Source organism: Cucumis melo, chromosome 7 (genome assembly GCF_025177605.1).
Source record: "Cucumis melo cultivar AY chromosome 7, USDA_Cmelo_AY_1.0, whole genome shotgun sequence".
Classification (NCBI taxonomy): Eukaryota; Viridiplantae; Streptophyta; class Magnoliopsida; order Cucurbitales; family Cucurbitaceae; genus Cucumis; species Cucumis melo.
Window position 1 is genome coordinate 21,481,277 of NC_066863.1, and position 130,047 is coordinate 21,611,323.

General features: G+C 32.0%; 7 protein-coding genes and 1 non-coding gene across 25 annotated transcripts; 5 read left to right on the top strand and 3 right to left on the bottom strand.

Moving 5' to 3' along the window:
• The first annotated feature begins 25,279 nt into the window (after positions 1-25,279).
• LOC103492913 (uncharacterized) lies at positions 25,280-27,513 on the top strand. 8 transcript variants are annotated; one of them, XM_008453465.3, is made up of 3 exons: positions 25,280-25,434; positions 25,626-25,718; positions 26,809-27,513. In XM_008453465.3, exons 2-3 carry the CDS (start codon positions 25,708-25,710, stop codon positions 27,092-27,094), a joined length of 297 nt encoding a protein of 98 aa, XP_008451687.1. In that variant the 5' UTR covers positions 25,280-25,434; positions 25,626-25,707; the 3' UTR covers positions 27,095-27,513. The 8 variants fall into 8 exon arrangements, with proteins under 8 accessions (XP_008451687.1, XP_008451690.1, XP_050942945.1 ...); XM_008453468.3 differs by having other exon boundaries at positions 25,281-25,434; positions 26,812-27,513; XM_051086988.1 differs by lacking the exon at positions 25,280-25,434 and adding an exon at positions 25,453-25,527 and having other exon boundaries at positions 26,812-27,513.
• Positions 27,514-40,067: 12,554 nt separating this feature from the next.
• On the top strand, positions 40,068-47,494 carry LOC103492915 (probable E3 ubiquitin-protein ligase ZFP1). Of its 8 annotated transcripts, none has more exons than XM_051086992.1 (9): positions 40,068-40,290; positions 40,524-40,625; positions 40,932-41,247; positions 41,378-41,447; positions 43,133-43,987; positions 44,738-45,126; positions 45,263-45,361; positions 46,638-46,814; positions 46,912-47,494. In XM_051086992.1, exons 5-9 carry the CDS (start codon positions 43,168-43,170, stop codon positions 47,056-47,058), a joined length of 1,632 nt encoding a protein of 543 aa, XP_050942949.1. In that variant the 5' UTR covers positions 40,068-40,290; positions 40,524-40,625; positions 40,932-41,247; positions 41,378-41,447; positions 43,133-43,167; the 3' UTR covers positions 47,059-47,494. The 8 variants fall into 8 exon arrangements, with proteins under 8 accessions (XP_050942949.1, XP_008451694.1, XP_008451696.1 ...); XM_008453472.3 differs by having other exon boundaries at positions 41,093-41,247; XM_008453474.3 differs by having other exon boundaries at positions 41,150-41,247.
• Positions 47,495-50,679: 3,185 nt separating this feature from the next.
• LOC103492916 (uncharacterized) lies at positions 50,680-66,779 on the bottom strand. The gene is made up of 10 exons (XM_008453478.3): positions 66,607-66,779; positions 66,116-66,479; positions 64,270-64,386; positions 63,137-63,219; positions 60,801-61,246; positions 58,593-58,771; positions 53,737-53,822; positions 51,740-51,873; positions 51,012-51,317; positions 50,680-50,874 (listed from the first exon to the last, which is right to left on the bottom strand). The coding sequence occupies exons 2-10, from the start codon at positions 66,455-66,457 to the stop codon at positions 50,702-50,704; spliced, it is 1,866 nt and encodes a 621-aa protein (XP_008451700.1). The 5' UTR covers positions 66,458-66,479; positions 66,607-66,779; the 3' UTR covers positions 50,680-50,701.
• An 18,961-nt stretch (positions 66,780-85,740) lies between these two features.
• LOC103492917 (homogentisate 1,2-dioxygenase) lies at positions 85,741-89,477 on the top strand. The gene is made up of 9 exons (XM_008453479.3): positions 85,741-86,152; positions 86,244-86,474; positions 86,827-86,906; positions 87,226-87,393; positions 87,556-87,731; positions 87,924-87,993; positions 88,118-88,272; positions 88,719-88,802; positions 89,113-89,477. The coding sequence occupies exons 1-9, from the start codon at positions 85,878-85,880 to the stop codon at positions 89,350-89,352; spliced, it is 1,479 nt and encodes a 492-aa protein (XP_008451701.2). The 5' UTR covers positions 85,741-85,877; the 3' UTR covers positions 89,353-89,477.
• Positions 89,478-93,256: 3,779 nt separating this feature from the next.
• LOC103492918 (uncharacterized) lies at positions 93,257-96,123 on the bottom strand. Its single transcript, XM_051086994.1, has 5 exons — positions 94,813-96,123; positions 94,607-94,705; positions 94,010-94,158; positions 93,705-93,909; positions 93,257-93,539 (listed from the first exon to the last, which is right to left on the bottom strand). The coding sequence occupies exons 1-5, from the start codon at positions 95,443-95,445 to the stop codon at positions 93,366-93,368; spliced, it is 1,260 nt and encodes a 419-aa protein (XP_050942951.1). The 5' UTR covers positions 95,446-96,123; the 3' UTR covers positions 93,257-93,365.
• Positions 96,124-101,614: 5,491 nt separating this feature from the next.
• Positions 101,615-101,688, top strand: TRNAI-UAU (transfer RNA isoleucine (anticodon UAU)). Its single transcript has one exon. It is a non-coding gene; the product is annotated as a tRNA-Ile (tRNA).
• Positions 101,689-101,705: 17 nt separating this feature from the next.
• On the top strand, positions 101,706-106,695 carry LOC103492919 (protein IQ-DOMAIN 10-like). Of its 4 annotated transcripts, none has more exons than XM_051086996.1 (6): positions 101,706-101,972; positions 102,583-102,675; positions 103,048-103,181; positions 103,997-104,215; positions 104,498-104,611; positions 105,795-106,202. In XM_051086996.1, exons 1-6 carry the CDS (start codon positions 101,801-101,803, stop codon positions 105,855-105,857), a joined length of 795 nt encoding a protein of 264 aa, XP_050942953.1. In that variant the 5' UTR covers positions 101,706-101,800; the 3' UTR covers positions 105,858-106,202. The 4 variants fall into 4 exon arrangements, with proteins under 4 accessions (XP_050942953.1, XP_016901188.2, XP_050942954.1 ...); XM_017045699.2 differs by lacking the exon at positions 105,795-106,202 and adding an exon at positions 106,219-106,695 and having other exon boundaries at positions 101,717-101,972; XM_051086997.1 differs by lacking the exon at positions 105,795-106,202 and adding an exon at positions 106,219-106,695 and having other exon boundaries at positions 101,828-101,972; positions 103,086-103,181.
• Positions 106,696-108,035: 1,340 nt separating this feature from the next.
• On the bottom strand, positions 108,036-111,812 carry LOC103492921 (transcription factor TCP4). Its single transcript, XM_051086995.1, has 2 exons — positions 108,434-111,812; positions 108,036-108,349 (listed from the first exon to the last, which is right to left on the bottom strand). Exon 1 carries the CDS (start codon positions 109,754-109,756, stop codon positions 108,470-108,472), a length of 1,287 nt encoding a protein of 428 aa, XP_050942952.1. The 5' UTR covers positions 109,757-111,812; the 3' UTR covers positions 108,036-108,349; positions 108,434-108,469.
• Positions 111,813-130,047: the final 18,235 nt, after the last annotated feature.

The window sequence follows — 130,047 nt, forward strand, 5'->3', positions numbered from 1 at the left end:
GGAGATGTATGACTTTGTTTGCGCTTTTTTGTATTATGAATACTAGATTATTTGTATTATTAATGCTATTATATTTTTTTAATTATGAATATTACGAATATCAAATCTTTTCTTTTTCAATTTGTGTTTGTATTTCGTAATTTATTAATTTATATTGAATTTTCTTTAATTTAATTCAAAACGAATGTCATTATTTCACAAAAATAGAGAACTTGTTTAAGCAAAATATTTTAAGAAAAAAATTAAAATTACATATTTTTTAAAAATTATATATAAAAATGAATTCTCGACGCAACATAACATCGGGAATAAGATGTACATGACACGTCGGGGATAGTTCTCCCGATGCATGTCCGACGTCTGATAAAGAAACATTGAGAGATGTAATTCCCGACGCAATGACAAACGTCGGCATAAGAGACATTGGGAGAGGTATTCTCGATGCCTTGTTGGTCATGTGTCGGGAATTCTTCTCCTGACGCGTTTCTTATGACGTGTGTTTCGACGCAGTAAACGACGTCGAGATAGCTTTTTCCGATATATTTTTAGCTTCTTCTGACGTCGTTGTGCGTCGGGAGTCCCCCCCCGTCTCTTGTAGTGTTAGGAGGAAAAACTTAAAATGTAAGTTTATGACTCAGTGAGTGATGCTTTCGAAAACCTTTTGAGATCAATACAATTCATAGATCATTTTCTTTTTATTAACACAAGCTCAACACCTAATTTCAATAAACATAAATCGTAAAAACACACATTAGTCTCATATATTCCTTTCTACCAAGTACATGAACTACTCAATATGTCAAGACTCATCATCTCGTGTTTAGACTACAATGATGTCCTTTTCATTAACAGCATTCGGGAATAATCCTGATTCACTTCTCGTTGCTCAGCCCACTAAGCTCAACACATTTCTTTTATTAGGGGTGTAAAAATAACTTGGGTAACCTGATAACCCAGACTATCCAACCCATATTATATGGGTTGGGTTGGGAATCGAGTTAAAGAGTTGAAAATTTGGATTCAACCCAACATAACCGAATTAATATAATATAATATATATAAATATTATATTTATATATAATATATTTATATTATATATTATATTATTTTTTAATAAAATATAAGGATTAGGTTAAGTTTACGCGTGCGCCGCTCTCCTCTCCTTAGTCCTCACTCGGCTTCTCCATCTTCTCTGTCTCCTTCGTCTCCTTCGTCTCCTTCATCTCCTTTGTCTTCTCCGTTCGCAGTTGCAAAGCACGCCTTCGTCTTCTCCGTCCCTCTAAATCTATATTCGAATTAGCACGGTAGCAGTGTGGTTCTAGAATGAAGTTCCCTCCTTCCGTTTTCGACGGTCATCGTAACAGGTTTGTCATCATTTTCTGACTTACTTTCCTTCTCTTCTTTATATGGTTCAAGATGGAAGTCAATGTTTATGGAGTTTGGTCTTGTGATTCTGCTTAAAACGATCTTTGAATACTTTTTTTATTTGATTTGATTTTCCTATACATCTACTCATCTAAGCTTGTTGGTATAACTCCAGAGGAGAAAATTTGTTGTTATATCATCAATGGTAGAGTAGGCATTTTTTGTTACTTCTTTTCCTTTTTGAAGTCAATGACAATAAGGAAACGAAAAATTTGAAGATTTTATAACCGAAGCATTGAATAGATTTAGTTTCTCAATTAGGAGGTTTTCCTCATTTGATTGCACCATTTCCTGTAGGGCCGAGCGTCATTGTTTTTGTTATTGAAATGATGTTAATTAAATCTAATTAAATTCAATTAATTAAACCTATAAATTAAAGATGCAAAGAAACAAGTAAATTATTAAAATTAAAGTTGTGGTCAGTGAAACATTGAATAGTTAACCGAATCTATAGGAAGTAGCAAAAATGTTAGGAAAAAAATGTGAGAATATGGAAAAGAAATAGTTCCACCTTTTCAAAGAAAATAACCTTAGAATATGGAAAACATTGTCTCTTAGAGCTGTTAGTATGGTTACTCCATAAGAAAATAACCCACAAACACAGTTAAGATCAACCTCTGTCAATGTGCATAATGATAGAGCAGCTTCAATGCATACCTGAACCAAAAGGAAAAGTGCATACTTCATTTTTAGTTTTTCTATAATTGATTATAGCGTATGTTTTCTGAAAGTTGGGGGTATTTTGTTCTGTTTTAGTGTACTGTACCATTTTTGTTAATTTTATTTGTCATATTCTCCTCTTTTTCATTGGTTTAATTTGTTGTTGTTTATGAGCACTTCTCTCAACTATTGGTTTTCTACGAATGTCATTAGTTATGTGTTCTTTTTGTTGTTAGTTGGTGGATGATTATGTGGGTGATTGTGTGGGTTACTTGACTTTAGTTTTTATATTATTTTAGACATTGGAGACAAGTAGTTATGTATGTTTAAGAATTCTAAATTTACATGTGTTTGTAACTCTTGAAACTTTGAATTTATGTATGTATGACACTTTGAGTTTATCTATGAATGTACAACAATTTTCAACTTTTTTTAAGGAACAATTTTGAACTTTACAAACATTAGGATTTAGAAATGAAAAAAAAATACAACCTAACAACCCAACTCATATTTTATAGGTTAAGTTAGGTTAGATTGGAAACTTAATTCCAGTTATTCGGTTGACAACCCACCCAACCCAAAAATATGGGTTGGGTTGAGAATGTCTCCCAACCCAACCCATTTACACCTCTGCCTTTTATGCATCGGCCAGCTTCACTCCACTATGCAATCATTTTCTACATAGTTGTTGTCACGCTCTGACCCAAAAGTCGCTTCTCGCAACCTAGTGGAGGTGTGCTACCTAGGCCCTCAACGCATTCCACACCTCGAGATAACGCTAAACGCCTAGTGAACGAAATAACTTCTCAACAAGTGCTTAAATGCAAGGCTTAAACGTCAAACTTTTTTAACACAGTACAGTGAAATACAACAATTTAACTTTCATTAACTTAGTCTTATCGTCTAGCCTTTAATACTTAGCTTAACAATACCTTTCAACTACTTACGCGACAGACGCAAGGTAATGCAGTGGAATAAGTATAAACTTTCTCTCTTTATTAACTTAACACTTTACAATAAAGTACAATTAGAACTTAGACTTTTTCTTACAACAAGACTTAAAAGTAATTTTTAGGCCTCCTTTCACCTAGCACAACTTTTCCAACTTGGCGTCTGGTTTGTTTGCCTCATCGTGTAGCAATGCATCTTATTTTTTCTTTGCCACCAAGGTGCACACTACTACAAAAACAGACTCTCTTGATGATTTTAAAATCGTCATTGAAGCCAATGTCAAGGAAGACAAAGTTCTTAACGGTTGGTAAAAAGGTCAAGAATAGTGAACGTCGACAGTTTATAACCGTCAAATATACAACTTTTCATGATAGTTTAAAACCGTCAAGAGTATAAATGTTAATGACAGTTTAAAACCGTCAAGAGTATAAATGTTAATGACAGTTTAAAACCGTCAAGAGTATAAATGTCAATGACAGTTTAAAATCGTCAAGAGTATAAATGTCAATGACAGTTTAAAATCGTCAAGAGTATAAATGTTAATGACAGTTTAAAACCGTCAAGAGTATAAATGTTAATAACAGTTTAAAACTGCCAAGAGTATAAATGTTAATAACAATTTAAAATCGTTAAAAGTATAAATGTTAATGACAGTTTAAAACCGTTAAGAATATGAGTATGTAGGACAGAAACCGTTAAGAATATGAATATTTATGACATTTGCTAACTGTCAAGCGTATGTTTTTTTCATGACATTTAATAACTGTCAAGAAAATGATTATTTATGACATTTTAAAACTGTCAAGAGTATGCTTTTTCATGAAATTTAATAACTGTCAAGAAAGTGATTGTTTATGACATTTTACTACCGTCAAGAATGCAATTGTTTATGACGTTTTAAAACCGTCAAACATTTTTCTATTTTTTTAATTGTAATTTAATTATAATTTTGTTTCTATATTATTGCTCTAATTGGTCCTGTATAGTGGTGCAACAATTGTTCCATAAATACATATAAACGACAATATTCATCAAATATAAAACCTTTTACCATATCATTTCCAAAATGTTGCAAATATTCATATCTACAAAACCAATATAAATAATTTCATCAGATTTCCAAGAATTCAACTTAACATCATCTAATTAACTAACTTAGCCCAAAATTATATCATCTCTATAAAGTTTCATAATGGCAACCCCTACATATGATTAATTCACCTATCAACAATTCACCTAAACCCTAAATCACAACAAAATATCAAAAGTATATCGATCGACCCTCTCTACATGAACAATTCAAACAATCGCCACAAAAAAAGTTTCCGACTTCAGAATCACAAATAAGTCGTAGATCATATGTACGAACCCAAAAAATCAACCAACTAAACCCGCACCTTATCTAACTCAGCTTGTGAGTATGATTTGATTTTCGTGTATCAATCTATAAACATGCCAAATAAATGAATTAGTATTCATGAAAATTATTATACCCACAAAAGAAATAGTTTGATATATAACATATCGAATCCGAGATGACAATGCTTTCCCTAATTACAATTTCTCTTATAAACTTCATGACATAGTATCCACACTCAGTGCTCCCAACTTGTAGTGGACCCTATAAAAACAACAAATTAGAATAACAGACTAATCCTAATTGCTAGTAGTCTACAAAATACAATGAATTTAAATATTTATACTTGTCTTTAAATAACCAACTAAAAAGAACTCTAAAAATAGTGGAAAATGTGAGAAAGGATGAAGGAGAGAAGTAAAAAAGTCATGTAAGGGTATAGTTTGGGAGATTATTATGGTACTAGGCTATAAATAGTAGGAGTGGAAAGGAGTAGGTAGATACTATTTTGGTGATTCTGTCACGGTTTCCCTCAAGTTACACTATGCTTCAAAATCTAAAGTCATTTCTTAAATCTAAATCATTATAATAACTGCCGATATGTACTAAACCTGTACAAGAAAATTAATTAACGAAGTACAAGAAAATACAACTTCAAACAAAAAAGTAAAAAAATAACAAAGACAAAGTACAGAACATTCAAACAAAAATTCCAACAATGGAGATAAAAACACCTTTCAAGAAATATGCATCAGTAAACATGTTTCTTTTATTCATTACCTTTTCATTCCCCCTTGCCTGATTCCATGGTTTGGGTTGACCCTCCTTTATCAATTTCAGAGGATTACTATATATTGTTTACAATTTCTACTGTAAACTTTTCAATGCAATATCATTTAATGCTTCTGTTTACGGATGGCCTGAAATCCACATGGTTTTATCTAATCATTTTCTTCTTAGTTTTTGTAAGAAATTTCTGGAAAGGTAATTTAAGTGTAGCTCTCTTTATTGGGAAGGTAATTTCCATTTTCAGAATTTAAGTGTAGCTCCCTCAAGGCCTGCTTGGTTTGCAAACATGAACATGCTGCGACTACAAACCATCCATCAACATAAATTACAAGACAATTACACATAAATTACAAGACTATTATTAAGTTCATTTTTTGTTCAGTTGGGTGTTTATTTAATTTAATTTAATTTTTACCTTGAGGGAACAGCAGAGAATTGCATCCTGATGATTCCGTAGATGTTTCAACACCGAGTCACCATCCACACTCTCTGATGTTACCAACTCTGTTCCATATATGGCATCTGAATGATTATAAACCAAACAAAAAACAAGTGATTTTCAAATTTTTTCTTTAACTTTTTTCCAATATAGTTTGGATAAAAAAAAAAGGCCTTTGGAAGATCTCTCTCTCTCTCTCTCTCTCTGTTTTTAAATGTTTTCCAATTTTTAAAATTTTCAAAGCTACTTAGGGGTACAAGAATAAATGCAAGAAATTGGAAAAGTTAAATCACAAAAAAATAAAGTAAAAATTAAGCCACACCTAACTAAATCTAAAAGCTAAAACAACATTAAGCTTAGAAAATTAATGTATGTGGGGCTAGAAGGATAAACACAACCAGGTTTGAAACAGTCGAACACCTCCACGCCTCTTTACCTTCAGATTGGAATTGGTCGAGAGCCCCAACATCCCCAAACTCAAGAACCCTAAAAAGCAAAAAAAAAAAAAAAAAAAAAAAAAAAAAAAGGAAGGATAAATTGAAACAAGTGAATGAAAAAGAAAGTGTGAAGAAGATGCTTACAAAATAAATTTTACTTAAAATAGCTATCTTAAAATGTACTGAAAATCCTTACAGCTCTTGCCTAATATTTGTATTGCTAGTTTTCCACATAACAGCAAAGTAGATAGGAAAGAGTGTAATATAGCATACATATCAATATTTTTCATACAAGCAAAGAGGTTACCTCCATATGTAATTCTAACGGATTCAACAACTTCAGCACTGACATTATTGTGAAGTCATTTCCTTAATTCAGCATGAACCTTTGAGTAAGGGAAGTATGACATGTGAGCAAGCATATAGAATTCAAGTTTGTTAATTGAAAGGAAAGGAAAAGATGTGAGCAAGCATATAGAATTCAAGTTTGTTAATTGAAAGGAAAGGAAAAGATGTGAGCAAGCATATAGAATTCAAGTTTGTTAATTGAAAGGAAAGGAAAAGTAAATTGTTGAATAGACTAAAGGAAGAAAATAGTATCAAGAAATTGTTGTCAGCATTGACTAAGAACATAAGATGCTCATGATTCATGAATCGAGGTAAAATAGACTTTTGCTTTCAGCATGAGTGAGTACCTGCAATTGCTTTAGTTTGTGCAGAAACAACAACAATTTAGTAGCTCTGGGGAAAAGATATCAATCTTTTTTATTGATTTTTTTCTGTGAGGCAACAACACCATATTTAAAGCAAGAACTAGAAGCAAATAAAGAAGTCCTTGTTCGTTTCTATGGAGACTCCACAACATACGAACTTAATTCTCAATAGAAAGTCAGTCTTCACTATGGTTTAGAATTGACTAAAAAATGCCTAATCACTTACCTATAACAAAAATGTTACAGACATTCTTGTAGGTGAGTTGTTGGCATATTATGTAATCTTAAAAAGAAATATTCTTGACCGTATTCCAAGATGTTTTGCAAGTTTGCAAACCTTTCTACATACTATGACCATTCAATTTTATTTTCCAAATAGGGAACTTGTATAATATGATTTAAAACCAACTAAAAGAAAGGAACTCATAACAGTAAAAATTTCAAGTGTCTTGCAACCTTTTGTATTATAATTCAAAACATAGCTAAACACGTGCAGAAGGGAGTTTGGAAACACACTCCATTCTGGCGTTTTGACTCCAAACATTTGTGTCCCAAAAGGAGAACAAAAATGGTGTTTAGGTGTCAAGAGGTTGCTCGCCTTAAATAGAGAGTCAGTATGATGCTTATAAGGAGGAGAGCCTAGATGTATATCACTTGATTTATCTTTACCATCTGTGTCTCGAAAGAAGAACAAGTGTGGTGTTTAGGCACCAAGACGTTACTCACCTTAAATATAAGATGATCAAGTGATCTATCTCGCATCAAGGACACGCCGCATAGCTTAGATCGCCTAGGATACTAATACTTCCTTCATTCTTCTTAATCCAAGTTAGTTCACATTCCACAATCATCTTATTCCATTCCCCTATAAAATCCTATGTGTAAATAAGTAGATTATTATAGTTTTATACTTTTTACTATATAGAATTTATACCGACTGGTAGAGAAGTAAGCATTATAACTAATGTTTAGATAGGAATTTCCTGTGTTCAGCCCCCAGAAGACCTTTTGTTTCGCTTACACTTTGGCAAGCATTAGGAAAACTTGCACTAAACGTTTCGTGCATGAAGCAACATATAGGTATGACGTGCATCTTTTATCCTGTAATCCTACCCTAGTCGCCTGTTTGGTCACACAATTAAAAGCCAACATGGTTTATTTACGATTAAGTTTTGGATAAGACAAAACCAAAACCAACCCAAGAAAGTTTTTAGCATCATTGGCATTGAGTTTTGCGTACGGAATACCCAAGTCACTCATCAAACTCACTCTTCTTCAAGTCATCGACCGTAGAAATAGCAGCAGCCACAACGTCCTTAGAATCTAAAGCACTTTGCTTCGACTGTTGTTGTTGTTGTTGTTGCTGCTGCTGCAAACGACGCCGTGTCGCATGTGGATGTAGAAGCGATTCTACAACGAATTCGGGTAATCAAAACACTATCGGAGACTAACATTGCGAGAAATAAAGAAGACGAAGCTATGGTAGATATTCAGGTGTGTGTTGAGGGAGAAATACCAAGTCAGAAATGTAACGTTACGTCGTTGGTGTTAGTTCTCACTGTTGCAACCCGTTATTGGTGGGTAAATGATGGCGGTAACTGAAAAGAAGGTTGGAAGAGAAATACCAGGTCGTTGTCGTCGTTGCCCATTGCTGGTGTAGTTCTCGTCGTCGCGATTTTGCTAGTGGTTATGCTTGTCATACAAGATTGGAGGGGAGGACTGTAGGTGGAGATGCTTCACGTTGGAGAAAAAAGAGGTTAAGGTTTCCCTTTTTTATTTTTCCTTTTGAATTTTCTGAAATTTCGATATTAAAAATTTAAATATTTTAATATTAAAAAATTATTTATATTGTCCTAGTATTCTTGATGTTTTTCAAACGTCAAGTAAATGTAGATACCACTTGATGTTTTTCAAAATGTCAACAAAGGTGACAATGTGAATTTTCTGAAAATTCAGTCACCTCCCCCTTTTCATAAAAATTCTTGACATTTCAAAAACATCAAGAATTTAATAGACATTACTTGACGTTTTAAAAACGTCAAGTAAAAGCACATAGCACTTGACGTTTTCTAAACATCAAGAAAGGTTCCGTAGTAAAAAACTTTTTGAAAATCTACCCCACCTCCTCCTTTTCATATAAATTCTTGACGTTTTGAAAACGTCAAGAAAAAAATAGATGTTACTTGACGTTTTTAAACATCAAGGAAAGTACATATCACTTGACGTTTAAAAAATGTCAAGAAAGTCAAAAATTGGCCCACCTCTGCTTTTTCATAAAAATTTTTGACGTTTTATCTTTGAAATCACTTATTTCTTGATGTTTTTTTTTCAAAAACCGTCGAGTATTTAAAATTACAAACATCAAAAGAGTCTTTTTCTAGTAGAGCAAAGAAAACAAAAACAACAAACATGGTAATACAACTTTTTTTTTCAAATTCCGTTTAAACAATATGAGTTTCAATTGACTTAATGAATGTGTGGTGGTTGCAAGAAGGATACCAGGAAAAAAAAAAAAAACAACAATTAAAAGTTGTAGAGGAAGAAAAGAAGGAAGACAATCAAGAGAATGGTAATGAAGGGGAAGAAGACAAATACAAATGAAGATGATGACGAGCAAACAAAGAACAATGAAGGTGAAACTTTAAAAATCAATGAAAACACATCGGCGTCAGATGAGGAATCATCAAATGATGAGGTAACCAAGAAGAAGAAAACTCGCAAAAAAAAGAAGGGTAACATTCTGTAACGAATGAAAAGAAAAAAAGAACTTTTTTTATATTCGTAAGTGCCTAATTACTAATATTTCTAAATTATAGGTATCAAGTGTGAAAGACAAAGAAAAGGACAAGAAGTCAACAAAGTAAAAATGCAAATCACCAATAATACAAGAGAAAAAGAGAAAAAGGACGTATTTTTATTACAGTACACAATATTTGACATTTGTTGTAGTATATCATTTACTTTTGGTCGGTATGTAGTTAAAAAATACATAGTATTTGGTATTTCTAACTGTGAATCCTACAGATTTAACTTACAATACAAAGTATTTGTCATTTTCTGTCTACAACATCAATCATTTATTTTAGCATATCACTTGGGTTTAGTTAGTACATAGTTGGAAGTACACAGTATTTGGTTTTTCTACTGTGAGTTATGGGTATTAAACTTATAATTGAATCCTAAGTATTTGTGAAGAGATAACAACAAAATTTGATTGGAATGCATGAATATGTAAAGATACGATTTTGTTTAATTATATAGTTTAAACCAAGGTCCGTCGTAATGTATTAGGAAAATACTATATGTTTAATAATGAATTCCTATAAATTATGATTGAGATTTATTATTAAATTAATACCTCGTATCATCTGTAATATATTTTTCCATATAAATACTGCCACAACTATAAATATAACATTTTTTTATTCAACATATATTGGGACTATTTGTACTAATGTCTTCTTCGAGGAGGAACAAACCGTAAAAATAAATTTGAAGACAAGACGTGGGTGTAATCAACAAAATCAAAGAAAACCTAGGTGCAAATCTAACAAAAAGGTTTAGGAACAATATTTTTGACACTTGCTAGACTTCTCCATCGTAAATCAATTGTCACAGTTGTTGTTGCACTTTATTTAGAGGATGTCTAAACCAAAATCTATCAACCAGTTAAACTTTCTCATAAGAGGGAGGGTACTAAAATTTGGATTACGTGAGTCTGCCATTATAACTGGATTTGAACTGTGCAGAGGTACCGGTACCGGCAATTGATGAAGATAACATAAAGGGAGGAGAAAATTAAAAAAATATATATTTTGAAAGTTAGAAATCAATAACAAGACAATATCTTAATGTTATATCACAATTGAAATAGACGAAGACAGAATCAAGATGGCAAAGTTATACTTTCTTGAGAGTTTTCTCATACGAAAACAGGAAGATTAGCTTCTAGATTGGAATCACATACTTATGTTAGACGACGATGAATTGTTTGATAGTTATCCTTAGGGGTGGATTTCATTTGAACTGCTCGTAGAATTCATGAATAGAGCAGTAACTAGAAAAGGGCAAACATTGAGAGGATTTGTATTTCCCCTTCTGGTAGGACCATATGAGGTGCTCCCTACATTAAGCTCTCCACCGAATTTCTTTACACAGAAAGTGTCTAATAAAGTGCAACGAATAGTTAATTGGGTTCTGGATACACAACCCAAGTGGATATATCTAAAGACAAAAGTATTTAATTCTTCAAAGGTAATGGCAATTTTATAATAATATGGACCAAGTCTATAAATTAATTATCAATTCTTTTCTAATAAACTGTTTTGATATTTTGTAAGAACTTAAAATATGTCTTCTCCTAACAACGTCAGAGGAAGTAAACATGTCATATTTTACACCATTCCTTGAACATGAGAAGAGGATTTTGGAAGAGGTTGAAGAAGAACTATGAAAGAATCAACTTGTTGAGAGAGTAGTTCAACTCTCATTAAATAGAGGCATGCCTTCTACCTCTCAAGTTGATGGAATCACTCAAGTGCCAGAAAGAATGGAAAGGTGTCAAGAGTTAACAAACAAAAGAATGCATGACATGCTTGAGTGCATAAAGATTGTTGAAGACAATATGAACAATAAAATAGAGAATTTGGTGGGGACCGTCGACACAATGATTGAAATACATTAAGAATCCACCAATTGAAACTTCATGACGTACATTGTATATGGTATGTATTAAACATACATCGTATTTAGATCTTTGACAATAAATGTAGTTAATAGATATTTTATAAATAGGTGCAAGAGATTTCGAGAAGAAACTAGATGATATCTCAAGGACTAGGAGGAAAAAGAAAAGGACCAACAGGTAGATCTAGAATCTGATGATTTAATAATGTTCGACAAAAGAAACGATGATTAAGATGGACCTGGGAATGGAAACCAATATAAGAATTCACGTTTGGGAGAGAGAGAAAAAATAGAGAAAAGGGTACAAACAAAACAAGTGGAACAGTAGGGACAATAAACTAGATGAAGCAAATGCAAGGTATTTGAAAAAAGAATTATTGATGTTAGATTGATTCTGTTACAACTATGTGTTTTTTACTTATAAAGATATTTTTTGTTATAGGAGGACGAAGACATGGACAAGGTAATAGATAATGTTATAGTATCAGTAGATGAAACCAAAATATATGAAAGCATCCAAAGGAAAGAAAAGAAAAAAATTGTATGGTAAAACATATTTATACAATTTATTTATATACTATATACTTAATCACAAATATTAAACTTTTTTTTTTTTGGTAGATTATTGGTTCCCTGCAAACGACAAAACAAATTATGGACAAAGTACAACCATCATCGTTCGCAAGCAAAAACTCAGGTAATAAATTTATGGTCAAATATAATTGTTTCTTGAAACCTTTCAATTGCTAATAAATATTATTTTGTTTGATCATAACTAAAAAGGTAAATAGGAAGTCGGACATGAATGATAAGTTGTCCAACATTGATGAAAATAATCATGCACTAAAATACGTAAGTAATCACTAATATTTTAAATTAATATTTATTCACACTAATTAAGTAATACCCACTAATGATTGTCTTCTTTACCTTGTTAACTAAACGCAACAAAAGCAAGGATGGTGGAGATGTTTATTCATGGAAATGAAGGTCGAAGGTGAAAAGGGCTTAAAATCAAGAGACCCTTACTAATGGACAGCCAGTAACAAAAGGTTATATAGATAGATGCATCCAAAGGAATACTAGCACTAATGATCAAGAAAAATGATGAAAACACTTCTCCATCGTGTAATCTGCATCTAAGCTAGGTATGAACATGTTCTACTTGAATTTAGACTTTTATACTGCTTATCTATGTTATGAAGTAGTTTTTTTTTTTTGTGAGGAACTAGTTTAATATTAACTTGAATTGTTTAGACAACTTCTAATTTCAAAGATTTTAATTATTTTGAAGCTTTTGCATCCTGTATTTGGAATAATTTCATTTTGATTTTATTGTGTTTAACTTTGGAACAATATATATGTTTAATTTGCACAAGTTACCTTCATAGACAGATTGATATCATAAAATTGTGGTTGATACCATATCTTCATGACATTTTTACATTTTTGTGTGTGAACTAGGTTTCTCGTTTATAACTTCATTCATACACGACATATACTGTGTTTGAAACATTCTAATTCTATTTGTTATAATAAAGTTTGGCTAGGTAAACAACCTTGATTATGGTTTAGTGAAATTACTCAGGAGGTCATTTTTTCTTATTGGTTTTGAAACAAATACATCTAAATGTTTTATTTTTGGATTGGACAACTATACACTAAACCAAGCACATGAATTACAATTTTTATGTACGGATTATGCATAAAGGTATATGAATATATGAGCAAATACATATTAACATTTGAATATGTGATCTTCAAATAAAAAATGAATGATTTTTCATATTCTTTATTAAAATAAAATACAGTGTACTTCCATCAACAATATATGTCATACATTTTATCAAATATTGACACTACACCTACTATACTAATAGTAGCTTTCTTTTCCAAATAAGAAATATATATATATATATATATATATATATATATATATATATATTTGTAGGCCTCCCAACAAGACATTTGACTTTAGGATAAAGAATTGAATCAACACCAACTTGATGCATATTTGTAAATTGTTTTACATTTTTAATAGGACGTTTTTTCTTCCTATAAAATAAGGCCAAATTTGAAACATGGTAGAATTGATCATGAGTATACATATGAATATGAAGCTCCCTTGAGGACAATGCAATGCATGTATGGGAGCATGAGATCAAATCAAGGTCCCGCAGTTGACTCGCAAGTACTGTCGGTTTTTTTCTTGTGCTCTATAATAATTTTATGGACAATTTGTTTATTGTTTAATAAAAATTATTTTTATTATTATTCAATTGCATGTTATTATATAATAATATCCATAAATATGTTATTATATTCTAAATGTCCTTAATCAATCATTATTGTAGGAACAATAATAAATTAATATTATTATGAATTATAATTGATAATCATAGGATGGTTACATATGTAGAGACATGAATTATAATCATATTTTCTTATTAGATAATAAGAATTAGACTAACCCTTTTTTAGATTATTACATAGACATATGTCATAAATAATCTCAAATAATTGATTGGTTTGATCCTTAAACCTGAGATTATCATAGAATCGTACATAAGAATTAATCTATTCTTATGCAATCAAACGTTATCTTTAACCGGATAATTATAAAGGTTGTACTCGAATACGTTATGAATTATATAGTGGACTATGATTAATCAAGATGGAATTTATCCCTCTTGTTATGAAGAGATATCTCTGGGCCCCCAATAAAGTGGGATTGTTGAAATGCATGGTCGTGCTATAAATGAATTAATAAGGATAATAATGTCATTTATTATTTTAGTATGCTTATTGATTGAGAAAGCAATTGAATTACATAAAGTGTCTTTGTTCATGCCTTATATTTAATTACAGATATCGTGTGATAAAAAGATTAAAGCAATAATTATATTAGGTTATGTTGAATCACCGAATTAATTTAATATGGGTTGCTAGAGACCAATTATGACTTATGGGCCATCACACGGGTTATGGGACCATTGTCATATTAAATTAACGAAACAGGTACCACATGAAAGAATTGAATCAAATTTGTCTTTGAGCCAGGTAATTAATAAGCTCAATTAGAGAATTGAAAGCTTATTAGAAAACCCTAAAAAGTCTATAAATAAGACCACGAGCGTCTTATTTTAAATATACAACAAAAGGCAAAAATTCATTTGCATAGAGAGAGAATTTAGAGAGTCGAAATTCCCACTTTGTGAGGTTCTAGCGAACCTGAATTTGAGGAGTCGAATTCTAGTTCGTGTGTGGATACTATCAGAAAATGCTAGTGATTTCATAGCGTTTTGGTGATACAATTTTGGAGGGTCATCCTTATCAGTACAAAGGTAATTCGAACTTAGAGAGTTACGTCGGCATAAAGGTATGCTTCGTGATTTAATTGTTTATGCATGTCTGTTTACGTTCTAAGGGTTCAAAAATTTTTTTTATGTTAATTCCACTGCGTCTAGCTCTAGTTCGTTTTCCAACAAGTACAGTATAGGATGTTAATATGAAACTATTATGTTCCATGATGAACTTCAAACTCATGTTGATTTATGGAATAAATCTGACAACACGTAATTATAAATGTAAATTACAAATTATACTCTTAATAATGATGAATACATTATTTGAAATAAAATAAAACTTACATTCATTGCTCGACTCTCTTTTAATGCTTCTTAAATCATATCCTCAACATATGTGGAAAGATGTGTACAATGGAAACTCCAATGAGTACGTCGTTCATAAAACCATTTTTAACCAAACCATTGATAGATTTTAGAAGACCAATAACAGGTAGTACTTCTTTCAAACCATGAATTCAAGCTTTTAGCTATGTTGGTTGTCATCAATATTGAATATATTTTCCTTTAAAAAAATGCCTTAGCCCACTTCGGTTTGCCAATCTCCTCCAACTCATGCTTAATAGATGAAGAAATATCGTTCAACTTTCTCATGTGATATTCAAACTCAAAGGTGGTATATGCTCTAGCACAACTATGAATTGAATCCTCAATTGGACATGACTTGTAGTTCTTTTTTAGATTCTTATACAAATGAAATGCACAAAAAGTATGCTATGCTAAATAATACCCATAACTAAACCCATTAGTTATACTCTTATCATGAGCATCAGACACAATATCAAGATCATTAGGTTCTCCAAATGCAGCCTTAAGGTTGCAGAAAGACCAAGATCATGACAAATCGTCGAGTTGACGATAGCAAAAGCCAAAGGGACAATCTTTGACTTACCATAAACGTGCAAGTAATAAGTAAAGTACCCAAGTATTTATTGTTCATAGATCCACCATCAACTGATATTATAGATAAACAGTAATTCTAAGCATCTAAAGAAGAAGCAAGAGCCACAAAATAATAATACTTAAACTTGCCTTCTTCATCTGCTTATTTTCTAATGTATATGTTTTCCAACATGAATAAAGGCAAAAGTAAATGTCTTATCAATTTAAAATGTATCACAGATAAATTACATTGTACTTACCAAACTAAGATACCTGGGTTTTTTCCAATCAATCCACGTGAGAATGCTGGCAAAAGAGCATGGGATGGTTCAAGAGTATCTCTAATATAATTCAAAGCAATCCCACGACCTCTCCATGCCTTGTCGTAACTAACATTCACATCGTGATGCCTTTTCATATAGCTAATAACATTATGTGAACGAAATGAAACATTGTCATTCAATTTAAAAAAGGACTTTGTACACTCAACAACCATCCAATATGTTGCTTACCTATGGTCATCCTTGACAATGTCAACAACACATTGGTTGATATTTGTGAATTTTCAGACCACACACACCACTTTTCTTATAGACTTATGCACGTAAATACCAATCACAAGACAAATCTTTACAACGAATATCAAACGAAGTACGATTTGATCAAAGCATAATAAGCTCAGAACTATTATTGAGAGTAAGCAAATAAATAGCTTTTATAAAAAAACAAATTTGCTCCTAAAAAGTGCACTTTTTTTAATGAATATTAGATTGTGAGGATTCAAAAGCTTCAAAATCATTTATTTTGAAATCTAGATTTAACTATTGGACACAATGTTTTGTTCTTGTTAATCCAAATTTCAAATATATTGTGTTTTTTGAAGTGTCAGACATTGTAGTGTCAAGAACACAATAAACCATTTTGAGAGAATTTTGATGATACCAACATAAGCCACAAGACATCCTTATCTTCTACAGTTCGAATAAGATAAGAATTGTTGAAGCCAATCCAAAAAACAATCAAACGAGACATAGCAAGATTGGAAGAGAGAAAAGAAACTTACTTTGAATACAATCAACAAATTGTTGAAATGAAGAATCAGATGGAATATAAACATCAACAACACAATAATCTTGATATTGTGAACTTTCATTCTATATTTACCATAAAAAATCATCCTTATTTGTTCTAGAGTCATAGCAAACAAGGAAAAATTAAAAAAGTAGATAGTATCTTAGTTTGTAAAATGGCGAAGAATACATTAATCTTCTTACTAGTTTGAACTTTAGTTAAGAAAGATGTTTTTCAAACAAATCATAAATTTTAGATTAATGAAAAACCTATTTTGATCTTTTAGGTAAATTAAACTAGTTTTTAAAAAAACAACAAAATATTTACTATTTTTTAAAATTGATTAATGAAATATTTTGATATTTTTGAAAAACAATTAAATAATAAAACAAATGAAACACACTAAATCTTCAATTTGGTAAAACTAATTTTTTAGGTTAATGAAAGAAAAAAAAACGTTTTGGTAAAATAAAATAAACCTAAAAACCAAATCTATACTTTCTTTTTCTAACATGAAAAAAATCCAAATCTATAATTTTTTATAAAACCTAGAAATCTTTATATTTTCAATGAAAGGTTGAAGTTAGTTAATGAAATATTTTCGATTAAATTAAATTAAATTAATTTTCAGTTAATAAAAAGATAAATTTGGAGATTATCAAAGCAAATTAAAATAGACGAAAATTAAATACATCCAAAATAATAAAATGGGGAATTAAAAATTCAAATGGGCACATTTCTCTTATTTTTGTTAGACTGTTAAGACATTCATCTCATTTTCGAAAATTTTATTTACAATAAAAATATTTGAAAAGTCATTTATCCAATTATATAACAGTCAAATCTGTCGTATTATTTTTTGTGTGGGGGAAGAGGCTTTTAAAAAATACAATAAAACAACAAACTATTTACGTTGTTAGAACAATTTTAAAAACGAAAAAAGTCCACAAACCACAATGAGAAATACCAAAAATGTTTCCGTCATTAATTGACACCCAAATGTGCAATATATTTGGTAAATAATCGTTTAGATTTAATTATTTTTTGTACACGATCATTTAGATTTGATTGTTTAAATTTGGGTAGTCAAATCTAAACAATTCTTTTCAAGATTTTTTATTAAACGATTATTTAGATTTAGTACACAAAATTAATAGTTTAAATTTGGGTAACCAAATCTAAACAATTTTTTTCAACATTTTTTTGGTACACGAGATCGTTTAGATTTGGTTATTTTTTTGTACAAGGTCGTTTAGATTTGAGTACCCAATATCTCAACGATTTTTTTGCATGATATTTTATATTTGACACATAATGTTAAACAACCAAATAACAATTTGAAAAAAAAAATAGATATTTTATATTTGATACACAGTCTTAATCAAATAACAGTTTGAAAAAAAATTACAGACGAAGAGAAAAAGACGATGGAAAGAAAAAGTAAAATGACAGAAGAAAGAAGATGGAAAGAAAGGGAAAACGTGGAATATTTAAAAAAATAGTTGGCTTCATGGGCTTTTTGATTTTGTTACAAGAAACATAAATATTTTGGTGTTTTACTATATTTATGAAAATTTCCACATACGTATCTATGTATTTACGCACACACATGTATGTATGTATTTCAAAAATCCAGCTTTAGCCATTTCATTCGATTTCCCAAAAAATATGAAAGATTTAGAAAAATCACCTATTTTAGACATGATTTTTCACTAATTGTAGGATTTTATTTATTATCTTAATTAAGATTTCGTGTTTTTTAAGACCATTTTAATATTCAAATCAATATTAAATACAATTGTTTTTTGAAAATATATAATAAATAGGAAAACTTTTGTAAATGTAACAAAACATCAAACTATTTACGGCCCGTATAATAAAACTCATAAAATTAGCTATTTTTTAAATATTCAAGGTTTCTTCTTTCATCTTTCTTTTCTTCTTCGCGATTCGTCTTCCTCCTACTATTTCTTTCATCGTCTTCCTCCTGCGATTTCATATTTCTTCTTTCCTATTTTTTTCTGCAATTTCTTTCCATCATCTTTCTTCTTTTTCAATTCTTCATTTACGTCGTTTAATCTTTTCATCGTTTTTCTTCTTTTCCTCTTCTTTTGTTTTTTCGCTTTTCCATCGTCTTTCTACTTTTCCTCTTCTTTTTTTTGCTGCGATTTCTTTCCATCGTCTTTCTTTTTTTTTATTTTTTGTACGTCGTGTAAAAGAAATAGCAAAATCTAAAAGATCGTATATAAAGAATCTTGAAAAAAAATCATTTAGATTGGAGTAGCCAAATGTAAACTATCGTGTAAAAAAGTAAACAATCATGTAAAAAAAATAAAAGATCGTGTATAAAGAATCTTGAAAAAAAATTATTTGGATTGAAGTAGTCAAATGTAAACGATCGTGTAAAAAAAAAAGTAAACGATCGTGTAAAAAAAGTAAACGATCGTGTACCAAAAGAATTAAAAAAATCGTGTACCAAATTTTGAAAAAAAAATCATTTAAATTTGGGTCCCCAAATCTAAACGATGGTGTAACCAAATTTAAACGTAACTGTAACGATCCAACTTTTCAATCTAAACCGAGGTCATTACTTACTGCTAAGACTCGACATCCAACATAAAAACTCAATAAAGACCTTGTTCAAAATTTCACTTAAAACTTCAAGATATAATAAAATCGTCTTTGGGCCCTATTTCAAATAAATTTCAAAACTTCAAAATATAGTCTCTGAATTTTCAAACGAAACAAATGAATAAATGTTCTAACCAAAACTTAAATTTAAAATCCTTAAAACGAAAATAACAAAGACATTTAGCGGAAGCAATAAAACTCAACATTCTCGTATAGCCTTCACGCATCCTTCTTGCCCCTCGCCGGTCTGCCTCGTACGATACCCTTACCTGAAAAAGTTAAACAAAAATGGTGAGTATAAAAATATACCCACTACTGGTCCCGCTAAGGAAAACAATGGTTAGCTTCCTATTAAGGGGTACCCTGCAACATAACAGTCTCATGATCCCGTAAGGTACACATATCAGTCTAGCGGTTCCGTCGGATCCACATATCAGTCTAGTGCTCCCGAAGGATACAAATATCAGTTTAGTGCTCCCGAAGGATACACAACATGGGGTGATCCTGTAGGACACCGTGCCTGTAGAGTACGCTACCCTATAAATAAGGTTAACAGTTATTCCCTAAATTCAGTCTCAACAGTCTACAACAGTCACATCACAATATAGCTCAATTAACAGTCCTGGCTCTAAGCATAATCGATCAGACAGTCTAGGTCAGTCAACAATATTCTCTGTCAGCCTACATATATTCAAATCACACCAAACAGTCATGCTACCCAAATCCAATCAACAAAACAAAACGTCCCTATGCAATTTACACCTAACAATCCCATCATCTCAACCCAAACAACAGCATGAACTACAAGTGATCTAAACCATACATAAAGTCTATATTTAGTCTGCAGCATTGTTTATAAATAAATACACAACCTACACGTGCCAGTCTTGAAATCCATCGTCCATGAACCATAAAGCTCAACAGTATGCATAAATTTCACAGAACATCCAGATAACACCAACGAATAACAGCACAAACCAACAATAACCCAAGTTACGAATACCAGTCAATTCCTCATCATCAATAATAAGCCAACAGCAAGACCCATCAATGTAAATCAAACTACACTTAGCAATTGTGTCGTTCAAAATCAGTCAAGAATATATCAATACTACTTTTATGTGAGCACACAAACATCAATTTGATGCAACCTTTAAAGTATACTTTCGCATAATGTTTTAGCCCAGTAGTAGGAACCCTTACCTTAGATTTAGCTACGCTCCTTAACCAATATCAAGACCCAACGAACCAACCTAACATAACATAACAGATTCGAGCGATAAATCAAATACTCTCCTAAACCAATCCTTTCATCTAAAGCACATCAACGCACGTTCACAAGCTTACCCAAGTAAATGGCGAAACAGACTCTAAATCAAGCTTGTCGGAAGTCCTAGGGATTCAAGCGCTATCACCTTCAAAGATTTAATAGTGGTTCAACCAATTAATCTAACATTCATAGATAAATAGCCATGAGAATAGCCACAAAACCCACAATATTTATCCTTACCACAAAACTTACAATGAAACAAAAGCGGCAGAACACTAAGTGATTCAAACTATGTTGAGCAAGGGAGAAACAAATGTGACTCGGTTGGGAAGAGGGGATGGTTCGGTCGGGTCGGATAAAGACAAAAGCGGTGGCTGGGTCTTGCAAGGATGCGGCGGACGAAGGACAGAGAGGGACTGAGATGGCCGGCGATCGACAGATAGAGGAAGACCGGAGATGCGACACAAATCGCTCCACCACACGGTTACCGGACTTCACAAACAAAGACAGATCTAGCCGGCGGGCAAGGAGATGCGCGGTAGTGGCGACTGGGCTTCGTCGAATGACACACGGGGAGAAAACAGGGACTCGATGTTGCGGCGGCGAACGGAGAAGAGAAGAGAAGAGATTGAAGATGAGAGTTGAGGGGGGGCATCGACTGGGAATGAAGAAGAAGATGATGAATTTAGGTTTTTTTTTTTTAAAAAAAGAAATAACAACAACAACAACAACAACAATAATAATAATAATATAATTTATATTATTTTATTTTATATCATATTATATTATATTGTCTTATTATAAATCTTATATCCTCCTTCTTTTCCTTTTTCTTACCAACTCAAAAATCTAACACCCAACAAAAATAAATAAAATTTCCGTAACATAAGATAAATATTTTGAGAACATACCTTCAAAACTTAGGGCGTTACAGTTACTGAATTTAAACGTAACTAAATTAAACGATTGTGTAATAAAATTAAATGATAAAATTGAAAAGATAAATTATAGTCATATCTAAACGATCGCGTATAAATTGTAATCATATCTAAACGATCGCATATAAATTGTAGTCATATCTAAACGATTGCGTATAAATCGTAGCCATATTTAAACGATCGCGTATCAAACAATAACCAAATCTAAACGATCGCAAATATATTACGCGCACGTTGTTAACGGCGTGGTTGACGTGACATTTTTTGTATTTTACACGGCAGGCCTTTAGACTTTTTCCATTTTTGGAATTGTTCTATATAGTGTAAATATTTTACCGTTTTTTTATACTTTTGAAAAGACCCCTAATAAATATTACATTAATTTTATTATACCAAATTTATTATCTATTTTATAACTTCCATAATTATTATAATAAATAATTCACAATTATATTTACATTTATTATTAGAATATCATTTATTGTTGATTTACTTTTAATATGGTGTTAAGTTGAAGCTAATATGGTAATATCGTATTTAATAATTTCTATTTTCTACAAATTCACTTTATTCAATTCCATCATCAACTCAATATCAAATTTTCACAAACCTACTTTCTGGCGTCGTCCACCGTTATAATTTTCTCCGATTAGTTTTTCCGTTTGGTATTTCGATTTTGTTTTTCTCTTTTGCATCTCCTTCAAGCATATCTGGTAAGTCTGAATTTTTTTCGTTCATATTTCTTTATCCTTTCTATTTATGTAAATTTTGTCATATATATTTCATGTTTAATTTTCTCCATGAGGTGTCAGTAAACTAAAAATTCTTCAATATTTCAATCATTTTTTTTCATTTTCTTGTTTCTTAAATGTTCAGTCAACAATATATACTTTTATATACCACTATATAACCTAATTCTCTTCTGTGATATATTAGATATATACAACTTCATATTTTTAATAATACATAAGTTGTGACACATATATATTAATATAGTATACAATATATAATAAACTTATTTTTAAAAATTTTGGACTCTAGACCATTTATTCTTTTTTAGGATCAATGATGCACCATACAAATGTACAACATAAAAAATATTATATAGTTTACAGTATATATCATATATCATTAAGCATTAAGCATCACACACATAATATATAATTAAGCAGCAAACACATAATATTTAATATATGTTATAGTATATTTTAAATATCATTAAGCATTAAACATTAAGCATCACACACAAAATATATCTTTAAGCAGTAGACACATAATATATCATATATTATACAATATATAAAATATCATTAACAATACATTTTCCTAATTGTATTGATATAAATTTGTAATTTTACATAATGTAAAATTTGTTACAAAATTAAAATAAAATATAAAAAATGTACCTATATTGTTATCTAATATTATATTAAATATACAGGAGTATATAATGATCTATTTAAATAAAAAACGGTTTCAGTCACGATAAGATTTTACAAAATAACTTCCATTATATGAAAATCAATGCAAATTTGATGAAACATAATAAATATATGTTAAAAATTATTAAATTGTGTAAAATATATGAAAAACAATACAAAACGAATGAAAGAATGGACGAAGAGAAATTGGAAAGTAAGAGAGAGATCGGGGAGAAAAGAATTTTTAAACAAAATTACCAAAAAAATAATTAAAGGGTAAATAATAAAATTAATTATATATTATATTTACGTAAGATATTTAATAAATGCAAATTTTAATCATGATTTGTTTTCTTTGTTTTATTTTTTTTATTTTTTAATATAAAATTAATAATAAAGATGGATATATTGGTTATTTGAACATTTAAGATATTAGGATAGTTGCAAATATAGCAATTATATTCAAAATAATGGAATATATAACATCATTTTAAAAAAATTGCAAATATAGCAAAATATGTCAAAATCTATCAATTATAGGAGTATATCACTAATAGACCATGCAGCTAATATTGGTCTAGCACTGATAAACCATAAGAATCTATCAATGATAAAGTCTATCATCAATAGACTTTGCTATATTTGCAATTTTTTAAAAATATTACTACATACTTAATAATTATTCTAAAAATTGCTACTCATTATAATTACCCTAAGATATTTTTGAAAAAATTTGAAAAGTTTGGGTTCTGTAATACTGGTAAATCATTTTAGGCCTACTAGTTAAAAGGGACGACAAGAAGAATAGCAAAATATAGGGTTTACTTTGGATAAATGACAATTTTATTTTTAAATTGTCAAAATAGCAAAGCAATTAATTTCCACATAATAAATGGGACAAACTATGTCTTAAATGCCCCTACCTAATTGACAATATAGATTCCTAAATACAATACAATAGTAAGAAAAACTATAAATACCAATATAATTAATACATACTATGCACTCCCTTTAATCCTCTAATTCCCCCCCCCCCCCAAAAAAAAAAAAAAGAAATATCTTCCGTAAAACATCACATTTTATCACATCTTCTGCATGCAACCACTCCATTTCCTTCTTAAAATACAATCGCTTTCTCTTCCGTTTTTTAAACGCTTTTCACTGTCGCTCTAGATATGCGCGACCTTCCTTTTTTAATCGGTTTGTACCATCGATTCTTCTCACCGAAACTTTTAAAATCGCTCCCCACTTAATCGCTTTGCACCACCGATTGCTTTTCACCGAAATCGTTCCTATATCTCTTTTCACCGATCTTCAATCTTCTGATCGTTTGTACCATTGTGTTCGTTCTTCAACCTTCCATTGGATTTCTGCAGTTAAAATTTCGAAAACAATATCCTTTGCTATGTTCTTCGTTCAAATTTACGTTTCCGCGGCCATGAGCGTTCCGGTTGATTGTCAATATGGTCTTCCGGCGAATCTTTTAATTTCGTTTCCCTTAATTTCGCATTTTTTCCCTAGATAATTAATATTTGCATTGTATTTGGCATGATTTTAGGGAGGGTTGAGATTTGAATCTAAACTTAACTATTTGCATTATATCTGCCATAATTTTAGGAAATGATTGGTATTTACATGCAGTTTGAAATTTGAATCTTTTAAATGATTTTTCGTTACTTTATTAATGTTTTTGTTAATAATTAATTATTGCATTATCTTTGCCATTATTTTAGGACGTATTCACTTTCGAATGTATAATTCCAAAATTTAAAAAATAAAGATTTGAATATCTTTTTCGTTAATATTTTATTTTTTTATAATAATAAATAATTCTTGTATTATATAGTTTTGAATCTATAATTATTGCATTAAAAAATTAAATATTTGAAGTTATTTTTCATTAATTTGGAGGTAAAAATTGGAATAATTAGAGAATATTGAAACCAATTAAATATGTTTAAGGATCTGTACAAGAATATAATAACTTTTTGATTTAATTAATAATCATCATAAGTGGGTGTGTTTACAAATATGATCGGATATGTGATATTTTATTTGATTTTTCGATCTCATAAAATTTGTATGTGGACAGTTCTCATCTGAAGGTAATTTCAACGCAAATGTGGGAAAATATTTAAGACAGTAGTTTTACCATAAACAAAAAAAAATATAACCTATTTTTCAATTTTCTATTATTGTATTCGCCATTTTCACGGATTTCCATAGTAAAACTCACGAAAATCCATCAGTTCGATCCACGGACCGACCCAAATATGTCCTCGACGGACCCGCCTAACATGTCCACTATTTATCAATGAAACGTTAATTATGGACCGAGCAGGAATGTCTTGGGTCCGTTGATAAGGCTGGCGCGAGAGCGAGGAAGAATATTAGCTCAGGTCAGTTCTCGATTCATTCCGCTTTAATTTGTACTTTGATTTTTAACAATCTCATTTGCCTGGCTTCATTTTGTTCCAGTTTTGAACTTTAGGGTTCTCTGCTGTTAAGGATTTTGTTGATTTTCAATATTTGCGACCCTTTTTTGTTGCGATTTCGTAGTTGAATTTCATTGTTTTGTTTGATTTTTCAGGCATCGCTGCTAATTGTTTTGTGTTATTTGTCCGCTGTAATCGTCTTTGAAGTTTAGACGCGTTTGATCACTTAATTTGTTCATGACTTCGAGGTACCTGAATTTGGTTTGAGAGTGATTTCTTTTTCTCTCTCTCTATCTTTTTTTATTTTTATTTTTATTTTCAGTTTTTTATTCCGGTTTTTTCTTTTTATTGTTGGATTGGTGGGTGCCATTGAAGATTTGAGAAGAATTTCGTGAAGACTTGCAATATAGATTTATCAAATTGGGCTGAAATATTAGTCTTATTTGAAATGTATCTACTGCGATTATTTGCATCTTTTATCCTTTTGATTGCTTAGAAATTTCATATTTGTAGTGGTTTATATTCGCTTGGATGTTTGGATTCGGGATGTGTTAGAGCTGTGATTGGATGAATTACAATATACAACAATTTCCTTATGATACATTGACCCAAGTAAAGTCTTGCTTTTTTTTTTTTTTAAGGGATCATGGTCATTTATTCATCCCAGTGAAAGACTTTGCTTGAGAGATCGTATAATAGTTGGTCATAGAAAGACTAGATTCATAGGTTGTACAACTGTATCACTGTCTTGATACTTGGCTGTAGTGAGCATGTGTGCTCTAAGTTTATGCCAATGCCAGTGCTTAGTATTTATGATCAAAGATTATTTTTGCAGTTTCTTACGATTCTTGGAATCAGTAGACGCCATTTTTAATCTGATGTCTATAGGCTTTGAGAGATAGAAATTTGTATTCTTCATTTTTTCCTGCATTTTGGTATAATGGTATTGATTTGAAGTTCTAAAAGACACTGTTAGAAATAAGGACTCTCTGTCGCTGCACCTGGGTGTTGAAATAGACTTATTTGTTTCTATGTTAGAAAACCTCGAAGATTGAATGTATCTATTCCATCCCAGTTTATGGTTTCCTCTCTACCATCTTGTTCTCTATTTCTTACAGTGACAAGAAATTTAGTTGATCATCTTCTTTGCCCTTGTTTCCATCTCTTCTGCTCTATTCAATTTGGTTTTCTTTTGTTCGCTTTCTGATTTGCCAGAAAACTACACATTATTTCTTTATTTTACAATACTTTCTTTGTGGTTGAGCCTGATCTCTACGTATCTGAATTCTTCCTTGGTTTTTCTCTTTTGTTTTGTCTCTTGCTCTTTACCATTTGTAGCAGCAGTTGGAGGAGATCATTTGGGAATGTCAGGTCCTTCATCGGCAATTCGATGGGCGGTCTCAGGGGTGGTGCTAATCTCGCTTCTTGGGTTGTGGCTGGAACCCTCGCTTACTACCTTTGGGTCAAGCCTTCCCAAGACCTCAAACGGGAACAGCAGGAAAGGGCTGCTCTTGCAGCTGTAGATCCTCATCGGTATATTGAGAAGAGAAAACCTATTCCTGATCCCCAGGAAACTGGTTTGATATATGGCAACAAGAATACACCTCAAAAACCCGAGGAATGAGCTACAGAGAGTGAAATCTTTGGAGAAATGTAACGGCTTAAGCTTTTCACTGATCAAAGTTGAAGAAGGGGGTCAGTAATTATAATGTTGGTAGAAGCTAGAGCCTAAAACAGTGAAGATTAGAAGGTGATAAATGAACAAAACTGTGTGGTTCAGTAAAGAGGTGTGGTCAAGAGACTTGAATCCTTTTAATGGAACCTTGAGTTGAAGATTGAAAAATTTGTGTACTTTGCGTTTGGCGCTGATGAACAATTGGATTGTCTACCATAGATTTATATTTCTAATTTTCTAAAAAGATTGTCTACCATAAGAATTTGGTTATTACTTTAAGAATTCAAACTTGAAATTTGTGTTTCTATCCGTCAATATATATTGTAAAAAAATGATTGATTGAAATCAGTAGAGTTTTGGTTCTTTCATATGTTATTGGGACCATTTTGATTGGGTGAGAGCGTTCATAAATGATGTGTCATTGATTTGGTATTTTATTTATTATGCTTTGCCTTTCGTTGAAAATGTTAACTAACTCGTAGGCAGTCTGATTCAATTGCTAATTTCATGTATTCAAATATTGCGTACATTTCAACAACTGGAAGAGGAAACCCGATCTCACGATATGAGGTGGAGATAGCAGAAATTTCTCCATTTAGATTTCGAATTCGCTCCACTACCTATCAAAGGAGGGGTGGAAAGCCAAGCTGCGTCAGCGTTTTTGTGGATGAGGGTACCAGCATTTGCTCCCTGAAAATGGAATACAACAATTAACAAGATGACCCTCTTCTTTTGAAGTGCAAAAGATTTCAAGCCTTCATCGTAGTATAAACGAATCCAATTGCATTTTGATTCAGTAGAGTTTACTTCTTTGCCCATTAAAATTTAATACACAAATCTTACGTATCTATAAGACTTGTTTAAATATAAAGATTAATATTTTGAATTTTTTTAAAAACGGTCAGAAATAGAAAAAGAAAAAAAAAAAAACTATCTACACTTCTATATTTGATTTGTTAGTTGTTTTTTTTTTTTCTTTCTCTACATATATAAATAATTTTAATCCACTTGCTAATTTTTAGATGATTTTTAATAGAACTAAGGGACAGTAGTTAGGAATCATTAATAAAGTACCTAAGTTGAGTTTAAGATTTATATAGATACATTTATTTGTTTAAGTTTATTTTAAATTAATACCTTTTCGGATAAATTATATGTTAAATATAATTTTGGTTAATTTATTTTTGGATTTGATTTCGTTCTAACATTTACTTTCAAAACGTTCAACTTTTAACTATATATTTTCAATAAATTTTAGAATTTACACATGCAATTAGTTTTATCACTTTTTTTTCCTCAAGAATATTAGTTTCTATTACCATACGCTTTCTAAATTGTAAAATATGTTCACATACCATTTTTTCTTGTATGGAACTTGTTAGTGATATTACTTAACCAATTTTAATTAAAAATATTGAATATCTATATTTATGATTTATTGAAAGTATAGAGATTAAAGTGAGCAATTAATAAGAGCCAACCTTCAAAATAAAATGAAACCCAAAATACAAGGATGAAAATTATTGATATTTCAACATGTGGTGTTTTAAGGAAAAAAATGTATAGCTATCAAAAGTGCTTTTTTTTTAGTACAAATTAGGAAATTAAAGATTTAAACTTGAAATCTCTAATTTTCAATTATATAGAAATGTCTGTTTAGCTAAGATCTTATTAACTATTAAAAGAATCGGTAAGAACATATTTGTTGTAAATCAAATCTTAATATTTTCTTAGTTCCTACTCTTCTTCTTTTAGTAGGATAATTATAATGTATAGCGATTTTATGATTAATTATTAACTAGATATTAACATTTTGAAAAAAATGTAAATATAGTAAAATTTATTGATGATTTTTCTATATTTACGATTTTTAAAAATGTTGTTATATATTTAATTATTTTAAATATAATTGTTATATTTGCAAATATGAGCAAAGGTTGTGCAAAAGTTTTATTTTATTTTATTTGTTTGACATTAAATTATATATGGGCTAATTCCTCTCTCACTCAAAGCAATAGTTGCAGCCTATCTCCCACCTATATTTCTTTTCCCACCTCTACATTTGAAAGGCAAGAAAGGGATATATCTTAATTGAACCATTAAAAAAAGGATAATTAAGTCTCCATTTAAATTTAATACAGGGGCATTTTAATACACACACATAATGGAAAATTGTTAGGGGTTTTGATAATATTAATCAGAATTATGATTTAGAATTCTAATTAATGTTAATTAATATATTACTTTGTTTTTAGTCCAATTTGACTTGAAAGGTAATATAATTAGCTAATGATATTAATAATACAAGGGCAGGTAAATTATATTGGCTTTATATACATATTTTAATTGGATTGATAAGATGCATGGAATACAATAATTTATAAAAATGTAACTAAGAAAATGATATAATTACACATATGAATGCAAAACCTGTAAGCTAAGACAAAGACAGCACATTATAACACAATGGGAGAATAAATTTTCCTTCTGCCCTCCTTCCAAATTCCAAAAAGATTCGTTTTGATATATTATTATATATACACACACGTTTTATTTATGTACTACATATGTAAATACGCTCTACACACACACACACACATATATATATATATACAACTATGTTAATTAGTCGTCAAATCTAAGATAAGTTTTTAAAAACTTAAAAAAATAAAATAAATATTCTGTCTTTCCTTCTTTTAAATTTGGTTGAGAATTCATACATTTACCTTTAAGAAAATAAAATAAAAAGTAAGGTTAAAAGAACAAATTAAACAAGAAGAAGGCGTAGAAAGAATAAGGTTTTAAAAAGCATGGAGTGTTCGTTGTATATTATGGAGTTGAAAAGGCCTAAAAAAGTAGCGTAGTTTGAATGAAATATGGGTCAAACAGTCAAAAAAGGTTACGCGGACAGAGATGAAGGGCCTTCCATTTCAATGTCAAAGTAATAGAAAAAGGAATATATTAGCTTCGTTTGGGCTACATATTCTTCTTTAAATTTGTCTATTAACACACATTTTCACAATTATTTTTTTTTCCTAAATTACATTACACTAACTAACTTTAGGATAACCATATAAATGAATTGAATTGATGATACATCTCAATGACATGGATCCTAAAAATTACTATCTATACTAAAAATAAGATAGACATTCAGTTTTTTCTATAATAACTTTAAAATTAAGTGCACTTAGCTTAGAACAATTCTATATACTTTAGATGGTTTTTTGAGAATTTTCCTGTAATGCATTTAAACGAAGACAAAAAATGCAAAGAAAACTCATGTTGATTCCAATCTTTTAAGACAAACAAAGATGTCATGTTAAATCGTAGGAGATTTGAAAAATGTCAAAAATAAAGCTGGGTGTTACATTGGTGTTATAATCCAATTTGAAATACTTGAATATGCTTTTCATATCAAAGCATCGAAACAAATGCAAATTTGCATTTTGATGGTTAAAATAATGATAAGAACACGATGAACATGATAATTTACCGAAGAAGAAGAAGAAGTTTTATTTATTTAAATGCAATAAAAATAAAAAAAAAGGTTGAGTATTAAAGATGGGAAGATAGAGAAAGTTGATCACATCAATGAAGAAATGATGGGCCCACAAGAAGTAAAACCCATTTGGCATAGGAATTGTGATATATTCTAACCTTTGCACTCAAAGAATATGCCTTTGGATCTCTTTTACAAGTTTTTTCCCCTTTTTATTCTACAAATAAAAGAGAATGTTGTGAATCAATAGTGGATTCTAGATTAGATTAGATTGATTGGTTTCTATTACTTCATGTTTCAACTTTTAACACATCTCAAATATATAAAATAGGCTGAATAAAAAAAATTATACCTTTTTTAGACACATTTTATCCATCTACATTTTTGTTAATTACACTTATATTTTCTTCTAATTTAAATTAAATTAACGGTTTAAAATTAAAAATATATTAAATTTATTACGTAAATTGATTTAAAAAAAACAAATGTAACGTATAATTAGAATAATAATTTATCGTATAGAATTTAGTTTACTACTATATAGTTTTAATTAGAATAAAAAAATACTAATAAAATTAATTGAGTTCAAAACTAATATATAAACGTAAAGTTAACTTTGATATTTTTCACAGTATGCGTCAATTTTCACTTTTGTAAAATCGAAGATGAAAGTTTGAAGATTGCTCAAAATGAAGACGATGATTGAAATTGTTTTTAATAAAAAAATTCTCAATTTAACAAAATTGAAAGTTTAGAATTATATGTTAAAATCTTATTAATGACACAGTTTAGCAGATTCAATTATTAAAATGAACACAAATCTAAAAATTTAAATACCAAATTTGTAATTTAACCTTGCATAAACCTTTTTAGTTACTTGGAGATGAAAAACACAAGTTTAATTTAAACTTATATCACAATGTACTTTTGTTTTCACTTTCACGGTGATATTTACTTAATTAATTGAAACTAAATTACGTCTCACTTTTGTAACGATTTTAACTCCATGTTAAACATACAAATTTTTTAGATCGTAAATTTAATAATCCATTCATGCAATTGTTGTACTCACCTTCAAACGACAACTTCGTGTATGATAACCATTTTTCAGAGTAGTTCACTTTGATAAGGGATTAAATTGAATAAAGTTTTCAAAAACAAGAATTCTAAAGATATTTTAACCTAATTAATTCTTAAAACCATAAAAATAAAGAAAAGGAATATAATTAAGAATGTACTTTATTTTTGGATGACTTGGGGAAAATGGTCATCATTAGAATAGTATGTGTATATATTTGAAAACACATTAGAATACAAATTCATCACTTGGGTTTGGTCAATTTAAACCCTTTTAGTTGGAGATTGGGTTATGTTTGGGTGATACGCACCTTTTTGCCAACTTCCACGTGTCATGGTTTGGGTGGCACCTAATTGAATCCTAACTCCAATCCTACGCTCTATTCTCACTCTCTACATCCATTTTCCTTTCTTTCTTTCTTTCTTTCTTTTGTCAATCTCAATCTCAATCTCAATGTCTTTTGTTTTCTTTTTCTTTTTTTTGTTGAATATAAATTTCTCTGGGGATTCAATTTCCAATCTCTATTCTGTTAATATCATCGAAACAATCTTTTATTATCGAATTAAAAGTTTAACTGACTTATTTTATGTATTAAATTAATATAAAAATAGAGTTTGGATGATTCAATCATTCACCTTTTAAATAATGGATTTAGAAAAAGAAAGCCAATCATTGTTTATATTTATTTATTTGTTCATTCAGATATTTAACCTTTCAACTCTCATATTTTGTTTTTCTATTTTTCTTTTTAAAATTACTGCTTCAACTTACAACCTTATTTATTTGTGTAAAATGACCCATTAACCAAATTTAGTCACCTTTTAACCAAATCTTCACAAAATTCTCCATTAAAATGACCAATTTTATATTTAGGGACCAATTAGGTCCATTTTTAAAAAATGATCAATTTGTCATGCTGCTTTCAACTTTACAAAATAACCAAAAAAAAAAAAAACACACACACACACACACATCGTTACTATAGTTTTATTGAATTTCTATATGTTTTCTTGATAATAATCTCAGCATACCAATACATTTATACACAAAAAAAAGACTAAATTAGGAAATAATCTGTGCTAATTACAAAGGTAAATTACTCCATGATTGTAGCTGGTGATTTGCTCCATAATTGTAGCTGATGATTTGCTGATTACAGTAATACCCTCCCTTAAACTCAAGATGGGAGAGTGGAAACCACCTTGAGTTTGTGAGTTAATTTAGTGAAACGAGGAGAATGGAGAGCTTTGGTGAAGATGTCCGCAGGTTGATCAGTGGTGGAGATGGGTTGGAGATAGAGAGTGTTGTTTTGAAGATGATGGCGAACAAAGTGGCAATCATTTTCAATGTGCTTTGTTCGCTCATGGAATACATCATTATGGGCAATCTGAATAGCACTGCGGTTATCACAATGAAGAACAATAGGTGCTGACTGTGGGGGCCCTATATCAGTTAGAAGCCAACGAAGCCATAGTAGTTCTGAAGTGGCATCAGCTAGAGCACGATATTCAGACTCTGTGTTGGAACGGGAAACAACAGATTGTTTCTTGCTTTGCCAGGAGATAAGAGCATTACCCAGATAGAAACAATAACCATTGGTAGATCGTCTATCAGTAGGATCACTCGTCCAATCAACATCAGAGAATCCAGAGAGAACCAGGGACGATTGAGAGGAGAACTACAAACCATGACCCAAAGTGCCTTTAATGTAGCGAAGGATACGCAGAACAGCAGTGAAGTGAATTGTACGAGAAGCAGCCATGAACTGACTAACAATGTGAACTGCGTATGCAATATCTGGACGAGTCACGGTTAGGTAAATTAGGCTACCAACAAGTTGCCGATACAAAGTGGGATCATCAAGAGGGACACCATCAAAAGGGGTGAGTCGCACATTTGGATCCAGAGGCGTTGAGAATGTGGCAGAGTCAGTAATACCAGATCTACTGAGGAGGTCAGAAGCATATTTTGCTTGAGATAAGGAGTAGCCACTAGGTGAGGATGAGATCTCAAGACCAAGAAAATAGCTGAGATTTCCTAAGTCTTTCATCTCAAAATGCTTACCTAGGTAACATTGCAGATCAGATATGGCGTGGGGGTTGTCACCTGTAATGATCATGTCATCAACATATAAAAGAAGGAGAACAATACCACGAGATGTCTGACGAGTAAATAAGGAAGAATCATGAGAGCTGGAGGTGAACCCAAGTTGGGTAATAGTGGAACTGAACGTGGCAAACCAAGCTCGAGGAGCCTGTTTGAGACCGTAGAGAGCACGACGAAGAAGACACACTTTTTGTGGTGGTGGAGTAGTACCAGGTGGTGGTTTCATATAGACTTCTTCAGATAGGGTTCCATTTAGGAATGCATTTTTAACATCCATTTGGAGAAGGGGCAATTATTTTGCAGCTGCAATGGCTAAGAGGCTACGAACAGATGTCGTTCGAGCTACTGGAGCAAACGTTTCTTCATAATCAATGTCATATTCTTGAGAATAACCTTTGGCAACAAGTCGTGCTTTATACCGTTCAGTAGAGCCATCAGAGTGCGCTTTTATTTTAAAAATCCACTTACAGCCAATAGGTTTCTTGCCAGGAGGTAAGTCAACATAGTCCCAAGTATGAGTCTTTTCTAAGGCTTGAAGTTCTTCATTCATTGCTTGCTGCCACAAGGGGTTAGTACTGGCTTCCTTATACGAGGAAGGTTCATCTAAAGACATTATAGTAGAATAATAATGGTACTCTTGGAGATGAGAAGGAGTTTCTCTTACCCGGGTGGATCGTCGGACAGGTGCAGGTGCAGGTTCCTCACAAGGTGCAGATGCAAGTTCCTCACAGGAGACAGATGGAAGGTCCGGAGGTGCAGAGGTGGTATGAGATTGAGTGAGCTCAGATGTGAGTGTAGGGCAAGGTGTAGTGTTGGGTGGGGAATCAGGAGTGGGGAATAGATTAATAGATGGATCAGTAAAGTATGAATGAGGACTAGATAGGGAGGTATGAAATGAGGAGAGACTAGAAAACATACGATGTTCCCAAAAGGTGACATGGCGAGAAATACGCAGTCGTTGAGAGATGAGATCCCAACAACGAAAACCTTTATATTTATGTGCCATAACCCAAGAAACAACATAAACGAGCACGAGGTTCCAGTTTGGTATGTTCATGAGAGTGTAGTAACACAAAACATGCACAACCAAAGACTTTGAGATTAGAGTAAGAAGGAGAAGTACCGTATAGTCATTCAAATGGGGAAACATTGTATATGACCTGAGAAGGAAGACGGTTGATGACATAAACAGAGGTGAGGGCAGCCTCGCCCCAAAATTTTTCAGGGGTGTGGAGCGAGTACGAGGCAAACGGGTATGGTTCCGTGTAGTGGGTATGGTACAGGGCGAGCGGATCTGGTACAGATACGGATCAAGGGCATTGTGAATGCCGAAAAAAAAAACTGGAACGAATAACAGAGAGTTTTATTGTTTTATACCATATAGTTTTATTGAATTTCTATATGTTTTCTTGATAATAATCTCAGCATACCAGTACATTTATACACAAAAAGAAGACTAAATAAGGAAATAATCTGTGTTAATTACAAAGGTAAATTACTCCATGATTGTAGCTGGTGATTTGCTCCATAATTGTAGCTGATGATTTGCTGATTACAGTAATATTCACAACTATAGAGAGATATAACAACTAAAAAGCTCAAATTGATTTTGGTTCAATAATATTTGTATGATCTCCATCCCAATATCATAAATTCAATCCTTAATCTCGTAATTATTGTATTAAAAAAAATACACAAAATAGGTAAAAAAAAAAGTGATTATAAAAAGAAACAAATTAGATATTAATGTTCGAGAAACGAAAAAAAAAAGTGAAGAAACAATAATTACAATAAATATATGATATAAAAAGTATTTAAATATCGTTGAGGGTAGGGGAGACAAATATTTTAGAACAATATTAGCTCAAGCATGCTTAATAATATACAATCGAAAAAAATGTACAACTAAAAGTTTGTGGTTTGAATTTTTAAACGTCTATGCTACTAAAAACAAATTAGAAATACAGAAAATACTATAAAATTAGAATATTTATAATTGTTTAAAAAGATGATTAACAATTAATTTGAGTGTAGTTTAGTGAATAAGAGATCAATTACAAATAAAGGTCGATGGTGTGGTCTCCATCTTTGAAAGAGGTCCCATGTTTATTTTACTTAATTATAAGATGTCTTGACATCTGAAAAATTGTTGGAATGTTTTTATAACGACATTTTGAGAGTTTTAAATGTCTTGTGAAAACATGGATTTTCTAAACTCATGTGTTAAGGGCATCATTTTATTTTGTATTATTTGTGCGACGATCGTTAAAATATTTTATATCAATACAAGTTGATTAAAAAAATATTATTAAAAACTCAAATTATATTAAATTTATTGTAAATTAATAAAGAGTTGTACGAACATTTTTAGAAAACTAAGAAAATGTAAAATATTTTCGAGTAGAAATCCTTTCAACAAATATAATGCAAAAATAAATCTCCACAATGAACATAACTATATAAAAATATTAGATAATTAGTTAATTGAATTGCTACAATAAAAATACAAAAGATCCTAAAGCATGGTTTAGATTAAGATAATTGAAATAAGTCTAGGGTTTAATGGAAATTAAGAATGTCCATATTTGATTGTGCATGAAAATGTTATTAAGAATGTATGTCAATAAATTATTTCATTTAAAAAATTATTTTTGAAAACTTTATAAAATTTTAATATATTAATTAACAAACAATCAATCAAATTCAAAATTTCAAGATAACAAAAATTTGATGAAAGTATATAAATATGATGTATTAATCAATAAATCTAATTAATCAATCAAAAACTAATTATAATTATTTAAAAAATAAATTTATAATCATTAACCAACTACATATATGATTGAATTGATTAATTAATTGATTGATAGTTTTATTCCATCTATTCTTTATAATTTATTTAGAAATAATATGAGTTTTATAATTTATTCAGAAATAACACGAGTGTATATATAACTAATTTATTAAAAAAAACTTACATAAATGTAACAAAACTGTAAATTATTTACGGCTCGTGTAACAAAGCAATAAAAAGTTTAGCCATTTTTTAAATATTTCAGGTTTGATCTTCCATCTTTCTTTTCTCCCTCACGATTCGTTTTGTCCGTGTTCCACTATGATTTCGTCTTTTTCTTTTCTCTTTTTCTGTGATTTCTTTCAATCGTCTTTTTTTTTACGTGTTTACATTTGAGTAACACAATGTAAACGATTGTGTATAAAACTGTGTACAAAAAAATAGCAAAATATGTATAAAGAATCTTGAAAAATAGATTGGAGTAGCCAAATGTAAATGATCGTTTAAAAAATAAACGATTGTGTAAAAAAAATAAAAGATCGTGTAAATAAATCTAAATAATCGTATAAATAAATCTAAACGATCGTGTAAAGAAATCTAAACGATCCTGTATCAAAAGAATTAAAAAAAACCGTGTACCAAATTTTTAAAATAAAATCATTTAGATTTGGGTTCCCAAATTCGTGTAACAAAATTAAAGGATAGAATTGAAAAGATAAATTGTAGTCATATTTAAACGATCGCATATAAATTGTAGTCATATCTAAACGATTGCATATAAATTGTAAATTGTAGCTATATCTAAACGATCGCTTATAAATTGTAGTCATATCTAAACAATTGCGCATAAATTGTAGCCATATCTAAACGATCGCATATAAATTATAGCTATATCTAAAATCGCGTATATATTGAACCATATCTAAACGATTGCGTATATATAAACCATATCTAAATGATCGCATATCAAACAATAACCAAATCTAAACGGTCGCAAATATATATTACGCGTGCATTATTGATGGCGTGGTTGACAGGGCATTTTTGTATTTTGCACGGTGGGTCTCTGAGCTTTTTCCGTTTTTGAAATTGTTGTATAGACTATAAATATTTTGCCTTTTTTATATTTTTGAAAAGACCCCATTTATTAAATTAGAACAAAAAGTAAGTATATATTATTATTAAATTATTTATATATATATATATATATATATATTAATGGTTAATTTTCATAAATATAACAAATCACCAAAATATTTACGGCTTGTGTAACAAAATCAAAAAGCCATGAAGCTAACCATTTTTTAAAATATTTCATGTTTGCCTTCCTTTTGATCTTCTTTCTTCTCTTTTTCTACAATTTTTATTTTCCTTCACATCGTATTTCTTATTTTTCTGTAATTTCTCTTATATTTTTTGAAATCATAATATTTGTTTTCAATCAATCACAAAACTTGTATTGTTTTTTTAAAGTGTTATTTGGTTCAAGATTGTGTACGATCTTGAAAAAAAAACGTTGGAATGATCATGTACAAAAATTTTGAAAAAAAAAATTGTTTAGATTTTGATAGCCAAATTTAACCGATTCTGTAACCAAATCTAAACATGCTGGTCGCCAATTAATCACGCGTTGAGGGTATTTTTGATATTTTCCATTAGGAGCTTTTGGACTTTTTCCGTTTTCAAAATTGTAAATATTTTGCCAATTAAGTATATTTTTGAAAAAAACCCTATATTATACTAGTAAACAACGAATCAAACAAGAAAAATTTATAGTTTTAACTTAACTTTATAAAATTAGAACAGTCATTTCAATATTTTCATATTTATATTCTTTTTATATTCACATCGTAATGGATGGAAAATGAATAATACATTTAAACATAATCATAATATACTATCTCAAAATTTATAATAGTTTTAATAAAAAAATTAAATAAAAAAGAACATGAGCAAGATTCCTAGGTTTACATTAAGAAAGATTCTCAATATTACATAATTTAAATATAAAGAGCATAGACATATCTACTTGTCAAGCACGAAGTTGGTAGTTCAAGTTTCTCCGACTTTTGTTGTATACTAAAAAGAAACCTATAAATGAAGAAATATACACAAACATAATTCTATATAAAAAATATACAAAATAAAAAAAGTAGAAGAGAATAGAAAAACATAATTTGATTTGCTTTTCTTCTTCACCTCTAACATTTTGTTGTGACTTGTGAACATGAGTGAAAATAAAAACTAATAGTGAGATATTTATACTCAAAGATTTAAAAATGAAGAATTTGAAAGGTCGAAAGATATAAAAAAGATTTAAATGACATAATTAATTGGAGAGAAAATTTTAAAATTTTGAGAAAAGTTATAATAAGAAGATGAAAATGTAAGAAAATGTAACTTCTATCTTGTTAATGTGAAAATGATCATAAATATTAAAACTATGTAAATGACAAAATTGCCACTAAAACAAAACAAAAAGAAAGTTATAATGAAAGGGTAAAATGGGGTTTCCACTCCCATTCTTTTATATATCGTATAGATATATATAGATATAGATATAGATATAGATTATAGTAGTTAAATAAATTAAATTTTAATGTAAGTTTATAAACATCAAAATTAATTTTTATGAAATTAATTAATTTTAATAATATATAAAATAAAAGAATAAAAAAGTGAAAAGAATAAAGGGCATGTTACTTAGAAGAAAACTATCATTTTGTATAGTTCATGAGATGAGAATAGCTTACTCCTTTGCCTATCCTACAAAATAAGGACATAGTTTATCCCAATGTCTATTCTCATCCTTATTTCTATTCCAATTCCCTCCATTTAAGCCAACCCTTAGTTAAACTAATAAAACAAATGCAATTTACATATGTATTTGTTTTAAGAAATGAAAAATTATAAAACACTGTAAATTTGACAAAATATTAACATTTGATTGTGAAATTTAGTAGCGTAAATATTTTGTTTTTCTTTTCTTATTATTTTTCTAAAAACAAAAAAAAAAAATTTATATTTCTTAAGAAAATGTGGCATTCTTCGTATATAGTCAAAATTATCATTATTTTCTTTAACGTTCAATCAAATGGTAATTGGTGTTTGCTTTTAAAATTTTAAATAAAAAAGTCGAAGGAATTATAAACTTTATATTTTGTACGTAACAAATATCTAAATTTAGAATTCAAGAAAGGGAAATTTTAAATGGTTTGTCTGTGCATATAATAGATATACGATATATTGATGTTTAGTAAAGGAATATGCAATTATTTTCAATTTCCATGAAAAATGAAATGAAGTTTATGAAATACTTTATGGAAGGGAGAAACAAAATGGAACATATTTAGTGAGCGGCGAGCGGAAAGGGAAGAGACTAAACTTGTAATTTATTTATTTAATTAATTAATTAAGAAGAGAGAAAGAGGAAACGCACGGACCCAGCAATTTAACGGTTAAACAAAGGGGAAAAAAGTTTGGGAAAAAAAAGAGAGCGAGAGGAAAGAAAGTGTTCGTTATAATGTATGCACAGAAATTAGAGGAGAGCGAGCGATAAAAAGAAACACATTGATCATCTTCTCTCTCTCTCTCTCTTCCTTCTCTCTCCCGGAAAAATTAAAAAAAAAAAAAAAAAAAACCACAAAAATTCAATCTTGGCTCCGGTCAGTTCCTTTTCCGTTCCCTTTCGTACTTGAAATTATCATTCTGATTTTGATTTTTTACCACACCTGCTATTTCTTGCCTCGATTCTTTCTAATTTTTAGCTTTAGGGTTCTTTCCTTTCGCTAATGTGTAATGGATTTTTGTGGATTTTCAATTTTGATTACGACCCTTTTTTTTTTGGCTCCGATTCTGGTAATGAAATTCGGTGTTCTCTACGGTTTTTTTTTTCCAGGCATCGCCGATTAAATTGTTCTGGCTATTTTCTCTCGGCTCTAATTGTTCTGTCTTTGAAGTTTAGACGCGTTTGATCACAAAATTTGTTCATGACTCCAAGGTATCTGATTTTGGTTTGAGAGCGTTTTTTCTTTTCTTCTTTTTTTCCAGATTTTCTTGGAAATTGGTTTTTTTTCCTTGGTGGATTGGTGCGAACGTTGAATATTAGCGAAGAAATCCGTAGAGTTTTGCGATCTATTTTCTTTTGGGTTTTTTTTTTTATATTTATATTTTTTTCCTCCAAAATACGATATGGTTATGATTATGAACCCAGGAAATATTGGGAATTTTTTTAGGAGAAAAAAGTTGTGAGTTTTATTAGAAGTATGTTAATCGTCATAATACTGCTAGGATTTTGGTTTCGCAGTATATAGATTGAACACGTTGATGGGTTCTTCTTACCCGCCTTGACAACTGGAAGCTAGATTATTAAAATCAAATGGGCTGTGGGTTCTTGTCGTGGTATTGGTATCATTTGAGGCGTATCTGCTATGATTCTCTGTATCTTTTGTGCTTTTGATTGCTTAGAAATTTCCCATATATGGTGGTTTGTATTCGCATGGATGATTGGAATCTGGATATTAGCGCTGGGGTTGGAATGACTATATACAACATTTTCTATATGAAAGAAGCAGGTTAATAGAAGAGAGCTCAGATTTACTGAACAAAATACCTTCACCGAAGTAAAGTTCTGCTTAGATTTTGTTTTTGTTTTTTTTTAAAAAGTTATTACCTTTTATTTTTATTTCTGATACTTCTTTTTTGAATCATGATCACTGACACATAATCTCGGTGTTGTGACTTTTCCTTAAGAGATCATTGAATGCTTGGCTGTAGAGGGGGAACATCTATGCTATCAGATTATCTGCAGGAGTTTGAATAGGTGGACTAAGTTTATGTTTATGCCTAGTTTATTACCTTAGTATTTAAACTCAGATTATTTCTGAAGTTCTATATAGCGGGGGCCCGGGGGCTATTCGGTAGACGTTGATTTCATATGTTTGAATGGGTGGGTACGTATTTCAATTATGGGTTTCTGATTCAATATCTAATTTTAGGCTTTGAGGGTGCTGTAAGAAAATATGGTTTTCCCCTTCTTTTTACTGTCATTTGTTATTGGTCTGAAACTCTGCAAAGGGGGTGAGTTTACTATTGGAAACGTGGACTCTCAATCTCTGCACCTGGGAGCTGTAAGGGAATTATTCGTTCTCTGTTAGGATAATTTGAATAGACATAAACAACTTGAAACCTACCTACTCCATATCAATATATTCTTTCGACCATCTTGCTCACTCCTTCTACAGACTAGAAAGTTAATGTAGATTAGTCTTGTATTATTTTTATGTTTTCTGCTTGTATATTCCATTAGTCCAAACCAATATATGTATGTATTAAGTTCATTTTTATTTTTTGTTGTTATTAGTGTTATTCGTTTTGGTTTACAAGACAAGCAAGTATCCTTCAATTCTTTATTTTCAACAACATTCCTTTTGGTGGAGCCATCTTCTACATATATTTTTTTTAAAATAATAGGTTTGCTTTCCCGGTTATCCCTTGATTTCTGCCTCTTTGTTTTTGCTATATTTTTCCATCTTCTAACCCTTAGTTATTTAGCAGTGGCTGTGTCTCCCTCCACCACCTTACCTTTTTTATTATTTCTTTTCCTATTTATGAACTAAAAACTTCTACAACAAACATTTTTTACTGAACTTTAACATTTTATTCCTGGTTTATGGGCATTAGTTAGTTCTTAAAATGATCATTCCCCAAATATTTGTAAATGTCAAGGATGTTATACAAGTCTTAGTTTTTGATTTTAGACTTTGTTTACTATCTATATTCTTTAGGCTTGTTTGAAAATTTTAAGATATTATATATCTTTTAACAATCTTTTCATCTTTTGAAAAACCATATTTTCATTGGCCTAGTCATCTTTCAGTTTGTCTGAATATGAAATATTTGTCTTCTACCTTGGGAATGCCTATCTGGGATTTGAAATATTTTTCAACTTTGTAGACTTCCAAAAGTTGTAGGGTTAGACAACATATGTCTAGTCTTCATACTTTTTCGTTTTTGAGTACAATAAAAATTTGATTGATTGAAATCAGGTAGCTTCTTGGTTCTTACAGTATTTCTTGGACTGATTTTAGTAGCAGCGAAGTTCTGAGTCTGTGAACTGTAATTTTGCAAGTGGGCACTTATTGTTTCGATGTTAAAGTCATATTAAAGATGTGCATTCTTCATGTTACCTTCAAAGCAATGTTGTTTCCCACCCGCCGCCCCCCCCCCCCCCCCCCCCCCCCCCCAATTTCTAAATAGACGATGGTTTGAGCTAACATTAGGTATGGTTTTTTTACCTACTATAAAATTTCTTTTGAACAATTTGGGAGGGGTTTTCTTTTTAAAAAAATTCCTTTGATTGAAGTGAAGATGTGTGCTTTAATAATTGGTATTAAGTTGTCCAATTTGCTCACAATGAAATTTTCTTTCTTTTGGTTCAATTTCTGCTTTATCATTTCTTCCACTGCAAGCTTTTCTTTAATATTGCTCTTTTTGGTCCTTGAGCAGATAGACGTCCTATATCATTAAATTTGATTATCAACATGAGGCAGAGAATGCCACGCACTAGTCAGATGGTTGATTTAGAAATGGACCGACAAGGTCAGAATTATCTTCATGCCGAGCCTTCCGTCATTCTGCCAGGCACATCTAACTTCCCTCAGCATGGCATGCAGTCTATGGTTACAGCTTCAGGGAATGCACCGAATCCTGAGACGCATTATCTTCCTGATCCTTATGATGTGTCAATGTTACATGGTTTAAATCAGTACAGTAGTGTTCAACATCATCATAGTTTAGGTTTAAGTACTGCAGCTCCTGGAAATTATTATTACTCTTATATCACTCCGCCATCAAGTAATGGGTTATTACCTGCACCTCTAAATCATAATGTTAACGATCAGTTGCCATCTTCCAGCAATTATGGCATTCAGACTTCTTCTGATGGCTATGGTAGGAATACATATTTTGTGGATGAAATTAGTGATCCACGCAAGAGAAAAATTACAGAAGGGATCCCTGGGAATGTTCAACACTTGAGTGGTCTGGCCAGCACTAGTTCTTCAATGCATTTGTCGAATTCAAGGATTCCTGACGAGGTTGCTATGGTGGGAGCATCATCTTTCCCCCCGCCTCAGAGTAGATGGAGTGGACCTCGGAATAGTGCTAGAGCAGGATCAAGTGGAACTAGGCGTGACTCTATTCTACCACCTGACCACAATCATTCAACTATTGGAAATAATAGGGGTCAACACCTTCAGCCCGCAAATTCCTCTTTCTGGTTGGATCAACACTTGCAGGCTAATTGTGGCAATGGAAGTGCTTCATCTTGGAATCAAAACTCTACTGCACCTTTCATGCACGGTATCTTTACCTATATTTATACTTGTTTTAAATTAGGATAGGATTGTCTTTGTTAATGTTAGTCATGTGCTGATGTTCAAGATGTTCGTCCCCTCTTTTTGTGGCCATAAGTAGAACATGGAATTAGAAGGTATCTGAAGGTCCATTACTTATTTTATTATTAGTTTTTCCGATAGTTAAGGATAAGACTTTGGTTTAGAAGGTCATTGATGGTTTCTCCTAACTTTCAAACTCAAAAGTGAACTATCCAAAACAGTTTTTCAATAGTTGAAAGATAAGATTTTGTTTTAGAAGATCGCTAATGGTTTCTCTTAACAATCATGAATTGATCTAGTGGTAAAAAGGAGACATAGTCTCAACTATCTAAGAGGTCATGGGTTCAATACATGATGGTCTACTTAAGAATTAATTTCTTACAAGTTTTCCTGATACCAAAATATTGTAGGGTCAGGCGGGTTGTCCCATGAGATTAATTGAGGTGTGCGTAAGCTGATCCAGACATTTAAAGATCTATATATATAAAAAACTAATGGTTTCTCTTAATTTCATTTCCAAACTACACCTCAACTTCTAATGGTTATGAACTTTAGAGATCGTATATCAGAAAATTTATGCGATGGCTTTTGATTGCGCAAATAATTGGTGAATCGGTGAATCATCAGTGGTATATAAGTATATACACATAGCGCATACCACATAACTCAAATGTGAAGTTCTCTTACGTAAGCCTGCTGTTTTAATATCCTGCAGGAACTAATACCAATGGAGGTTTGTTGGAAACTATGAATTTGGGTGTGCATAGATATCATGAAACAGCCGGGAACAGGAATTCTAGAAATATCCAACATCCTTCTGTTAACCATGGCCACCACATTCACAACCACCCATCTGCAGTTGTGCAAAGAATTAGAGGTCATAATTTCCAGTTCTACCCCCAAGTGACAGCAGCTTCATATGGATTTCCTTTGAATTCTTCATATGGAACCATGAATCCTCATAGTCTGGAGATAGGGCGTAGGCAACCAGGAGCTGTTGCACCTACTGGTCATGGGCTGCACCGGATTCCACGAGCAAGTGTTGCTGCTGACACTACAACTAGACATCATAGCATTCCTCAGTTGAGATTCTTGCAGGCTGATGTAATACTTCTATCCCTTATATACCACCTCTTTTTTCTCAGGTTTTGTCCCATTGTAGCATTGTTGGTAGTTATACCATCAACGTTCATGCCTTTCTTTAGTTAGAAGTAGCTTACGGATGAACTGGTATTTGCAGGAGGTTGCATTACTGGAGATTCCAGATTTATACGAAGTGGGAAATTTAGTTGACCATCACAGGGACATGCGATTGGATATAGAGGATATGTCTTACGAGGTAAGTTATTGATTGTAATTTTGAACATGTACTGGACGCACTGACACTCCATACTTTAGCTAGAATGTTAGATTTTTAAATTATTATTTTTGTACATGTAGACATTAAAATTACTTGAGTGAAAAGTACTAAATTTTGCACTAAAATAATTGAACCTGTTTCTTCTAGCTCAAAATTCTTGTTTTATGACATTACATTACGTAACTAGGCATATGTAGTTATTGGTTGTAACTAAGTGAGACTTCTTATAAAAATTATTCAAAGGTACAATTTTTATTTTGGTCTTTGAACTAGTATGTACATATTTTGCTTTGGTTTCCAAATTTCTGCTCAAGTATGAGCACACGCAATGGAGCGTAGACAGTCAAGTAAAGTCCAGTCCACGAAATAATTTGATCTATGGACACCATCGTTGTGGTAGCCCAATTGGTTAAGGCATACCAAGAAGTTTGAGATTCAAATCTCTCTCTCAAATGCTGTGTTGAACTCAAAGCTATTTGTTTTGTGTCTTCCAACTTTCAACATTTTCATTCATCTCTATTTTGATAGATATCCTTGTGACCAATATAGTTTTCTTTCCAACAAACCCAAAAGTCGCAGACTTAAATATAATGTTTCAAAAGTTCATGGGCTAAAACAGAAAACCATAAATTCAAACGTCAAATTAGAATTTGAACCTTAGAAAATTTTATTTCTAAGCAGCAGTAAGTATTGAAGAAGAAAGAAGAAAGAAATTGCTGAACTAAATTTAAGGTTCAAATTGGCAAAGGAAGATGGAAGATTGAAGAAAGATATCGCTGGGTTAAATCAAAAGCTGATTAGCTGAAGTTGAAGAGGTAAGGAAAAGGCGAAGGATCGGAGAAGATATATGAAAAAGATATCGTTTGGCTAAAACATGCAAATCATCATGTTGATAAGTGCATGCAGCGTAATGAATAAATGGTTTGGTAGTAGGAAGGTGAAGAGGGTGAATGCTTTGGCGTAGCTGCTGTCCTTGATGACACCCAAGCAACCAGGAGGCATGTCTTACCTCTTGCTGTGGGCAAGCGCATTGAAAGCACTTGTTTTGTCTTCGTACCTTCAAACTTAAAAATGTCATGTTACTGTGACCCACATTAATCTTCATGTTACTTAGCTGCTACAGTGACTTTCTATGTTGATTTCTTTTGGTGCATGGATTTAAATCAAATACAGGGTAATTAACAGATCTCTGTCTATTGGTGGTTGTAACTTTTTACTCTATATGAAGCATTGACATGCAAAATGGCTTATGCAGGAACTTCTCGCTTTAGGGGAGCGAATCGGTAATGTCAGCACCGGATTAACAGAGGAAAGCATTAAAACTCAATTAAAGACAAGGAGCTATATAGCATCTACAACGGTCGTTAATCTGGAGGAGGAAGAGGAGGGTTCAAATTTGGATCAGGATGTCGATTACTGTATCATTTGCCAGGTAAAAGATAAAGTGTCTTATCTTGTTTAGATCTCTGATTTTATGTTTCATCTTGCAAGCTGGGTGGTCCTCATCAGAAATTACATTGGTTTAACAGGACCACTATCAGAACCTCGAGAAAGTTGGAACGCTCGATTGCGGACACGAATACCATGCAAGTTGCTTAAAGAAGTGGCTGCTTGTCAAGAATGTCTGTCCCATCTGCAAATCAGAAGCACTGGCAACTGATAGAAAGGAACGATGACGATCAGAGCTTTGTTTAAATCAAGAGGCTCTTGAATCTTGTTCCTTCAACTCCTCATCTATCTATCAATGCAGTTAGCAGATCTTTTGTTGACTTTTGTATATGTACTTGCATATAAATATATATCTATATATATATGACTTATAAGGTAACTGTCCAGCTCATTTATTTGTTGGCTTCCAGAATATGGATCCTGTTGTATTTATAATACATTGTACAGACTTATTTCTTTTTATCTTTGGTGCTGTACTGACTTGGTAATTAAGGCACATTGTTCAAATTATGTACACTTGATGAATTTCGAAGATTATGGGTCTTTGCAGGATTATGTGATTCATCATCAATAGTGTTAGATTGTTGATGGTTACATTTGTAAATGGGACAGCTTCAGATTGAAATTGCATTTGAAGTAATACAGTTGTATATGCTTCCAATAGTTTCATGGATTTTAGTTGCTTAAACTATGATTTTGGATTTGATTATGGTTTGGTTCTTAAGCTTTTGCCCACTTTTGTGTTGCTTATGGACTTTTAAACCCTAGTTTTGATTTCTTGGGTCCTATTTTCCGTCTCTGTTTTCAAATTGTTGGAAATATGTTTTTTTAATTTTCCCCATTTTTTTGTTTCTCCTTTTCAAAATGTAAACAAATTCTAATTGTTCTAAAAAAATTATAAATATATTGTTGTTTAGAACTACATTTAAACAAAGTTCAATTTTATGTGGACTTGAGCTTTTCTTTTTTTCTTTCTAATATTGAAAATAGAGTTTATTTTATATTTTTAGATGTTTGTTTGATAGAAGATTTGAAAATAAATTAGATTTATCATTAAACAATTGTTAAAAATATCTTCACAAATCTAAATTTGCTAGAATGTGAATCTGAAACCAAAAGAAAGAAAAAACATAACTGTAAAACAAAATCTCAAGTTTAAATCAAATGAATCTCTTCTTCAAAACAAGGTGAGAGTACTTTATTTATAGGAGAAATTGGATTACAAGTTGTAAAAAGGCTTACAAACTAACTTTAACTAACTCACCCTTAGCTCATTTACTAAAGGGCTCTCTTAATAGTTCTCGCTCCCAGGACTCTCACACCAATAATTCAAAGAATGATTACTCACTTGCATTAGAACATTATTCGTTTAAAAGATAATTTTTTTCTTAAAGAAAAAAAGCCTATTGTTTGAAAAGAAAAAAGTGATGTATGTAAGGACGAAACTCCTAAAGATAGGGGTACTTTAATTGTTGAGATCAAATTTAATAAAGTACATGAAATATGATAAGATATGATGAACGTTTAGTCAATAGTCTTTAGTATAAGTTTGGCGAGATATTCCACGCAAGTGAAACCCAAGTTCTCCGACAATGGTCCCATTTATAACCCATAAGTGACCAAGTCTGAGACCTTCACTCCAAAAGATGAGTATATTAGTCGTGGGGATGAATATTGTTTCTCCAGTGGTATGGTTAATGTCACAAATGTACTTATTGAGGTTAACTATGGCCGACAAATTGGACGAAAGAGCTTGTTTCGAATGACTTAAGAAAAAATGTTATTCAAAAAATGTATTTTCAATTTAAATATTTTTTTCCTAAAAACTCCTAAAAAGAAAAACACATCTTTTGCAACTTATTTTTTTTTTCAAAGAAGTGTTCTAGAGAGTAAATTTGTTTTATTTGTAATAGATTAAAAGTTTATTTTTATATATATAATTTTAAATTATAATAAAAGAATTGGTCCGTGAAGATTTGATAGAAGTTCGGTAACAATCAACAAGGATGCTGGTGGGAGGTGGTTTAGGATAGTCATCGTGAAATGATAATCAAAGGTTGGCGATAGCGGTCGTTGGAAATTAATCAACGACAATCACAAAAAATAGTTGCTGGCAGTTGGTCGATAACAATCATGAAAAAACAATCCACGAAAGTTGGTCGGTAACAGTCATCTAAAAACAGTCGGCGAAAGTAAGCCCACAACAATCATCGAAAAACGATCAACAAAAGTCAACAGGCAACGACCACGAGAAACGATCAAGGAAAGTTGGCAGACAATGGTCACCAAATAACAATCGACGAAAGTTGGTCAGCGATCACTGAAAAACTACCATCTGTAATTGGTCAGCAATTATTATAAAAAAAATGGTCCATGAAAGTTGGTCGACAATGGTTAACGTTATTGACCACCAGCGGTCACTGAAAAACAATCTACGAGAGTTGGCAGACAACAATTAATGAAAGTTGGCTGACAAGAATAGACAAAAGTTAGTCGACAACGATCACCGAAAAACAATCGTCGATAGTTGGCTAGCAACTATTATTGAAAAACGGTCGATTAAAATTGGCTAGCAACGGTCATAAAAAATGGTTGACTAGAGTAACTTTCAACGATCATCAAAAAATGATTGACCAAAATGGGTTGACAACGATCGTCGAACAACAATCGACAAAAGTTGACCAACAATAGTCACTGAAAACAGTCGACAACATATGGCCAACCATGGTTGTCAAAAAGAAATTGAGAAATTCTGGCTGGTGGCAATGTTGGAAAATGATGGCTAAGGCTGACGGTAGTAGTAGTTTGAGGTTGACTGACAACAACCATTGAAAAATAGTTGTCAAAAGTAGGTCAGTGATAATTACTATTTTTTTTCTGAAAAGGTATTGTGATACAACTTGGGGAGGGGAAACTGAGCCTGAAACCTCTTGCCCTTGGATACATAAGGTGCCAGTTGACCTGAGCTTATGTTGGCCTAACACGATTATTGAAAATAGTAGTTGAAAGATTGTCAATATTGGGTACTAAAAGTAGTTGGCCGACAACTATCGTAGAAAAAACGCACACGAAAGTTGATCATCAACATTCGACAACGGTTACCATGAAAACATTTATCAAAAGTTGACCGACGATGGTTATCAGAGGTTGGCCGACAATGATTGACAGAAAACAATAGACGAAAGTTGATTGTCAGTGGTTGATAAGAAATAGTTGCCAGAAAATGGTTACCAAAAATTTGATGTCAGCAGTTAATGATGATTGATAGTTGTTTTGCAACAGTCGTTAGAAAACAGTCACCCAATCGTTAGAAAACAATCACCCAAAGTTTCACTATTTACAATTGTCAAAAAGGCGCTTGCAGAGGTTAGTCAAAAGCAGTTGTGGGAAAAATGGTAAACGGAAATTGGCGATTGCATTAAAAACAGTGGTCGGAGGTTCATGAACAACAATCATTGGAGATGATAGTTAAATGTTGGTCAATGATAGTTGATAGAGGTTAATGAAGATAGCTAAAGATGTTAACAAGAGTGTTTTATACAAATAAGAGAAATTGACTATTAAATACAAAATGTATCTTTCTAAAAGTTGGTTTTAAGTGTTTATTCTAAACCACATTATTTTTATAAATAAATTTTTTCAAAATCTATTTTGGATAGTTGTCAAAACACATGAATTTTTTCTAAAATAACTTATCTTTTTAATTTAATCACTTGAAAATATAATCCAAACACATCCTAAATTATGACGGCACATGGTTGAAATAATACAATCGTGATCGTGAAACTTAACAAAGGCAAAGGGTTTTACACACGAATAATTATCATGAATAATGGAAATGATAATGATTTTGGGAAAGAAAACTCATAATTATAATTTAGAACGGAGTCCAAACGCATTTTTCATGTGCCTCTTTAAGAACAAAAACAAGTCCCTATCGTTTTGCTTATCTAAAAGGTTGTACACATCTACCGCATACTTGAAATTGTTTCCATACAAATGACATCCGCATGCCGCTTTGTAAGTCAGCAGCTCCAAATTACCTGTTGCGTATACCAAACAACAAAATCATTACATACTTATACATTGAAAGAATCTTCATTCATAGGATGTAATGAGTACATGTTTGAATCCCAGAAATCAAACAAAATAACCTTCATCCTATTGATTGATAGCTCACCTACAACTGAAGACTCTGGTGTTATTTCATGGCCGAAGTGGCGTGTCAACCACCATCGACAACGCAATCTCCAAGTGTTTCTCGAGTTCTTTTCAGTTAACAACTTAATGTTACTGTTAATCTTCAATGAGGACACCAGCTTATGCCCGCCAGTCCCAATTGAACACGCTGTTGATACTCTATCCTCCTCAGATTGATGAAGTTTCAGAAAACACACAGCTAGCTCTCTCCATGTATCATATTCAGGATATGTACCATCCAAGTGCAAAGCTATCATTTCCAATAGAGATTCAAGATTGTAATTGCCTGCAATTCCAATAAGAAAATGAATTCAATAAAAAGACAGTTCCAAGACAGGTTTTCAAGAAATATATAATAGACAAGCAGATTATCACAAACACACTTTGCATAAATCAATTTAGGGTGAAAATATTTTGATCTTTCCACGACATAATTCATGTTATTCAAGGTGAGAACTCTAATCCAGGAATTCCATGTGTTGCATTCATTTTATGTCAAGGTTTCTATAAACTGGCTGGGATGATCAAAGAATATAGAAGAATGGACGTCAAAACCAGAATACCTGATTTATAAGATAGCCTTATAAGGTCAGAACTATCTACTATTTGAGGAACTTAGCCACAAATTATAATCTCAGAGTCTCAAATCTCTACCTCCTTGAGATTTAATAGTTCGTCATAGAAAACTGTTTTCTGCAATTAACATACCATTTCTATGCATTTGAACAAGTTTTCCCATTGAATGATAACAAGTTGGATCCTTCTTCAATGTTTGCTCATAACAAGTTGAAAGCAAGACATTGTTACTACGATCAAAATGTTCCACAAGTGCAGCCCTCAATCTGCAGAATATTTAATCAATATTTAGTTACAGGTAAGAGGTCTTCAAATCTCTGTTATAAGTGATGTGATGGAAGTACGCTCGGTTTATGCTTCTTTATGTGTGTTTAATTTTAATAAAGAAACCAACTTTCATTCGGAAAAATGAGTCAGCATGGGGGCAGCAGAAAATAAGTACACAAGCCCCAACTCCTGATAATTGAACACAAAGGGTGACTACAAATTTTCATTAAGAGATTGGATGAATAAACAGCCAAAAGCGGTGGTAAAATGCAACAAGCTCTAACCTCCTCCTACATGCTATAATTCCTCGATAAAGTCCCTTATTTCTCACTACAAATTCAACATGATAGCAAAGAAACTTGCATGCCAAAGGGACGCCTTGTGATAATGAATTCAAGAAGACATTTTATGAATTTACAATTCGAACTCCCATATAACAAAGGAAATGCAATGATAAGAAGGTCAAATGGATGATAAAAACAAACTTGATAGGCCCTGAATTACGAGGGTCTAGACCTGTAAGCGTGTGAAAAGAAAAAGGAAGGGTGCAGGGGGAGAGTTTACATGATTTGTTGGCCCACAATATTGTTCGTTAGAATAAGGGACACAGAGGTGGGCTCATAATAGCTGAATGTTTGCCAGGGGTGGGTTATCCTTTGCTCTTTGTTTTTCTGGTTCTCTGCAAGAATTGGAAGAAGTGGCATGCTCTCAATGAAAGTTGTTTTCGTTATTTTCTTCTTTTTTTTTAAGGCCTATCAAATCTTTAAAAAAATTTCTGCGGCTTCCCTTTGAAATAACATAAGGCATGTCCGCAGTAAAGGCTGTTTGTTTGGTCTCAGTTTTCAAGTATTTCCTAGTTTGTACGAATATGACGAGGGAGCTATGGGGTGTCAACTTCAATGAGATGTCCATGTACGCCTATTGATCCTTAAATCTTTCGTTCACTGTATAATTCTATTGTACTTTGAGTTTTTGTCTCACTATTATTATTACTAAAAGAGTCCCCTCCAAAAAAAAAAAAAAAAAAGAGGTTTAAAGCTTTGTGGAAGTCAAATAGTACGTTCCTATTTGGATCATGCTCAATGGATCTCTAAATTGTTCTTCAGTGCTACGAAGCAAATTGTCATCACATTATATTTCTCCATCTATTTGCATTGTCCGTTATATATCTCCAGCATCTCTTCTTTGAATGCCATTATTCTTTTTATTGCTGGAAGAATGAATCAACGGATCTCTAAATTTTATTTAGTAATTTTGTCAATTTTCTATCTTCGATGAGTAAAGGCAATTCCTTCAAAGATGATGTCCTTCAAGTACTATATGGAGCATCTTGAAGCCTATGTCTCAAAATATTATGGGTGAATGTGAACAAAGCATTACTAGCTGAAATTTGGTTTGAAAGAAACCAAAGAGTTAAGTAGCAAGACTTAAGGCTTCCACTTGGCATTCCTTATCTAAGTTCCCGAACAATTTACATTTGATTTCTTAAATATTCAATTTCAACTACTAAATGCAAAACGTGTTATGGGTTAATTCTCATGTTTTTCCTGCTTACAAAGCTCCTGGCACTCAAGTTTCAAGCTTTGTACCCTGCCAGAAGGCTGCTAGTTTGGAAAATTTTTGTTCATTGGATGTTTGGCATTCATTTTAAGCCTCATTTGTATTCAAGGATTGGTCTGTCTTTTTGTTCTTGTTCTTACAAGTTTTGCATTGTATTTTTCATTTTTCTTTGTTCATTTTTCATTGTACTTTGAGCATTATACTCATCTCATTTATTCAATGAAAAAGTCTGGTTTCCGTTTAAAACAAAAAAAGCTACTAAATGCAAAATAGAACTGAGGGATTTGAGCAGATTTTAGTACCTGAAGGGAAGTGCTGCATTTGAATCAAGACAGAATTTTTCCATTTCATCAAGTGCTTTATCAATTCGACCTCCAATCAACAACAACTGAAATTTGTGCATCAAGAGGAAAGATATGAAGATATAGAAGAAATGGGGTGTTTGAACGATCATGTATCTCAGTAAATTCCAGAGCAGAAGACAGGAATATTTACAAACGTGATAATGAATAAGGTAACAAGAAAATTATCTAAACAGCACCTGATAGTTTCCTTTTTCATTTTTCCAGTCATTTAATAGAAGTATACTGGATTCAGTGTTCAATGTCCTAACCAGACTATGGAACCTCTTTCCACCCATTTAATAAATCTATAGACACAAAAAGAAGGTGAAGTACAGACCTCTTTTCCGATCCAGATAATGGAGTGGTGAAAGAAGATTACATGATTAGTTTATTCTGAAAAGAGGGCCGCAGTTACATAGGATATACTATGCCACGTACACATAATGAATACAAATATATTGGTCCATGCAGTGCAATTTTTGTATTAGCAACACAGTACGAAAAAGAAGGGCGCAACATTGTATCAACACAATCATCTAGGAACAAAAATAGCACCTTTAGCCTAAGAAGTGAGACAGTTGTTTGCTAAACAAGCCTACAAGGTAATAGTTTGTTAAGCATATTAGTATTTGAGATTGTAAATATAGAACTACAGATTAGCCTTATATGTTAGTTGATTGGTTTCTTGGAGGAAAAAATATTATTGAGAAGTGTTTTTTCTATTATTGTAAATATCTTTCTTAAATTTTCCTTTTTCAGGTTTTTCTACACTTTCCTTATTTGGTCACCAATGTATCTTGTAGATATATTTCTTTAGTGAATGAATGTGATATTCTGATTCTCTCAAACCCAAGTGTTTTACAGGGCATCAGAGTTTGAGAAGTTAGAGTTTTGATTAGGGCTTGAGAATTTAGAACCCTTTTGTGTTTCATCTAGGGTTTTGTGGAGGGGGTGTGTTTATACTTTTGTCCACCCCCGCTGTCATCTGTTTGTTTGCAGTTTTCACCCGCCTCCATTTGATCACCACCGCTGTAAGTTTTGTTCTTTTTTCAACATCGCTTAGTTCAAAGAGGAACCCAGCCACCGATCTATCTAACCCCAACATTTCGAAGCCATCTGACCAGCGCGCGAGGCTCACACGCTGCCCTTTCCTCTGCGCAGCAGGCCTGCATCGTCTTTTTCGGTTTGTTTTCTGAGGGTTTTGTCGGGGCTGTTTCCTCTTTTTCGTGGTGTGTTTGTTTGGGCGATATACTCACTATTTGTGGTTGGTTCAAAGAAAAACATCTTTTTGGAAAATTAGGGTTTGCTTCAACACAACTTTCCTTTAGGTGTTAAAAAGTATTTGTCAGTTTTTGGAGGTAATGGCTGACAAGAAACCAATAGTCACATCGGATTCCTATGACGTCAAAAGTAACTGAACACAAGTTGAACGGATCAAATCATTCATGGAGATCAAATGTTCACCACTTTATTAGGAGCATTGAGATGGATGAACACATTAAGGAAGAGTCACCAACTCATGCTACTAAAAAGATTTGGTTGCGGACGATTCAAGAGTGCTTCTACAAATAAAAATTCAATTGACCGTGAAATCGTTGACCTAGTAAATCATTGCGAATCAATCAAAGAACTATTGGAATATTTGGATTTTCTTTATTATGGGAAAGAAAACATTAGTAGAGTGTTTGATCTTTATAAGGCTCTATATCAACTAGATCAAGGAGAAAAGTCTCACACGAGTTACTTTATGGAGGTCAAAAATACATGTGCAGGATTCAATCCCTTGATGCCAATTAGCATTGATCCAAAAGTTCTCATGGCTCAACGTGAACAATTGTTCATCATGAGTTTCTTAGTTGGTCTTGCACCTAAATACGAGATGGCCAAAGATCAAGTTTTGTCGAGCTAAAAAATTTCATCGTCGAAATAGGCTTATACTCGAATATTTCATACAGAGAAGCCACAAGCAATTATGTCATCTGATTCTAGTAGTGCTTTGATCGGGCGCACAAACCATATGACAAGTAACCCCAATCTATTCTCTAACCTTTGTACATCTACCTCTTCGCCTAATGTCACTATAGCTGATGGAACCTCCACTCCTGTTATAGGATCGGGAATAGTCCATCTTACTAAATCAATTTATTTGTCCTCGATTTTAAATTTACCACAATTCTCTTTTAATTTGATTTCGATCAGTAAACTCACTCGTGATCTTCATTGTCTCCTTTTTTCTTGGTTATTACTTATTTCAGGGTCTTACAATGAAGCAGACTATTGGTGAAGGGTGTGAATTTTGAGGGTTTTACATTTTTGAACCTGTTAGTATTAGTGGGCTTGGCCGATAGGGTGTTTATGGAAAGATTTACCCTAAACCCTAAATCCTTTCCTTTTTTATCTATTCTATTTATTATGTAAGGATTATGTTCATACATTAATATCAAATGTTTCCTAGATGCCGACTGGGCAGGATCTAAAGAAGACAAGAGGTGATTAGAAGTGGAAGTTGTCGAAGGAAGGGGAGATTAAAGTTAACATTGATGCTTCGATTCTTTCAACGAGAAGGATGGGTTTGGGAGTCGTGATTTGTGATTCCCATGGGAGGATTTTGAAGGCTATTGCAGAGGCCAAGGAGATGAATGTTGAGGTGATTGCAGTGGAAACCAACTTTTCGTTAGGGCTTAAAGAGATATAAAATGGGGCTTTCAAATGTTAGGCTTGAATCGGATTCTTTAACCTTAATTCATAAATTATAAGTTAATCGTAAGCAGAACTCTTCGATTGGGGTGATCTTGGATGAAATTCGAGCTTGGATGCAACAAATCAATGTTTCGGCGGTGTCTTTTATTCCTCATGATTGTAATAAAGTACCTCATGTTTTGGCTAGTTTTGCTTCTAAAAAGAGTAGAGGGAATTTGGAACCGTAATTTCCCCAAATGGTTGATTGTTGAGGCTAAGCGTGATATTTCTTTTTCTAACCTAAGAATGGAAAGTTCTTCTAATCAATGTATTTGAAGCTTTTGATTAACAAAAAAGAAGCTAAATGTGGTGTCACGTTCAACTGCGAAATTAGAATATAGAGCAATGACACAATCTGTGTGTGAATTGATTCGGATATATCAACTTCTTGTTGAGTTAGGATTTGAAATCACCACATGAACAAAACTGTGGCATGATAATCAAGTAGCAGTTCATATCACATCTAATCTAGTGTTCCATGAGAGGACTAAACATATTGAAGTTGATTGTCATTTTGAAAATGAGAAAATTCAACAAGGTTCAGTATCTACAAGATATGTGAAGATTGGAGAACTAGGAGATATCTTCACGAAAGCATTGAATGGAACACATAGATTATCTATGTAACAAGTTGGGCATGATTAACATGCTCCAACTTGAGCGGGAGTGTTATAATTCTGTTATTGAAAACATGTTTGTTATAATTTCCCTTTTCAGGTTTTTCTACACTTTCCTATTTGGTCACTGGTATCTTGTATATATATTTCTTTAGTGAATGAATGTGATATTCTGATTCTCTCTCCAACCTAAGTGTTTTACAAGAAGTTTGTAAGCTATGAGTTTATTGAGTTTTTCTGAAGTAGCTTGCAAAATTATTTGAATTTTGTTAAGCGACATCTCAAAAAGAACAGAAATAACAGAAGACACCGGATGTGCCTGCAGTAAACTACCAGCAAAGAATTTGGGGATTACCTAGTGAACATTTGAAATCTACAAAAGTTAGGAAACAAGTCGTGTAAAGGGTCATGTATGAGGGGAAAAATTTTATATGTCTAAACTAAAATTGGCTCTGTACCATCAGTTCTTTCAATTCACTTATTTTATCTCATTATTTCAAATACCAAGGTAAGTGTCCATTCTATTGAGAATCGAAAGAACCTTCCGTAGAAGAACTTGAAAGACAAAAGAGAGCATCTGCTTTTCTAATGACAAGGTCAGGGTTCTCAGCAGGTCACCTTTTTTGCCGTTTTGTTAAACATCTGGTTAATAACAAACGGCAGTGTGGGTTTAGGCTCACTTCATTTACTTCATATCAATGAAATGATGAAATTGCACATAATGAAAAACCCAAGAAGGGAAGTTACAAAAAAACTCTTCCAGATTTTGAGAGAGATGTAAGGACGTGAGGGGGAGCCAACTAAGCTTTTGTTGAGAAAAAAAGGAAAAAAAAATGCAAGAGCACACAAAGAAAGAACGCAACCTACAAGAAAGATCTTCAATCAAGCAAGATATAACTAAAAAATAGTTACAAAAAAGCTTTGTTACAGAAATCCACAAGGAAACATGGAAGCTAATGAGGTACCAAACATCAAAAGAGTTAAGCTCCTTCCCTCTAAAGATTATATTATTCCACTCTCTAAAGAACCCACAAATCATGCACACCCCTACCGAAGAAACTTTCCTTTTTCCTTAAAGAGAGGATGAGTAAGGAACTAACTCCTCAATCATCTCTCTGCAATCACATTGTCTAGCCAACTCAAAACCAAAGTCCCAAAAAGAAAAAAAACAAGACCATACATGACACAAGATAGGCATAGTAGCCTCTTCAAATTAGGCATCTTCCTTGACACCTTTCCAAGGTCTTCACTCTACCTGGAGAACCCAGTGAAGCATAAGAACCAATAAAAGGCTCTAGTAAAGTTTAGCCAAAATCTCCTTTTCCTTTGTAAAAGAATGGCAGGTGAATATCAATTATTGAGAATAGTGAAGTCCAGTATTACAACATAGAAGATATCAAATATTATGAAAGAATCATCTAAATGGAATAAAGTTTTGAATACTTAGGATTGCTTTACCTGTATAAGAGGAAGTAAGGCAACCAATATTGGAGGATTTGAGTTAAGAGCAAGGCCTAGATGCTTCACTGCATCCTTATAATAGTCATTCAGAAACTCACCACATAGACTAATGGCATTCTCCCAATTCTCAATGGAAGGTGGTAATTGTAGAGGTAACAATAGTGGATCCAATCCCTCTGTAGCACCACACAGAAAAAAAATAAACATGGATAACTTACAATCGTGAGCCCATCAACTGACATTTTCAAAGAATTTTCTTTTGAAAAAGGAAACAAGCCTCTTCATTAAGAAAATAAATAGATATTACATAAGATAATACAATGAAGAGACAAGGTCAAAGCCCTGAGGATCAACAAGTGTACCCAAACATCTCAACTATGTTCGACAACCCATAGCACTCTCATCATATTCGAACTTAGACAAAAAGCAAATACAACGGTGATGATAAGAATAGATCTAGCCATACAAACAACCCAAACTACAAAGCAGAGATTTAAAAATGCATTAATGTATATGTGCATGTGCATGTGTGTGTGTGTGTGTGTGTGTGTGTGTATGTTATGTGTATGTGTATGTATGTGCATGTGTATCTGCATCTGTATCCTTATATGTATATGTATATTTGTATGGATATGGATAAGCATATGTGTATGTATATGTATATATGTTTGAGAATAGATGTCAACTTAGGGATAGACTTATTAGAATGTATGGAAGATCACATTTGTTAATAATTGATTTCTCATGTCCATCTAAATGATCAAAGATCAGAGTAATAAGTAGCTCATAGATAACCAAGCTCTTTGATGCTTATTTGCTCACAACCAGTCCTTCGAAGTTATTAAACAAAATGAAGTATAGAATAATAATAATGCACTTTTGGTCCCTAAAGTTTGCAACAAGTGTCTACTTGGTCTCTAAAGTTTCAAAAGAAACACTTTAGTCTGAGGTTTGAAAATGCTTATAATTGGTTCCTCAATTAATTTGTCTGGATGAGGTGAATTTCTTTCTTCTTCATCTTTCTTTCCCTTTCTCCCTCCTTTTTCTCTCCCCTCCATCTCTCCTCTGAAATCTAGATCATCGGATCCAGGAAGAGAACTTTTCTCTCACATGCTCATTTCTGACCAATTCAATCCAGTTACACTTGCGGATTGTTTTCATTTTTTCCTGATGAACATTTCCTAGATACGATTTTCCAGATAGAATTCAACTAAGACCTCAAAAAGATATGAAGAATCCCGATAATTTCAGAGTTCTACTCTTTTTCCTTCACTCTACCTACCTTATGTAACTACTAGATATTTAGTACGATGTTAGTTAATGGGTATAAGGGTACCGAGATAGATAGGAAGTTACTAGTAATTAGTAGTTATTGTGTAAGGGTGGTTACTCAAGTGGTGACAACTTGCTATAAATAGAGGGAGGGAGTGAGAGTAAAGGAGATTATTTTGTGGAGTGATCTAGGCTTGAGTAACACTTGAGAGTACTCAGAGGGAGGTTCCAAGTGCCTTATGCTTGGGCTTATCTTATATTTCCTTATAGTCACAATAAATTCAAACCTTGTTCTGGTTAGGAAGTATCCTAACACCTCCACCCCTTCTTCCACTTCCCATCTCGATCTTAGAATCAACCTTCATTTGCAATGCCTCACTGCTTATTGGATCCCAAACTTGCCCCGTATGTAAATCTGCCTCAGTTTCTATTTGTTCTGTCCCTTGGACTCTAATGAATGTTTAAATTTTCCTTTTATCTGTCAATGTATTGTTTTGGCTTTTGTTGTTAATAGGCTTCTGGCGATTGGTATCTACTTTGCTTGGATTGCTTGAAAAAGTACTGGGTAGGGGGGTTCCTTTTTGTTTATTTGTTGAATATTGATGTCTTTTTTTTTTTTTTTTTGGGAAAATCTGTTTATGTAAGTCTTGTTTTCTTTGGAAAAAAGAACATTTTGCCCAAAACAAAATGTACAAATGTAGGTGCATACATACATGCATATACGTCTCTGTGCGCAGGTATGTAAGGTTATAATCTAAATACTACTAAACATAACAAACAAAGAAATAAAAAATTCAAACTTTCACGAGCTTGGGTAACCTAGATAGATGATTGAACAAATAGCACAAACGCTCCCTTCAAATTGAGGAATCTAATTATGAGTGGTGCGGTAGAAGGCTTAATAATCATATAATCGTGTAATTTTGAACTCACCAAGAGCAGAGAAAATTGAAACGTAGTGCTGATAACCTCCATTGTCTGAGAAAGAAGCTTCATTTTCATCTTTTTCGGCAGAACTAACACAAAAATCTTGTGCCTCAAAGTTCAGAGGATGATTTTCCACTTTTATGTTATGAATCTTATGATCAACATCTAAAGAAGCTTCAGTGTGTCCTTCAATATCTACGTGAACTACTTTATCATTCATGACAGAACTCTCTGTGTTACTCCAAGACAAAGCACCAACACCATGAGAGTTGCTTATGGAACATCCATCTGAGTTCAAAATCATCCCGTCTGAATGAATTGGAGAGCGCAACTGGAGAGAGTCCCTCCACTGAATCTCTTCTGGAATGGTAGAGAACCACAGCTGCCTAAATGTCAATCCTATAATCATATTTGACATTGGATCATTCGCAGATTCAGGCATTTGCATGAGGCTGACAAAAGAAAATAAGTATAATTAGTGTGACTAAAGCCAGTTCTGATCCTTTCTTAACATCCACCATTACGTTACATATAGCATAACTAGGTTGATTAAAGCATTTCAATTGAGATATAAATCTAAATAGCATATCTAGCAAAGTGCTTGAATTGGAAACACCAAGAAGCTTTTAAGACAAGCAGAACGAAAACAATCATTCCATGGAAACAAAGTATTTTTCTTTTTTTTAGAAACAACTTTCATTGAGAAAAAAATGAAAGAATACAAGGGCATACAGGAAAAAAAAAAAAAAAAAAAAGCTCAACAGAAAAGATACCCACTCAAAGAAGGGGATCAAACTAAGATTAATGTTTCCTAGAGAATAGTTACAAAAAAGCTTCGAAACAGAAGTCCAAAGGGACACATGAAATCTCACCAAAGACCCGATCTCACTAAGGTCCCTATCCTTCCCTCTAAAAACCCGATCATTTCTCTCCCCCCAAATATCCCACATAATCGCACACACCTCGGCAAGCCATAGAAAGCGGCCTTTCTCTTTGAAGGGTGGATGGAGGATGAATCCCTCGGTCATTGCACGCACATCTCTTTGACCAGCAATGCTGACATCAAACTCCTGCAAGAATAAGCTCCACACAGATCCCACATACCCCAACAAGAGATGGTCCAGGTCTTCCTCCGCCTTCCAACACAAAATGCAACAAAAAGGCCCCACAAGCGAAGTTTTCCTCCTAGCAAGTCTATCAAAAGTGTTCACACGACCAAAAAGACTTGCCAGTAAAAAGACCTAACTATCTTAGGAATCATAATCCTCCAAAGGGTAACAAAAAAGATTCCCAATGAAAGAGGAATCTAAAAGCAATCTGAAGAAGGATTTACAAGAAAACCCCTCCCAAGAATTTGAACTCCAAAGACGAAAATCCCTTCTCCCTTCCCTAAAAGAGCACCCCTCCAATAAAGAAAGCAGAGAGGCAACCTCCATTGTTTCCCTGTTAGACCGATTACAACAAAACCCAAAGGAAAAAGACACAAAGTTCTCAGACAAAATCAAGCAGTCAGAAATTGTGCAATTTTTAAGGAAAGAAAGGTGATAAAGATGAGGAAAGACAAAAGAAAGAGCACCCTCCCCCACCCACTGATCCTCCCAAAGTAAAGGTAGGAAGCTCAAACAAGATAACTTTCCAATGATTCCAATGTGCGCCTTTAAAACCAAATATCTTTTAAAATGGTTTTCACTACAACAGACAACAAATTCTTTGATGCCAACGAAAGACCAACAGCCAACGGGAGATTATTTTCCTTGAAAATGTTGGAACTTGGAAATAACCTACTCATCTGATAAACAAAGGCAGCAAGCAAGAAGGAATGAAATACGTGATGCAATTAACATGACAAAAATCTATGTTGGTCCCACTTCCAAAGTTGAAAATAACTAGAATGAGCAGATAAAAAGTTCAGCCATTCATTAAGTCAAGAAAGTTCAACCATTCATTAAGTCATAAAATTGGAAACATCTCCAAGTAGACAAATGATAGTCTAATAACTTATATGATTTTTAACCATTATGAGTTGGCCTAGTGGTAAAAAGAGAGACATGGTCTCAAGAACTAACTAAGAGGTCATGGCCAACTACCTAGGAATTAATTTCCTACGAGTCTGCTTGACACCCAAACGTTGTAGGGTCAAGTGGGTTGTCCCGTGAGATTAGTCGAGGTGCCCGTAAGCTGGCCCGGACGCTCACGGATATAAAACAAAAAGATAATATAACTAATATGGTTTCAATATCCATTTAGGTTAAACGTTCAAACCAAATAAGATTTTAAAAAATAAAGCAAACTTGCAAACATGCACAAGTACACAAATTATATAGCCAGTTTGAATACCATACCTTAAAGTCTCCTGATGTGCATCCTCCATTTTTCCTTCTTCAAGGCAGAAAAGAATGTATTCCAACTGGACCATAAATCTGTCCTGCATAACCATTGAAATCCTGGAATAAGCAAGCAGATGTCTGGGGGAAACACGACACTTTTATAAAACCAACACACATAAGAATTAAGACAGATCAATTTCTCATCAGACATCTTCTCAAGGACAAAGCCAGAGCCACTTCATCTCTTCATGTATTTGGGAGAATTTGGCAAACCACTTACTATCCTTTTTAAATAAAACAAGGGACAATTTTTCATAAAATTAATGAAAATAGATTAATGCTCATAGACACAAACTCCTAGAAGAGTGAAAGAAAAAGAGAAGCTTACTACAAAGTAGAGGAAAGACATAAACGGTTTACAAAGTGATGCATTGGGTTAAAAGTATAGGCCAAATCCACAAAGGAAATCAATCTCTCCTCTCTAGAAAAAAAATTAATAATGATGCTGATGTCAATGATAGAGTGAATGAATCAAACAAGGGGCTCCATAGAAAGAAAGATAAGAAGAATCTAATCAGGAACCAAAAATGAGGTTTGAGCTTAACCCTGATTGACACTTCCTCATTGGAAGTTATATTCATGTTCATATACCTGTGCTGATTCATGATTAATATTAGTGGTTTTTAGACATCTTTTATGAAAAACTAAAATTCAATAAGGGAGTTTACAAAGTCCATCATCTTGTATATGTTGTCTTCTTGATATGAAAAGTATAAAAGAAAAGGGGAAAGCCCGTTTTATATAACAAACAAAGAAATATGTATGAAGAACAGGTCCAACTCCCAAGAAAAAAACCGAAGAAATAACATTGAAACTGAATCTTTAACTAGTCAACAAAACTATCATGTTGTCAAGCAAAATAAATTTGAGAAATTCACTTGACGACATACATGCTATTTTATTCAAATTTCAAGCATATTGAATAGCATAAACTATTAATCTATTTTAAAAACATAGATTAATTAAATGCAATTTTACATGATTCATCGTTGCATATTTAACCTCGGCAAAAAGAAAAAATCATCGTGGAATATGTTGTGTTCCCTTCAAGATAGCATGTGGCAAGTGAGAATTTCCATAACCCATACCTCAATGGGCCAATGCTTCAGTGATCCATTCTTCTTCATCCAAATGTCATAAATGTGCCTGATCCTATCTGGCCTCATACGATCTCCTTCTATATGCTTAAGAAGCTCCATTGAAGCCTAAAAAGAAATTTTTGTGACATTTAGTAGATTCACCTTTTTTTATAAGAACATTCAGTAGATTTCATGGAAGAAGTTGATTGGTATATTAATGCACAAGTTTCTGTGTGAGATAGTTGCATCAAATGCAAGTGGTTGTGACACCACCAAGACCTAACACAACAAACAAATTATATGTAAAAAGTAGATGCACAATACACCACCTTCAATAATGCAAATGATATCAGTTTATATTAGAGAAACAGATACCACCCTGTATAGAATGAAATAAGACACTACAGAAAGGGACTAGATACCCAACTCTAAGAATTTTTTTTTTAAATGAAAACAACTTTCATGGATAAAAAATGAAAAGATACGAGAGCATGCAAAATGTCAAGCTTCACAAGAACAGGGAACCCCGCTAAAGAAAAGGGCTCCAATTATACAAAATAGTGTCTATCAAATAATTACAAAAAAGTTTTCGAAATCGAAGCCCACAAAGAGACGAGAAGAAACATTACAAGGATCCCCTTCCAACTCTCAATTTATAGAACAGATTTGTTCAAGTAAGGTCGTGATCCATTTCCAACTCTCTAACACCCTATTATTTTTCTCTCACTCCCAAAGAACCCACAATACATCACACAACATTGCAAGCCATAAAAACTGATCCTTCTCACAAAAGGGCGGAAACTCTTCAATCAAATCACAAGTATCTCTATGATGAGCTAGAATGAAACAAACATCTGAAGTAGTCCCACACAGAGCTCGCAAACTCACACCTCTAGAGAACATGGTCTAAGTCCTTTTCCGCCTTCCAAAAAATAATACAAAAGAATGGACCAACTAGCCTGGTGATGTAGCCTAAATGCTAAAAGGAGAGAAATCTCTAAGAATCAAATCAAGAGTCTTTTTATTAGTGAGAACATATCCAATACAATAGGAGACTCTATTTATAGAGAATTACATGAGGGATAGGGTAAGTAATCTTGAATTTACTGAATCACCCCAATTTTTATTACATCACATGGAAATTTCCTCAAGACAATCTACCGTGTTGGCACGTTAGTGTAAAACTTGCCAGGTAAAAACTCACTTTCCTAGGAATCCTAATCCTATTGAGAGGACCGATTCAACAACGGGAGAATGATCGATCAAGCTACAAAAGGAAGTCTTACACTCCAAAGGGTTGGGACTCCACACTCTCTAATCCTTTCTCCCAATCCTAAAGTTGTACCCCTCAACGATGGACAGAACGTAGTCGTCATCCGTTGTTTCCCTACCAAATAAAAAACAACAAAACCCAAACAAAAGGAGCATGAGTTCCCCGACCACACTAAGAATTTAGACACCAAATGATTTTTAAGGAAGAAAGATGATAAAAGGCAAGAAAGTAAGGAGCAAAGGGGTCTACTTGCAGCTTGCCATCTTGAGAGCCTTCTAGCTCTGCCCCTCTAGCACTTACATACACAAAAATACTTTAAAAAGTTCAGTAAACAAGTTCAAATATTTGAGCTAATAAAGCTTATGGCATAGCTCTAACAGAAAGAAAGTTTGCTCTGTAATTTCTACCGCAAAGGGTGCAAGAACCAGCAAATTCAGAATTAAATCGCCCACAGCAAGTATATTTTCTACACACGATGTTCATGTACATAATTTCTTCATCTCCTTTTCCATTTGAAATATACAAATCTTGTGAAATCGTATACTGATCAATGAAAGGAATCTATAAACATTTTTCTATTACCGAATACTTCAAACGATTCCTAATAGGAGAATTATCCCGCAAAGTCCCTTGCAGTAACATGCTCAATACTCCACTTGCTTCCACCCAGTTTTGCTGCCTCATAAGTTTGTGCAAGGCATTCCGCAACGTAATTCGATTTTCTGCCCTCACCATCTTCGGAGCAAGCCCCAGAACAAACGATGGCTTTGTCAAAGACAATTTAATTCTTTTCATGAGCGTTGCTCGCCGACTATCGTTATTGCCATCGGCTGTTGGATCAGCCTTTCTTTTCCGACTGAAGGGTATGATAGAACCATATTCAATTTCCATTACAGGCCTATCCGCCATTTGTTCCGGTTCCATCTTCTTGGCTGCCTTGGTTATACTGCAAGTGCCAAGGTACTTAAGGTCAGCTCAAGTTTTACAGAACTCATAATTTTGAAGACGGAACTCTGGATCAACCGGTACATCGACAATTTCATGTTGAATAGGGGAGAAAAAGAATTGCATACCGAGTGAGGGAGGGGAGCGGCGGAGAGCCGGCGGCTGCAGTGGCGGGTTTGTAAACTCGTATATGGAACTGGAAGGAGAGCAATGTGAGAGAGCCGACTGGAAAATTGTTTACTTGTTCTTTTCCTTCTTTTTTTTTTTTTTTCTAAATCAAAAGTTATTAACCTCCAAAGTTTGATGGGATTCTAAAAACACAAATTTAAAAAACAATGGCATTTGTTTTATGTTTTTCGTTTCATAAAAATTAATTTTAAAAAAAATTAGATGTGTTTGGAAGGCAGTTCATTTTTTTTAACAATAAACTTGTTTTTTAGATTACAAACAAAAATTGAAAATTAAAAATAAAACTTAAAAAAATAACATTTTGTTTTCCAAAAATATAAAATCAAACATGTATGGTTTTGTATTTTATTATCAGATGGGATCTAAATTTTAAAATAAATTCTAAAACTTTTGAATATGTAGTGATTAATTATCCTGTTTGAAAAAAAAAAATACTGCCAAATTAAATCCCTTAGTAGCACTATCCTAAAATCACAACATAAAAGACAAAACAAGGTATTAGAGTATTCTCTCTACTTGGGAGTAGGGACCTTTTGGTCTCTTATCGGTGCTAAAGGACAGCTGGACTTTTGATCTATCATGACTATAATAGAGGACTTGGATAATCGATGGACTAAACTATCACACAAGAGCAACCAAGATAATGACACAAAATCGAATGAATTTTGAAGCTTTTTGTTCAGTGATGAAGGATGTGTGGGGGTGCACACGCACACGAAAATTGAAGTTGCCCAATTTCATTCCCTTGGGTAAAAAAACTAAAGTTCTAAACATGGGGCCATGGAAGTTTGATGGGGCGCTATGTTGATTTTGCCTAAAGCGAATGATCTTACAGAGGACTTGGAATTTCGGCATATTTCATTTTGGATCCAAATTATAAAGCTTCTGGTTAATTGCATGTTCAGGGCGTTAGCTCGAAAGCTGGGAGGAATGATCGGAGAGGTTGAAGAAATAGATGGAGATGATCAGAGTGGCTAGTCTTGCCCGTTCATGTGGATTAGAGTTTGGATCAATATCTTGTGTTTGCAAATTGAAAATCAACGAAAGCTAAGGAGGTGTGGTGTCCCATTCTCTATGAGAAACTCCCCCAATATTTGTTTAATTTGTGGGAGATTGAGTCATACATTTAGAGAGTGATAGTATGCGGAAAAATCGCTAAAAGATTTTCATGAATATGGCTACATAATGAAAGTGACATGATTAAAAAAGGATGGGGTATTCTCAGAGGAAGAGAGTGTTGGGACTAGAATGGATCGAACATTTTATACTTAACTTTTTTCTCATGCATCCATATACTCATTAAATTCGTACTTTTACAGAGAATATGAATCTAGATATCAATACAAGTTAAATGCAATGAAAACCGCTCAAATCAGAGCTAAAATGAGTGAAATCGGACCAAAACAAGTTCAATAGTATTTTCATAAATAAGATATCTGTCACGCGTCAACTCAGAACGCCTTCCTCTCGCATTCTAAGTGTGGTAGCAACTTGGACAATCCCAACAATCCTAAATAAAGTGCTAGAACCCTTGAACCTTAACCTTAAACTTGAGCTTAACTTTTAAGGACATGCTTGGGCGATAAACATTAGTAATGCTTTTAACTTCACAATAACTTAACAACTTTATTAATAATTTCCTCGAACATCTTGAAACAAATACAAGAGCAACACTTCAAATAAAACTAAAACTCAGGCTTCAGAATTTCATCGCCTAGCAGCTCGTCTCCTCTTAGCAACTTTCTCGTCTCGCTTGCCTGAGGAAGGGAAACTTAAAACATAAGTGAGTTTAGTGAGTGATGTTTTACGAAAATCTTCTGGGGAATACAAGCATCCAATAAAAAAAATTCTTGTTTTCATAAATGTCTTAACAACTCATCGTGTGTTAAACAACACAATCATATTAGTCTCTACTTATTCCCCTTGCATGAACATTGAACTTCCTCAGGGCATAGACTACGGTGACGATTCTCATTTCACTACCAGTATCCCTGCGGGCTCTCGTTCAATTCTAGTTGCTCAGGTGATAGGCTTGAACACAGACCACCATTCATCCATCCTTCTAAAGTATTGGATGTGATCCTTTCGTCCCCTCTCTTCTTTCTTATATATAAAATTCTTTATCTTCTGTTAAACTAAATAGGAAACCCAATATATTAATATGTATAAAAAATCAAGGGGTCTTTTCAAAAATATAACAAAGCGAAAAAATATTTACACTCTATAGAACAATTTCGAAAACGAAAAGCTCATAGGCCCACCATGAAAAATACCAAAAATGTCTCATCAACCATGCCGTCAACAACGCGCGAAATATATTTGGCACACAATCGTTTAGATTTGGCTATTGTTTGGTACACGATCGTTTAGATTTTGCTACAATTTATTTTTTTAATTCTATCGTTTAATTTGGTTACATGATTGTTTAATTTGGCTATACACGATCGTTTAGATTTGATCATTTAGATTTGGGTAGCCAAATCTAAACGATTTTTTTTTTCAAAATTTGGTACACGACAGTTTAAATTTGGCTAAACTAATTTTTTCGATTCTTTTGGTACACGATCGTTTATTTTTTTACACGATCGTTTAGATTTGTTTACATGATCATTTATTTTTTCAAGATTCTTTAGTACACGATTGTTTAGATTTGTCTAAACTATTTTTTTAATTCTTTTGATACACGATCATTTAGATTTGTCTACACGATGGTTTATTTTTTTTATACGATCGTTTACTTTTTTTTTACACGACTGTTTACATTTGGCTACTCCAATCTAAATGATTTTCTTCAAGATTCTTTATACACGATCTTTTAGATTTTGCTATTTTTTGTACACGGTCCCAAATTTAAACGACGTAAAAAAAGAAGAGGAAAAGAAGAAAAACGATGGAAAGAAATCACAGTAGAAAAAAAAGAAGAGAAAAGGAAGAAATATCACAACGAAAGAAATCGCAGCAAGGAGGAGAAAAAATACGGAAGGGCAAACTTGAAATATTTAAAAATGGTTAACTTCATGGATTTTGTTACATGAGCGTGTTTTGTTACATTTGTGAAAATTAACCAAAAATATGTAATATAAAAAAAACACATGATAATGTTTGTTTATAAAATTTATTAGATATGACTATTTGAAAAAAAAGAAGAAGAAGAGAAAGAGAAAGTGAATCCTAATATTTATATATTTTTAGATTAAAAGTATGGTTAGATTTCAAATTTAGTCAATCATCGATACATCGAGTTCTCTCACAGTCAATTTACGCTTAGCTTTGTGACTTTTGTGCTCAATTCATTTGATTTTGGTGTTGGGCTTTGGTGAGTTTAAACATGCAATAGTTTGGTGTTGGGCTTTGGTGAGTTTAAACATGCAATAGTTACATATAAGTAGTCTATATAAATACTACTCTTCCAGATGGTGAAAAACTTTTGGCAATTTTTAGTTTATTGTTTCTAAAAATTAAAAAGAAAACTCACCAAAAATTGTTCTCTCTCAAACTCTCAACCCCAAGTCCAATCTCTAAATATCTTATCTCTTTCAGATCCTTTACTTATCGGGTCCCACAACTTGGTTTTAACTCCGGAGAATAGCTGGTCAATACTAGGGGTGGTTTGATTCGTGTTCGTGTCAGGACTACGAGTGATGGGGAGCTTCGAAGGTATGTGTTTTCATTAATTCTAATTTAATTTAATTAGGGTATTAATGCATGTTGACTTCTAATATGATTACATACAATTAAGGTAAAATTGATATATATTCTGCTGTACATGTCTATTGTATCCATCAATACAAAATGTAAACTTTAGTTTTAAAACCTGGTAGGGTCTTGTCTATTTTGATGCTCACTATTGATTTAACAACATTGTAAGTTATACTCAAATTTAAGTTTGTGCGGTTTATTAATATTTTTTTTCTTTTTGCAGTTTTTTGTGCGTCTTAATTTCATAACGACCATTAATGAGAAGTCAAGAACAAACAATATTATATATTGAAATTTATCTTTCTACAAGATATTTATAGGTTGCAATTGCAAGAGGGATCTCAATGAAAACAACAAACCTTTTGTTAAATTCAAATGTTGAAAAGTTAACCCAAAAAAATGTGCATAATGAGATTACTCATTTAATAAGGCTAAGTGAGATCATCTCGATTGTAATTTACATTCACCTCCCTCTTTTGAGATTAAAAGTTTATCCTCTATTCGTATGATTGTAAATTATTATTTTCTTTAATTATCATATTGATTTTCCCTTTTGTAAACTCATATTTTCATTGTTTTAAAATATTTCTAATGAACATTACATATCAAGAAAACAAGTTGATTTTTCTAGAGCACGTGTTAAAGTACTAGTTTTTTTTAAAAAAAAACTGATCCAAATAAGAAAATTTTAATCTTACAAAATATAGAAAAAAAGAGTAATTAGATAAATTTTGAGGATTTTTTAAAAAATATAAAAACCAGTAAAATATTTACACTATATAAAACAATTAAAAAAAAGGTCGTAGGCCCACAATGTAAAATACAAAAAATATTCAAATCAACATGTGATTTATCGACCATATGTACAAGTAATTTTCTTCTAAATGATCGTGTACTACAGTCTAAATGATGGTTTAGATCATGATACATGATTGTGTAGTTCATTATAAATGATGGGGAAAATGTTTCAAATTTAAACGATTGGATAATAAATTTAAAATGATGGCGAGAAAGCTTCGGACATAAACGATTGTATAATTTAATCTAAACTCTCGTCGGATCTGTATACATGATTGTTTATGTTAGAATAAAATGATCATGAGTGAAATAATATATTTTAAATGATCGTGTTGACCATGGTAAGTAATCATGTTGTTCTTGTAAGTGATCGTGTTGTTCTTGTAAGCGACCATGTAGTTCAATGTAAATAATCGTAAAAAACTTCAAATCTATTGTATAATACAATATACAAAAGCATTTAGATTTTGATACACAATTGTTTAGAAATGCAATAGTACATAGCCAAAGATGATGAAAATGAAATAGGGAATTAACAACTCTAAACGCCAAAGAAAGAAAATCTGCAAGAGGAGATGAATAAATCGCAAAAAATAAGAAAAAGTACACAACTTGTCCCTGAATATTTAAAACCAACAAGGGCATATATGAAATTTATGAAAAAATAGTCGGACTTTATGGACTTTTCTTATTTTGTTATACATGTCGTAAATATTTTGTTACATTTACGTAAATTAACCTAAATTTTGATATATTTTGTAAATAGATTCATTTTATTTTATTATATTTGAAAATGTTTCAAAGAAAAAAATAGAGTATTTTCACAAATAATATTTTTTTAAAATAATTTCAAAAATGGGGTAGTATCAAAAGAAATTTCAGAAATGGGGTATAACTCGAAACGGTTTTCAAAGTACGACTACCATTAATCCACATCACCCATATTTTGACCAATTTGACTCACGTGTGCTGACTTGGATTAAAGGAAATTGTGTACGCGATACACGACTTCCCAATATAGAATGTCATTTTAAATTAGTTGAGTGTATATTTTAAAATATATAAGAAAATAAAAAAAAAGATTGTAATAATTGATTTTGTTTTTTATTTGGTATGTTTAATACCCAAAATTTTGAGTTTGGCAAAAGAACAAGTTACAAAAAATAATTTGTTACGAGTATGTTAGGAAAAACTCACATTTTACTTTATCATTTAAGTTTGTCAAAAGAAAAAGTTTCAAAAAATAATTTGTTGCGGATAAATTAGTAAAACTGACTATTAGAACACTTGCTAACAAGAACAAAAAAAACGAGATAAACCTAAACATAAGGCACTTGGAACCTCCATTTTGTGTACACTTACCAAAGCCCTAAATCACTATAATAACTTGCCTGTCTCACTTACTGTCTCTCCATTTATAACAAGATATAACTATCCTAGTAACCACACTTACATAATAACTACTAGTAGCCATACTTACACAATAAATTAGTAACTTCCTAAGTATCTAATTATCCTTATACCCCTAACCCCATATTAATTTAATTACCCTTATATTAGATAAATCCTTGTTTACTAATCTAGGCATCTAACACCCACATTTTACATTATTATTTGTAAAAACAAATATAATTATATAATAAATTATTTCATTTAATGATAAAATAATTATATATATACACCTGACAGACTACTTCACTACTTATTTTTTTTACATTTATTTTTTTAAATAACATTATTTACAAAAATTCAAAAAATATATCTATTATTGTAAATATAATGATATATATAAATGTAGATATCCATAATCTACATAGGTTACAATTTTCATTCAATTCCATAGTGTAACATTCATCCCATTGAATTTCATAACGTAACTTATACTATGATATGTCCTATAAATAGAGATGTGTGGTGCTTTTGTAATACACACCACAGTTGAGTTCAATTGTTCTCTCTTCTTTAACGTAACATGTTCTTATTTAATTCCTTGGTTATTTATTTCATAACACGTTATCAACACGAGTCTTTACAATTTTATCATCTGCAAAAGGTAGGTTATAATATTAGTTAGTTAGTTAGTTTTTTTTTTTTTTTGGTATTTGTGAACATTGCATGCAATAATTCATGTATACATCATGCATGGTTTAAATATTTGAGAATGTAATCTTTTATAACTATTACATGTTGTAATTTTACATATTATATTTACATGATTATTGTTTGTTAAAAATATTATTAATTCATAATAAGATTATGGTTTAGTTCATCTTAATTTCTTTATGATGTATGTGATTGTTTATGTTTGATTCTTATTTTAATTATTTTAAGATCTATATATAGTTTATGGGTTCTTTATGATTTGTGTCTATAATTTAGTTGTCTACTTTCTATTAGCATAAGTTTTGTAATTGTTTTTATAATCTAAATGCTTTTATCAATTTACCTAAGTATGTTGTTTTAACATATTATGTATAAGTATGTTGTAAAATTAATGTTTTTGGTGTGTATTATTGTTAATTTTTCATAATATGTATATGTAATTTTTATTTATAATTTTAATTATTGTACATTAACATGCATATTTTGAATTATTATATATATATATATATATATATATATATATATATATATATATTATATCCATACATATATACTCAATTAAATCCAATTTCACCAAAATCAACTTTTCCCTCCAAATTTTCAATTTAACTTAAATCCTTAATTCTTTTAATCAATCAAATCTTTTCCAATAAATCACTTATAAAATTTCAATATGAATTATCTTAACCCGGCCATTAAATTCTGGCTCTAATCCTTAATATAAAACCTAAATAATTTAACCTAATTAATAAAAATTCCTTAAACATTTGGGATGTTACATTCTTTTTTTCCCAATAATTATATTTCAATATATAATTATCAATTTTCTTTTAAATAAATTCAATTTCTTATCTTTTCTTATTTACCCAATCATATCAACTTCTCTCCATAATCAATATTTATCTTCCTCTAGAATAATTAATTAATATTTATTTTTATCTAAAATAATTAATTATCTTTCACAATAATTAATTATTATTTATCTTTCTACAAAATAATTAATTATCTTCCACGATAATTAATTATTATTTATCTTTCTCCAAAATAATTATCCTTTTACAAATAATTATATTTTTCTAAAATATAATTATTTTACTTTTTCTCCCTTAATAAATATATTTTCTCCAAAATAATATTATCTTTTCCTTTAACATAATTATATATATATATATATTTCCACATATACATACAATTATTAAATCTCCAACAAACTTTATATTTCAACATATACATATAATTATTAAATCTCCAACAAACTTTCTACTCTACAATTTAATTAAATAACATTCATAATTATTTAGTTTAATTCAACTTCAACAATACTAAAAATCCACAACTTTACTTAATCATCTTAACCTACCATTTAATCAAAAACTCAACAAACACACCAAAATCTCTAATTAATTAAATATTCACACTACAAGAAATCTAGCATTTAATGTCGGTTTAAAATCGACATTAAAGGCCTTTAATGTCACTTGGCAACCGACATCTTTGCGAGCGTTATTAAAGGGCTTTAATGTCGGTTGGGCTTCAATGTCGGTTATAAACCGACATCTTTGAAGGTGTTATTGAAGGCCTTTAATGTCGGTTCATCTTTAATGTCGGTGGATAACCGACATTAAATATGTCTTTAATGTCACTTATGATACATCTTTAATGTCGTTTTTCCACCGGCATTAAAGATGTCTTTAATTTTTTTTGACCGACATTAAAGCTGTCTTTAATGTCGTTTTTTCAAATTTATTTTTATTAAATCCTTGCATTATTGTCCATTTTGTATGACACCAAATAGTTAAAAATGAAATCTTTTACTTGTACATATACAAAATGAAATCTTAATAATGTGTACATTTATATACAACTTGGCTCCAAACACAAAGAAATTATGAAGCTTAATTATTATACACTGGTCATCCTTTGGAAAAAAAGAAAGAAAGAAAGAAAAAGAATATATTGAGAGAGCAATAACTAAAACTGCAACTAATAGCAAACTAGAACGCTTCACAAATGACCATCTTCAATATCTTGTCACAAAGATGAGGGTCTCGCTAATTGTACTCACTTGCAACCATTTCTTCTATTGCAGTCATTTGTTTAGAGATAGCTCCTCCCTGTAAAAGACATCAAGATGGTTGAATTGATAAGTAACAATGTTATGACCTAGTTATAATTGCAAGTCCTCGCAACCGAAACCTACGTAACTAAGTACCCATTTCACAAACAAAACAAAAATATAAAAAACAGAAACCAACTTATTTAAGAGAAGAAAATGTCATTCAAAGCAAGCAAACCACAAATGAACTTTGTGAATTTATATCCCTTAAATTTACAGTAAAATTAAAAGACATCAGCTACCATCTTACTCAAATGCCATGAAGGAAAACATTAACTTACCAAACAAAAATTGCCTGTTAATATTAAACACATTAGGTTATTTTTTTCCTACATTGAACACAGAACCTTGGGAAGGACATAGGGAACATTCTCCTCAAGGACAACATCCCACCGTTTCCTAGCAATAGCAGTATTTAGAACACTAAATGAGCTTTCAGAACAGTCTCCAGCAATATAAAGAGAAAAAAATACAAGTGGACCTTTTTTTTTTCCAAGAAGAAGAGAGATAATATACTATCAACTTAAGAACATGGAGAATTTACTACTATTCTGCTAATTTTACCAAGTTTCTAAAATATGAATAACTAGATCATTAATAATGGTAATACATTAACATTTTAAAGGGTCACAACTTACCGCTAGAAGCTAAATATGGAAGTCCAAAACAATGTAATTAAGAAAAAATTTCAATCCTATAATTTCAAAATAGAGGATATCACAAAAATTGAATCAATTACTCAATATTAACACAAATCATGCCAAATTCTTCAAAAACAGTAACAAAAGTAGAAAAACACCATCAGAAAACTTAATTCTCAAAAAATAATATGTGTATAATTAATGTATAGGTGTGTTTTGTTGAATTAAATTTAATTAAGGTCCAGGGTGTTCATCATTGGGTGTTGGAGCTTTTGTTGAGCATGGCCCTTTCAAACCAAAAGGAGATGTTTTGATTCAGAATCACTTCAGCTGGAACAATGGTCTCTTAATTAGCTTCTTCATATAATTAATTAAACTTTAATTTTCTCTTTATCTCTTGTTTTAATTTAATTAGTGTTAATTTTGAGGAAACACAGTGGCAAACATTCTATATGTTGAATCTCCAGCTGGAGTTGGCTTCTCATTTTCTCAAAACACCACATTCTATACCACAGTTAATGACACTATTACAGGTACATACATACATTTATATATATATATATATATATATATATATATATATATATATATATATATATATATATATATCACCTTCTTAATTCATTTTGTAGCTAATCATTCTTTTTTATTTATTATAATAAATTATAATTAAGTAGCGAAGCAAACAAGTTCCTTACAAATGCTAATGTGGTTGCGATGGGAATTGCTCGAAGTTTACAGTCAAAGGATAGACGCCAATTAATCTATTTAGTATCAAATTTTGTTTGATCATATAACATGGCTAGTTTGTTCAACTTAAGTTTACAACTGAGCCAAAAAAAATAACCTTCTAAATATGGAAAAAGTTAACCTTGTTGCTCAGTTTACAATACATCGGAGAACAATTGCACCTACATGCAGATTAGTACATGAAAGAAATGATATACATACTAACCTGTAAACAACTTGAAGGATGTTGGAAGTGAGCGTCTTTGAGTTGTCTAAGCAAGTTCCGACTTTTTGGATAAGTAAAGATCTGGATCGATGATGATCGGTTTCGCTCGGTGACTCCTGAAATGATAGATAGGTTGGTTATCATAACAATGACAATGCTTATAATTACTTGATCAGAAAAAAAAAGAAAAAAACTTCAAGGTATTAACTACTACATACAATTTCCACCCTGCAATCTGAGAGTGCTCAATAAAATTGAAATTTCTAGTTATGTTAGAGAACACATGAAACAAATCTGCACATTTAAAGATAATTTGATCACATGGAAATATATTCATCAATAGGAACTGGAAGAGATGAACTAATCATAGAAGTATAAAACAAGTGTATTAACCATCTTGTGTCATCAATGGATAATCTGAAGCACTTAAATTCATAAGTTCTTCCTCATCCATGGCGGGTTTAAAAAGTAATTCGTAAATTCATAAGTTCTTCGCTTTACGCCCTATCATTCCGAATAATGCTCTTAACCACAGATTGATAACTCACACAAAACCACTATTTCTATCGCTCACTCCTCTGTCAAAATCTCCAATGCTGTTATTAAAGCGACCAACAACAAATTGGCCAGAACCCCAACTGGCCTTGTGTAAAATGAAGAGGAAAGAATGGAAATCATTCGACGTATATTCTAATATTGCTCAGAAACAATCAAAACAAGCTCAAAAGAGAAACCCATTTCACCTAAACAACGATCTAGCCAAAAACCAACGGTACAAATTAAACTTTTAGCCATTCAAAAGTAATCTTTTAGATATAATATATATAAGCAACAAAACTTTTCATTGAAAAAATGAAAAAAAAATTAATGCTCACAAGATATAAACTCTCGAACAGAGAACAGTAAAACAAATCGCTGTAAGAAGAAACCACTAAAGACTAGAAAGAGAGCACCATCTTTAATTACCAACTCAACCCAAAAGCTTAAGCTAGTGGTTGAAGACAAATTTAATATAATATCTAACATATACACTTGCACAAGTTTTACATAATATTTGTCAATTTACAGAGCAAATTGCAAGACAACAGATACTATCACTTATTTAAGCCATCACAGCTAACCTTTGATACTTGCATCTCTTGCACCGTAATCTCCAAATTCCCGAGAGAATCAAGTGATTGTAACTGCAAACACAATACAGATGGAGCCAATAGCACGAGTAGATTTCTACCCAAACGATCAACTAAAATCATTTAAATTTTAATGAGTCTTAATCACTAAGGGACATAATCACAGGGCAACGACCTAGATACAAATCATATCAAAACATGGAAATCACAAACACAGTGATGCACTTTCGATTGAAAAAGAATGTATTGATCAACACATATTTAACATACATGGTATACTTTTCCACGTCTTAATATAATATTCTTGGTAAAAGAATTTCTTTTTAATAATGAATAATTCAACTTTTAATAAGAATGAAAGAATATAATAACAAACAAAAAAGAAACTCACAAAAAGTGCCTTCAATCAAGTAAGATAAGGCCTAATTAGTAATAACAACAAAAAGCTTAAAAATTCATGAATGGAGTGAATGACAACGGAGTAATACAATTAGAAAGAGCATTCAGTTACGGATATATTTGAGGACAAAAAGTTTAACATGGGGAAACCTAGCCTTTAGAATGATGAGTTATATAGGACAAAATTATAATATCTTCGAAAAAATGGGAAAACATGATATTTGAAGAAACTTCATTTCATCATTGTAGAGAAAGGAAAACAAGTAAATACAATTGAATCGAAACACCCAATTAATCAAAGAATACCGAATGGACAGTCATGCAACCACACAATTAACTATAGTTCGAATTTACTGTCGAAGAAAAATAAAATTGATCATCTAATTTCATTTTGAAGAGCCAAAATGGAATAAGCCTGTTTGTTTCAGCAAGAATGATCCATAATCACTCAGTCGAGGTGATATGTAATAGAAAACGAAGACGGAGATAGAAACAAAAATAATACAAATGAAAAACTTCCATGCTCATCACCATTCAATGCATTCTTCATTTGAATAAAAGAGATGGAGAACACTTTTATTATATCAGAGATAACTATCAAATTACAAATTACAACTTCTAGAAGTAGAGAGTTTGTACATATAGCACGCTCATATAAACCTAGAGTCAAAATTATAAATAACATAAATACAAACAGAGACTCGTGCATTCAAACAATAAGCTTTCACGACACTACTCTGACCACAAATTCCGGATAATTCAGCAACAAAAAATTGAACTTTCAGGACTAAAGAACTAAATAAAGAACTTAAGTGATTAATCACAGGAGAATCAATTTAAGATAAAGCTAAAGAGGCGAAGTTATAACCCAAGTGCTAACACGAAACATCTATGAATAAATCGATTTCAAAGCATATGCCATATAAGAAAAGGAAAATTTATAATTATACATTTATGGACTTAGAGAGAGAGAACAACCAGCTGAATTCCCATTTGGCCTCTCCATCAGAAGCGACGGAAGCTGTCGGAGTCATTGCTTAAATTCTAATGAAAAACAACCAGATTTTCCCCTCAAATAACCTATGAAGTAAAGATAAGAATACAGAGAAGGTTAAGTTTATGGAAGGGTTTGACGAGCATGAAGAGCGCTTTGAAACTAACCGACAGTGGCAAGTCAGAAGTGGGGCGGCGAGGGAGTGGAAGAAATGGGAAGAAGTTGAGACCGTGACTCATTGAAAAAACCCACAACCTCCATTCTAAATTCCCCTTTCCTGCTTTCTTCTTAAATCTCTTCATTTATGTTATTCCTTTCTACCATCTTTCCAATCTCTTATTTGCTGAGAAAAAAATTGAAAACCATAAAAAAAAAGGTTAGATCGAAACAAAAAGGAGAAAAAGAATGAAAATATAGAGGATAGAAGATAAAAAGAAAAATGGCCAGATTCGACGATGTGGTCAGATTGAGCGCAGTTGGGAGACACGGCGACCGACGAATGGATGTTCGATGGCAAGGAGAAGTGTCGGCGCTGGGTCTTCCTTCGGCTGAAGAAGATGAAGGAAAGGGAAAGGGAACGGCGCTGGGTCTTCCTTCGGCTGAAGAAGATGAAGGAAAGGGGAAGGGAACGGCGCTGGGTCCTTCCTTCGGCTGAAGAAGATGAAGGAAAGGGGAAGGGAACGGCGCTGGGTCTTCCTTCGGCTGAAGAAGATGAAGGAAAGGGGAAGGGAAAGGGAAATGGAAAGGGCAAGAGAAATGGAAAGCGGCAGTGGTGATTTGGGGTTTGAAACCCTAAATATATCTTTTGCGAAATTATTAATATATCTATAATGTCGGTTTGAAAAAAACAGATCTTTAATGTCGGTTTAAAACCGACATTAATCCTTCATCTTTGATGTCGGTTTAAAACCGACATTAAACATCCGTATTTTAAAAAGCGACATTAAAGATCCGTTTCCATTTTTTACAACCGACATTAAAGGTCATATTTCTTCTAGTGTCATCCAACAAATACTTAATAATTTCAATTCCCACAAAAATCAAATAATTCTCATTAAATGAATTCAAAATAACGTCCAATAAATTAAATCTAATTAAACAAAATTAAGATAATTAACTCCAAAATTATCTTAATTTTTGGGACATTACAATTTAAATGGGTATTTGTGTTAAACGAAATGAAAATAATGAGGTCACTAGATATAAAACACGACTTGTTGCACAATGATTTTCTCTAAGACCAGGCATTGATTATGAGGAAACATATGAAAATTAGTCTGATTTTGTATGTGAAAATCTTGATATATATGCGTCTTATAGATGTAGTTACAGCATACTTGTATGGATTTTTAGAAAATGAAATCTATATGAAAATCCCTGAAAGATTTAAGATACTTGAATCATATAATTCAAACACTAGAGAATTATGTTTAATCAAATTATAAAGATAATTATATGAATTGAAACAATCAGGATGAATGTGGTACAATCGCTTAAATGAATATTTATTGAAAGAAGGTTATCAAAATAATCCAATTTGTCAATATGTTTTTATTAAGAAATCACAGTCAGAATTTGCGATTATAGTTTTATATGTTGATGATTTAAATATAATTGGAAACTTCTAAAAAGCTTTCAAAAGCAATATAATATCTTAAAAAGGAATTTGAAATGAGAGATGTTGGCAAAACAAAATATAAAATTTTACCTTGGCTTGCAAATCGAGCATTTAGCCGATAGAATTTTTATTCATCAATCGACATATATAAAAAAGATTTTAAAAAAATTCTACATGGATAAAGCACACCCATTAAACATTCTAGTCGTGGTTTGATCACTAGATGTAAAAAATGATATCTTTCGACCTCAAGAAGACAATGAAGAATTACTTGATCCTGAAGTATTATACCTTAGTGCAATAGGTGCACTAATGTATCTTGTTAATAACACGAGACCAGATATAGCATTTTCAGTAAATTTATTGGCAATATATAGTTCTTCTCCAACAAAAAAGACATTGGAATGGAGTTAAACATGTACTTCATTATTTTCGAGGGACAATTGATATGAGTTTTTTTTATTCAAATAAATCAAACTTTGATCTAGTTGGTTATGTCGGATGCTACATATTTATCTGACCCACACAAAGTAAGATCTCAAATAAGTTATCTGTTTACATGTGTTGAAATTGTTATATCTTGGCAGTCTGTAAAGCAAACCATTATGGTCACTTCATCGAATCATGCAGAAATTCTTGCAATTCATGAAGCTAGTAGAGAATGTGTATGACTGAGGTAAATGACTCATCATATTCGAGAAACATGTGGTTTGTCCTTCAGTAAAAATTTATCGATAATATTATTTGAAGATAATAACGCATGTATAACACAAATCAAAGGAGGGTATATAAAAGGAGATAGAACAAAACATATCTCACTAAAACTCTTCTATACACATGACTTTGAAGATAATGACGACATCAGTGTTCAACAAATTTCTTCAAAAGACAACTTGGCGGACTTATTCACAAATGCATTACCCTCATCAACCTTTGAAAAGCTGGTGCATAACACTGGAACGCGACGACTCAGAGAACTCAAGTGATGTATTCATAAGGGGAGTAGAAATATTGCCTTCAAAGAATTGAAATAATGCATTCTTTTTTACTTGACTATGATTTTTTCCATTAGGTTTTTCTAGCAAGATTTTTAATGAGGCAGTTACTCTTTTTCCTTCAATGGGATTTTTTTCCATCGGGTTTTTTCCTAATAAGGTTTTAACGAAGCATTTATTTTTATATAATATGGATATCTAAGGGAGGGTATTGTAAATATAATGATATATATTATAAATATAGATATCCATAACCTACATAGGTTACAATTTTCATATAACTCTCGTTCAATTTCATATTGTAACATTCATCCCATTGAATTCCATAATGTAACTTATACCATGATATGTCCTATAAATAGAAGTGTGTGCTGCCTTCGTAATATACACCACAATTGAGTTAAATTATCCTCTACTTCCTCTCTTCTCTATTCTTCTTTGTGTTGTTGCATCGGTTATTTATTCATAACATATATATCTTTATATATACTAGTAACCAACACGTGCTATGCATGTGAAAATCACACAAAACATTATAATTTTAACTTAACTTTATAAAATTGAAACAGTCATTCCAATATTCTCCAAATTCATCATCTTCTTCTCCTATGTCTCTTTGTTTTTCAATGATCAAATGTTGAATTTGATTTGTTTGCACAATTCAAATTCCATTTCTTAACATCTTGAGCTTACACATTGCAAACTTAACCATTTAATCTATGTATATCCAAATAAGGTGGAAGATAGAAAGGTTGTTAGGTTGTGTAATAACATATAGCATTATATAATATTAGTTATGTTGTGGAAGATGAAAAAGTACATTATGACCCCAATAACATAAAACATTAACTAATATCGGTTATGAAATCAAAACATTTTGTTTAATAAGGAGATGAAAAGTTAACGAAGTCTAATTTCTATCTTGTTGAATATGAAAATGGCTTCAAACATTAAATCTATGTAAATGTGAAAATTATCACTAAAATAAGACTAAAAAAAAAGTTATAGTGAAAGGGTAAAAACATCCACCAAAATCATATTTCTTTTGAAATTATGAAATTATAAATGCAAAATCATAATTTTTTTAATGATTTTTTAGGTAAAAATTTAAAGGAAATACTTTAATATTTCTTGCTTTACATATCTTATTACTTTTATGTATATACTTTATAATGCTGGAAATTATACAAACACAGCGAAAACAGGATCGAAAAATTACTCTATATGCAACTAAACACTTTAGTAATTAACATGCTTAAGACTACCCTAATTACAATGATTAAGGTTAAAAGAAATTCTTTACCTTTGAAGCTCCCTGATGCTCCAAATCTTCTCACGATCACACACCCGGAACAACCACTAGAGATCACCCACTATACTCCGGACTAAGAACTAGGTTGTGGTACCCGTTGAATGAAGGAATTTAGAGAGAGATATGGAATGAAGTTTTGATAAAAATTAGCCAAAAACAATACTTCTTTAGTTTGAAAAAGAAGAACTATTTATAACCAATTACATGCAAATTTGCATGTAATTAGTTGGATAATTTCTCAACACTTTGTATTCCACTAACATTTAGTGGAATTACTCACCATTCCATTTAGTGGGATTTTTGGATATTCCCATTAATTTTAGTCAAGGGCAAAATGATCATTTGACCATTTCAGTAAAAGTCAAAAGTCAACATTTTGATTTTTTACCATTTTGTCCATTTTGACTAATTTTGACCTCTCGAGCATGAATCCGCATTCATTTTTCTCAAATTCAAAATCACATTTGAATATAAAGTCCTATAACCGATGATTATATCACATATATTCGTCGGTTTATCTCTCCTTACCTAATTCGAACAATTCGAATTATTCCAACATGTTGTTCTAAGTTAATTTCGTATGAGCTAGCAGAGGAACCTAATGGACCTATAGATCCTGGGCTCCAACGATCCGAGATTAATTGGCTAAACTCTTTTAGACCAAGCTAATCGACATTCGTTAACTAACAAGTTATTCCACTAAAGTCTTATAGCTCCACTCCTCTCACTATAGATATATTTCTGTCCATCTGATATAACCATGATCAATAAGTTAATCTTTCACAGGTTGTTCGTAACCTCGGTTGAGTCAAAATACCGTTTTTACTCCTAAGACTACATCTTGTTCCTTAAGTCCCATTGATCCACTATTGAACATTTGGTTTAAGGTCCAACCTATAAACCAAATCGCTCTCAAGCCAATGAGAGGTTGGGGCCCCTATGTTCAAGACTTGGATTCAGTTCTTAAGGGAACAACCTATCTACTAATTCTAAAACGGGTATGAGTGAATCTGTCTTGCACCCTATGTTCCCAACTATTCACCCGATCTTATCCCTGAAATGAGAGGCTTATTGGGCCAACGCTAATGAGTTGCCTTCACCTATGCAGATCTAAGAATAATCTCGTATGAACAGGAGTTCATAGTTAGCTTAAAATTAAAATTAAGTTACCTAGGTCATTAAAAAAACGAGATAGTCAGTTTTAAACAGTAAACGATGTTATTACGTAAAAAGTGACTATTTCATGGTTTTGTCTCATGTAAACCTTTTACATAGGATGCCTCTTCTTTCATGTCTCTACATGAACGATTCAGGATTACATCGTTTGTATTATTTACAAAGTGGGCCGTATCCATAGTATCTCTGAATAAAGCGCCAAACTTTTAATCATATACTATAGACTATTTAGACTATTTACTCGAACTTAATCCATGTTTATATCTCTACATAAAGTTCAATTTTACTAAAAACTAGTATTGGGATCTATGTTTATTGGATTTAAGAATATAGTATTCAATTTCTCAATAACGACTTTATTGAAAAATATGATTACAAATTACGAATTATAGGGCATAAATTCCAACAATACTTACATTGCTTTAACAAAATCAAAGTATAAGTCACTCAACCATTTCATTAATAAAATAGATTTGATAAAAAAATTAAATGAAGAAAAAAACATGAGCAAGATTTCCTTTGATTACATTAAAAAAAAAAAAAGTTCTCAATATTACATGACTTAAACATAAAGAGCATATTAAACATATGTACATGCCCACCATGAAGTTGGTGGTTCAGGTTTCCATAACTCATGTTGTATATTAAAAAGAAATCTATAAATGAAGGAATATACACACAGACTTCTATATACAATAAGAATAGACAAAAAAAATAAAAAAAAAATAGAAAAGAATAGAAAAACATGATTTGATTTCTTATTCAGCTTTAGCATTTTGTTGTGACTTTGAACATGAATGAAAATAAAAAGTGTATTTATATCCAAAGATTTGAAAGGGAAGAATTTGAAAAGTTGGATACAAAAGAGTTAAATATGAAATAAAGGAATGAAAATAGTTAGAAGATGGAAAATTAAGGGAAATGGAGGAATGTAAATTAATTTGGATAAATTTAAATGACATAATTAATTAGAGAAAAATTTTAAAATTTTGAAAAAAGTTATAACAACGAAAAGTTAATTCTATCTCGCTGAATGGGAGAAACAACAAACATTAAATGTATATAAATAAAAAATTGTCCCCAATACAAAACTAAAAAAAAAAGCCTTCAAACTGAAGCTAAAAAAATTCTCAACTTCCTAACTTTTATATATACTGATATATATTTTGTCATTTTCCCTCCATCTTCGACTGATTGGATGTCCGAACACGGAACAACGTGGTTTCGCTCGTGAGTTCAATTACGTGGGGAAATCTCCGTTCATTGCCACTTCCATGAGTTATCCAGTGATCTCTTCAGGTTCCGACAATCTCTGCAATCGATCATCGTATTCTTCAATGGCTGCTCAATCTGTCGGCGAAACGGAAGGCAGAGATTTTCCTTCCGACCTCCCTTACCTGTCCGGCTTCAACAACCATTTCTCTTCCGAGGCGATTCCCGGTGCTCTTCCTCAATCCCAAAACAGTCCTCTCATATGCCCTTTTGGCCTCTACGCCGAGCAGATCTCCGGCACTTCCTTCACATCTCCTCGTAAAGCCAACTTGTGCAGGTGCTCTATCGTCTTCAGTTCTCTCCTAATCGATGTCACTTTTTTGCTTTCCTCGTCTGTTTTTTTAGGAATCTCGGTTTTCGTTGTGCAGTTGGTTGTATCGGATTAAGCCGTCGGTCACGCACGAACCGTTTAGACAACGTTTGCCTAAAAACGAGAAGTTGATCAGTGAATTTAATGCATCAAATTGTTCATCGACTCCCACTCAGCTAAGGTGGAAACCGGCGGATTTTCCTGATTCACCGGTGGATTTTGTTGATGGACTGCACACTGTCTGCGGAGCCGGCAGTTCGTTTCTCCGCCATGGGTTTGCTATTCACATGTAAGTATGTCATCAGCATTCCTTCTAAGGTTCACTACTTTTAGCTCGGCACTTCTTTTCCAACAATCATTAAATTTCTCATGGGAAGATGTTGTTTGTCGGATTTATTGGTGGGGTATGTTGTCAGTGCAGATGATATGATCCATCAAGTCTGTCTCTGTTTATTTTCTTTATGGTGTTTGTTCCTTACTAACACTAACGAAACAGTGAAACATTCAAATACTGAGTATTTGAATTTCGAATTTTGATACCTCTTTCCGGCATTAGTTTGAGAAGAAAGCAAATAAAGATGCCTTTTACAATGGCCATTGGTTGAATGCTAGGACTGAATAAAAGTTGACCATTTCCATAGGTACACAGCCAATAAGTCGATGGAGAACTGTGCGTTCTGTAATGCTGATGGCGACTTCTTGATAGTTCCTCAGACTGGAAGTGAGTTATTTTTGCAGGTTACTTTTATTAAAAATTATAAGCATCGTGGTCTTCAAGCTGATTCTTTTTTATTTGCAAAATTTAGTTAATTTTGGATTTGCGTGCTTTAAATTTGATTCCATTTAGTGAAAGAGATAAAAAGCTGATTCCATATTTATGTTTCCTACTTTTGGCTACATAATTCTAAAACTTTCTCTGCATCTTGTCATTTGAGTTGTGAAAGTCTACTGTATGATGAAATTGGAACGAAATTATGTCCGTGTCTTATAAGTTGCAAGGTATAAGGATTAGACTCATATAGAGTATTCTTGTTCTGCAGGGCTGTGGATTACTACAGAGTGTGGTAGACTTGAAGTTTCTCCAGGCGAAATTGTAGTTTTACCACAAGGTTTCCGCTTTGTTGTTTATTTGCCTGATGGTCCATCACGTGGCTATGTAGCTGAGATTTTTGGTTGTCATTTCCAGCTTCCTGACCTTGGTCCGATAGGTATCTTACCTTTTTCTCTTAATCTTCTTGACAACAAGCAATTAAGGTTCATGCCATATTCTTTTCCTTTTCCTTTCTCCCAAACTTTGGGAACTTGTTTTCTGAGATTTTCATTTTCAAATAATGTAAGGAGTATATAGCGCCAATTTTATTGACATGTAGGTGCTAATGGTCTTGCTGCACCAAGGGATTTCCTTGCACCTGTAGCTTGGTTTGAAAATAGTCCGCGTCCTGGTTACACAGTTATTCAAAAATTTGGTGGGGAATTGTTTACTGCAACACAAGACTTTTCTCCCTTTAATGTAGTTGCCTGGCATGGAAATTATGTTCCGTATAAGGTGGGTGTTGCTTATGCTGTGGTGGGCAGGCTGAAATTATTTTCATCTTGTGAAATTAGAAATAAGCTTCTGCCTGTGATTTCTTACAGGGTTTTTGCTGTTTTGGTCATAATATGAACTAATTTTACTTATATTTGCAAATGAGTGCCGACTCCACCTCAATAAAGCTGATTTTTATCCTTTTCCTTGCAGTATGATCTCTGTAAGTTCTGTCCTTATAATACTGTTTTGTTTGATCACAGTGATCCATCAATAAATACAGGTTCGGATACAATGTATCAGCTCATTTCTCTTTTAAATATACTGCTTTTAAATCCCTGACCTTTCCTTGAATTTCAAGTGTTTTATGTGACGGTCTGAATTATCATCCTACTGCCTTGTTGCAGTATTAACGGCGCCAACTGATAAACCTGGAGTAGCACTACTCGACTTTGTCATTTTCCCTCCCAGATGGCTTGTTGCTGAACACACATTCCGTCCTCCATATTACCATCGTAACTGCATGAGTGAATTTATGGGTCTCATATATGGAGGCTACGAGGTAATTTATATCATCTTGTTTTAGATTATAAGCCAGGACCTAAAGGCTTAGGGGGGAGAATGAGAAGCTGCTCTTTTCAATTACGCTACTTACAGATTTGTATCTTATTGTAATTTGGATGAGTGGACGTTATTGATAGGAAATAATAGTATAGTATATCGATCAAAATTAATCGACCCAATTCGGACATTGTATATTACCCATCAATTCCAGTTCAGATTCTGAGTTCCAAATAAATTGGAATAAACAATTTGTTAACACATATATCCTCTATTTGCCTGTTACCTTACTGATAGTGTTGTATTTAGGCAGAAAATTGGGTGTGACTTCCCCTTTACTGCGATAACTACTTGAAATAGTGCTGATTCTACATTTCAAGGGGTATGCTTTCATTTCAGTTAAGTTCATTTTTCTTGATCTTCAAAATTTCCGATCCATCTTTCCAGGCAAAAGCTGATGGGTTCGTTCCAGGAGGTGCCAGCCTTCATAGTTGCATGACTCCCCATGGTCCTGATACTAAAACTTATGAGGTACGCATTGCTTCTTGTGAGTTCCATTGTTCATTTAATTTTCACTTGAACTTTCTTCAAAATAAATAGGATCGGCCTGTATCAATTTATTATTATTTTCATTATCTTTTAGCATATGTATTTTGTACATAGTAGTTGGAATAAGTTCGAGAAAAATAGAATGATTAAAGGAAAATTATTACTAATAGGTCTTTTATCCCATCTCACGGTTCAAACTGTACGTGAATTTTAGTTTTAATCAATCCCTGAACAATTCCTTCTACGTTTCGATGAAAAGTTGAAATCTCGTGAGCATTCTTTTGATATCCAGGCTACTATTGCTCGGGGGAACGATGCTGGACCACACAAAATTAGTGGCACAATGGCGTTTATGTTTGAATCAAGTTTGATCCCTCGCGTATGTTCTTGGGCTCTCGAGTCCCCATTCATGGATCATGACTATTATCAGTGCTGGATAGGACTGAAATCTCATTTCAAAAATGAAGCAATTGGAGATACGGATCCCCAGAAGGTAAGAATCAAGTCTGAAAATGGAAGACAAATTGGGTAAAATATTATATTGGATGGAAGATCCTGAATTACATGAAAATAGGTTTCATATTAAGTGTACATATAAGAATAAAATGATGTATAAATTACCCAACGTGCTTCATGATATAAGTTGTTTAGTCTTAATCTTTCTATAGTAATATACTATAACTTGTTAATCGGTTGTAGTTACCAAAGAACGTAGGAAAAATAATATAAAACATGTACTCTTGACCAACAGGTGAAATTTTCGAACCCTACCTCCTAGCATTTTGTTGAACTCAAAACTAAAAAAGAAAGGACACATCATTGCCAAAAAAAAGAAAAAGAAATTGAAAACAAGAAAGTGGAATAAGTCTTAGTCTTATTTGATAGAACCATTGATGTGAATTTACATTTTTCCCTTTTAAGAAATATTGTTCTAGTTTTATTTTATTTAGGACCCATTTGGTAACCCAATCATTTTCTGTTTTTGGTTTTTGAAAATGGTTGTTTGGTAACTAATTCACTTTTTATTTTTATAACAAAAATATTGTTTTCAATTTAAATGAAAAAAAGAGAACTTTCAAAATTAACTAAGAGCTCTAACACGCTGACAACTCCACCTACGACTTCTCCTTTTTTATTTCTCATCCCTTATCACCGGTAAGCTGGTTTCTCCTTCTTTGATTTTCTTTGATTCTCATTCTTCTTTGGATTTCTTGATGGAACGACCGATTTCATTGTGGTTCGATCAGCATTTTGTTTTTGTTGGGGTGTGTTGTTCATTGTTGTCTGAAATTGGTCTCAACTTTCGGTTATGCGTTGGTGTTGTTCATTGCTGAAATTGGTTCGATTATGTGTTGTTCATTGCTGTCTGAAGTACCAAGATTGGTGTTATTGGGTTTGGATGATTGTGTAAGCAAGCAATGTGCTGTAGTAGCTGATATAGAATTTATTGGGAAGTATCAAGATTAGTGTTATTGTTGTAGCTTATACACATTCTATACTGGTTGTGTTTATTGTTGTTTATTGTTTACCGTATATAAAATTTCGCCATCATTCCATCTGGTTATTGTTGGCTTATTGACTGGTTTCTCACTATATTGAATGAATGCTCTGATTGTGTTTGATTTAAGTTCTGAATCAACCAATTGTGGCTATTGATAATCATTTGATTTTCTGTTTATTTAAAATTGTGCTTACTTTCTCATTTGAACTCTAAACCACTCTATAAAACATTGTTAGGAAAACTCATCCATTTTTTAGTTAAAGTTTCCTCCCTCGGCTAGAAACTTCAAGTTTCCTCCCTTGAATTCTTTAGAATTATAGATAACCCTTTGATTCTTTTGCTGATATTTATAAATTCTGGTTGCTCTGAATTTCTGTATTCTCACTGTCTTGAGATTCACCTATTTCAAAGAGAAATTATTAGACGAAACCAACAAAGTGATGGTGACATTATGGATGAGTTTGAGTTGATGGCTATAATGTACAGAGGGCAAGCTTCTTCTCCTAGGCGTAAAAGTTTTCACTATTGTAGAAGGTGGCACCAAACTCAGAGGCCCCATGCCATGGTCCCAAGCTTTACGAGCGGTAGAGAGGGTACTTGTGACAGTGTAAAACGGACGTAGTGCAAGGGGGCACCTTTTGGCTGGATTATGGGGAGCTCTCAAATCTCCCCGTAGCCCCTTTCATTACCCTTGAAATATCAAGAACAGAGCTGTTCTTCCCTGCCATTTAGAAGTGGTAAATGAAGAAGAATTGAGCACTTTAAAGACAAAAGTTCCCTAGTCGATAGTTTGTTTTATGACTACACTACAAGAGTTTAATATGCTATAAAGTTAATTCTAAATCGATGGTTTGTTGGGTCTTCGCTCAATCTTTAGTGAAAATTGAGAGTCAATCCCCCAATTTTCACGAGGCACTGCATTGTGGGATAAAAACTTTCTTATATGTTGGTCATGGTAGAAAGGTAACAATCACATGTAAAATTTTAGTGAAATTTGAAAAAACAGATGATCAACATATTGGATCATAATTAATAATTCATAGAAATATCAAGGTTCAATTCTGTTCGGAATTACTGTCTCATTATTTGTATAAGTCAACCTATCATTTTACGCTTGTAGCTAATTAAAGAATACTAAAGCAAACTTATGGACCATCAAACAGTGATCAGGAAAAGTATAAGTTGTTAGGATCCTTTCATGAGGTTTAACCATCTTTTCATACTTGATTTTTTTTCAAAAAAAAAAAAACACCATCTTTTTAACATCATTCGATTGTCTCATCTCATGATGTTTCTCACTACGATGTTTGAGTCCATTGACAAGAAAAAAAATTGAGATGGATTAGTTGTATTCAAATTAGCTAAGAGCGTTTGAGAATAAAAGTTTTAAATCTTCTTATCTAACGTAAGACGAAATTAAAATATTTGCATATCTAAAATATTGGAAAAGTAGCCGTCAAAGTTAGCAAAGACATTTTGTACATTTTGTATTAACAAACAAAACATAATGGAAGAAGAAAATAGAGTACATATTAAGCAATTTGCTCCTGAAACAATATAAGAAAAATCTGTGCTATTCATGTGGAAATTGTTTAGTCATTAGTGTAAAAATTGGTATTAAGTTCTAATAAGACTACTTACTACCAATAAGCTAATTAAAAACTCAACATGTTTAGAAGTTTCAAAGTCTAAATCGTTGGATAATAAAAATTGACATTTATTTTTTTATGAATTTTTTTTACGCATGGTTAAATTGTTACAAAATTCAAATTAAACAAACTAAAAAAATGTTATAAACAAAAGTGTGAACACTAAATTGTTACTCTTGTGAAAGTTTAGAGAAGAGAGGTGTCGTTTTACTTATATAAATTGATTTATTTACATCAAGTTGATGAACAAGTAGTGTTAGAGTTGACAAGAATCTAATCAGGCATAGATGATCAATAACTTTGGATTTACATATCTTATCAAGCTTACTATTCAATTAATTGTTAGCCAGGAAGATGGCTTCTGTAATATTTTAATCTCTCTCAAATCAAATCTTATAAAATAAATTTAAAATATTAATAATTACATGTTTGGTTTAATCTCTTTATAAATATTTTTATATAAAAGTGTGTTTGATTTGTCCTTTACTAAAAATGTTTATACTTAGGTTAAATTACCATAAAAGACTATTAAACATTATTAACTAATTTCATAAAGAAATATACATTTTGAATCTTTTTTAGAAAAATATAAAATTTGAGATTGATTACACGCTATTTTGAAATTATTAACTTTTTTAATTAATTAAAATTATTAAAGTTTAAATTAAACATTAATTTCATTTTGTTGTATTAATTTTTGTTTCGACAATTCAATTTTAGAAGTACAAATATTTTGAAATGTAAATACATAACCATAAAAAAAAAAAAATTAATCTCGATCGACAAAATATAAATAAGATCAATAAATTTTTTGAAACAATATAATATCAACAAGAAGGCATGCATTTGGATCACATCTTTCACTAACGTATCCCTATAGGTAAATTGTATATGAACATACTGAAAAATGCAAACCCTAAACTGAGAGTATGAACCACAAAGTGAAAAATGGATAGGAAAAAAAATTGGAAAAAGGAAACACTAACCTCAAATTGGAGCCATGGAGTGAGTTATTGGATGAGAAAAAGTGTACGGAAAAAATGAGCATGAGATGAGATGCAATACATGAGCATGAGATGAGACGGTGGGATAAACATTAAATAAATATTTATTCTAAAATTTGATTGCTATATATTTTCTATAACGGTTTATTTCAAAAACTTATTTTTATTTTAAACAAATATCCAACATTTTAATTTTATCTTAAAATGAATTATTTTAAAAATTAAACCGTACAAAAATCAATTCAAACGAACCATAATTTACAAAACAAACAAACCCATATCTGAATAAGTAAAGAAACTTCAACATACTATTGAATGATCTCATAAATATGAACTGTTGTGCAAAAGGTTCCAAAGCAAGGAGTACAAACTGTGGTGAGCAGTGTGGCGTTTATAATTTCAGATTAAGATCAACACTCTTATCTTCAACATTGAGTATGCTCGAAGTTTTGGGGGATGTCTGTCCATTTTGTGCCATTGCTGGAGGTAAAAATCGGTAGTATGGTTGAAATCGATAGAGCCAACTCGGTGCTGGATGGGGACAGGTTGGGAACTCCATGATTCCCTTCAATAAATCAATGCAAAACCATAAAAGTTATTAGAATGCAAAAAGAAACACCCACCCAGTACACGAACAAGTTGAAATGTAAATGTTCTTTTCTTTTCTTTTCTTTTCTTTTCTTTTTTTATTTTTTTTATTTTTTTTTTATTTTTTGGCTGTTTTTCGTACTCGAAGAAGAGGCAGTGATACTAGATCCATGAACTCATTGCCACTATCCATAGCATGACCTGAAAGGTGCTTAATTTTTGAGTTTTGGCACATCCATGTAGTTGTTGGAGTGGCTAGTGTGGGTAGATCTCCTCTAGAAACATTTCCTTTCATTTTTTTCCTTGAATTTGGTTCTGAGGATGAAGATGAACAAGATGAACCTTCTCTGAAAAGTAAAAGACACAAGATTTAGAATTATTGACTCCTCTAAGCACATCCGACAATTAAAAGTTTTAAAAGGAAAACACGATGAACATTTGACGAACTCGAGAAATGGAAAACTGTAGAGGCCAATGTTACTACAAGAAGCAGATTCATCTGATCTCATAGGAGCAGCCATAGGCGGTCTGCAATTGAACGAAGGGCCTGCAGGGCTGTCCACAAAGAAGGCATACGGTCTCTTCGTGCCAAACATCTACACCACACATGAATATACTCATTAAAGGTCATACCATTGGCCCGTTTGGTCAGCTGATATTGGGAATATGAGAAATTCAACACCATCCAAACTTATAGCTTTTATGGGTAACTCGTGACTGTCGGTTACCATATTTCAAGTTAGTCTCCCACTCATCGTGTCTTTTTTGACACAGGTCCATGCATTCTCATTTGAAATGCAAAACGTACCTGCTAGCATAATATGCACTATTCAAATATAAATGAACCATAAAAGCCAAAAATTTCCACAGTTCAATTAGGAAGGTGCAAGTTGAAGACATCTGCAGAATTCTATCCTAATAGTAAAATCTCCTATTATTTGTTAGTGCTAGAAGATTGGCATGTTTATGTTGAACAAATTCAATCTGAAGATAAGTCCGATGTCAAATGATCAGCTTCTGTATAATAATTTATGAAGTTTGTACCTGATCTGGCCAAACTGCAGTGTGATTGCCACGATAGTTTTGGTTTGAAGGGGGCTCTGTAAGGAAGTTTAGCAGGGACAATGATGACGACCCGTCCACCTTCACATTTCATGTAAAATCCTTCAAATGATGGTTTTGGAAGTCTTCATTTAAATTCAGATGGAAGTCTAGATGGCAAACAAGCGAAAAATGGATAATTATATTACCCCTGCAGAAGAAGATAACCGATGTTGCTGTTCTTTTTGCACCAACCCTGGGGAAGACCAATCGATGTTGGATTCATGAGTCAAAACGAAATTGGATCGAAATCCCAAGTTGGAATTAAAGACCAAATTATCCTGTCGAGGAATGAATTCTGATGGATTGCATGGTTTAGGGACCTCTCCTTGCCCAAGTATTGGCAAATCTGACCATTCATTCTCAAAACCACCACTCTCCAATTGAACCAGTGGAGTTCTGATGTTTGTATCATCAATATTGTGGCTTGGCAAAGGTGACTTGAATACAAAATTGGATGGAGAAAAACTGGTTGGAGATAGAGAGGTTAGTGGAACACTACTGGAAGATTGCTTTGTGGGATGCAAATTTGGAGCTAATACAGATAGCTTAGAGAAGGTTTTGGGGGGTGATAAAGCAGATGGGGGTGAAAAAACTGCATTTGCATTTCTCTTTTGCTGTTCTTCTAGCCTGATCTTTTCAAGTTGTGCTACACCTAACCCTCTCTGTGGAGCTCTCCTTTGTTTTGACTTCCTATTGGAAAATTTCCCACTACAACCAATAATACTAAACCCCAAACTACCATCACCGCCACTGTCACAAGTTTGATATTCTTGCGCCATTCTTGCAATCTTCCATCTAATTTTTTTTTCACCCACGAAATATCACTTCATAAAATTTAACACAAACCCAGAATTGAGACATGGATATAGACGAGACACAGTAGCTCAAAAACCACTTTGCCTATTTTAACTCAATGACTTTGTCGTTATGAAAAAAACTTCAAATGCGGAGTTGGAGAATAGAACCCAGAAGCCCATTAATCTTGAATACAACAATACAAATCGAAATGAAAAGTTTGGAGGATCCAAATAAGTTAGGGAATTGGGAAGAACATACCTGTATTGAAGGAAAGATTGAAAAGGAAGAGATTGTGTGTGTGTGTGTGTGTGTGTGTGTGTGTGGAAGAAGCTCCGAATTTTTCTCGATCCAGTTAGTTGTTGTGTGAGAAGAAATCGAATTTGAAAATGGTGAAAGTTAAATCTAAAAGCTCTATAAAGAAATATTGTTTGCTATCTTTTTAGTCACCCAAATCCTCGGTCCTCTTGAGCTAACTCATCCACTTCCTTTCTAGATCCTCAAATTCCTCACCATGTTTCTCTCACTCTCTCGATTTAGGGTTTGAATTCTAAATTTAAAGAATTGACCATTAATATCACTTCCTTCTTCTTCTTTACCTTCATAGTTCATTTGCCTCTTCATTCAAACCTGATCAACGGTAGCTTTGCATAACAACTCAAAATCCATAACCTATACTATATATAAAAGTTTATGTGCCATTGTCTTATATTTAGTATTGTTTTCCCATTCTTCTTTTAAGTTTTATATTCTTTTTATATTTAAATAATTGAGTATTAATTCTAATTTTTAAATAATTAATAGGTTTGGTTTATTTCTTCTTATTTGTATAATTTTAAAAGTTTTTTTAGATAATGGATGGATTTTTGCATTGAGGAGAAAATAAATTAATTCTAATATTATTGAGAAGTTGTAAGTTTTTTTTTCTTTGGGAAAATAGTGAAATTTTATGTTAGGAAGGAAGTGAAAGGATTTCATTATAGAATAGTTTTAGATCATTTAGTTCCTTATCATTTATTCCTAGACCATTTAGTCTTTCTATCATCTATTTCTTCCTTCACTATATTTGTATTTTTCACTATACAAGTTCTTTATCCTTGCTTGCAACAATATACCATGACAAGTTTGATGTTCAACAATATTGATGGTAGTCTGATCTTAGAGATATGGAAGGGTTGGAAAGAAAAACAAAAGGTGGGATTGAGATAGCTTAATACAGTATAGTGTCTATTTACTCAATAACTAAAAACAAAAAGTTTGCTATTAAACATTAGTTGGTGAGCGAAGAATCGAAGTAGAAGCAATCAACTATATGTAGGCAAAAAAAATTGGAAAAGTTATTTTTCACCAAAATTCATGAAAATATAAACTTTGAAGCACAACTCAATTACTAAAATCATTGGAATCTTTAAGACTCTTCCTCGTGGACATGATCGAAGATTAAAAGTGTTAAGTCACATGTAATTTTGGATTTTTTTAGAGAGATAATATTTGCTTTCCTTCTTTTTTTCATGCTCCTATTATTATATTATTATTAAACTAAACTTTTTTTTATTATTATATTCCACTTGTGACTCTTCGTGTTTCTATTATATTTTTTAGTATTTTTATAGGTGTAAATAAGAACGATATTTATTTAATTTAGTTACATATAAATTTTGTATTTAATCAATAATTTGTTTTATGTTTATCATATTATATCATTTTAAATCTAATATGACTCTTATCAACCATAAAAGAAAAATGTATTTGCTATATATTATTTTCAATTATATGTATATAACGAAGAAATGTTGTATATATAACACTTGTATAATTGAAAACACTTTATTTTTACGAACAAATAATTAAAAGTTAAATTGCTAAAAGGTTAATATATAGCATTTCTTTCTATACTTAATAATTATGATCTTTATAAAACAAAAAGTAATTTAATTAAGAAACTCTTTTAGAATGCATTTAGGTTCGTACTTTGAAATGTTATTAATAAAATTGTATTTTACGTGTCATGCACGTGTTTAATACTAGTAGTAACAAAAGCTCAAGTTTTTTTAAACCTATATTATTTGAAAAACGACTCTAACAATATTCTTTTTGTGTAAAAAAAGAAATAACTAAATGTATGTTTTAGGGAAAAAGAAGAAAAACACCCAATAAAAATAGTTAAAATTATTTTAAAAAAGAAATTTTTTAAAAATAATTACAAAATATTGCAATTTATCACTATGTTTGATGAAAATAGATTACTATATGCATCTACCATGATACATAAATTCTTCTATTGTTCCCCACTCCTTCTAATGTTCCCCTCTCACTCTTCTCTTCATCTTGTACTCCCTTCTCCCTCACTCTGTTCCTTCTAAAATCGAGTATCGGTGACCTAATTGATCATCCATCTTTGGAAGAGGTGGAATGTATCATCTTATGAAGAAGGGAAATACAATTTCAAATTTCAAATTTCAAATTTCAACTTAATTTATTTTATTTTTAAAGTTGATTTTCTAAAAATCAATTTTTTAATTATTTTATTATTTAATATTAATAAAATATTAATATTATATCAAATCCTGATTAATTCAATCGAATCAATTCAAATCTATATTCGAATTTTCCAATATTTAAATCTTATCTAAATATCATTTGTTTCTAAAAACTCGTTAATAATATCAAATATTTTTAACGAAATTAATTCGAACAATTTCGAATTTTCGATCACCTTATTCTAAATTTTATTACCATAATGAGCTAGTAGAGGGACCTAGTGAACCTATAGATCATGGACTCCAACGACCTGAGATTAATCGGTCAAACTCTTTTATACCAAGCTAATCAACATTTGTTAACTAACAGGTCATTCCACTAAAACCTCATAGCCGCACTCTTCCCACTATAGATATATTTATGTCCACCTGATATAACCATGATTAGTAAGTTAACCCTTCAGAAGTTGTTTGTAATCTTAATTGGGTCAATTTACCGTTTTACCCTTGAGATTATTCTTGTTTCTTAAGTACGATCTTCTAATGAACAATTGGTTTAAAGTCCAACCTATAAACTGAATCCCTCTCGGGCCAATGAAAGGGTGAGTCCATTGTCCAAGACTTGGATTCAGTGCATAAGGGAACAACCTAATTCTAAATACGTCAGGAGTGAATTTCATCTTGCACCATATGTCCCTAGCTATCCATCCGATCATATCCTTGAAATGGGAGACATAATGGGACAACGTTGATGAGCTGTTCTCCCCTATGCATATCCAAGATAATTATGTGTGAACAGGAGTTCATAGTTAGCTTAAAGATTATTAAGGTTAAGTTACCTAGGTCATCAACTTAAAATAAATAGGCAGTTTTAAAATGTCAACGGTGTTATAAGGTAAAAACTACTATTTAATGGTCTGGTCTTACGCAAACTCTTTATATACGATGCCTCAACTTTCATGTCTTTATATGGATGATTCAAAATCACATCATTTGTACTAACTACAAAGTAGACCGCATTCATAATGTTACTAGAAACGAGACGTCCAACCTTATTCGTATATTATATACAATTTAGGTTATAAACTCAAACTTGACTCACATTTATATCTTTACATAAAGTTCAAGTCTACAAAATAGCTTCGAAACCTTAGTTTATTGGATTCAAGATTATAATATTCTATTTTACTAATAAATAATTCAATAATCACATTATTGAATGTAATTACAAACTACAAGTTTTATGACATAAATTTCAACACTCTGTTATTCTATTGGATGCAATATTTTAGATTAATGGAATTAGTTGTTTGCAATTGGGTTTAAAACTTTTTGGATTTAGTTGTGGGGTTTCTTAAGCCTCGTTATATTTCATATCGATCATTCATTTTTGCTCCTTATAATAGTATTGAAATGATGGAAGGCATACAAACACAACGAAGTTAAGGATCGAAACTTTACTCTAATTGTATCTAATTTATTAGAGATTAACATGTTTATACTACCCTAATAAAATGAAATTAAGGTTGAAGAAAATCCTACCTTCGTAGCTTTTCTGATCCTCGTTATCTCCTCATGAACACGAGCCCAGAACAACCACTAGATTTGACCCACTATCCTCTGAACTTAGAATTGGGTGATGAGACCCATTAAATGAAGGAATATTGAGAAAGGGACGAAAATTTTAGAAAGGTAATTAGGAAAAACTTTGGTGATTTTAATATTTTTAAGTGAAAATCAAAGGGGCAAAATTTTTTCAAATTTTGAAAAAACTGTCCTTTTATAAACAAATGAGTAATCCGTGGAAATATCAAATATGAGAATAGAAAATAGAAAAATAGCAAACTGATATTTTTTTATGGTTTATGGCAAAACTAACTGCCATAAATATTTTTCAACTTTTTTGGCCCGAAATTACCCCTCCATGGATGTCAATTGTCCATATACAAATACAGTATATTTGTTGAGATCAAAAAATCAAACAAAATACCACATATCACGAATTTTGTAAACACACCAACTTATGATAATTATTAACTAAATCAAAAAATTATTATATTTTTTCAACAATCCCTAAACATATTCAATTAGTTTCAACATTCCCTAATTGTTATGTTAAAAATCAACAAATTAACGAAAAATAACTTCAAATATTCAATTTTTTATTTTTTGAATTATAGATTCAAAATTGAATCCCTCCCTAAAGTCATGTAAGAGATAATGCAATAATTAATTATTATGATAAAATTAAGAAACTAAGGAAAAAAGAATTTCAAATATTCAATTTTTTTCTAAAAAGATAATACGATAATTAATTATAAGCATTAAGAAATTAATGAAAAAGAATTTAAAAGATTCAATTTATTATGCACCACATACCGATATTTCCCTAAAATTTGCCAAATACAATGCAATAATTAATTATTAGGATAAAAATTAAGAAATTAAAGAAAATAAATTAAAAGATTTAATTTGAAGCAACGATGGAAAGCGATCTCAACCAAAATGGAGAAAAAAATCGACATGGCTGCACGAACAAAAATTTGAAGAATATTGATTTGAGGAAAGAACGGAGGAAAGAACCGAGATTTGAGAAAAGAACGGAGGAAAGGATATTTATTTGAGGAAAGAACAACATCATTTTTTATTTTTTAAATTATTTATAAAAAAACACACTTAATTCTTTACATTCTCTTCATATTAACATTTTTATTTTATAAATTATTTATGAAAAATCATTAATTTTGCATTCCTAACATTAGATTCCTAAGATTATGCCATATCGGTGTATTTGTTGAGATAAAAAAATCAAACAAAATATCAATACAATGTATTTGTAAGCAATAATTCTTAACTAAAAAAAATATTATATTGTTTGAATAATCTATAAAGATATTCTTTATTTCCATCGTCTTTTTCTTCTCTTTTCTTTTTTTCCAAACTATTATTTAGTTAACATCGTGTATTAAATATAAAAAATTTATTATTTTTCAAACTTTTAATTGGTTGTTCAAGATCGTGTACTAAATATAAAAAACTTGAAAAAAAAAACTCATTTAGGTTTGGTAGCCAAATATAAATGATCGTGTAAAAAATAGCAAAATCTAAACGAATCGTGTACAAAGAATCTTAAAAAAATTGTTTAGTCAAATCTAAACAATTGATACCAAATAATCTTGAAAAAATAAACTATTATGTAAACAAATGTAAATGATCATGTACCAAACAATTTTGAAAAAAAAAGAACGTTTAGTTAGATCAAAACAATTGTGTACCAAATATTAAAAAAAAATCATCAAATCTAAAAGATCAAATTTAAACGATGTGTAACCAAATTATCGATCATAATAACAAAGAAATTAATCCAGGTGAAGTAAAGAACAAAGATGGAACAGTGTAGGTGAAGTAAAGAACAAAGATGGAACAGTGTAACTCAGGTCATAACATTACTTGGTGGTAGATATGTAGAGTGAGATGGAACAAGTTGGGTTATTTCATTTTCTCCTTTTTTAATCAATATAGTTGTCCTTGAGTACTAAAAAACAACAACTACTTGATGACACGATTTGGATCGAGAGTAGAAGATTCAATATGAAAACAATATAATAAAAGAGTGGAACTTATTATTATTTAACAAAACTAATTAATGTTTATGATTTCATTAAACAAAAATGGTCCCGTAGCTCAGTTGGTTAGAGCGTTGGTCTTATGAGCCGAAGGTCGCGGGTTCGAGCCCCGCCGGGACCAACCAAGTTTTTGAATTTTTTCTTGCCAAACAAAGAGCTGACCCTTTCTAGTTCCTGCTATCACACTTCTTCCTCACTCGGCCATTACAGAGGTGACCCTTCATCTTCCAGAGATGAAACAACGGCTTCGTTGTGGTTGCGCTGTCAGTTCCAAGACCATGTTCATCGACCGATCCATGTTTCTTTTGCTCTCTGTTTCTCACTATTATTCCTTTTCTTGCATTCTACTTAACCTTCTATTTCTACTCCCTCCCACACACTACGCTACCTCCTGCTTCTCCTCTGGTAACCTCTCTCTTCCTTTTTAACATCCGGTTAATGGTGATGATGAGGGAAGTCTGTTCATTTAATTGTTGTTTTTTGTATTTATTCTATTGTTTCTTTTATGGTATCGATCAGTTCATGGTTATTGGTTTTCTTCATTTGGTGAATCTGTGGGGGAAGGGAGGATTGTCTGCATTGTTCATATTTCAGTAAACCACATTTTATCTATTCATTGAAATATCTGCCAAGGGTATGGATATGTGCCTTTGGTAAATTTTCTGTACTTCGAATTTTCCATTTTGATTAGCATTCATATTGGTTTATCTCTGTGCACCGTACTTCCCAATTTTAGATTGTGAAATATCTTTGAAGTATGAATGCAATGGAGGAAGAGAAAATCATTAGGTCTAATGGCGATGATGGGAGATATATTTGTTATGGCTTTGACTTATTCTTAGGTTTTTGTGACAATTCTCTTGATTTGTTTGATTTCTTCAGTTCATGGTTTTTCCTGGCATGTACTGTTTACACACCAGGAGAGCATATAATCTATTTTACATTGTCTGTGAAGACTGAAGAGTAGGAATATGAAACTCTAATTTGTGCACTTTGCATTTTCCATTTTGATTAGCATTCTGGTTGAGTACGGATGAGTCCAGCAAACTGTTTTTGGACAATATTCAAGCAAAGGAAGGTGAAACGTGTTACAAGCAATGGAGAACAGGTAAGCTTTCTCTTTCATTTGCTATCTTTTGAAAATATGAACGAAGGCTACAGAAATAGTCTTTCCATTATTCTTTCTTGTGGTGGGTGGTTCTTCCACCACAAGGGTTGGAAAGGAATTGAGATTAGGATGTTGCTGAAAGGATATCCATGGCAGATAACGAAAAAAAATGGAAAGCTGGTAGAGTAGTATGGAAATGTTCCTCCTATGTAGTTGGGAAGGAATTGAGGTTAGGATGGTAGTGAAAGGATTTCCATGGCAGATCGGGAAAAAAAAGAAAGCTGGTAGAGTAGTATGGAAATGTTCCTCCTATGTGACAATAACTGGAACTCCTTTCACAACCATCCTAACCTCAATTCCATGGCAATCCAGTTATTGTAAGTTTCTCTGTCCCTGTTCTCTTTGGTCAGGTACACGTAAAGACGGGAAAATCCAATGGTTTCCCTCATGGAAAGAGTGAAGATCTAGCTGCAACTCGAATTCAAAATGCATTTCGTACATTTACGGTATATTGAATTCAAAATGCTTAATAGCTTGTTACTCATCGATTTTGCTTTTTTTTTTTTTTTATTTATTATTTTTTTTTATTGAGCTGTTCCCCGTGACTTTACCTCGTTGCTTTATGACAATTACCAGCTCCCCTGGATCTAGTTTATTAGTTAACTTTTGCCCTTGTTATAATTTATAAACTCCGGAGTTGCGTCTTCAGAGACCAGATTCCTATTAGTGTCCTATCTTTTGGTAAATTTTCAATTGCATTATTTTGAAAATTATTGCCACTTCTCAGTTCATGGTTTTCAATTCACCAAATAAATTAAGAAAGAGCATGCAAAATGATAGCAGCAACAACACCGAACTCATAAGTCATAGTCTTCTTGTTTCTTGTGAGCTAACAAAGAGTCCTGAACTACTTTGATTCTGATACGTGATAACTTTTTATTGAGGCCTTCCTTCACTCAACTTAAGATATTATAGTTTGTGATGCTGAAACATCTTACGGTCCAGGCATATTTAGACTTAAGTTTTCTCCAAATTTGCATCATTCTAGTTGGTTGATATAGACTTGAACAATGATTCATATTTAAAGATGAATTCTTCAGGCATTATCACATCATTTTGGGCCTTCGTTACCCACAATACTTGTGATTGCCTAACACCTAACACATAATTTTGTACAATGTTGATACGGCAGATTTTTATGCTAACCTATGGAGAGTCCAACATTGTCTATGATTTATTTCAGATACCCACATGTAGCCCAATGGTAATCACAAATTTATAAATCGTTTTTTATGAGATGGTTTAATCTTTTGTTGTCCAGGCTAGAAAGGACGTACATGATTCGAAAGTGCCAGAGAGATGCCAGGATCTAGTTCAAGGTGAAACGGCTACAAAACAAGTGTCAAGCTTCATTCATTCATGGAGCAGAATGCAGCAAGAAATTAGAGCACGTAGACTCTGTATGGTTACAGAATATCGAGTCAAGCAAAAGAAACTAGAAAATCAGCTGAAGCTTGAGGCTAAAATTCATGAACTTGAGGTAAGTACCATTGACTTTCCTTCTTGAACTATTGAACACTATGATGTTCAACCATCACATTAAAAAAAATTCAATAATCTTTGTCAAAATTTGAAGTCTAATTATTTTCTTAAAGAACACGATTCTTCTGAATAAAGTTGTCATTCTCCAGAGGGAAATTTTTTATTTTTCTTTCAAAGTACTTTATTTATAGCTAAAGGGTATCTTTTAAGTTTTATCTTCAACATAATTGCCTTTTACAAGAGGGATAACATCCTTTTATGTGATGTTCAACCATCACAGGCAGAATGGTCCGGTGGGTCAGAAACAAAGGAGGAAATACTTTTCAAGATTCAGCAACGAGAAGAAGCTGCTGTAAGACGGGAGCGGGCTATGGCTTACGCATTCTCTCATCAGGTATGCTTCATGCCTTCATCAATCCCATACGAACCTAAATTGAATAGTGCTCTTTTAATTATAGCAAATTGAAATCTAACTTTTATAAATATAATTGAAAAGTGAAGAAAACATTAGTTTTACTTAACAAACTGGTTCTTAACATTTGTTCTTTATAATGTCTTCTTTTAACAAAAAAATTTCTGACACAGCTAAAATTATTGTTTGTATTAGTTGTACCAACCTGGACATATATAAACCATCTAAAACATATACTTTCAACTAAGAGGCTAAATGTTTGAATCTTCTAGTCACATATACTTCAATTTTTTAAAATTCATGCTCAAAAGAAAAAAGGTCAGAAGTTTGAATTTTCCTCCTCGATTTTGATAAAAAAAAATGATTATTGACCAAAATTTTAAGCTAATAAAGGGTTTTGAATCATACATCATTTAAACTCTAAACCTTTCCTACTTAATTATTCAATGACTATGAATGGTAAAAGATTGATCGGTGACGATTTGACTTTGGCAAGAATTTCGCTTCAATTTAAATTTTATTTTGGTTGAAAAACTTGCAGTTATTTTCCGTTGGCCCTATTATCTTCCATTTTTTTATTAGTGTTTCTGTTTTTCATAGATACTTGGATTTTGTTTTGGGGCTTATCATTGAATATTTTACATTGTATTTAAAAAAGTTCATAAACCACATGTTTTGAAATTAATGATAGACTCGAGAAGTGGCCTAAAACATAAGTCTACATGGTATTGAAAAAATTTTTCGTAAATATATTTAGAATATTTCATGATACTATCAAAATGAACTTCTAAAGTTTGAGTGTACTAAACAAAGCACTGGTCAAGATAAAATAAGGAGGAAAGTTGAGAGAAATAAATTAAAACCTTTATTAGTATCTTGACTTAATCACCTTTCCTCAAAAAAAAAAAAAAAAAAAAAAAAAAAAAAAAAGAAAAAAACTGTCACCTATTGACTTTAGTTTAATATAATTGATCTCATAGTAAATGTTAGTTTATTGATGGGATTTCTTAACTGACTAAAGTTCCTTAAATTATTGCGTGCTCAAACTATTGTATCATTAAAAGAATTGACTGTATTAGATCACCACTTCTTTTATCATCCATTACTTGTTCGAATTATTCAATGATCACAAGAGAACTCTAAAAGGATATTTTTATTTATGTAGGTTTTGAAATTATATAAAACTGACGTTCAAAAAAGCGAAGTGTTGATGAACTCATTTATATAAGCTGTTTTTCTGAAATAAATGTGAGAGTTCTTTGCTCCTTTTCGATTGACATAGATGATTACTTGTGGCCGTTTTTAATTCTTAGGAAACCATTTCGCTTTTAACCTTTTCTTATTATGCAAATTAAGCACAATGATGAGTGAACACATCGAACAAGCCAAATTTACCAATTATGGAAACAAACTTGGCATGTAAATCAACGAGACTCCAAAGCAGTTGGTAAACAAGAGACATATCTTGCACATGTGGCAAATAAGAGTTCTTTATCAGCTTGAAATCAGTTCCTGTCTGCAAACAAAGTCTTACGAATGAGTATTGTTAATTTTCTGTTATTATTATTTAATGGTGAACCCATATGCAGTGGAGGGCCAATTCCATCTTAGATCTGAGCCCGGCTTCGTACAGCCTTGACAAAGAAAACTGGGGATGGAGCTGGAAGGAGAGATGGATTGCTGCTCGGCCCTGGGAGATCCGAGCTAATACTCATCCCACCATTCCAAAGAAGGTGCAGATGAAACAAACAAGCAAAGTCAATAAAGTGACATATCAATCGGGGTTGAAGGTCTCAAACTTAGCTGGACATTCTTCGTTGAACAGCAAGGGGAGTTCAAAGGCCAAAAATTCTGCTATATCCAATTGCTGAAACAAGCTACAAGAAGCTGAAGGTTATTTCTGTATATAGTCACCCAAACTCATAAACCAACTGACAAATTCAATGATATGAATTTGGTAGTTCTCTCTATAATTTCACCCGGCTTGCTTTGTAGTGTGAATTTCTATTATTATGCCTAATAAGAGAAATTCATATCTTCTATGAAAAAACATGCTTTGTATCTCATCATTTTTTTTTTCCTCTTGAGCATTTCCCTGATTAGTTTGCTATTCTCAAGAAAGAAGAACACAAGGTGTCTGAACCTAAGTGGTCTATTTACACTTCCCCTGCTTTGGGTTTATTGCTCTGCATATACTGAATTAAAGAAGCACCAACTAAAGCTGAGCATTGTCACTATCTCCACATGAGACAATTTTTCTATCCAAGAGCCTGCAATAGAGGAAAGGAAAAGAGAGGAACATTCCAGCTAGATTCTGAAATTCAACAGGGTGGGGACCATAGACAGATGGTGAAGCAAAATAATTAGGTGGTATCCATCTGTATATTCTTCTATAATTGGGGTTTTTTGTGTTCATACCCTTCTTTCTTGGTTGTCCAGTAGATTTACTCCACTCTACCCCACTTGGTCTAACAGCCACGCTATCTATCACATTCATATTGAATATGGTGCCATATTTCAGATTCCTCTACCACAGGATCTTATTGAGTTATGATCAGTTCCCTTTTCTCTATCAAACCTAAAAAAAACATTGTTTCAGAAGGAAATACTAGCCCTTATACCAAGACTGAGAAACAGGAATCCAATTCTAGTAACATGAGCACATCCGGATCCTCAAGATTGGTGATAAGCTCCAACTTGATGTCCAGATAAGAACAGAATCCTAATTTCAATGGGTTTATCAGAATCAGCCTTCTTGTGCTTTCCTGTTCATACTAGAATTCAGATTCTAAGCTTATCATTCAAGGAGGCTTAAAAGGAAAGCTTGCCCAAAATCTTTTGCCAATTTTGTGATCAAAATTTTTGAACTTAACGCTCAGGATTAGGAACCAAAATATTGGACTTGCTGGATTTTGTTAGTTCTACAACTTCCTAGCAATTGTCTACAGTCATCAGAAAATGACTTGTCATTTGCTAATGTGCCCCAAAAATCAGTCAATGAAAAAGAAGTGAAAGATTTATTCTTATAATTCTTTGTGCAGGTTTTAAGGAAGTTGCTGAGACAGAACAAGTTTCCCTTGTATTCACTAAAGCAAACATCATAGTTGCAGTGAATAGCAATTAGCTTATCCAATATAGGCAACAGCTTAGCTTCTTTAATCAGGTAAAAGGAACTAACTATTCCTCTCGTTTTCAGAACAAGAAAACATTTACCATCTTCTTTAACCAAAGCTGATAAGCACAACAAGGTCAAGATATGCATAAAACATAAAAATCTCTAGTTTTTTTTTTTTTTTTTTTTTTTTTTTTTTTTTTTTTTTCTGTTAATGTTAAGCTCAGAATTCAGGGACAATACCACAAACAGAATCAGTTTCCTGCTTAGAAGGGGAAAGTAGAACATAGCAGAGACTAAAATCGAAATATTAATTCAAAAAAGTAATCAGAATATTAAAAGTCTTGCTACAGAAACAAATAAGGAAGACAATTCCATCAAGAGATTCATCAAAGATTAGACCTTAACATAAACAACTGACAGAAGCTAAATAAACCATGGACCATAAGAACTAAAGTACTCAGAATCACTACTTCCATGGTAAAGGCCATTGAAACAAAACGACCCAAAATTCTGCCCTCTTGAAAACCATGTGGTGGCTTGACAGTGGTGCTGCTAACCTTGGCTTTTCTAATTGAAGATGCGCACACCTGCAATAACAAAATCATCTAAAAGTAGTAGAGAAGCTGAGGTTAGGACCAATGGTGTTGAGGATTCAGATAAATTTGAGAGGTGGGTTTTGAAGTTAGGACCTGTAGAAGAGAAAATCTTGGGATTTTTTTATCAAATCAATGGCGAGAATCAGAGGAAGCAGAGGATGGCTTGTCTGAAATGCCATCGTGCTCCTCCTCACCTTGAATTCGCGTTGGAATGTGAAACCCAGAGAATCCGCCTGAGGCGAATCCTAAGCCTGCGTAGGAGGATTGGTGGATTGATGGTGGCATTTGATGCTGATGATGATCAGTTGGTGTAAGTGATGGGTCAATCCAAGCGCGAATTGAAGGTGTGTTACTGGACTGAAGGGGTCCCCTCTGAGAAAAAAACTGGTTTTCTCCAAACAATGGCTGCATAAGTTGTGAAGGTGGCAGCGCAGTTGGCAAGTGCGGCGAGTTGAATACATAGCCCGCACTCCTGATCCCACCTCCGCCGCCACTACCAGTTTCTGCACCAGATGCGTTCCAGGAAGTTATCCGCGGGAACCGGCTAATCTCCGCCGGATTGAGGCTGTTGTGTTCAGTCCAACCAGCGGTGGTCACATCAAACCCGCTTAACGGGGCGGTGCCGGAAAACAGGACGTGCTCATTCTGGTGACCTTGACTCTGGTGCTGAGCATGATGATGCCGGTGAATAGCTATTGGGTCTTGAAAAGACTGCAAAGAAAGCCGCAGATCTTGGTTCTGGCTACTCGTCCTAGAAAGCAAATCTTGTGGGTAATTCTGGAATTGAATCGATGAAGAAGTCGTCTCGGCCGCCGCTGCCGCCGTGCCTATAGGGAAGAACGACTTGATGGTATCAGCAATGGAGTCCGAGTCCAGCGACGGTGGGAGAAAGCTTGAGGTGCTGCTATTTGGGCCTTCCCCCATTTGGGTATGCTGCAAGTTTTGCAGAGGAAACTCTGAGACTCTACTGTCACTCCCCAACACCGTCGCTCTCCGATTACCTGCTGAATTGAACACATCGCGTTGGACTGAAAGTAGATTCTCGTTCTCATCATTCAGACTCTGCTGCTCCTCCCCCTGTGTGGATGCGTTTCCTGTGCTCGGATGCCATGCAGGAAGCTCGGCGAGCTCATCAATGGCGGCCTTGGCCTTTTTTATTAGCCAGTCTACAGCTTTACTGGGTCGGTCATACCCGAGGCGGTCTTGAACGTCGTAGAACTGGATGGCGGTATGAGCAGAGAGGCGAACGCGGCGGTCTCTTGGACCTTTGGCTGTACAAACTTTGCTGTGACGGTCTTTTCTTCCAGTGGAACGAACAATGTGGCCTCCTTGAACCTCCACAATCTCCCCACCCCCGCCGCCGGTTCTCATCCCCAACCTTGACGACGTCGATGTTTGGCGGTGGCTCTCTCCCATTTTTCTCGCATATTCGATGCTCTGGTCGGCGAACGTGGAGGCAGAGGCGGCAGGGGCCGCCACCGGATGAGGAGGAGGAAGCTGAAAGTAAGAACGTTTTTTGGGGGCTTGTTGCTGGTGGGGTTGTTGTGACTGTGAATCTAAAACTGCGTCGTAATTGTGTAGATTTTGGTCTTGTTGGTGAGTGTTTTGAAGAAAAAGATGCTGATTCTGGTGCACATTGAAAGGATGCGGTTGGTGCTGAGGAAGGTGGTGGTGGTGGTCTTGGTGGTGGTGGGGTGGAGAATCTTGGTCGTCTTCCTCTGCTTTTCCTTCTACATGCCTCGAAATTAGAATCTGGTTTTGATGATGATGAGGGCGATTTCGTTGAGGATCCAGACTCGGATTGTTTTGCTTTTCTTCTTCCAGCTTTAAACGGGCAGTGCTTTTTCCTAATCCTAATGGCTTCTTCTATCTTCTTCTCTCTCCTCTCTCTCTCCTTCTTCTTTCTGCAATTGCTGCTGCTGCCACCACTCTGTAACCTGTTGCTTCTGCTCTTGCTGATGAAGCTGCTGCCGCCTCGTCTGCCTCTCCCAAAAAGTTCTGCCATTCATTTTCTTCAATTCCATCCCCCACCTCCTCCCCAACTATTCCCCAAATCTACAAATCAAAAACCAAACCCAGTAATTCCAATCCCACAGCCTAACCCATCTCTCTCTCCCTCTCTCTCTCTCTCTCTCAGCACAGCTTTTGAGAGTTATGTCTCCTTTTGTGATAGATACCCACTTGACTAGGCAAACCCCAGATGACTTTAACAGAAGAAACCCACCCCTTCCCCAATTCCTTTGACGCTGTTGTTGCGCAATTCTCTTTCTACATCAACATTTTATAGAGAGATAGAGAGAGAGAGAAAAAGGCTGTGTGTTATGCCTACGGAAAATGAATGGAACAGTACATCATCAAAGTGCTATAAAAGAAAAACTAGAGATCCAATTGAGGTCTTTAATGGTGGCAGCATCAGAAGCAAGCAGCAAGCAGTAGAGGCCACTTGCAACTTAGCCTACTCTTTTGCTCCTAAATAAGATTTTAAAGATCTCTGCCAATATCATTACTGAATTTGCTGCGATACTTTGTACTCTTGTACTCCCTCCCCTCCCCTCCCCAATAGATTATTTTCTCCAAATCTTCTTTTTTTTTCCTTTTCAATTATTGTTTTATTTAACTTTATGCTGTCTAATACCCTCTCTCTCTACAAAACCTTGTATCTTTGGGGCAGTTTATTTCCATTCAGTTTTTTCTAATGCCTCTCTGACATTAGATCTTCAAATTTAATTCCAACTTTAAAAGGGGGTTAATAATTGATAGGAACATATTGAAAATTCTGACATGGCCTTTCTTCACAAGTGGAGAGAATAATTAGTTCACGTTGAATTTGGAATAACCTTTTATTTTTATTTATCTTTATCTTCTTCCTTTCTTTCTTTCTTTCTTTCTTTCTTTCTTTCTTCTTCTTCTTCTTCTTCTTCTTCTTCTTCTTCTTCTTCTTCTTCTTCTTCTTCTACCAAAGTTGAAGTGTGGTGGTGAAATTTAAGCCTAGACAATATGTAGAATCTTGAGGTGCTTACATCTTTAAGTTCTACACAGGTGGCCAAATATTATTGGTTTGATTTGGTTGTAGTATTTCAAATATCTAACCTTTTTGTATAATACGTATAATACATATATGTATTGAGTTATGTTTGAATTAGCATTGCATAATCAGGTACAAAGTTTTATACTTCCATAGCTTTATTTACATATATTTTACTGTTTTTCTTTTCCTATAATTATGATATTGAAGCTTTAATTCCATTTCCAGCGACTATATTGGTCTGAGTTCCTAAATAATAACTCTCTGCAATAAGTTTTTAACTGTTTTGCTGAAAATGTTGTTACTGAATGTCTTTCTGAATCCACCATTACATCACTGCTCTGAATAATGGGTGCCAGAAAAACATTAAAAAAAAAATTGTCCTTTCTGTGTAGAAACAAAAATGAATCGGGCGTACAATTTATTGTTTTTATTGATTAGAAGAAAAAAAAAGAGTATGGTTGAACAGAAATGAAGTGAAACAGTTATTATTATGAATGTTAAGAGTTAGAAAGATTGGTTAACTTTTGGGTGAGGTTACACAGGTACATGTCTGAATCCTTTGGTACATATGTATTGTTGTTGAATCTAATCGTATTATACATTTAGGTTAAATATATTGCCTCCTTTCTTACATCTCTCCTTATATGATCATATGGTTGTGTTTGTTCCTTCTTTCTCTCATCTCTTCTTTACACAACACCTTTAATTGGTCTCTCTCTTTCTCTGAAAAAGCTTTTACTTTTAGGGATCTCTCTTTCTCTCTAACTGATTTTTATTTTTTTATTAATTTTAAGTTTACTAGTTTGATTAAATTTGGAAGACTTATCTCTACTTGTTTGTTGTCTGTTTTAATTGTTAAATCAAGAGGGGGGGTTTAGGATATTTGTATATTTTTATTCTTATTTTTAATACAATTACATGTCTGGGAGATTTATTTAGTTTCTATTTTCAATAAAATGCTCAAAAACAGATTAAGTCTTATATATGTAGTCAAATGATTATACAATTTTAAAAAGTTTCACTTTTATTTTTGTTTATTGCTATTTTAGGCAGAGAATTTGAGCCGTTATTATTATTATATTTCTTTTCCTTTTAAAAATTGAAAAGAAAAAAAATGATATCTTGAGATAAAAATGTATTTTAGAACCTACCAGTGTCTAAAGAATTTGACTATGGCTTCTCCCACCAAACAAAGCAATGTCATAATTAGATAAAAATAAATCAGTTGACCTTAGCTTCACCTATTTCCATTTAGATTTGTAGTAGCTATGCCTTTTAATAAAAGTTTTTTCTTTTCTTTTCAAATAATATATTGTATCTATTAGACCAAAAATTCATTTTCTTGGAAGATTGGAATCGTAATTTAGTATTGTTTAGTTGGTTGATTGTTTTTTGAAAATGTGGATATAAATTTAATTATTATTAATCTTAGAGATTAAATTTAAAATGATTGGGAAACCATGAAGATTATTGAGATTTGTATATCTGAACCAAAAAATTAAAAAAGATTGGGTGGATGAAGTTTCCAAATATGGAAGGACAATCAAGGTTCCATTTCTCTTGTTGTACACATCGTTTCAAGTCCCCAAATCTTACTGTCTTGAAATGGACACTTCAAATCAACCGTCAATAAATGAAAACCTTTTTTTTTTTTGTATGATACCCAATTTACTTTCTCCATAATTGGATAATTAACATTTATAGATACTCACTCATGTTACTCTAATTTACATCTTTTGTATTTACTTTTCTAAAATTAAACAATACTTTAAATTTCTCCTGCTGCCTTTTCTTTCCCTCTTATTTATCTCAAATTTTTCTTTCAGAAAAAGAGAAAAGAAAAGAAAATTTGTTTAAATTTATATATTTTTCTTTATAATTTAGGCCTTAATCTTTCTCTCTCTCTCTCTTTTAATATTAATTACATATTTACCCCAATGATGCGGATAAATTTGGTGTTAACAAAGTAGGTCACACCTTCTACAATTAGGAAAAAAGCGTTTTTGAATTAATTATGTTACTACTAACCAAGAAATCAATTATGGGGTTTGTAATCTAATAAAGGTAGGATTGGGATGTAGGTGAGTTATGTATATGTGTACGTATAATTTTGATCAAGAAGTTGGAAGTTTAAATCTTTCTATTTATCATATATACACATATTTTAAATTACCTTCAAATGTGCGTGATGAAATAGTTTTTCTTTTTTAAATTTTCAATCCATTAAATGAGAATGATCCCATAAAAATCCAACTAAATATTTGATCACATGAAAAGGACAAACCAATAAATAAGAACAGTAAGACTCTTTTAACTTAAGTTTACCTAATTAAATAATTCTCAATGTTGCTATAGGACATCTCAAGGATATTAATAAATTTAATTTATAAAATTTCTAGAGCTATATATTTTTCATTGTCACTAGTCATGCTTCTTATGCTCTTTCAGTTTTTGTTTTTAGTTTTTGAAAAGGGTGGTTTTCCAAAAACTAAAAACAAAAAATAAACATAGTATAGTATAGCTCCAAAAAGTTTGTAAAAAGAGACTATAACGATAAAGACCGTAATTAAAAACTAGAAAAGGAAGTAGCATAAGTTTTAAAAATAAAAAACTAAAAACAAATTTGTTAATGAATGGAGGAACTAAAAAAAGTTTTTAACTTTACTATTAGCAAATTTATAAACTTGTAAATTATGTAAAATTGGAAGGGTACGTAGTTAGTTAGTTAGTTTTTTTTTCCTTTCTTTTAAAAGTATATATATATATAAAAGAGTTATTGAAGTTGGGATCCAAATTCCATTTATATTATTGCACATGGTAGTTTCCTTGGTAAAAAAAGTTTGACAATGGTAAATTTTAATAAAATACGTATAAATGATAGGGTACGACATGTCGGCTGACAACTTAGCAAATCCATTGTGGCATTGGTATTACCAAGGACTACTTGTCGTTGTCCCAACCCAACACACAAGATTTCAGGCTCCAAGAACAAAGAGAAGATGATAAATCCCAAAACCCAATTTTCACCTTATCAATTTCTCCCTCTTTCACCTTCCTAAATTTACCTATTTTTCTTCTATCTCGAATGAATGGTGAAAAAGTACATTGTTTTTTTTTTCTTAAGACTTTATTGTTAATTGTTTTTGTTCGAACACTTAGATCTTGTCTATCTTATTTGATTTGAATTTTGCTTAACTTTTCTTTTAAGATCGAATATATTCGAGACTTGATATTTCACAATTGGAACACCAACCTTACATTCCATTTTTGTAGGCCCCTAAAAAATCAAATACACAACTATTTTTTCCTTTTACAACTGCATTATTGGTGTAGTGTGGTGTGGTGTTATCAATCCAAGTAAATAAAAAGATATATAGAAAGAAAAAAAAAAAGATACTTATCAATAAATTAAACAAAATATATTTTAAAGAAATGTTATTTCAAAATTTTTTAGTAGGTACCCTTTCTTTGTTTTCTTTTTATTTATGGAAAAAAGTACATATATTGATACATATAATTGAAATTAATTTGGATATATGTTGATTGATTTTATTATTATTGTTATTAATAATAATGTAGGAGAAGCAGAAGAGAAGAGAGTTGTATTATATATATATATATAGAGAGAGAGAGAGAGAGAGAGATTATTGTATTTGGGTAAGGATTGGATGTGGCAGCAAAGATTGAGTTGTTTGGTGAGACCTTGCATTGTCTTGTCCCTTTCCTCTCTCTCTCTTTATCTCTTCTATTTTTCTCCTTTTTTTTTTTTTTTTTTTTTTTTTTTTTTTTACTTTTTCTTAAAAAAAAAATTATTTATTTCAAATAACTTTCATGATTTTTCTTTCAATACTTATTGATATGGATATTTTGTTGATATTTTGCTTGGCTTTTTCAAAAGTTGACATTTTGTTAATATCCATATTTTGCATCTAATGCTTTGGTTTGTTTTAGATAAGATTGTTTGAAATTAGAGTTTTCGAAACAATTTCTTTAGAGGAAAAAAAAAAGGCACTTGAATAATATATTTCCCTTCATTTTTTTAGATAAAAACTAAACACTTAAATTTCCCTTAATTTCCCTTCACCATCTATAGACTATTATATGGATATATTGCAAGACACTACTAGAGAGTATTTGGGATAAAAACCGAGTTATTATAATCTTATGTTATTATGGTTGAGTTATAATAGTTTGTGTCTTGAGTGTAGTTTACTTTAATTTAGTATGTGTTTATTGGTGTAGATTATTTTAATTTGAGAAAGGAAATAGTAAGTATTATAACAAAGAAAAGAACCATGAATACTAGATAATAAAGATTGTAGCAAATACTAAATATCGTAACAAATGTGGAGTTTTGAGATAGTATTTAAGATTATTATCAAACCCCAAAAAGCCCTATAATAGTTTATTGTAGTGATAAAAAGATAAAATTTTATCTTGTTTGTAAATATTTTAGTTTAAATTGAGTATATGTAAAGAAAGTTTTTTTTTTTTTTTTTTTTGTGAGGTATATTAATCCCATCTTCTGAATAATAATAATAGAAATAATTTGAGGGAGAGAGTGGAGAAAGAAACAAGTAGGGATTCAAAATGATATTAATAAAATGTCAGACAAAGGGTGAGGGGTAAAGTAAATATGTTTGAAGAAAAAAGTGTCCAATGACATCAATTTATGAGAAAGAAAAAAGAGTCAGATGCCTTTGTTGCTATCTTCTTTGTTTATGTCTATTTGGACCTTCCATCCTTTCTTTTCTTTTCTTTCTTTTTTTCTTAAATTTTTTTTCCCTTATTAAATAAAATCCTTTCTCAATTTTACTTTTGTTTTTTCTACCCTTTTTACCTTCCTCTTCCTTTCAATTTTTCTCTTTCCCCTCTTCATTTTTATATTTCTATCCAAAACTAAGTGACTCACCATTTACCCTCTTATGATGTTACATTATTTGTGTCTTTTTCAATTCAAAAGATTTAGAAACAAACTTGAGTTTCTTTGTTTTTCTAGAAGCCTTTTTCTCTTATGTTACTAACTTTGATCTTTTTTTTCTCCTTTACCATCTTCAATTTGAGGTTCTTATGAAGTATTTTTAAAAAAAATAGTAACAATAACAAAATTTATTGTTCACTTCCTTACCCATAAAAAAGTTAGCATTGGAATAATAAATTTTGGAACAAATTACAAATTGCCACGTTATTTACTAAAATAATTGTATTTGAGATTAATTAAAAATTGGCATATGTTTCAAATTAAATTTAAAGACAAATCGGACAATTGGATCAAATTAATTATGTTGGATCAATTAAATATTATTTACTTGGGGCTAAAATTCAATTAACCCTATGGTCCATGGACTAGACCAAGTCCAAGTCCATAAAAACTTGTCAAAAAACTCTATAAATAGAGGAGTTCTTTTTAAGTTGAAAGATTAAAATGAATTAAAACGTAAAATATAGAGATTAAAATAATACTTTAATACTTTAATCTTTCTTGGATTTTCCTTTTTTAGTAAATATAGATTTATACTTTAAGCTCTATCCAACAATGAAAGTCACTGACTAATAACTATATTGATTTCCACTTTGAAATTTCACAAATGCATTTATTTATATTCTTTTCCAAATTTCATTCGATTAATATTGTGTAAAACTTATAATAGAGCCAATTAAACTCATCAATTTAGATCATTCACGATATGATTACCTTTAAAAACCTTTTATACATTTATTTTCTAATATCTTTGAATTCTTTCCGTGTTGGTTTTAAAAAATGGACAAATAAAGTAAATACATCTTAGATTTTCAAAAAGCAAAAAGTGTGGCAAAGGGTCTAAATTGATTTAATTATAAAAAGTATAAGAATTTAATTGAAACAATTAAAATTTTATGCAACATATTTTCAAATGAAACGTAACCAAAGATGTAAAAACAAAATGTTTAAGAAAAATTCAAGATTTCAATGAATAAAATCTATAATTTAGTGTTTAAATTGATATAATTTATAGGGTAGATGGGGGTAATAGTTTATTTGTTTATTTATTTGAAATATCAAATTATTAGTGATGAGTTTTAAATGGTAGGAAAAAAAAGGAAAGTAATAATTTTATAATTTACACATTTATTGCTGCTTAAACTAAGAGATAAAAAGTGAAGGCTAAAAATGAAAACTACGGTGAGATGTTCGACCACTTCATAAATGATAATACCAAATCTTGAATATGCTAAACCTGTAGTACATTATTCAAACCCAAAACTCATAACCAAAATGTTTAAATCACCATACTCACACTTCCTACATACAATCTTTTTTTTCTTCTTCTTCTTTTCAATTACCATATGCTTATATGGTTCTTTTGTTGGTCTGTGTTTGCACGCTGCGTAACATTTCAAGAAAAATATAAGTTAACCTCAATAGATCATATAAGGTATGTACTATCAACTTTAATGTGAAAAAGTTTGATCACCTACCACTGTTAAAAAATATACAAAAGTCGACATAAATATTATCGACTTCTAAGTTAAAGATTCAATTTTCTTAAAAAAAACAGTAGTATTTTGTTAATAGTAAAAAAATTGAATTAAATAAAAATGTTAAATAATTCATAAAGATCGTAAATTTCGAGAACGAAGTCTAAAATTAAAATCAAGCAATTGAGAGTATCATATTAGATCTAGGATTTTACCTAAATGAGTAGAATAAGGGGATAATACTATATATATATATATATGTTATTGAAATAAAGGATAATGAAACAAACAAAGAGAATAATAGAGAAGAAAATACAATTGAACTCAATTGTGGTGTGTCTTACAAAGACATCATACTCTTCTATTTATAGGACATATTATGGTATAGGTTACATTATGAAATTCAATGGGATGGATGTTACAATATGGAATTGAATGTGAGAGTTATATGAAAATTGTAAGCTATGTAGGTTATGAATATCACATTTATAATATATCATTATATTTACAATACTTCCCCTCAGATATCCATATTATATAAAAATAAATGTCTCGTTAAAACCTTACTAGGAAAAAACCTGATGGGAAAAATCCTAGTAAAGGAAAAATAGTACATCATTTTTATACATTAATAACTGCCTCATTAAAAACCTTGCTAGGAAAATTCAATGAGAAAAATCATAGTCAAGGAAAAAAGTGCAGTACTCCTATTCCTTGAGGACAATATTTCTACTCCCCCTTATGGATACGTCACTTAAGTTCTCTGAGTCATCGCATTCCAATGTTGTGCACTAGTTTTTCAAATGTTGATGTGGGTAATGGTTTTGCGAATAAGTTTGCCAAGTTATCTTTTGAAGAAATTTGTTGAACATTGATGTCACCATTTTCTTCAAGGTCATGCGTATAGAAGAGTTTTGGTGAGATATGCTTTGTTCTATCTCCTTTTATATACTCTCCTTTGATTTGTGCTATACATGCGGTATTATCTTCAAATAATATTGTTGGTAAATTTTTACTGAAAGACAAACTACATGTTTCTCGAATATGATGAGTCATTGACCTCAACCATGCACATTCTCTACTAGCTTCATGAGTTGCAAGAATTTCTACATGATTCGATGAAGTGGTCGTCATGGTTTGCTTTATAGACCGCCAAGATATAGCAATTCCTTCACATGTAAACAGATAACCTGTTTGAGATCTTGCTTTGTGTGGATCAGATAAATATCCAGCATCCGGATAACCAACTAGATCAAAGTTTGATTTATTTGAATAAAACAAACCCATATCAATTGTCCCTCGAAGATGACGAAGTACATGTTTAACTCCATTCCAATGTCTTTTTGTTGGAGAAGAACTATATCTTGCTAACAAATTTACTGAAAATGCTATATCTGGTCTTGTGTTATTAGCAAGATACATTAGTGCACCTATTGCACTAAGGTACGGTACTTCAGGACCAAGTAATTCTTCCTTATCTTCTCGAGATCGAAAGATATCCTTTTTTACATCTAGTGATCGAACCACCATTGGAATGTTCAATGGGTATGCTTTGTCCATGTAGAATCTTTTTAAAATCTTTTCTGTATATGTCGATTGATGAATAAAAATTCCATCGGCTAAATGCTCGATTTGTAAGCCAGGAAAAATTTTTGTCTTACCAAGATCTTTTATTTCAAATTCCTTTTTGAGATATTCTATTGCCTTTGAAAGCTCTTCAGGAGTTCCAATTATATTTAAATCATCAACATATACAGCTATAATCGCAAATCCTGACTGTGATTTCTTAATAAAAACACATGGACAAATTGGATTATTTTGATAACCTTCTTTCAATAAATATTCACTTAAGCGATTATACCACATTCGTCCTGATTGTTTCAATCCATATAATGATCTTTGTAATTTGATTGGACATAATTCTCTAGAGTTTGAATTATATGATTCAGGTATCTTAAATCCTTCAGGGATTTTCATATAGATTTCATTTTCCAAAGATCCATACAAGTATGCTGTAACTACATCCATAAGATGCATATCAAGATTTTCACATGCAATCAGACTAATTAAATATCTTAATGTAATAATATCCACCACAGGAGAATATGTTACCTCATAATCAATGCCTGGTCTTTGAGAAAATCCTTGTGCAACAAGTCGTGCTTTATATCTAGTGACCTCATTATTTTCATTTCGTTTACACACAAATACCCATTTAAATCCCACAGGTTTTACACCTTTAGGTGTATAAACTATAGGTCCAAAAACTTCACGTTTCGTGAGTAAGTTTAGTTTTGCTTGGATGGCTTCTTTCCACTTGGACCAATCCTTTCTATTACGACATTCGTCAACAGATTTAGGTTCATAATCCCCATTTTCATGAATGATATTATGTGCAACATTATACGCAAAAATGTTGTCCACAACTACATTAATTCTATTCCACCTTTTTCCTGTCATGGTATAATTTATCGAGATCTCATTGTTATCTTCATATACTTGAGTCTCTTCTACATTTTTACCACTAGTCGTGTCCACGACTTTTTCTTGAATGTTTCTATTGTTAATTAAGTCATTTCGACTATTGATCACTTTTCTTTTTCGAGGATTTTTATCCTTTGAACCCATCGGTCTACCACGCTTTTGGCGCAGCACTGATTCATTAATTGTATCGACTTGCTGAGTTGGGATTTCAATTCTAGATGGAGCATTTGCAGCTGGAATATATGACTTGGTCACTTTTTTAGTATCTGTAAATGCATCTGGCATTTGGTTTTGCTACACTTTGTAAATGAATTATCTTTTGAACTTCTAGTTCACATTGCTTTGTACGAGGATCTAAATGAGACAATAATGATACATTCCAGGCAATTTCATTTTCCAACTTAATTCCTCCCTCTAATGTTGGAAAATTTGTCTCATTAAAATGACAATTAGCGAATCGTGCAGTAAATACATCTCCCGTCAAGGGTTCAAGATATCTAATAATTGATGGTGATTCAAATCCGACATATATTCTTAACCTTCTTTGAGGTTCCATTTTAGTACGTTGTGGTGGAGAAATTGGAACATATACTACACAACCAAAAATTCGCAAATGAGAAATATTTGGTTCCTGACCATAAGCTAATTGTGTTGTGGAATACTTATGATAAGATGTCGGTCTTATGCGTATATGTGGCGCTACATGCAGAATAGCATGACCCCATATAGATAATGTAAGTTTTGCTCTCATAAGTAATGGTCTCGTAATCAATTGTAAACGCTTGATAAATGATTATGCCAAACCATTTTGTGTATGAACATGAGCTACTGGATGTTCAATATTTATCCCAGTTGACATGCAATAATTATTAAATGCTTGAGATGTAAATTCACCACCATTATCAAGTCGAACGTTTTTTATTGTATAATCAAGAAACTGTGCTCTTAATTTGATTATTTGAGCAAGTAATCTTGCAAATGCAAGGTTTTGACTTGATAATAAACACACATGTGACCATCTACTTGATGCGTCAATTAAAATCATGAAGTATCTAAATGGTCCACTTGGTGGATTGATTGGTCCACATATGTCACCATGAATCCGTTCTAAAAATGTTGGTGACTCAAATCTCACTTTGGCTGGTGATGGCCTAATAATTAATTTTCTTTGAGAGCAAGCAATACATGATAATTCATTGGATTGAAGAATCTTCTGGTTCTTTAGTAGATGTCCATGAGAAGTTTCAATGATTCTTCTCATCATTATTGACCCGGATGATCCAATCGATCATGTCAAACAGTAAACATATTTAAATTCATGAACTTCGGGTTCATGGTGACATATGTTTCAATTACTCGTATATGAGTATAATATAATCCAGAAGAAAAGACAGACAATGTTTCCAATATACGCTTCTCATGTAAAACAATAATGTAATATAAAGATATTCTATATTATTTTTTATTGTTAGTTTCAACATGATAACCATTTTGACGTATATCTTTGAAACTCAGTAAGTTTCTTGATAAAAAGAAAAAAACTAACCTTGAAATGTAAATAAATTGGTAAATGTTAAATAGAGAAAATATAATGCAAATATTAGTTTTAGACATTATCATAATTAAAGGAAGGAAGTATTTGCTATTCCTTCATTAATATCATTTTTCTCTTCAGGAGACTCAAAGAAGTCCGTCACATCCAAATGGGTCATGTTGGAAGGGTCAAATACATCATCTTAATAGACAAAGTTTACTTCCATATTCTTCCATTTTTTCCTTCAATGAGGCTTGATAAAGGTCGACTAAGTGTTGGATGTACAACGAGTACGAGTCCAATGACCATTCATACCACAACGGAAGCATTGATTTTCATCACTTTTAATTTTCTTATTTTGTGGAGTCTTCCTTCTATGATCATCATTTGTGATTTTTTTGAAATATAAATAATTATTACCACTTAAAGTATAATTATTTCTTCCTCTACCACGGTCACGACCTCGGCCACGATTACGACCACGACCTCGACCTCGACCATTAATATTATTTAAAAATACAACATTCGCTTCAGGGAATGGTGTTGCTCCAGTTGGTCGAGATTCATGGTTTTTCATTAATAACTCATTATTTTGTTCAGCCACAAGAAGACATGATGATATGAGTTCGGAATACTTTTTAAAACCTCTTTCTCGATATTGCTGCTGCAGGAGCATATTCGAGACATGAAATGTTGAAAAGGTTTTCTCTAACATATATTCATCAGTAACTTTTTCTTCACATAACAATAATTTTGAACAAATTTTGAATAATGCGGAATTATAATCACTTACTGATTTAAAATCTTGCAACCTTAAGTGCATCCAATCATATCGAGCTTTAGGAAGAATCACATTTTTTTTATGATCATAACTTTCTTTTAAACTTTGTCATAGTTCATAGGGATCTTTTATAGTACGATATTCAATTTTTAGTCCCTCATGAAGTTGATGTCGAAGGAAAATCACGACTTTCCCCTTTTTTTGACGTAAAGTCATGTTTCCTTCTTTAATCGTTTCTCCAAGATTCATGGCATCCAAATGAATTTCATCATCAAGCACCCATAATAAATAATTATCACTATTGATATCAAGAACTAGAAATTCTAATTTGGTAAGACTTGACATAGTAAAACTATAACAAAGAACAAAGAAACTAACTTATATTAGAAATTTAATAAACATGTCAAACATGCATTCTAAGACAACTTAGATAAATATCATACTATACACATGATACAAAAATCAATGGAACCATATATAATAATTCAAAACATGCATGTTAATGACAATAATTAAAATTAAAAATTACATATACATATTATGGAAAATTAACAACAATACACACTAAAAATGTTAATTTTACAACATACTTAAGTAAATTGATAAAAGCATTTAGATCATAAAAACAATTACAAAACTTATACTAATAGAAAGTAAACAACTAAATTATAAACACAAATTATAAAGAACCCATAAAGTATACATAGATCTTAAAATAATTGATATAAGAACCAAACATAAACAATCACATAAATCATAAAAAAATTAAAGATGAACTAAATCATAATCTTATCATGAACTAAAAATATTTTTTTAACAAATAATAACCATGTAAACATAATATGTAAAATTACAACATGCAATAGGTATAAAATATTACATTCTCAAACATTTAAACTATGCAGGATGTATACATGGATTGTTTCATGCAATATTCACAAATACCATAAAAACAAACTAATATTATAACCTACCTTTTGCAAATAATAAAATTGTAGAGTGTCATGTTGATAATGTGTTATAAAATAAAGGATGATGAAACAAACAAAGAGAAGAATAGAGAAAAGAGGGAGAAGAGAATACAATTGAACTCAATTGTGGTGTGTCTTACAAAGGCACCATACTCTTCTATTTATAGGACATATTATGGTATAAGTTACATTATGGAATTCAATGGAATGGATGTTACAATATGGAATTGAATGTGAGAGTTATATGAAAATTGTAAGCTACCACTACAAGAAATTGGGTCTACTATGACAGTTCATACCATCCAAAATTAAAAGGAAATTAGAAAAAACTGTCATAAAAGGTCAAAATGCGCTTTTTTGGCGGGAAAAGGCGGAATTTTTCGGATTTGAAGAATTTATGACAGTTTTTAACTGTCATAAATCTATGACAAATTTTAACTGTCATTGAATATAAATAATAAAATAATTTTTTAATTATATATTTTCTTATCTTGTTTACTTTGAGTGTTGAAAAGAAGAAAGAAGGGTGAAAAGTGAATTCAATGGGAATTGAAGGGCATTTTAGTCATTTTATAATAATTATTATTAAGTTTAAAAAAAAAAAAGAAAAGGATGGAGAATAATATTTTTTTCCTTTCTTCTTCTTCTTCATTTCTTCTGGAGAACGACACACCCCCCCTCTCTTTGATAATTTCTTCCGCCGACTCCTTCTCTCGTCGTCGTCTTTCCTTACCTCTCCATCGCTCTCCTCCGCTCACCGTCTCCCTCTTCTGACGATCAGCAACCCACCGGTTATCCCTCGCGCTCACCGTCTCCCTATCTCCTCCAGCCGACGCCATCACCTGGCGACCAGACTCATCGGAGACAACCATCTCGTCCCTCTTCTGACAATCAGCAACCCACTGTGATTCGTAACCCCCTCCGTCTTCTTCTTCATCCGACGAGTATTCGACATCAGGTGAGACTTCGACGTCCAGCCACTGTTCGACTTCTGCCCAGGTTCGAGTTCGGCGCACGTTCGACTTTCGCCCAGGTACGACTTTCGCTCTGATTCGACTTCCGCCCACGGTTCCGACGCATACATATGTAGTAATTATTGTATTTTGATGGGTTGTAGGTCTTAAACGGTACCTTTAATTTGCTTTTCCGGCTTTGATGGTAACTACCACATCGCTTCGTATGGTTAATCGGAATATGTTATATTAACATTGGGGGATTTGGGGTGTGGAGGCAATTTTACTTTGAAATTCCTATCTGATTTAATTCCTGGAATAAAAAAATACCTCAGATTACATTGGGGTACCATCAGATTCTTACTAAAATGAACTCTTGTGCTTCTACTTGAGATTTCCAAAATCAAGTTCATTGGGATGGAACAACAAATGTTAAGGAATCTCTTGGCCTTTTTAAGATGGAAATTAATGTCTGATGTTTTTACATGGTAAGGCTGTTGATATTTCAGCCATTCACTATCTTATGGTGGCGCTAATGGAGGTAAGGAGTTTCAACATTATGATTTTATAACTTGTTATTTGGAAATCTGTTCTTATCTTCGTGTGAATTTTATGGTAAAATGCTTGCTTCTTCTGCCATATTCGAACTGAATTACACTAACACGAGTGTTTCCTTCATCTCTTTATACTTTAGGTTCGAGTTGCACCTCTTCTTGCTAGATCTAATTTGCTCATTACCAGGGATATAGAGTGGGCAAATCTGGTTTTTGGGCTTGAGCAGGTAACTCTTTTTCATCACTTGTTTTCTCCTGGTTAGTTATTCATGTGCAGATTTTTATGTCATGCTGTTTAGTGTGTCAACTTATTTAGTATACCTTGAAAATTTTTGTGGAAGTGTTAAGAACTTAACTGCTTCTTGTGATGTTTGAAGAAAGAAACCTTCAATAAGTAGTACCTAACACTTCAATAGCACTGCGGTGAGTCCAAGTGGTGGTGTTCTTATGGAACCACCTTCTTCCTAATATTTCAACGTGTTTTGAAGCTTTCGTTGTTAGCTATGTTTTGTTTCTGTGATTTTCAGTCTCTCTCTTTTCCTGCTTTTATTTTCTTTTCATGGTCTACACTCTGTAGTCAATGGTTGGCTGTGTTTTGTTTCTCCTTTTATTTTCTTAATGAATTATGGATCCTTGTTCCAGAAACAAAGTGATTGAGCATGTGCTCTCTTTTGTGCTGAAAATGGTGGAATTCTCTTATTATGACATGTCATTTTAAAATGTTAATTAGGTTAATTACTATGGTGTGGATTTCATCTTGTTTGTTGTATTTGGTTAAATAACCGAAATGAATTTCTCAAAGTTAGAGTGTTTATACTGTTTTGAAGCTCTTATGAATTATGCTTATCTGGAAGTTGAGCATTTAGAACTAGTTTTTTTTAACCCCATTTTATTTTTCAATAATGAGGAACAAAGAGTTTATGTATCCAGAATGGGATTGGTCGGCATGGGCAGTAGAGAGGTTACTGAAGATTAGCCTGTGAACCGAACATTGGAAAAAGGATTGTTGCTGGAGTTTAAGAAGGATTCGGAGAGGTTATTACTGGCAATTGCTCAGAAACCTGATGGAAAAAAAAATTGATGGTGTTCGATCAGGTTCTAGTAAAAACAACTACCGCACCATTTTGAATAGACTACTAGGTTGATTCATGGCTTATTATTATTTTTAAAAGTTGAATCAAAGTATTCAATCCATAGCTCTAATTTTCTCTTGGTCTATCACTTTTCTTTAGCAGAATGGTGTTACATCGTCTATTAAGCCACAACAAATTACATACTGATTGGTGGTGATTTGAACCAATAATTATGAGTGCAGGACCCGACATTGCTGGAATTTGCATGGCTTGAACTTCTTGAACAAAATAAGGCAGTGACTACCGAAGAATTAGCTGAGGTTATGCGCTCTCTGGTGTTTTAGATAATTTTGCGATCTTGTTCTATCACTAACTATAGCTCTTTCTACATATGATTTTTGGGAGTACAGAACCTATGAAAAGCTATTGTACGCATCTGTTATTATCAAAAGATGAATTATACTTCACTGTTCTGCAGACAAAAGGTTGCGATCTTTTTATGGTCCATGACCTACTGACCAAGTATGCATTATATTTTAATTCAAAAACTTCCTTTTATTTAACGATTAGATCCCAGCTACTAGATTATTCTATGGTGGTGCTTTCAGGAATTTACGTACACTAAAAAGGATTGTAAACTGATAATTTCTGCTTTCAAAAGATGTGAATGTTCAGCTACAAGTTGTTGGGTAATAATTTGGTAAATGTATTTAAAGCTTTCTGGAGTTCATATAATTTTATGTGGTGGCAATTTATTAATCCTAAATAATTAAATATTATCAAATCAATTCCATGTCCATCTCCTCGTAGCCATTAAAAAGATGTTTTTCTTCACCAAAACTCATAAATTGTTCTAATAAAACCACATATTGACTTTTTGGGGGTTCTATTTTAAAAAATGTAGTTGGATGTGATTCTTTTATATGAACTAATTTAAAGAATTCAAATCTTGTTGAAAATATATGTCTTTCATTTGTTTTAGTTGTTTTAGGTAGACCAGCCCAACATATATTCTTTATATGCAACTCAACATATATTCCTTTTTTGCCCTTTTTATTTTAAATGTTTAAATTTGATCATTGTTTAAATAGAATGAGTTTAGACTCTTAATATAAAATAGAGTTTAGCGTACAATTTTAAAATTATTAAAATGCAGTTTTTGAAGTTCATCAAATTATCTCCATTGATTTAGTATCTGTAACTTGAATACACTTTTTGTTAAGATGAGACACTTTGTTTTACTTGTCAGGCGCTAAAAGTTGTTCTCAATCTTCTACTTCAAATCCCAACACTTCATAATCCATTTTCATTCAAAAGGTTGGTTTTCTCTCCTTTTGTACTTTGTGCTAGTGCATTGTTCGATCAAGTGCTATACTTTGTGCTAGTGCATTATTCTTCAAGTGTGTATGTAATTTAGGTAAGTTTGTAGGCTGAATTTGGTGTTTGCGCTTATGTGTTGTTGAAGTGTGTATGTAATTTAGTTAAGTATGTGCTCTATGTTGTTGAAGTGTGTTATTGATGTGTGTTGTTGATCATGAAGTGTTGTTGAAGTGTGTTGTTGATAAAAAAATGTTGTTGAAGTGTGTTGTTGATCATGAAGTGTTGTTGAAGTGTGTCATTGATTATGAAGTGTTGTTGGAGTGTGTTGTTGATTATGAAGTGTTGTTAAAGTGTGTTGTTGATCATGAAGTGTTGTTGAAGTGTGTTGTTTATCATGAAGTGAATGTAATGTGTTTATGTAGGTGAATGTGTTGTCTTATTGAATCATTTTTTTTCCTTTTCTTATCTTATTAGGTTTTGTCACAATCCATTGGAGCAATGAAGCCATATTTACGCCAATTCATTGATGTATAGGTTTTTTTTGTAGGTTTGGTAGGAAATTTTTTTGTTTAAATGTAGTTATTTAAATAGTTTGTTCGTACCAAAACACATTTGTATCAACAATTAAAGCAATATTACAAAATGTGTTGGGCCTATAAAAGCGTTCACTGTTTTTCCATATGTGATTGTATTAGTCTGTAATGGTATGTGTAATGGCAGGGCGACAAGAAATACAAGATTCAATAAGAAAGAGGGCTGTAAAATGATGACAGTAAAAAAGTGTCATAAATGATAAATAATGACATTTAATATTAGTCATAGAATATTAACAATGACAGTTATCCTCTGTCATAAAAAGTAAACTATGACAGTTATAAGCTGTCATAAAATGTAAACAATGATAATTATTAACTGTCATCGAAAATAAATAATGACAGTTACACTCTGTCATAAAATGTAAATTGTGATAGTTATTAACCGTCATCGTAACTAAATAATGACAGTTATAATCTGTCATAAAATGTTTCATTCGTGACATTTATTCTATGTCATGAAAAACCACTTTTCGTGACAGTTTTTGCAACTGTCATGAAATACTTTCCATGACTGCCGCATCAATGACTCTAAAAAACTGTCACGAAAGCTTTTGATGACAGCATTTAACTGTCATCGTAGGCCATTTTTCTACTAGTGTACGTAGGTTGTGGATATCTACATTTATAATATATCATTATATTTACAATAATATATATATATTACTTCACAAATATTTCTCATTCAAATCAAAATTAGGTTATACAAAAACTTTATTTCAAATGAGTACATGGTTATGGTCCTATATATATATATATAAAATTATAGAGGGGTTTCACTTGGTGGTTTTATTGAATTTAAGTGGAGAGGGTCCGATCCTCATTTAAATTCAATACTATGATGCCTATTGCTCATTGCATTTTTTTTTTCTTTTATAATTATGTTTTTGGCCACATATTATTTATTGTGCACTCTACATATAATCCCTAATTATTCATTTTCCAATTTGTCCTATGCCCTTTTTAAATATATATTATATTATTAAATGGAAAAAGAGAATCTTCATTTTCAAATATTATTTTGTCTTCAATTTTCATGCATTGTTTAATATAAAATCATTCATGTTTTTGCTATTAATAAATCATGCTTTAATATATATATACATATATATTTATTTATTTATTTAATGGAAACCTAGACACGTATTTTGTTATTTTGTTTATACATTTTGATTAGTGAATATATTCCTAAATATTTTGTCTATTTTTGTAAATTTTCCTAACTATTATAAAATTAATAGCTATAAATTAATGAAAAGGTATACACTAACGTTCAGAAGTTAAAATTAGAATGTCTAGAAATGAATATTATCGATGTATAAATGTGTAAATTTTAGCTTCTTACTGAAGCTTAGTTATTTAACACCGATGTACGAAATTGGTGAAACAAGCATCCTATGTGAATATACTTTAAAAAAATCTAATTAATCCTACCATAAGTAAATTTTAATACTATGTTAAACTAAAATGCTAAGACTTGTTTGATAATAATTTCTTATTTTAGTTTTATGTTTTTTTTAATCATGTTTGTTTCTTCTCATTTTTTAATTAGAGATTTTCACTTTTTTTTTTTTTAAAGAAACACTTGATTTTTTTGTCAAATTTAAACGAGATCAATTTTTAGATTTTAAAATTTTACTTAAGTTAAGAAAAAAAACCATAGAAATTTAAGGATGAAAGTAGTGTTTACGAATATAATATTAAAAAGAATAGTATAAAATGAAATTTAACCACTCACTTTTCTGAAGTATATTTGCTTGAATTTTAAATAATTTGAAAGTTGAAGGAATAAATGTCTTATTTAATCAATAATTAAAATAATTAGGTTAAAAAGACATTAAAATTGATTTTAATTAACCAAACAAATATTTTTCAATAAAAGAAGAAACAAGAAGAGAAACATATTATTATTTTTATATATATATATATATATATATAAGTATAAATGTGTCACATA

Coding starts and splice junctions, on each gene's coding strand:
- LOC103492918 (XM_051086994.1), bottom strand. CDS start 95,445: ATGGCGCAAGAATATCAAACTTGTGACAGTGGCGGTGATGGTAGTTTG. Junction 94,159..94,606: donor CTGCAGTTTGGCCAGATCAG/GTACAAACTTCA, acceptor TGTGTGGTGTAG/ATGTTTGGCACGAAGAGACC. Junction 93,910..94,009: donor TACAGTTTTCCATTTCTCGA/GTTCGTCAAATG, acceptor TTTACTTTTCAG/AGAAGGTTCATCTTGTTCAT.
- LOC103492919 (XM_017045699.2), top strand. CDS start 101,801: ATGAAACAACGGCTTCGTTGTGGTTGCGCTGTCAGTTCCAAGACCATG. Junction 102,676..103,047: donor TTACAAGCAATGGAGAACAG/GTAAGCTTTCTC, acceptor ATGGCAATCCAG/TTATTGTAAGTTTCTCTGTC. Junction 104,216..104,497: donor CTAAAATTCATGAACTTGAG/GTAAGTACCATT, acceptor CAACCATCACAG/GCAGAATGGTCCGGTGGGTC.
- LOC103492917 (XM_008453479.3), top strand. CDS start 85,878: ATGAGTTATCCAGTGATCTCTTCAGGTTCCGACAATCTCTGCAATCGA. Junction 86,475..86,826: donor CATGGGTTTGCTATTCACAT/GTAAGTATGTCA, acceptor CCATTTCCATAG/GTACACAGCCAATAAGTCGA. Junction 88,803..89,112: donor CTGATACTAAAACTTATGAG/GTACGCATTGCT, acceptor TTTGATATCCAG/GCTACTATTGCTCGGGGGAA.
- LOC103492915 (XM_051086992.1), top strand. CDS start 43,168: ATGAGGCAGAGAATGCCACGCACTAGTCAGATGGTTGATTTAGAAATG. Junction 45,127..45,262: donor TGAGATTCTTGCAGGCTGAT/GTAATACTTCTA, acceptor TGGTATTTGCAG/GAGGTTGCATTACTGGAGAT. Junction 46,815..46,911: donor ATTACTGTATCATTTGCCAG/GTAAAAGATAAA, acceptor TTGGTTTAACAG/GACCACTATCAGAACCTCGA.
- LOC103492916 (XM_008453478.3), bottom strand. CDS start 66,457: ATGGAACCGGAACAAATGGCGGATAGGCCTGTAATGGAAATTGAATAT. Junction 63,220..64,269: donor TGAAGCATTGGCCCATTGAG/GTATGGGTTATG, acceptor ATGGTTATGCAG/GACAGATTTATGGTCCAGTT. Junction 51,874..53,736: donor AATGCAGCACTTCCCTTCAG/GTACTAAAATCT, acceptor AATATTCTGCAG/ATTGAGGGCTGCACTTGTGG.
- LOC103492921 (XM_051086995.1), bottom strand. CDS start 109,756: ATGGGAGAGAGCCACCGCCAAACATCGACGTCGTCAAGGTTGGGGATG.